The sequence below is a fragment of the Mytilus edulis genome, chromosome 12 (assembly GCF_963676685.1).
Source record: "Mytilus edulis chromosome 12, xbMytEdul2.2, whole genome shotgun sequence".
Lineage (NCBI taxonomy): Eukaryota > Metazoa > Mollusca > Bivalvia > Mytilida > Mytilidae > Mytilus > Mytilus edulis.
In genome coordinates, this window is record NC_092355.1 from 80,412,300 (window position 1) to 80,550,191 (window position 137,892).

At 32.7% G+C, this 137,892-nt stretch overlaps 5 protein-coding genes across 14 annotated transcripts; 2 read left to right on the plus strand and 3 right to left on the minus strand.

The window, feature by feature from the left end:
- Nucleotides 1-690: 690 nt before the first annotated feature.
- LOC139497245 (F-box only protein 16-like) lies at nt 691-24,551 on the minus strand. 4 transcript variants are annotated; one of them, XM_071285384.1, is made up of 9 exons: nt 24,344-24,546; nt 18,857-18,892; nt 18,140-18,346; nt 14,722-14,886; nt 13,058-13,135; nt 7,865-8,040; nt 6,559-6,673; nt 5,294-5,483; nt 691-3,525 (listed from the first exon to the last, which is right to left on the minus strand). In XM_071285384.1, exons 1-9 carry the CDS (start codon nt 24,413-24,415, stop codon nt 3,467-3,469), a joined length of 1,098 nt encoding a protein of 365 aa, XP_071141485.1. In that variant the 5' UTR covers nt 24,416-24,546; the 3' UTR covers nt 691-3,466. The 4 variants fall into 4 exon arrangements, with proteins under 4 accessions (XP_071141485.1, XP_071141487.1, XP_071141488.1 ...); XM_071285386.1 differs by lacking the exon at nt 13,058-13,135 and adding an exon at nt 11,009-11,023 and having other exon boundaries at nt 24,344-24,545; XM_071285387.1 differs by lacking the exon at nt 13,058-13,135 and having other exon boundaries at nt 24,344-24,544.
- A 208-nt stretch (nt 24,552-24,759) lies between these two features.
- On the plus strand, nt 24,760-57,306 carry LOC139497240 (double-stranded RNA-binding protein Staufen homolog). Of its 6 annotated transcripts, none has more exons than XM_071285372.1 (16): nt 24,760-24,935; nt 29,262-29,340; nt 29,819-30,267; nt 32,074-32,284; nt 33,265-33,403; nt 35,014-35,213; nt 35,729-35,808; nt 40,269-40,502; nt 41,554-41,703; nt 42,421-42,573; nt 45,218-45,281; nt 45,852-45,968; nt 50,180-50,301; nt 51,098-51,258; nt 54,075-54,152; nt 54,235-57,306. In XM_071285372.1, exons 1-15 carry the CDS (start codon nt 24,933-24,935, stop codon nt 54,148-54,150), a joined length of 2,238 nt encoding a protein of 745 aa, XP_071141473.1. In that variant the 5' UTR covers nt 24,760-24,932; the 3' UTR covers nt 54,151-54,152; nt 54,235-57,306. The 6 variants fall into 6 exon arrangements, with proteins under 6 accessions (XP_071141473.1, XP_071141475.1, XP_071141474.1 ...); XM_071285374.1 differs by having other exon boundaries at nt 24,761-24,935; nt 33,286-33,403; XM_071285373.1 differs by having other exon boundaries at nt 24,761-24,935; nt 29,831-30,267.
- A 3,704-nt stretch (nt 57,307-61,010) lies between these two features.
- LOC139497243 (proteasomal ubiquitin receptor ADRM1-like) lies at nt 61,011-85,406 on the minus strand. The gene is made up of 10 exons (XM_071285382.1): nt 85,168-85,406; nt 82,907-83,023; nt 79,847-79,964; nt 73,465-73,527; nt 71,223-71,310; nt 68,055-68,281; nt 64,867-64,887; nt 63,904-64,064; nt 61,785-61,887; nt 61,011-61,156 (listed from the first exon to the last, which is right to left on the minus strand). The coding sequence occupies exons 1-10, from the start codon at nt 85,363-85,365 to the stop codon at nt 61,077-61,079; spliced, it is 1,176 nt and encodes a 391-aa protein (XP_071141483.1). The 5' UTR covers nt 85,366-85,406; the 3' UTR covers nt 61,011-61,076.
- A 3,396-nt stretch (nt 85,407-88,802) lies between these two features.
- LOC139497244 (phospholipase ABHD3-like) lies at nt 88,803-128,066 on the plus strand. 2 transcript variants are annotated; one of them, XR_011657730.1, is made up of 11 exons: nt 88,803-88,956; nt 96,982-97,145; nt 101,113-101,231; nt 102,879-102,939; nt 104,934-104,979; nt 108,699-108,811; nt 113,516-113,692; nt 115,061-115,112; nt 116,157-116,322; nt 124,863-126,909; nt 127,662-128,066. XR_011657730.1 is itself a non-coding variant. In XM_071285383.1 (10 exons), exons 1-10 carry the CDS (start codon nt 88,849-88,851, stop codon nt 125,042-125,044), a joined length of 1,188 nt encoding a protein of 395 aa, XP_071141484.1. In that variant the 5' UTR covers nt 88,803-88,848; the 3' UTR covers nt 125,045-128,066. The 2 variants fall into 2 exon arrangements, 1 of the variants encoding a protein (XP_071141484.1); XM_071285383.1 differs by having other exon boundaries at nt 124,863-128,066.
- Nucleotides 105,324-106,954, minus strand: LOC139497246 (complement C1q-like protein 3). The gene is made up of 2 exons (XM_071285389.1): nt 106,440-106,954; nt 105,324-105,827 (listed from the first exon to the last, which is right to left on the minus strand). The coding sequence occupies exons 1-2, from the start codon at nt 106,777-106,779 to the stop codon at nt 105,439-105,441; spliced, it is 729 nt and encodes a 242-aa protein (XP_071141490.1). The 5' UTR covers nt 106,780-106,954; the 3' UTR covers nt 105,324-105,438.
- Nucleotides 128,067-137,892: the final 9,826 nt, after the last annotated feature.

Genomic DNA, 137,892 nt, shown 5'->3' on the forward strand with positions numbered 1-137,892 from the left:
ATGAACTATGAAAATGAGGTATGGTCATATGAACACAGACAGACAGACAGACATTTACGAACAACAATCATTCCATACACCATATATAGTTGACCTAGATTAAAGTAACTGATGAACTGACAAAACCATAAAAACATATCATTGGTTTAATGAACCATGAACTTGAGTTTAAGGTCATATAAAACCTGGCAGACAGATGTGCACCTTACACCAAATATAGTGATGCAAATGCTTATAGTATCTATGAAAGAACCCATAAAAACCTAATATTGTCCAATGAAATACAACAAAAAGGTCAAGATTAGATTAAACCAGCTGTTAAACTGTTAAACATGAACATCTTACAATCATTCCTTACATCAAAAATAGTTGAACTTTTGCTAACAGTTTCTGATATACAGATTTGACCTTGAAAATTTAACCTAGATCACTAAGTCAGCATTTTATGTGACGAAAAAAAACTATGTTTTTTCAAACAGTCACTGGACCATGAAAATGAGGTCAAGGTCATTGAACATATTGTAAATGGAAACCTCGTATTATAGAGTATCTGCATGCAAGGTATAAACTATGAAGCCTCAAGGTTTTCCGATTTAAAAAGTTTTATACCACAAAATAATTTTTGTATCAAAAACTGAGGCGATCAACTCGCCAGTACTCACTAAAACTAGAACAATAAATAAACAAACATGCTTTTGGGAATATTTAATCTAGTTTGGATTTTTACTATCTGTACTTTCACAAAAATTATAATGAGATAAAACACTAAAAAAACATTTTTTAATTAATTATTTTCTCAATATCATAGCTGTTAACCTGTTCAATGATGCATGCTGGTCAAAAACATTTGAAATGAGTAATTGAATAATATGAAACATCTCTTTCCATTGTCTTCTATAAAAATTCTAATTTTTGACAATGTACGAAATTTGATGAGTTCTTTTTTAAGTTTTGTTCTTTTAAGTTTTGACTATCAATAATTAATTTAGTCTTAAATAAAGCTTCTGATGTTTAATAATGCCATAAAGGTACTTAAAATTCTTTAATTGATGTTAATCAAGCAAATAAATGTTTTCATTGATGGACATGATTGATGGTGCATGAAGGGGGTTGAACTCCAACAGGATATCAGTTGTCAGCTATGAAAATTTCATATTTTTCTTTTTTCCGGGAGATTTGACTCTGAATTTTCAAAAAAGTACATTTTATGTTAATAAAAAAAATATTGCTTACTTCTTCTAAGTATGAGCCTCCTTTAATTAGGAGCACCTCTATATTGAATTTTTCCTTAACTTTTAAATTTTAAAGAATAAAAAATGTTTTTACCAACATATGTACAGCACATATAAATAAACAATAAACTGACAAAAATATAAAAAAAATAACAAAAATATTTGAATAAAAAAACAATATCACATAAAAAGAAATCTTTGATTTTGGAATCTTAAATGGAATGGAATTCTATGAAGTCACATAAAAACACAATGTATACAGTACGTTTTATCAATATCAGACAATTTCTTTGTTAGAATCATTTTCCTTGGCAGGGAATGACCCCAAAAAAGGTAATATTTTTTTTTAATTTTTTGGTTGCAATTTGTAACATAAAATCAAACTTTCATTTTTCTTAAAAAGTCAAAATGCATGTTAAGGAAGAGTATGGATAGAACTAAAAAAAATGTTATATTTTATTAAAATGTGGCTTCCAAAAGAAATATCAATCAGCCTAATCTCTTGGAATTCCCAGCTTTAAAAATTAAGCTACATTTGTTTAAAAATATATAGAGTTATCTATCTACCCATATTATTTTTTAAGAGTGATTACTTATTTAACATCTTTCAGAAGTAATTACCACCAATTTTATTACCAATATTTCAAGATGTACCAATAAAATTAATAAAATAAATAAATAGTATCAAATATCACATGTATATAAATATATTTAGCTCTAAACTAGCTTAAACGTAAAAATAAAATTATGTAATCATGTCTCAAATTACTTTTAAATTGTCTAAGAATAATAAATTATTTTTGAAAATAAAACAAAATTGTGAGGTTAGGTCAATGAAATAGCAATTCACCCACACAAATAAAATACTTAACAGAAAAGACATCTAGAGGTCATCAGGAATAAATAAGAAGATGTGGCATGAGTGCCAATGAGACTTCTCTCCATCCAAGTCACAATGTGTAAAAAGTAAATATAGTCTTAAACAACAAATGACAAAAGTTCATACTAAAATAATTCTTATATCATTTGCATATCTATAAATACTTGAATTGGATTGGTCAATTGGGAATTTTTCTCTTGGTTTACACTTTGATAAACCATGTTTCCGAAACTACTTTCGTAATCTATTCATGCGCGATACACATTCTTGCAGGGATACTGGGATTTTCATCAAATTGAGACTATAAAACAATTGCATAACAGCTGTTTCTATTCAAATGCATATTTAACAAAAAAAAGAAATAAAATAAATGCACAAAAGCTTCGAAAATGTATAAAAATAAAATTTGAATAAAATTCCGCGAAATTTCATGAAGGATTTGGCGAATTTACGTCATGGAAAAACACTACGTCATACGAATGAAAAAATTCAAGGGAGAGATTATTTCGTTACGTGTACGCTTCAAATTCGGATATTATTTAATTTAAATGAAGTTTTTGAGGTAGGTGCTATTTCATTTTAGATTCTGTTGCATTTATCGGACATTTATGGTTTTTAGAAAGTCAAAATGGCGGCCACTGCTTAGTTACGACATGCCATTGTGCTTTTGATGGTAAATATAGCAGCCATCAATCAAATAATGTGAATTAATAATTGCGTATGTTTGGATGCAGAATTATAAGGATTAAACACATTTTTTCTAGAAGTTATTGATGTGTAAACCAGGTCTCTTACTCACAAACTTGACATAAAAGTCCTTTGGACTTTTATTCAGTTTGTGAGTTAATCGCCCCGGTTTACACATCAATAACTTCTAGAAAAAATGTGTTTAATCCTATAATGATATCATGTATGTACACTTTTGGATTTTGGATGGATTTGCTTTGAATAATCTTCTGCATCATACAACACTTTTTTAATTATGAAACTTTAAATTGTGAAGACAAATTTTGTGGGAAATTGTTTAACTTTAAGTAATGGCAGATAATTTGCATACTAGTGTAAACATGTGTATTCAATTCTTTATATCACCAAGACTCGAGGCAGGTTATGAATTATTCAAGCTAATCATGAATCTAAAATTATTTAACAAAATACAAATTTTGTACAGGCTTGAATACAGAGTTTGCTAAAGTCATAAAAACAAGTACATTGTAATCATAAAGATAAAAAAATTCTCAATTTTCCGAAAATAAAAGGCCCCACAGTATACAGAGTTGATGTAATGATAATTGATGTAAAACAATGTTTGAGTAGTTACATTATAAAAGTTTAAATTGTATAAATCTGGAGTTTAATCTGAATCTGTACTATCTGGGACTTTCCATGGAGTTTCTGGGAACAATCTGGCAGCTGGAAAAAAAGAGAAATATTTTACAACAGACATAAACAGCATGAAGAAATATAAAAATAAAACACATGTTCTTTTTTTTAATCTGTCTTTATACATGAACTTAAGTTTTGTATATTTAGTCACAAAATAGAACAATTGTCATAAGGGCTATTCCAGAAAAAAATGTATGGAGGGGTTGGAAGGCAGTTTTTGTCAGCACCTGCCACCCAGACAATTGTAATTGAGAATAATAGTGCATTATAGTGTGAAAAGTTGCTCTGATACTCATCACCCATGTATTATTAATATAATGTGCCTTCCAACACCCCCCCCCCCCCCCTACATTTTTTTCTAAAGCCCTAAACTAGTTTCACTTCTATGAAATTGATAATAATTTTTTTGACAGAGAGATATGTTTTGCCTTCATGTGATTTTGATATAGGCTATATATCATTAATCTTGGAATTAAATTGTCAATACTTTTAAAACATGTAAACAATGCAAAACATTGTCAATGAAATACAACTGAAGTTGCAATGGGAATGAGAAATGTCAATTATATCACAAGGACAGCCATCAAAGTCAATGAACCATGATGAGAGGCAGGCTATACAATCTCAAGTGAAAAAAGACTTGCTAATGTTAATACAGCTTCACTCTAAATATCATCGACTTAACATTAGTTGTTCATCTTTAACTCACCTAATCACAAACTTTTACATGTACGCTATTCCAAAGTTTCAAAGTTAATTGACCATGCCTGAGAAGGCCAACTAAAAAAATCTCCACAGAAATGAGATGTGCCAATTCTAATACAAAGGTATATCAAATATCATTGATCAACTGCAAGTTGTTCTTTTAAAAGGGACATAATCACAATCACAATCTCAAACATTGTCAACGCTACAGATGATGCAGAAACATCAATTTAGATTAATAAAGTAAAATAACAATTGTTTGATTTTAGAAATATGGAATGATAGAATGCTTCAAAGATTGAGGTGTGACATCAAAATATATAAACATTCCTCTTAGTTTCAGGGTCAATTGAGAACCCAAACAAGAATGTGTCCTCAGTACACGAATGCCCCACTCGCACTATCATTTTCTATGTTCAGTGGACCGTGAAATTGGGGTAAAATCTCTAATTTGGCATTAAAATTAGAAAGATCATATCATAGGGAACATGTGTACCAAGTTTGAAGTCGATTGGACTTCAACTTCATCAAAAACTACCTCGACCAAAAACTTTAACCTGAAGCGGGACAGACAGACGGACGAACGAACGAACGAATGGACGGACGAACGAACGAACGGACGCACAGACAAGAAAACATAATGCCCCTCTACTATCGTAGGTGGGGCATAAAAACACTTGTCATGTTTCAGATTCCAAATATATCTTCAGACACAACTATTATAAGTGCAAGTTGTACTGAGACAAAAATTGTAATAACAATTTGTCCTCTAAATATCTATTTTTTTAACAGGAAAGATCAAGTTAAATGTCAGTTGTTAAATGTATATAAATTAATTTTAATTTTATGTAGCCTTATTAACTTTAAGTGAATATTTTTCATCTTAAGCTGTCATTTTAATATATATATATATATGTGAATATGTGAAAGTGAAATCCATCTGGCACATTCCAATTAACATTTATGTTTTGAACCATAAATAGTTCAAATTCATTATTATAACTGATCTGCCTCTGCCTATTTATGTGGGTTTAACATTGAGCATGAACACCACTTCTTTTTTGACTGCCATAAAAGAGTGAACACTTACTGGGTGGATCTCTTTCAGATCTGGCTGAAGGTGGCTGTTTTGGCATTTTCTGTTCAGGACTCGGATGTCCTGGTTTTACCCTGGGTTTGGATACATTCTTATCAAATGAAACATTAATATTCTGAGACGTGTCGTCTCGAGCCCATTGTGGTCTGTCAGCATTCATAGCATCCATGGAATAGCTCAGCCTCTGGAAAATAGTACATTGTACAATTCATTCATTTAGTTTTGAAATTTTTTATAGGTTAGGTCAGATTTGTCTACCGTCTTGACTGCCCATTTAAATAGCTCAGCCTCTGGAAAATAGTACAATAATTCATTTAGTTCTGAAAATTTCAAAAGGTTAAGCTGAATTTATAGAACACTTTTGCTGCATGTGTTGATAGGATTTATTTATTGTTTGATTGATGGCTGCTGTGGCTTATATATATAAAAGACATCCAGTTTAATGTCATATCAATATACTCTGCTATGTATGTCTACCATCTTGACTGGTCAATCTAATTCAATGTCATATCAATATACTCTGCTATGTATGTCTACCATCTTGACTGGTCAGTTTAATGTCATATCAATATACTCTGCTATGTATGTCTACCATCTTGACTGGTCAGTTTAATGTCATATCAATATACTCTGCTATGTATGTCTACCATCTTGACTGGTCAGTTTAATGTCATATCAATATACTCTGCTATGTATGTCTACCATCTTGACTGGTCAATTTAATTCAATGTTGACCACTCTTCTTTTTAAGAAATGGAATTGTCAGATTATTTTAGACTTTTTTGGAGTTTGAATGTCCCTTTGGAATCTTTTACCTGTTTTTTCTCTTACTCCTTAATTTCATGCGTTGAGCAGTTGCATACTTCAAAGTCTAAAAATATTATCAGGTTTTTATTAATGAAAATAATACGACTGGGTGAGTATCGCAATAAAAAGAACTCGCATTATGATAACTGAAACATACACCTGTAAGCAGATTTTTTCAAAATCACAATACCATAATTAAAACTCACATTTCTGTCCATTCTTGAAAAAATCACAACATTAAATGAACACAATAATTTCTGACTTTACAGTATACAAATCTTAAAGTCTTTTGTCTTTGGTTGTACATATGCCCAATCAATGATTGAACCAACAAATAGCTAATTTTCTGAGACCATTGTCTCAGTTGGTTTAATGGTTTTGTCCTTGGTATAAATTATAAATGTAATGAAATTTTTTGAATACAATAAAATCCTCATTTGATTAATACTTACCGACATAGACTGACTTTTGCGTGCCTGGTTGAGTATATTTTGTCCTGTTTTCACTTTACTTCTGGCATTAATGTTAATATAATCAGAATGAGGTCCGTAAGACTTCTTCTTTCTCCTGAAAATCAGATGTGAGATACACATTTAACCTGTTTGGTACATATTAAAAGGTTTAAACCTGCTGCATATGTTTGCACCTGTCCTAAGTCAGGAACCTGATGTTCAGTGGTTGATGTGGTTCACAAGTATTTTGACTTTTATATAAATTAGACTATTGGTTTTCCTGTTGAAATGATTTTACACTAGTCATTTTGGGGCCCTTTATAGCTTGCTGTTCGGTTTGAGCCAAGGCTCCTTGTTGATGACCGTACTTTGACCTATAATGGTTTACTTCTACAAATTGTACTTGGATGGAGAGTTGTCTCATAGGCACTCATACCACATCTTCTTACATCTAATCAATATTATTTGCATTGTTTTACATTTGTCATTTCGGGGCCATTTTTATTTTACTTTTCGGTATGGGGTTTACTCATTGTTAAAGGCCATACAATGATCTATACTTCTTTATTTCTGTGTCATTTTGTTCCTTGTGGAAAGTTGTCTCAGTGACAATTATACCATATCAGCTTATTTTTATAACCAAGTATACTTTCTGATGTACCTTAACTTATTGAAAGTATGGTCAGACCTATTGAGAGCCAAAAAAGAGTAAAAATAGCAAATTCATGTCAAAAAATTATCAATTCACAAGTATTCAATTGAAATATACACTTCTTAAATAAAATAAATGCAAAAACAACTATTTTTTTTGCAAATTTTAGAATAACATCTAGGTTTCACCATTAAAAAAGACACAGGGACATATCTTGCCTGTTTGTAATTTAGATAGTAAAAAGCAAATGCTGACATTAAATTGGTACATGCTCATGCAATTCAAGCTGTTTCTGTGGTTTGCCATATTTACACTAAATATCATGGAATAAGGGCCACTATTGGCCCTTCTTGAACTTACTCCTGCCTTTGTAGAAAAAAATATTTGTGGTTTGAGGAAAACTTGCATATTTATGGATATTCAATTTCATGGTATTGGCAAAGTCTGCTAACATTCCTTAAGAAAATTTGATATTCATTTAGCATTCAAAGTCATCATTTCCCTGTACACATGAAAATCCACGAAAATTGGTATCCAAGGAATATTTATGAATCCACAGTATCTGTAATTGGTGAGAATATATTTATACCTCAGTACATTGTATCGCCATTAATCTTTTGGTACTGGGTCAGACCCTCTGTACAATATACTTACATTTTGGTAACATCCCCTACAATATCATTATTCTCTAGTATATTGTATCTCCAGGTATCTTTTGGTACTGGGTCAGACCCTCTCCATGGCTGGGGATTCTTTTTCTTATCTTTCTGTGAGCGAAGAGCTCTTTCCTGGCTAATTTTTAATCTCTCTAATTCTAGGAGAGCATCATGCTACAATGTTATAATAAATAAATACTTAGTATAGTTAAGTTTCATAATCACTGGTTTGAAATATATTTTCTCAGAAGTGCTTGATTGTAAAATTAAGGTGACAGTAGTTAGTAGACATTGAAATTGATTAAAAAGAAACAAATCCTAAAAATAAACAAAACAGAGGACATCTAACAAATTCCAAAAGATGCTGGACAGGAGGGAGTTGACAAGGTAAGAGTCTATGCATGAATCATGACATGCAGATACTCAGTGACAAGCACAACTTGTTACCTGAGGTATGTTAACACAGTACAACCATGACAACAGATGGTATGTTCATGCTGGGAAATGGGAAGTTGACAATTGATAAGTTAAAATCACAACATTTGTCATAGATTCTAGTTTGAAGTCTTCCCTCTGTTTCAATATCAAGGGAAAGTTAAAAAGATATCAACCTTCTACTTTTGGTAGTATTCTTAGTTGTTAGTTCACTGGGATGTACAAGATGTAAGCACATATTTAAATATGGTTTATTGAGTGATCAAAAATAGTTATTTGTTATACTGTTCAGAACTACTTCCCACAGATTTGTTCATACCCAATAAAATAATTTTGTCTGTAATTTTCCTACAATGGTAAAATTAGAACTTTCCAAACTGATATTACTTTTCTGTTAATTTTATAAATTATCAATAAAATCTTAACAAACGATGCACATTCTGTTTTCTACTTGGATTTATAAAACCAGCAAGCTGCTTAAAATTGTATGGAAGACGAGGTTCTGGCAACTCTGGATGTACTGCCTGTATGTCAAGGTAAGTTACTTTTAGCATGTTTAGATAGATCTTTAGATGTAGCAGTTAGAGTGCAAGATAAGGTTTGAAGAGGTATTAACTATTCATCTGGTTGCAATTGACCTGGCCAGAGTAATATAAAAAAAACTATTAATCATATTCCAAGCATAGTCAACGAGAATTACCTGGTTTTAATGCTAGACATACCCACATCAAAATTCAAATTCACATTTTTAATTAGAATTAACAAAAGTAATTGAACAAAAGAATTGAATACCGGTAGTTATCAAATAATCAGTGTTAACAAATGATAATAACACTAAGTTAGTACTTACTACTTCTTCAATTTAGAATTATAACAGAAGACTATATTAAAACAGTCTATAATAACAACCTTTTCCTAAAACTCATGTATGGAATAATGAATTTAGCTTGAATAATGGTCAATTTTGAAATAAGAAACTGCTCCTCTTGAAAAGCAGTGTTGTTTTCACAGCAATGTAAAGTCGACAATTGTTGCTGTCTATCCCTATCAACTTGTACAGGATATTTTGTTTATAACATGAAGAAATTTTGATGTTTCTATAAATAACTACCCGGTAAATGTGATTAATAAGCCGAAAATGTTTACATATATTACTATTCTCTTCCCATTTGAGATTCTCCTTAAACAATTTCTTTGTTTATCAGTTAAAAAAGAATAATGATGGATTGAAACTAATCCCTAATTTTAAGTGAACATCCTATAATCTCCCTTAGAAATTTCTGTATCCCTGCCTACTCTTACTACTGATTTGTCAGTACTGCCAGTTATTAGAAAAGTTTCCTTTCCAGCTAAATACATTACTCTGTTACTCCAAACATGACTATTGAGAAAGAGCTTTACTGCCATTCCAAGTTATACATATTCCAAAGCTGAATTTAAGCTTAGGCCCAAAAATATAATATGTGTGTTTCCTAATTCATCTTTGACAAGGTAGGTAGGGATATGTTTTAGTTTACCATTTTTTTATTACATTCTGACTATTGAAAAATGAAAAAAAGACCAAAAAAACTGTAGAGTAGGCTATTTTTTTAGCTTGGAAATATGAGAGGGTAGGGTAATAGGAAACACACATATACTTTTATTTGGCCTTACTAGACAATGATCATGCACAACAAAGAGATTCCAGATATTGATCCCTAGCATATAAAATGGAAACCTATAGTTAAACAAGCATGTACCTTAAATCCATGCAGTATCAGCAAATATGTTGTACCTTGTTACAAGAACAGTTAGCAAAGCATACCTTTTGTACAGCTATTCCAAAAATATGTTGTACCTTGTTTACAAGAACAGTTAGCAAAGCATACCTTTTGTACAGCTATTCCAAAAATACGTATGAGTTATTGGAAGGCATTATTTCTCATAACAGCCACCTTACCTATTTCAAAAATCTGAGTACTGTAAATTCAGAAATTATTGGGAGGTTTTTATTATTGCGAAAAATGCGACAGAATTGTAAACACAATAATTTAAACTCACATTTTGAAATTTTTTATATGAATCATAAACAGGAATTTTATCTAAAATCGTAAAAATTAAAATCACATTTAAGACTTAAATGACAAAATCGCAATAATAAATGCACACAATAATTTCTGAATTGACAGTTTTTGCTTTCTAAATCAGCATTGGAATACAACATGTACAATATGCTTAAGGTTAAAAAAAATTCTAAACCAATCATTTTTTTTCTAGTGCCTTTCAGTTTCTCATACATTATTTTGGGAATAGTCCAAATCTAAAGTTTATTCCAGTAATAAAGACAAACACTTTAGTAAAAATATTACTCAAAATTTTCAGCCTTTAAATACACCATAAATTTTATTTACAAAAGCAAATATAGAAGTCTTTAGAAGTCAATTTTTATACTAATTAATTTTCATTCAAAATGCCTCTTTTGCATCAAAGTTAACAAACACTATGGAGGTCAAGTACCTTTAATTTTTGAGAAAGGGTATTTATTCACTTAAACTATTAAAAGAAAAATGAATCCTGACAAATAAGAATTTTTGACAACTCATTTAGTTTTCAAATGAGTAACAAACTGATCCTTTAGTATATTTCTTACTGGAATAGCCTCAGATATAGATATGAATTAGACTTTTAGTTTATACCCTGGCAATCTACATTTAACATATAAACTGACCTTCTTGTATTCTAACTTTAATAAAAGAAAACAAACCATGCTGTTACAAACATTGTTAACGTTATCACAAACAGGCCTTATTTAAATAAGACAAGTCCTACTACATCATGTACATGTAGCTACAGACCCATAGCTTTTAGTGTCTATGACATTCTATATTAATTTGCAGAAATCATCAAAAGTGCCATAAGAGCTAAGGTTCTGCAGCTTAGTCCTACTTGCAAGCTGACCCTTTCATAAATAACTGTATAAGGCCAACTAAAATTAATTAGTAGATTTTCATCCAAATTTTTGAAAAAAATGGGGCGGGTGGGAGGATTTTATATTTTAATTTTTATTTCTTATGAAACCCTCTTGTGACATGTTCTTCGTATATGCAAGTGTAATAATAAGCTTATATCATGTACATGTATAAACATGTTATTTTGCATAAGAAATCATACATAATTTTTCAAATCTTAAACATGCTCTCTTCAGTTGGACTACCTTCACCAAATTTATTTGTCTTTCTAAGCAATATTTTATTTATAAGTTTTGAAAAAATTACGATTGGTGCTTTTATGATTCTTCTTATAGATGTAAGTATAATTAATATATATGTAAAACATGAACTTAACAAAAAAGAAGAAGTTGTTTAATGACTCTATTGAGAGTAATGGGACAGAAGGTGTTTGCTGTTTGTCAACAAAAAAAACAATAGCCATGGGTAAATCTATGTGTATGTTTGCCGACTTTTTGAACTCAATATACTGTCATTAACAGGTCAGGAATAACCACCAATTGGTGGATTATACGTCAATTGAGGTATAATCCACCAATTGGTGGTTATTCCTGACCTGTTAATCTAACAAGTTCGTGCTTGTGTCAATTTGTTTAATCCAGTTATGTTTATGTACCAATGTGTTCCATGATTCTTGCTCTTTGGATATAATTCAGAGTCCAAAATTCCTGCCACTGACAAAGTCATTTTATCCATAAAAAAATCAACAGTTTTCTAATCACAGACACAGAAATTTCTGTTAACTTATACCGCGATTTGCGCTCTTGGACACAGCGGATTACTTGTAACCAGATTATTTCATGCCTTTCTCGTAATCAATATATATATATTCTCTGTAGATGATTTTGTCATCATAGAGCTGCATAATCATTTTAAATTACTCGAAGAAATAAGAAAACCGAAATTTGAAACAAGAAGTTTTAGAGGAAACGAAATTTTTGACGCTTACCGGATACGGAAATGAACAAAATCCGAAAATCATATGTTTTAAAAATAAAAAAAATCCTGGCGGGACGATTTCAGAGGGACGGGCGGGGATGAAAATCTATCAATTAATTTTAATTGGCCTAACTTAAGTCCTGGCCTTGCGGTCATAAAACCTTCGAGTCAGTTTTTTGTACTCAGACTCAAGAATCAACCAATCAAAATGCTGGATTTCATATTTCAAGCATGATTTTTGTGCTCCCAGCACTGAGCAAAGTTTTATGACTTCAACCCCTGGACTGTTATGGTATCGAGGCTTATTTTGATTTAAGAAAAAAAGGGCCAAAAGGTTATATGAAAATTAGAACAGATGAACTAAACACATCAAGCATGTCAATGTGAGCTATTGAGAAAAAAAACCATAATTTGTCATTTGGTCAAATTAAAATGTTAAGCATTCAATATTTTCTAGGGGAAATAAAAAAAAAAAATAATGCATATTACCTTATATTTGAATTTAACTTTTCCTCCCTTGAAAACCCTGACCTCCCCTTTTTGAAAATTTTTAATTTCTATTTGAAATTTGTAGAGGTTTATAGGTTATCTATGATGAGTTTATTATCATGGTGAATATACAGCTCAGTTATTCTAAAAGAGTCTTTATCTTGTCTGGACATGCTAATGAAGAGTCAAACCATTTCTTTATGCAGTGTGGCATTCATACAAATAATAGTATAAACATGATATAATATTCAAAACGTTTTAGCTAATATGCCTATCATATGCACTATGCAAATCATTTACATGATAATGCAGTTAAAAATGCCATGCCAAAAAATCAATACTTGGTCTGAGAACTGAACCCTCAGTTTCCTTCTGTTAAAGGGGCTCAGAATTAAGTCCTTGTATTCATAAACTTCACTCTGAAAATTACCACAACATAGACACTTTTTATTTCAATTTAAAAATGATCCCATTTATCAGGTTATCATAAGTCAGAGAAACAGTAACCAACAACACACAAAACAAAACCCACCATTTTATCTGTACAGAGGTATAGCTTAATCTACTGTAGAAGTGAAAGTTATTAGAAATAATTTTCTTCATTAGGAAAAAATCAAAACTGGAGGGTTGGATCATTCATGGACAATTTCTCACTTAACTATTTAATGTGATTGATTATTTTTCATATCAAACTTAAATAAACTAGCTAGACACCTTGCAGATGCCTAAGAGATCAGGGAGATGAAGAACAGCAACAAATAGAAGTGTTTAACGACCTTGACTGGCTATACAGCCCTCGCACGGTCGGTGAAGAACAGCAATGAAAACTTGACACCTTTGTATCACTATTCACTGGCAAGTAAATTCAAATATGAGAATCAAATCTAAGGTGAAATATTTACAGCAAATCATGTTTTATTTGATTGAACATGTTGAAACATTTTTAAACTGATTTAAGCTGAGATTGACAAATATAGCAGTATGACTGTCACATACATGTACAAATGTACAAATGTACTTGAACTCATAAATATTAGATTAAAAAGAACACTTTCATTCTTTCCTATATTTTTAAATTCATTTCTCTAACAACAGTATAAGTAAAATATTTTTGAATACTGTTAGTTTTTCAAATTATTTTCTTGGATGTCATGAAAACTGTTACTAACTAAAAAGAGGGGGGCAGGACCTTTTTCAGGACGTCAGGATCGGGTGTTTTTAAGCTCGGGATTTCAGAATTGATCCTTTCAGGGTAAGGGAATTCTGTTTTTGAATTTCAGGATGTCAGGATATAATTTTCTTTAAATTCGTGACCCTGGGATTTCATGTTTTTAAGCCCGGGATTTCATGATCAGGACCCCTCCCACCACCCTCTAAGAAAACAATGATATAGCTGTGGTAAATTATTCTTAACAAAACTCTTTAAGATTTATTTTTCTTTTATCAATTCATAAATATGAGCTAAAAATAATTACTCTTAAGATTTATTTTTCTTTCATCAATTCATAAATATGAGCTAAAAATAATTATTTTGTTTGGGCTTGAATCGAACATACCTGATCTTTACACAGAGGCGATATTTAGAGGTTTTTTTGTGGGGAAAATTTGGTTGATTATTTAGGGAATTGCTGAAGCATGACTAGAACAGACCCCTCTTATGTAGTCAGAGCCCCCTCAGCTTATGAAAATCTCTGAATCCGCTACTGTAACACATTGAAGAATTGCTTTGGTTTGGCCTTAATTTATAAACTTGACAAACATGAAAACTTTCACTTCACTAATAAAATGCTTCTCTCTCGTTGATTTCTTTGGGAATTGCGGAAGTATGACTAGAGCAGCCCCCTCTTATGTAGTCTATGCCCTTACTCCCTTTAATTTGAAAATTTCTGGATCCGCCATTGTTACACATTGAAGAATTGCTTTGTTTGGCTTTGATTTATACATGTTATAATCTTAGGTATTATGAAAACTTTCACTTCTCGACTAATAACTAGCATCTAACTACCTTAGGTCGTAACACCTGTAAACTTTTGATGTTTTCTATATAGTTTCTCTTCCATACACCAGTTTCATACGGACTAGGTGTAAAAGGTAGATACCATCCAAGTCTCACACATTTAGGCATCCATAACTGGTCAGATTCTGTTAAAAACTTCCAATGCCAACATACCTGTAAATATATCATAGATAAAGGAAGATGTGGTATGAGTGCCAATAAGACAACTCTCCATCCAAATAACAATTTATAAAAGTAAACCATTATAGGTCAATGTACGGCCTTCAACACAGTCTTGGCTCACACTGAACAACAAACTATTAAGGGCCCAAAAATTACTCGTGTAAAACCATTCAAACAGGAAAACCAACGGTCTAATCTTTATAAAACAACAAGAAACGAGAAACACGTAAAAATTACATAAACAAACAACAACTACTGTACATTATAACATGTTTACAATGATTGCAATTATTTACAGGAAATAAAAGTATCTTTAGCGGTACTCAGTACAGAATTCCATTAAAATGTATGAAGGGAGGTTTGAAAATATGGATATATGGTTATCTATGATTGTATGTCAATTTGAGTTTACTCAATTTAAGTACAGTACAGCCTGTGACTTCCTCTTAGTTATGTCCACCCTCTTGCATGGTCAACATCCAATGGTGAACATTTATTGGGGTATTCAATCTTGAGATGTTGGCCATTTATTGGGGGTCATAAATCATGGGCAGATTTTTTATCTAATTATGTTACCTGTTAAAATCAATCAGGGTTGAAGTTTTCAGCTGGTATGTTTCATTAAAATTTACCTGTACAGGTAACTTGGGTTTCTTTTAAAATTGACATTTCACCTTTTTTTGAAAATGTAGAATAAAATATTGTTTTACTCTGTTAATTTATTATTATTTTTTTGTCTTTAATGTTATTTAAATTTTTTATTTTTTAATTGTTTCTTTTTTTCATTTTTGTTTGTTTTGTTTCTTACTGTTTTGTTTCTTATATATATTCTTTTAATTTCTTCTTTCTTCTCGAGTCGAAATGGCAAAAATTCAAAGCTAAAGTTATTGACTAGCATTTGAAATAAACAGACTTTTAATAATTGTTTTTTTAAGGTAAAAGGTTTATATAAATATACATGATGTACATTGTATTTAATTGTTTGTTAACATTATTAAATGAGTTATTACTATTAATAATAACTAATAATCATGCAAGTGATATTTTTAAATAAAAAAAATGAAAGTAATTAAACAATTTGGTTTCTTAACAAAATAAGATGATCAATATCAATCCTTTTACAATAGATTTTGATAACATCTAATATTATTCAGGAAAACTATAAGTACCATTATATGGTTTAGGAAAAAACTAATTTTGTTTATCTAAATTTTCTTCAAATCTCAAAACAAGAGTTGTGCACAAACAATCACCGAAAAGACCTATTTTCCAAATGTCCACCTAGTTATCATCAAATTTTGATAAATGTTCATTAAAAATGCTAATCATAATGAAAAATGTTCTTATATATCTGAATCAAGTGAATCTTATGAATAGAAATTATTTAATGAAATTGTCTTGAAACTTATTAAGTATGTTATCTTCAGTTTGGTTAATTTCTTTCAAAATTTGTCTCCAGAAAAAAATAAAGTGCACTTCTAAAGATGGTGACACTTTAATGGTTTATTAATTAAATCATTTTTTTTCAGTGTATTATATTGTCGATAGTGCTGGACTGGCATGCTACATATTCTTGGTATACATTTACAAAGAATATTTCAATCAACCTAGGCCTTTTAGATAAAGTTAATAATTGCAGGGACTTGAATGAATTAAGACTTTTAAAGTCCTTAATAAAAAAATGAATTTAAAGAAAAATCTAAAAATAATAACTTATGATAAAATCTGTAAACTTGATTGTGTCAATTAAGGTAGAAAATTTTTGGTCATAATTTAGAAATAGAAAATAGTGGACAATATAAAGTTCCTAGAAAGGATAGGATGTGTAAACTGTGCCTCTTGTAGGTCAATGAAAAACACCTATTCCTTGATTGTAAAATTAACAAAACAACTTTGAGATATAAATCCATTTGAAAATTATTAACCTTCTCATTATAATGTCTCTAACCCAAGAACAAAAAGTAAAAGAAATGCTTAACCTCTAAAACATGGATCATGTTTAAAATATCATATGACAATAAAAATATTATCAAATTTTGCTGTACTGAATATTTCTAATACTTATAAATATTTTATTCAATAAAGAAATAATGAATTGCCTAAATTTTATTTAGCGTAAGTCCTAAAGACAATCTTAATCATATGTTAAGATCAGTCTATCTACAATAATAAACCATTTTGATTTTAGAAAATGAATTTGAGAAACACCTTGTCAATAGAAAAAGGCAGGCATTGTAAATGTTTGCAGTATATTTGAAAATGAGATTCATTTATTCTTCACTACCAAAAAATAGACTTAATATAAAAAATAACTTAAACTGATCAAAAATTATTTAAAAGGTATAATATCAAAACTAATAGTCAGGAGCTGTTTGTTCAACTAGTTTTATTGTTTCATTATTTTTTGAATTTCTTGTCATAATCACAGTTATTAAATTTGACAAACACATACATGTATATTTTACCTGAGACACCTGACCTGTAAGTTATATAATTTTAACACTTCAATGCATTCAAGATTTCCCTTTATCCTTGACTAGTTTTTGAGTAATACCTTGTGTATTAAAAAAGCAACAGGGGGTATGATGATGGACATATAGGGCCACCATGGTGAACATATTTTTTATGGCCACCATTAATAAGATAAAGTCACAGGTAGTACTGTATGTTGGTTATAGAATGTTGAAGGGAGATTTTAAAAGCCCATTCTTTAAATATTTATTTAAATCATACAACATCTTCTTTTTTTATATTCTAAACCATAAATATATAACTAACGTGGAGCTTGCATCCTGAATTTGAGGTGGAAACAGCATTAAACATGTTAAATTATGTCTTGCTGATATGGATATTTTTCTCAATTTCAACTGACTTTGACCAAGTTTGATCATGTTGATATATATACAAAATGGAGTTTAAAGTTAATTTACATATGTAGCATACCACTTTGAAAGCTAATGTCCTCTGACAGTCCCAGTACATTTGTAGTAATACCAATGTTTTACCATGTTTCCTAATAATCATAACTTTCTTTTTTTTTGTTAAAATACTTTCACAATTACCAAAATTGATATGTATGCTGGTGAAAAGTGTTGGTAGAAATTCTCTTAAAATGTTAGAATCAGCGCTCACAATAAATGAATAAGGATTGGTAGTAAATTCAAAAAGAAATCTTATTTTGTTTTTGTTAGGCTTATTGTACAATTTCAAAACTGCACTTGTTATTAAAGTGCATGTAACTTACTCTTGATGCCCGACATAAACTCCTTGGATCTAAGAATGAAAATAAATAAACACTAAGGACTTTTGGTAGCACCCTTGTAAAGTCCTCTTGCTTCATAGGAACTTTATCATTAACTAATGTTTGTGCATGTTGTAATTGTTTGATTTTTGATACATGAACTAAATCTTCTATAATTCTTTTCCTCTGTTCATCTGTCCATTTCTCATACTGAAATGAATAAAATTCTTGTAAGTTATTGAGTCAAGCATCTGTTCCATTTCTCATACTGAAATAAATAAAATTCTTATAAGTTATTGAGTCAAGCATGTCAAGCATCTGTCTGTTTCTCATACTGAAATATAGAAAATTCTTGTAAGTTATTGAGTCAAGCATGTCAAGCATCTGTCCGTTTCTCATACTGAAATAAATAAAATTCTTGTAAGTTATTGAGTCAAGCCTAGCAAGGAAACCATGTACCTTAAATTCAGTGTTACTTATGTAGCCTTGGTCATGTTCATTGCTATCTTGTATACATTTTTTGTTTGTTTTGTACATAAATCATGCTGTTGAACTCTTGTTTCACATTTTTCATGTCATGGCCTTTGAATGTTTACTTTGACCTGTTAATTATTCAAGGTGGAAACAGAACTACCCCTCCCTCTTTGACTTGATTGATCTTCAGATGGATTTTCCCCAAACCAGATCTAGAGTTTTAATAGAAATAAATTTCAAACAAACCCATTTCTTCAAAAGTCCTCTTCTCTCTTCAAATATCTGTAAAAAAGAACAAAGTCTCATTATAAATATAAACATGTTTATATCATATGTATCTGACATCATTGATCATGGTAATGATCCCTTAAATAACAAAAGTACATTTGTAGAATGCATTAGAATGAATGGTCCCATCCTGTTTTGTACAATGATACTTATTTATCTTTGCTGGACACAATGCTGGATATACATGTACAAATAACCGGCTATTATTTAAACTTGGAAAATTTTATTTTCAATTATGGAATTTGTATAATTTCTTGTGATTGAAATTTTTAATACATGTACATTCCATGTTTGTTCTGTATTATAATGTTCTGTGCGGCGCACAACACTACCTATTACAAATAAAATAGCACATTTTCATTAGAATGCACTGTGCCGAGCACAACACTATCTATACAAAATACATTGTATGGAAACTATACAGTCCGCCAAAAGTTAAGCACCACTGAAATATAACTGGCAATATTTTTTTAACTGTTGCACTGTTATGAATTACCCCTAACATACACTAAGAAAATTCATTACGACCAAAAAGATTGAATTCCAATAAACCAGTCAAACAACCTTTTATCAGAGATCATCTGTGCGTTTACAAATACACTGTTTCTCCAGGTGGTTGTGTTAGTGTTCTTACATTGGTCCGTCGACTTCATAGCGGCAAACGAAGAGCAAGTCGTGGTGTATAGAGACCTGTACCTTCAAGCAGGCACTCTACCGTCTGGTTTAAATGGGATAATGACCATCTATGCTTGAACATAAGAAACTGACAAAACACTCATTGATCAGATGGGAGTCAGTTTCCTTTCCTGCCAGTAGACGCCATAATACGAATTTCGCAGGGGAAAAAACGGCCTATGACCAAAAACAATTTTTGCACAAGGACTGCATTCATTGCTGGTAGTGTTCCAGTACGGGGTTGCTTCTTATACCGTTATAAGCTGGGTATGCATATTTTGCAGGGTAACATAAACGGACAGACATACAGAGATTTGGTGCCTTGACACATTGCAGTCCGTCATTTTAATAATCCCCCACTTGCGTCAACATTGTCAAGACCCTTGTACCTGAATAACAACGCTATACCACACAGAGCAAGAATTTTAACCGAGTCCAAAGAGCAATTAGCCATTTACACTAATTTTTGGCCTTCCTTGACTCCATACATAAACCCTATCAAACATGTCTGAGATGCCATTGTCGGAAATCTCAATCGCAGAGTTTCACCTTTACAAAAGTTTGTCGATTTTAAGTGGCATTTGTTGTTTAATGCAACAGATTTCCCCAACTAAAGTTTTGAAGGCTTGTACCGAGAAAGATACGTCGTGTTATGAAACTGTACTGGAAATGAGGTTGTTACACATGCTATTGACTCAAATATTGACATTAAATTTGCCGAACATACCAAAGATTATGTGTAGAAAATTTTAATGATATTGGGTGATTAATTGTTGTAAAAAAATAAAATCACAGTGAAACTTAAATTCCATTTCTAAATTGTGTAATTTACACTATTTCTATGAACGAAAAACCTACATGCATAGAACCTTCATAAGTGACCCAAATTATATGTGTGGTTTGTTTATGGTATACATTAGCAAAATAGCTATATGCTTGTTTTCTGTTTTTCGAGGAATAATTTTTAAATTTGAAAAAAAATCGATGCAATAAAAGTAGGTGGTGCTTAACTTTTGGCGGACTGTATATTATCAGTCAGGGGACTTACTGAAATAAGTGATTTTTAAACCACTTATTTGAGTAGCAAATTGTGATTTTGTAGTTTTACCAAAATTTTAAACACATAGGTTTAAAAAATATCTTTTCATTAATAAAATTGAAAAAAATGAATTTTTTGCTTCTTTTAAGTATCAAGGTTTATGCCTTTGATGCTATTATTTAGCTGCAAATTCTATTTTAGTTGAAAATATGCTCTAATAATGGCTTTACATAATCAACTGATACTTTCTTAACAGATTTTTCCCAGCAGTGGGAGTATTTTTCCTGTAAAGTTCAAGGTTCCATCTTTCAGATTATGTAATAAAATTCTACTGTTCGCGATAAAAATTTCACTGTTCGGGGGGTTTTGAAATTAGTGGGGGTTATTAAAATAATGATACTTAAAGAAGTGATTTTTGGGAAGGAAATTGAGGTATTATACTTAAACAAGTGATTTTTATGTCATTATCCTAGATTCAGTACATGGTCATCACCTGAAATGACCTGGTCATCCTAGACAACACAGACGTTAGTTCTGATAAGTTTAGAAACATAATTAGTCCCTGGATCATTAGTATTCTATATTAAAAGCTACAGTAAAATTAAATCACTTCTTCTAGTGATTATTTTGTACTCCTTACAGGGATGATTCCACTATATAGTTTAGGGCCGCTTAGCGGCCTTTAATCTGGCCAGCGGCCCCCAAAAAATGTACATGAAAATGAATTCCCAATTCAGGAAAATAAAATAAAAATCGATATTTCCGGAAAAGTATCTGTCACCGATTAAGGCAACTATAATTTTTCATAGTTTGTTGTCAAAACGTTTTAAAATCCAGATAAGAATGATTTTGACGATTCGCATTTTATTAACAGTCAAAATTTGGCAAACAATTTTATCAGCTGAATTCAATTGATTAATATGTTATAGGAGTATTCGATCCTGTAAAAGCAGATCGCCCAGCAGGTTGATAAAAATGGGTGTCAAAGCTGACCGCGGCAGAGAGAAAATTCAAATTTCGATATAACATTGATTGATAAAGTTTAATGGGCGCCGATCTCGAAAAAACAGATCGCCCAGCAAAGCGGGTTATGCAATATGATGAAAACTTGTTTCGTAAAAGAAATTATTTCCTCAAAAGACAAAAGTTTGAGCGTTTTTTTGAAAATAATGTTGATGATAGACCATTCATGAAATACGATGTCATCATTATGGAACTATTTCAAAAGTTCTGAAGATGATTCAAATAATTTTAAAGAACACTGGTTCAATGCTTTAAATATCTTATCAATTAAGTATATGAACTTTTGTAATTGCTTTTCTGAAGTTGACAGTTGACCAGTTCAACTTGAACTCCATTTGAATCAAGGTAAATTTATAGGGATGACCTGCTGTTGAAAAAATACCCGATGAATGATTTTTCTCAGTGGTTTATAAAAGAGGGACGAAAGATACCAAAGGGACAGTCAAACTCACAAATCTAAAACAAACTGACAACGCCATGGCTAAAAATGAAAAAGACAAACAGAAAAACAATAGTACACATGACACAACATAGAAAACTAAAGAATAAACAACACGAACCCCACCAAAAACTAGGGGTGATCTCAGGTGCTCCGGAAGGGTAAGCAGATCCTGCTCCACATGCGGCACCCGTCGTGTTGCTTATGTGATTACAAATCCGGTAAATAGTCTAATTCGGTAGGTCAAATTCATGAAAGGGAAGGGGATTGTAGTTACGACGTGAGGAACATATCCGATATCATTTGTGAAATGGTTATTCCATAACGGTCAACCAACTCGTGATGGCGTCCGTAAAATTTACGAAGGGATGATTTCAACTTCACCATTTGGAACTCTTGATTTAATAGCTTCCTTGTGAGCAGTAACCCTCTATCAAGAAAATCATGATAGGAAATGCAAGCACGGGAATATCGTTAGCTGAAATATATGTTTTTATAATAGGCCTAGGTAACTATAGGTAATATGATAGACTAGTGCATCATGTTCAATGATATTCATGTAATAACAGTAGCCCATCCAGAATTATTCAAAATGTTACAAGTTACAACTTACATGAACATCAGTGTACAGGTTAAACTTAATAATATACATTTCCCGTTTTTACAGGAAAATGTTATTTCGTCTTAGATTTTATGCTTAAAAAATTCCCAATTAGAATAAAAATTCCCAATTTGATGTTCAAGGGACCCATTTGAAAACACCTGGAATCATCCCTGCCTTAAATAGGTGATTATTAAAGAAAGACAACTCGTACTTTCAACCTTTATGGAAATAATGTTACTTGAATCAGTGATTTAGAAAATCACTCATTTAAGTAAGTCCCCTGACTGATTATGCATCACTCAAAACATTATGATACAGAAATTGAGAATAAATATGGAATTTATTAAAAAAATTCTAGCACAAGAAATTTTGCAAATTCCATAATTGAAAATAATTCCAAGTTTAAATAATAGCATATTATGTAGACCCCAAAAAAATGGAAAATGATTAACATGATAAATTTAACTTAAGTGTACCATGTGTACAAAGTTGATAGAAACTGAGGATCATCATTTGCTGAAGCAGCAAGATTAATTAGAAAGATTTGTGTTTGTGTCCATCCATAACATCCAGAGCAAATCACAAAAAACCTACATGTTGTACATGTACATTAGGGTCGTTATGGGGGTACCTTCATGATGAATAACAGTAAAAATTCTTGCCAAATGACGTTAATGGTATATTTTGGTCTATGAGGATAACATGTACACTTTCTTTTAGACGATAAAAGCATCAACTGATTTTGACAAATCACATCAATATTTATCCCAAAATGTTGGTAACGATAATTATTTCAGATTTCTGACGAATCACGATAAGGATATTTTGACGATTCACAGTAAAATTTTAACCAATTTGAGGCTCATGGTTGCCAAAAATTACTGTTAGACGCCTGCATTAAAGGGCAATACTACCCTCGTACTATTTTTTTTCACATGATAATATTGGCCAAGTTGGCATTGCACAAACAATGCTGATTATGGTTAAAAATGAATTGTTATATTTTATTAAGTGTCTGTTTGCGATGCACCAATGTATAGTTATCAATGTGCTGTCAGATGGATCTTTGTACGAATGTATAGATGTAAAACATTACAAACCACATGAACCACATGAACCAAGCAGAAGTCCTTCTTCATGTTCTTTTGACCAATGAAATTAATTTTTAAAAACAATGAAAAACAAGCGGGCACAATCAGGGATTCAGGGCAAAACAATTTAAGATCAAAACGAAAATTTAATTGAATGAAATTTTCCATTAACCATGTTAACAACCTGTAAAATGAATGTCATGAATGTCATCACAGAATATAATGTTCAACATAATTCTTTTGGTTACAAAATCAGGATACTTATTTTACCAAATATTCATTTAATATCTGTTTTGAAGACCCATTGGTGGCCTTCGGCTGCTGTCTGCTCTATGGTCGGGTTGTTGTTTCTTCAACACATTCCCTGTTTTCATTATTTCTCAATTTATTCTTTTTGGAAATCATTTTATGTAGTTCTAATTATTTAAATTTTTCGAAAGGCTGTGACAATTGTTTTGTGTTGCCATGAAATTTGAGTGTAATATTTCTGGAGTTTATTGTCTATTCTAACAGATAATATTCTTGATACTTTTTTTTTTCTTTTTTTTTTTTATCAAATTTTATTAAAATATACCTTATTATTTGTTTCTCCATTACTCAATGGTGTCCACGCACTTTTAATCCTATTTTTAGCAATCTGAGACATTTTGTTAGTTTTAATCTACGTTCGCCAACTTGTATTTATGTGAAAATGAGTGGAGTCAATATTTCTGTGCATGTTCAAACAGTCCTCTCTATTTTCGTCGCCATTTTGAAGCCGCCGATGTATCCATGCCGATTCTTTCCGAACTATGTTGTAACAAAAATTAGACCAATTAAATAATTAGATTTGAAATAATTTTAATTTAATTATTGAGTCAATCTGCTAATTACCCTACACACTAATTAACAGATTAAACAAGATTAGCAGGTGCCCGTTTTAATTAATAGTTTATTTTCATTATTCAAACGTTTTATAACATATGAAATGTACTATACGATAAAAGCATCCCACCAACACAGATTCGGTACTTTGGGTGCAGACAAACATGGCCGCATGATTGTCTGAAATTTTCTTTAATGTTTGCCAAATGAATTAAGGTTTAAGAACAAATTATACATAGCCAATTTTCCATTAGTCATCAAACCAAATTACTCTTCAAATCTAAAAAGTAACAATCAAGATGGTACGTAAAGATATATTTGAGTAAATTATGGGTAAAGTTACCGGCACATGGCTGCTTCAGTGTTGGCTCAGCATCATTATTTTTTTCTATTACCATTTTTGGCCAGACCCTAGATAGTTCTGATGAACAATTAAAAAACCACAACCCGTTCATCCTTTCGTTTATAAAGTATAAGTTTATATATTTTCTAATGGAAACTTTTTGTGTTCAAAAATACAAGGAAGCAATGGTTTATAATGTGATTCTGTATACATAATGTTTACAAACAATGTTTATTTAAAAAATCTTCACAAATAGTCCTGTCAAACTAAGATTTAACCTCAAACTAATTGCAACAGAAAATGTTTTAGTTCAAATCTATAGCATTATGCCCTTTATATACACAGAAAAAAGTCCCATAAATTCTAACTTGAGGAAAAGTTAGATTTTATGGGACTTTTTTCTGTGTATATTTGGGGTATAATGCTAAAGATTTAAACTTAAAAATCTTCTGTTGCAATTACTTTCGGGTTAGGGTCAAATATATGTTAGATTGACTGGACTAAAAATGTACATCCTAATTAGACATGCACATGAATAACTAGAATTCCGTACAGGAAAAAGGAAAAAGCCCAGTTATTTAGGTACATGTATAAAAAAATGTAAATCGCAAAAATACTGAACATAATCAAACAGCAAAATAAAATGATAAAACACATCAAACAAATGGACAACAACTGTCATATTCCTGACTTGGTACAGGCATAAATCAAATTGAAACAATAAAACCTACTATAATTCTTTTGTAGTGACCTTGGCTTTCATATGAGAATTACTAATAGATAAATGAATACTAATAGATAAATGAATTCAAATATAACAAAGAAGATGTGGTATGATTGCCAATGAGACAACTATCCACAAAAGACCAAAATAACACGGACATTAACAACTATAGGTCACTGAACAGCCTTCAACAATGAGCAAAGCCCATACCGCAGAGTCAGCTATAAAAGGCCCAGATAAGACAATGTAAAACAATTCAAACGAGAAAACTAACGGCCTTATTTATGTAAAAAATAAACGAAAAACAAATATGTAACACATAAACAAACGACAACCACTGAATTACAGGCTTCTGACTTGGGACAGTCACATACATAAATAATGTGGTGGGGTTAAACATGTTAGTTGTGTATTCATATAAATGTGTATTCTAATATAAATTGCATGTTTATGTTATCTGATGTGTACAGTGTAACCTGCCTTATCTGACATCTGAGTATTCCAAAATCCTGCTTTAACAAACACTTTTTTATGGTCCCAAATTATGTCTAGGCCAAAATTAAAATATTGTTTGTTTGCCCTTTTCCGACCCTATGTTTTGAAACAGGGTAGGTAGGTAGGTAAAATATTTTATTTTTTTCCCCAAAAAAATAACTTGACTCTGTATATTTTTTTACATGGGTAGGCAGGTAGGTATAATATTTTATTTTATAGATACAAAATCTGCATAATGTCATTTTTTGTCTGTTTTGCTTTTGCTTATAAGTTTGTGGGACAACGTTTTGAAAAAAAAAATATCATGTAGAATGTGAAGTTCATTCATATGGCTTTTTTTTTGCACTACTTTTTTGTTTTCAAATATCAAAATAAAGAGCTGTGTCGCATATTTTCAACGTTCATTTATGCCTGTAACTTTGAAGAGTTTTAACCCTTTCAACGCTACACAAAAAAATAGAAAAATGGCTGCTGCTGCTGCATTTTTTTTGTGTTCATTCATTAGAACAGTATATTCATTTTCAGACTGCTGTATCTTTTTTATTATAAGAGATACAGAAAAAGTTATTGCATGAAAAATGCTCGGGAGAGTATGAACTGTAATGTTAGGCAGTTATTTCAGTAAAATTTTTATTAGGTTACCTGCATTTTCAGGTAATTAACAGGTAAAAGGTGTAATTTGTTACATTTGTGTTGAATTTTGAATAAAAACTACTTTTCGTCTTCATCTATTTTGTTTTTTTATCTGCCATATAATAAAGAAGACACCAATTGCTCGATTCCGTAGCGTATTGCACCATACACAACGTATTATGTAATCATGCAGAGATGCAAACAGTTTTTTTTTCCTGTCAGACAATGGGGCCTACAGGGTACCAAGTTTTGCCAGACCCATCAAATTTCTGCCAGACCCATATTTTCACTCAAAAATCAAATGAAATTATGCTATTGAACAAACGTTAATTTTGATTTTGTTGATATTATTATTATTTTAAAATAACCTGTGATTCATAACAATTGTAGTTTATTGAATAATACATTACATAATATTGATCTGATTAACTTGAATAGGTGACTGGTTTGGTCTTTTACCGGGTTTCGACCCACTTACAAATTTTATCGCCCATGACATATTTCCTGAACTTATCAACTATGCTTAATAGACCTCCTTCCTAGAGAGCGAATTTCTAAAACAAAAAACATGACGGAAATACAGAGAATTGTTCGGGGCGAGATGGACAAGGTACGAAAGACTATTACTGGGCGGAAATACTGGTTCCCAGAGTTAGAAAATGCGGGGGAACAGGACATTTACTTTTATAAAAGATGATCGCAATTTTATAAACAAAATACTCTGCCGGGGCCAACGGGGATTTCAGTTTTGGCGGACCCAAGCGGACTTAAATATTGCCGGCCATCAGGTCCTGCACAGCTACGAGTTTTGCCGGACCTGCATAAATTCTGCCCCTTAGGTCCGACGGGTCCGACGATTAGTTGCATCTCTGATCATGGCACAAATCAGTGGCTCCGTCTTCAAAAATTTCAGTCAACCTCCGTTTTCCCCCTTTTTCTACGTCTCGTAATGATCGATCAAATCATATTTCCCACACGAATTGAATGTAATAAACACATTGAGATAACATGAAACCTTTTAACTAATCCTTGTCATCAGTTTCGCCATAGAAATGCTGAAATATTTCCATATTTACAGCTTCGTTTCCGATTTCCGCCATTTGCATTTGTCAAAATATTTGTTTTTATTTTCCTTCAATTTTCCATCTACTGCATGATTTTACAATAAAAATTCCCGGGATTTCAAGCGCAAATGAGACCTTGCATATCCTCGATTCATACAAGGAAAAATTAGAGAGGATCCGAATGAAAACCGAATGGTTTAAGAGTCCTTATGAAAAATCCGTTGTCATCGCGGCATATGCCGCGAATAGCAGTGGCGGACGGCGTATGTCATCGCGGCATATGCCGTGTATAGCGTTGAAAGGGTTAAATTGCACTAATATTCTGTACTACATACCTTGTGTGCTTACCTCTACCTAAAGGTTTTCTGTAAGAGATAACTTTCTCCTGGTTAAATATGTCCGGGCAGACATACATTACTATAAGAAAGTCTCTAGAGTGTTTAAATTTCTGTGTGTGCCAATGTTTCCAATAAAAATGCTACAAAACTTAAACTCAATTGTCACGTATTTTACATCGCATTTATAAATGATTTGTATGGAAAACTTTGGCGATTTTACTGCCAAATATTCTCCACTTTACAGGCTTTTGTCAACTTTGGTTCATGTCAGATATAAATAATATGGCAATGCTGGTCGAAGGCATCGTTAACCATGATAATCATCCTAATCTACGGATCACAAAAGGCCATCCCTACATAAAATACAACGTCTGTTTACACAAAATAGTTTGTACACACGTTAATAATTTTTTATTAAACAAACTTTTTTGTAAATGAACCCTGCTCTTCAAGTAAAAAGATGCAGAGTTAACGGACGTCATATCATTATTTCAAAGCGTTTAACATCGATTTCAAACAAATGCTTTGAAACTCTATGCATGCTATATGCAAGTGTTCATGTCAAACGCTCACTTGATACCAAACGGACTAGACCTTGTACGATAATGATAAAACCTGAGGATTCTGGTAAAAAAAGTTTTGAGCGGGAAATACAAATATAAGATTTTTGGTAGGACGAAAAAATAAAATAAAATAAAATCTTGCTGGGAAATGCAAATAAAAGATTTTCAGGCGGAACGAATTTATAGGGTCGGTCGGTAAAGGGCAAACAAACAATATTTTAATTTAAGCCCTACCATTGCAGAAAAATCTTCTGTATTCTGACACCCTGCTTAATCCTACATTTTTTTCTGCTCCGCAAGTGTGTCAGATAACACAGGTTTCACTATTTTTATTTTTTAGTAAGAAGCTCAGTAATTTCTGAATATCAAGTACATGTATCTAATTTAAAAACTGCATGTAATATATATGTTATGTATATCTATGTCAAAATAATTTAAATTTTGTGATTTTTGTGATTTTTTTTCCAGCAACACAACATGAACTCATATCCAATTCAACATAATCAAGGCATGCCACAACCAATGCCACAAAGACAACAACAAAACAGTAAGTCAATATTCTTGAAACTATGTATTTCTAAAAATACTCATGTCATGCTTCAAACAAGGTTCCCATGGTTACATTTGTACATCAGTATCCAAATTTAACATATATACTTATTAGCTGCCCCCTCCCTGAACATTCAATAATTAAATTTATGTACATGTACCTAAATATTTGTAAATATCAACTGGTTTCAGTGTTCTTCACAGAAATTTCATTTAACATCCTGGAAAAGGAAAATTTAGAATAGTACCATAATTTTTCTAAAAATTATAGCATCACATTCATAACATAATCTATGAGAAAACCAATTCAGATAGCATGACATAGATGAAACGTGCGTCTGGCGTAAATATAAATTTTATTCCTGGTATCTATATATGATGAGTTTATTATCAGATAAGTAAATAGTACCATGCCAATCAAACACAGAGATTGTAAACCATATTCACCTTAATGTCAAATACAACTGAAGATTTAGTTATAATTTCAGGAAGTCAAAGAAACAAAGGAGGCATGATAGGACCTGGCATGACACAACAGACACCAACCATTCTACAGCATAACCCAGGACTGAACCAGCCGACTATCCTCCAACAGAACCCTGCTGCTCAGTATCCTACTTCCCTTCCTCCCACATCTGTCATGCCTCCTTATCAGACAACACAACACAATATAGTACCACAGAAACCTACTCCCCCTCCAGTTTCACAGCCTAACCAGAATGGAATCATCCATCTGAAAGGTGGTGCTGCTGTTGCTGCACAGAATGGAACAGCCCTGACTAGTGGTGAGCAGCAACAACAGAACCTAGAGGATGAAGAGGGAAAGGAGGACATACAGACAGAAACATCAGAGACAGAATCATTGGCAAACACAAAAGAGAAAACCCCGATGTGTCTCATCAATGAATTGGCCCGTTATAACAAGGTAAGGGAGAAATATAGACAGAATCAATGGCAAACACAAAAGAGAATACCCTGATGTGTCTCATCAATGAATTGGTCCGTTATAACAAGGTAAGGGAGAAATATAGACAGAATCATTGGCAAACACAAAAGAGAAAACCCCGATGTGTCTCATCAATGAATTGGCCCGTTATAACAAGGTAAGGGAGAAATATAGACAGAATCATTGGCAAACACAAAAGAGAAAACCCCGATGTGTCTCTTCAATGAATTGGCCCGTTATAACAAGGTAAGGGAGAAATATAGACAAAATCAATGGCAAACACAAAAGAGAAAACCCCGATGTGTCTCTTCAATGAATTGGCCCGTTATAACAAGGTAAGGGAGAAATATAGACAGAATCAATGGCAAACACAAAAGAGAAAACCCTGATGTGTCTCTTCAATGAATTGGCCCGTTATAACAAGGTAAGGGAGAAATATAGACAAAATCAATGGCAAACACAAAAGAGAAAACCCCGATGTGTCTCTTCAATGAATTGGCCCGTTATAACAAGGTAAGGGAGAAATATAGACAGAATCAATGGCAAACACAAAAGAGAAAACCCCGATGTGTCTCATCAATGAATTGGCCCGTTATAACAAGGTAAGGGAGAAATATAGACAGAATCAATGGCAAACACAAAAGAGAAAACCCTGATGTGTCTCATCAATGAATTGGCCCGTTATAACAAGGTAAGGGAGAAATATAGACAGAATCAATGGCAAACACAAAAGAGAAAACCCCGATGTGTCTCATCAATGAATTGGCCCGTTATAACAAGGTAAGGGAGAAATATAGACAGAATCATTGGCAAACACAAAAGAGAAAACCCCGATGTGTCTCATCAATGAATTGGCCCGTTATAACAAGGTAAGGGAGAAATATAGACAGAATCAATGGCAAACACAAAAGAGAAAACCCTGATGTGTCTCATCAATGAATTGGCCCGTTATAACAAGGTAAGGCCAATTCCGGTTACCCGACCACCCTCATGTTCAGCTGTGATCAAACATTTTATTGACATCGAATTTTTTTTTTTTTAAATCTGATATAACAAGGTAAGGGACTATTGCTTTTAATGCCCAGACCATAGCCGAATCCTACATCTGTTTGTGGAAGTTGACTCGTGTATAGTTACAAGCAGGGGCATCTTATTGGAGGGGAGGGGAGGGGGGGCATATTTTGCCCATAGACACATTCTTCAATTATTCTTTATTATTTAGATTACAAAAGTCCAGGACCTCTCGTTCATTACATTGATGCATTATACATTCTCCTTTTACCTCTATTCATGATAACCTATTTTTTATTCAATGGATACTATGTATGTTTAATTTGAACATCTCTTATTGACTGGCATTTAAAGAACTAAGGGAGTCTTTCAGCCTGTTTATCTTGTAAGGTAGACTCAGTTCAAGGGAAATAACTCTTAAATTGATTTAAAGATTATCTTCCTTAACCAAGACTAACTTTTGTAGATCTCCAACCAGTACACCATGTACACCCTGGATGATGAACAAAAACTAGCGTATAATAAAAACATTATCTCCCTTTACCCAGACTTTTACTGGTACCTTTACTTTTGTAGATCTCCCACCAGTACACCATGGATGATGAACAAGGACCAGCTTATAATAAAGATTATCTCCCTTTACCCAGACTTTTACAGGTACCTTTACTTTTGTAGATCTCCCACCAGTACACCATGGATGATGAACAAGGACCAGCTTATAATAAAGATTATCTCCCTTTACCCAGACTTTTACTGGTACCTTTACTTTTGTAGATCTCCCACCAGTACACCCTGGATGATGAACAAGGACCAGCTCATAAGAAGACCTTCTATGTAACACTCAAACTAGGAGACAATGAAACGTATGCAGAAAATGGACCCAGCATTAAAAAGGCCCAACATTCAGCTGCTGCTGTGGCCTTAGAGAAGACCTCTTATACTCACCCTCCACCCAAACCACCTAAAAATAGAACTACTCATGAACGTAAGTTTTGTGGTCATGTCAGAAATGCTGTTGTCTTTTATTGAATCTATTCAAAGCTGTCAATTTGACAGAAAAAAATAAAAAAAACAAATATTTTTTTACATTTATCCATTCAAATATATTTACAGCAGAGATATAGTTTTTGTGCAGTATGAGTACCAATGAGACAACCCTCAACAACTGAAAAACTGGCTACTGACTCAGGACAGGTGCAAACAAATGCATCATCTTTAAACAATTCAACAGGTGCCAACCTTCACTCTGGCCTGAAACAGTAGTTTAACATGTATAGAAAGACACACTTAAAAATATCAATTATCAAAAAGACATATTAACAAAAACAAGAAAACATACACTGAATGAACAGATATGCTATAAATATAATTTTGATAATAAAGAAAAAGGGGGATGTTAAACAATGTAAAAAAGACAACTCTAACCCAAGACAAAATTGTGTTAAATAAAATACATACACGGGGAAATTTAAATAGGATAATTTTGGGGAACGGAAATATTTCCTAGTTCATTCTTTTTGTTAATGAATGTCTGGTATTAATTGATTTAAGATTAGAGATATCTATTGTGACAATATGTGTAAACTTTTTTTGTATGCTGTAAGATCTTTTAATGTCTGTATTCTATGGTGAGTAAAAAGGTATGTCAGCTATTCTTTTCATGTAGTCATTTCTTAGATATTTTTTTATTCTCTAAAATTTTTTACTCTCTAAAATAGACTTCAAATTTGTATGGAAATTAATTGCTTATTTTTAGTTTTGGATCTTTTTAGATGACATATTTCCATTAATATGGCCTTGTGCCATTAAATTTTCTTCGAAAAATAGGTCAGTACTCCCTTGACACATTTTTTTTGTACACATGAAGAATAACTGGCTGACTTAATTACTTGTTGACTTGCATGAGAAAATGTATTAGTCCTTTTGGATGTCGTAAGACATCTGATCGGTATATATTTTCTGTAGCTGGTACTATTACTCCAACAGTTGAGCTGAATGCCTTGGCAATGAAGCGTGGAGAGCAGACCTTCTATAAACCACTCGACACTAGATATCCTCACTATCCACAACAGAATTACAACTACAGAGGAGTGTACAATCATAGGTAGGTGTTACATCATGTCTAAATATAGATATCCTCAATATCCACAACAGAATTACAATTATAGAGGAGTGTACAATCATAGCTAGATGTTACATCATGTCTAAATATAGATACCCTCACTATCCACAACAGAATTACAACTACAGAGGAGTGTACAATCATAGGTAAGTGTTACATCATGTCTAAATATAGATATCCTCAATATCCACAACAGAATTACAATTATAGAGGAGTACAATCATAGCTAGATGTTACATCATGTCTAAATATAGATACCCTCACTATCCACAACAGAATTACAACTACAGAGGAGTGTACAATCATAGGTAGGTATTACATCATGTCTAAATATAGATATCCTCACTATCCACCACAGAATTACAACAACAGAGGAGTGTACAATCATAGGTTGGTGTTACATCATGTCTAAATATAGATATCCTCACTATCCACCACAGAATTACAACAACAGAGGAGTGTACAATCATAGGTAGGTGTTACATCATGTCTAAATATAGATATCCTCACTATCCACCACAGAATTACAACAACAGAGGAGTGTACAATCATAGGTAGGTGTTACATCATGTCTAAATATAGATATCCTCACTATCCACCACAGAATTACAACAACAGAGGAGTGTACAATCATAGGTAGGTGTTACATCATGTCTAAATATAGATATCCTCACTATCCACCACAGAATTACAACAACAGAGGAGTGTACAATCATAGGTAGGTGTTACATTATGTCTAAATATAGATATCCTCACTATCCACCACAGAATTACAACAACAGAGGAGTGTACAATCATAGGTAGGTGTTACATCATGTCTAAATATAGATATCCTCACTATCCACCACAGAATTACAACAACAGAGGAGTGTACAATCATAGGTAGGTGTTACATCATGTCTAAATATAGATATCCTCACTATCCACCACAGAATTACAACAACAGAGGAGTGTACAATCATAGGTAGGTGTTACATCATGTCTAAATATAGATATCCTCACTATCCACCACAGAATTACAACAACAGAGGAGTGTACAATCATAGGTACGTGTTACATCATGTCTAAATATAAATATCCTCACTATTCACCACAGAATTACAACTATAGAGATTGAATTATTCACTTGTAAGTGAATCATTCATCAGAAATGTTTCTTAGCATATTGACAAAATTGAAGCTGTCTGGCTGCTAAAAGGGAATCGTTATTTCACTTTTTCACTTTTGTAGCTAGTGCCCCCTTAAGTATCTTGAAGGAATTGAAAATTTTAGTTAAATGACTTTTTCAAGAATGTTCTATAGAAATGTTTATATAAATAGTAATTGACCTGAATCTCCTGAAATCTAGCTCATTGTTGAAATCTGTATAGTGACCTATAGTTACTTACATTCACATCATTTTGTTTCTGTTAAAAAAAAATTGAGAATGGAAATTGGGAATGTGTCAAAGAGACATCAACCCGACCAGAGAGCATATAACAGCTGAAAGCCACCAATTGGTCTTCAATGCATCGAGAAACTCCCGCATTCAGAAATGGATGTCTCATAATAAATCCTACCACATCTCCATATTTTTATTCTTTTTATTTCAGATATCATTATCCCAGAATGCCAAGAGTTTTCTATGTTTCATTGAAATGTGGCCAGCGTGAGTTTATAGGTGAAGGACATAATAGACAGGAAGCCAGGAATGACGCTGCCACTAAAGCTCTCAACATTCTAAAGAAACTACCTGTTCCTAATGACGATCCAAAGAAATCAGATACACAGACGCCTGAGACACAAGAACCCAGTAGGTCAAATTATAAACATAAAAAAACTGATATTAAAAAGCAACAGAGAAACAGTTACATGGTTGGTCAAATTAAAAACACAAATTTGTACTTTTTCACTATCCTGGACAAAGAATATCAGTAGTGATTGAATTCTAATTGAACATAAATAAACCTTTTCCTGTTATATTTAATACAATACAATACATACATTGGTAAAAAAATCGCAGAATATAATCAAATATTACAGCGGGCTCCATTGAGTTTGTAGCCAAAGGTAATATTTTTGGTTAGCTTGCATGTGAGCTGAACCATGAAGTCATTGTTAGGTTAGGTAAACTACCCTACTTTTATAGACAAGTCCAACAGATCACCAATGGATCTGTCTGTTGGACTATGCTGCTTTGAAAGGAGGGTAGAATACCAGATCTAATAATGAATTCAAGGTTCAGTTAACAAGCAAGCTAACCAAAGATATAACCTTTGGATACATACTCAATAAAATCAACTGTAAGATATTAAATATATTTTTCAGATGAGAAGGACCTACTAAAGTCAGAGATAAGTCTTGTACATGAAATAGCTCTGAGGAGAAATCTTAATGTCATCTTTGATGTAAGTTAATAAGCTAAGGTGTAACTTGAGAGTCTAGACCTACTAAAGTCAGAGATAAGTCTTGTTCATGAAATAGCTCTGAGGAGAAATCTTAATGACATCCTTGATGTAAGTTAATAAGCTAAGGAGTAACTTGAGAGTCTAGACCTACTGTAGTAAGGGATAAGTCTTGTTCATGAAATAGCTCTGAGGAGAAATCTTAATGTCATCCTTGATGTAAGTTAATAAGCTAAGGTGTAACTTGAGAGTCTCTTTTGGCATACATCTTTTGGGATATGTAAGGGAACATCAATTTATTCTTACAGGAAAGCTCCAAGCATGCTTGTAGGATGCTCAGAGCTTTTTAAGTATGCTCTTCTCAGCAGTTTATGTGACAATGATTATCATGATTCATTAAGATGTCAATCAAATCTACACGTCTTTTATAATTCGGAAAGTAAAACTTATATAGGAAGCTCAATTAATACCTGTATAAACATCTGGTCTATTCACATACATTTTACATCAAATTTTACAAAATTATGAATAAGCTTCCTCTTAAAGGGCGGGCACTAGCTGTCAAATTCATGTTCACTGATTCTAATCAAATTCTCATATTTGATTTATAACAATTTAAAACATTTATCAAAACTATTAAAAGTCTTCTAAATAAAACAATAAACAAGGCACAGGCATGAACATCCGTAACTTCGTTTCGTGTGTATTTGAGTAGACGCCATCTAATTATTTATTGAGTTGACCTCTATAGTCATCTGATTACCATATAAGCGATGTAAACATACATATAGATATAAATAGATTAAGCAAATATTCTAGGTCTATTTAATTTCATATAACAGATAAAAAATAAATGTTTATCATCGTTTTACCTGTATTAGAATGTAAATTTGTGGACTGAATCAGTCCAATCAAATGATTTACCTTTGTTTCACTTTCAATGTTGACATTCTCTTCCTTTAAATAACTTTACACATACAATTCACGTGTTATCCATCTCAAGCTAAGTGGTTAAATTAAAGTTCACATGAATACGAATTCAATGAGGTCGAATTATTCACGAAAGTCATAATCAATATTTTTTTGCTTATTTTGACAAAATTGAACCTAATTGGCTACTAAAAAGGAATGATTATTTCACTATTTGTATTTCATTACTGATTGAGCCAAAAAATATAATTCATTAGGTTTTTGATATATCTGGTAGCTAGTGCCTCTTTAAGAATTAATCTATGATCCCTAAGGTTAAAATGTGTAATAGAAGACCCACTGGTGACCTTGGGCTGTTTTCTGCTTTTGGTCAGATTGTTGTTTCGTTGACACATTTTCCATATTTAAAGGGAAACTTCGCAAAAAAATCAAAAATTGATATTATGTCCATTCTGTATAAAAATGCTCAAATTTATAGATATTAAAGTTTTATTCCGCTAAATAAGAGATCACCATCGATTTTAAATTTTGAGTATCAGTTCTCTACTCTCCGCCATCTTGTCACCTTCTCCGATGAAAAATCCCGATATGTCAATAAACCACAAAGGAACAAAACTACAGTAAACGATGTAGTCGTAATTGCGTGTCGATATCTTGTCAATCGTACGGTTGTTTTATCTGACTGACTAACTTGATACGGAAAATGGTCTTATATTTTTAAATAACCATATAGTCTGTTATTTTTAAACTGATAATATTGTAATTAGTTAAAAAGTCAAAGTTCAAATCATAAAATGATAAATAAGTGTTCCGTGGAAATTGTTTTCGAAAATCTAATTCGTTCATAATTCTTTCAAGTAATAAACTTTATTTAAATAAATTTGGATCTTCCCTTATCTGATCACCAGCATGGCTAAAGGTATTACTCCCAAAGGTATTGGAAGGGGTGTAAGGTGACACGTCCAGGTATTCAATCGATTTCCTGTCCGGCGGGCTTGCAAGTTCATGCATCGTTTCACTTCTGTAGGTATTGATCAGTGTACACGACCGTTACTTATAACTTTCCATTTTGAACTATCAGGTGCATGTATAATATACATTTTTGTCTTGCGTGTCCGAACGTGATATAATATACTAGTCATTACTGAACTCATACGCTTGTTTATAAATAACATTTCTGGTGTAAAGAATATTATTTATAAAAAAAAAATAATACAAAAAAAAATAATTGAAGAAATACAAATCTATTTACATATTTTTCCAAGGGTTAATTTGGGAAAATGTAATATATACTCGTTGTCAATAGTTTAGGACAGATTGGAACATACCAGAATTATTGATCTAAAAAAATGTGCGCACTTGTCGACGATTCGTGTATACATACGCCTGGTAGAAAGTTACGGAACTATAGTCAGTAGCGCAATTTAAAATATGTATACATGTATACATTGAACATAAGAAAGAAACATACATTTTGTGTAAATTGTGGTAAAAGTTTTGTAAATAGACTAGTCCATGTATGCCAACAGTATGTAATCAACGAATTCGATAGACTATTGTATACCAAAAGAAGAAGAAGAAAAAAAAGAAACAATTTGATTTAAATACAGGTCAATTTATAACTTGCTTTGGTTCATCGAAGTTAAGAACATAGTAAACTCACAGATTTATATATCAATTAAATTATTCTCGAATAAAGGACGAAATTCGTCATCATCACAATTGTTCCAACATTCATGTAAAATATATGCAACTGGACGTACACTAATAATCCCCAAGGAATGTGAATATTTTCTAGGAAAACTATTGAGTATCAATTTCGGGATTTATTTTCTTTCTTGATATTCAATGACAGCAATTTAAAGAATAAACTGCTTGTCGGATATTTGTCCGCTTTAGGGGTATCCTTGCAAGTTGAACAGACTTATAATAATATTCAAAAATAGGGAAAGATAACATTAAATTCGTTGTCTTTTAATTTTAAACATCGTTGATCAAATAGTTATTTAAGTATATATATACGTTGGGAGACGACGATTATTATAGTTGTCTCAGATTTTAATAAGGACGTTCCCCATTATGAATAAATTTGGTTGACGTTTATCACACTTGAAAAGAATATCTATTCGTAATTTTTCGATTCCATTACAAAAATTTTTTTTTCTTTATTCGTACATATTATATTCCGCTTCGGTAGAGTTATCTTCAGATAGTTTCATATATTAATTAATACATGGCTTTCAAAAGTCTAAATGTAAGTGTTCTCGTACATTTTTTCGCCTAATAAAGACAAATAAAAATGATTTAGTAAAGCTATTTCTAATTTCTAAGTCCCCCTTTTTTATGAGACATAAATCAAGGACAAGACTTGTATATCATTTCATTCTGACATATGAATTAAGTTTCCCGTCTTTAACCGAAAATTGTGTATTTCTTAGTAAATTAACTTATTTGAATTCAAATAAATAATAGCACCAAATATAATTAAATAATTCCACGGCGACCAATTTTTATTTGTCACCAACTTGAATATGTATTTTTAATGTGTGTATTAAATGCTACACTGATCCGAATAGACAGTCACACCTGGCAAGGTGTGCCCTAGAGGCGTGGTTAAATACCGAAGTGCAAATAACAATTTACCTTTCAACAAGCCATCTACGAGTATTGCCACAGAACCGTGAATACACACATCGTATAAACCTAGCCATAGCAGAGATAGTAAAAGGTCAATAATAGTACACCAACATATTGTCTTTACAGATTATTGTACTTTAATTTGTTCACCTTATCAGTCCGAAAATGCATTTATTAAAAATAAATTTATAACTTTTTGTGTTGTCTACAAAAATAATTCGAATATATACGTTTAACATAGATAATTTATCTCACAAATGAGTACAATTGAACGTCTGTGCGTTTTATCTTCTTATTATCGGATGGTTATTAGATAAAGCATAAGTCATCGGCGCGCTTACGATTACGTTAAAATATGATTAAAAACCAAGACTTTTAATGATTGTATTTTAAATCCCGGCATGCAAAAATCAGGAGAAAACGTCACGACCTACAGGAAGTAGTTGATATTTTTTCATTAATTATTGAATTTCTCCTTTATTACTGCACATATAGCGATAAAACTTTGTGAATATATATATTATGTCATAATGAACATATTTAAACCATAAGTAAAAAATCGTGAATTTTCCCTTTAATTGCAATTTTTCAGTTCATAAAATTATCTAGGTCATCATTACTTCTAGGTCTACAGCTCAGCAATGATTTAAGCTTTTATTATTAAGTGATGCTTAGAGTGTTGCCTGTGCAATTATTTTTGAAATGCTTTGACCAAATCTATTCAAATTTAGATATGATTTACCTTTGTAATCTTGTCTAACAAAGGGATGTTGTTTACTGTGACTAAATGATGGTGAAGTTTGATTCAGTAATCTTGATATTTTAGAATAGAAAGTAGAACAGAGCGTTGTCAGATCCCTATATATGAATCAGATTGTCATATTTTATATATTCAGGTCATAAGGGAATCTGGACCACCACACATGAAAAGTTTTGTAACAAAATGTCGAGTCGGAGAATTTGAAACAGAGGCTGAGGGTAATAGTAAAAAAGTATCAAAAAAGAAAGCTGCCGAACTAATGCTTGACAAACTGAAGGAGTTGTCTCCCCTACCACCGATGGCACAGCGACCAAAGAACAAACAAAATCAGAACAAGAAGAAATCGAAAAACATAATCAAGGTTCAAAATGTAAGTCACTTAACTATTTAATGTCTCAAAGATAACTGTCTGTTTTCTATACACAACAAAATGTAAGTCACTTAACTATTTAATGTCTCAAAGATTACTGTCTGTTTTCTATACACAACAAAATGTAAGTCACTTAACTATTTAATGTCTCAAAGATAACTGTCTGTTTTCTATACACAACAAAATGTAAGTCACTTAACTATTTAATGTCTCAAAGATAACTGTCTGTTTTCTATACACAACAAAATGTAAGTCACTTAACTATTTAATGTCTCAAAGATTACTGTCTGTTTTCTATACACAACAAAATGTAAGTCACTTAACTATTTAATGTCTCAAAGATAACTGTCTGTTTTCTATACACATCAAAATGTAAGTCACTTAACTATTTAATGTCTCAAAGATAACTGTCTGTTTTCTATACACAACAAAATGTAAGTCACTTAACTATTTAATGTCTCAAAGATAACTGTCTTATGTTTTCTATACACAAAAAAATGATCAGAAAACTAGTAAATTTTCCTCCAAAATTTTGCATCTGTTTTAATTTTATTGTAGTTGCTCTTCTAAATGCCAGAATGTCTTACCACAGAGTCCCTAATACAGAAATAGTCTATTGAAAACTCAAAAGGAACAAACTTTTAGTAGAGAACAATTCAATAGTTTTTAATACCCCACCTACGATAGTAGAGGAGCAATATATTTCCTGGTCTGTGTGTGTCTCCATTATTTCGTTCCTCTGTTTGGCTGTGCGTCTGTCCCCACTTCAGGTTATGATTTCTGTTCAAGGTAGTTTTTGATGAAATTGGACTTTTCAGGTTACGATTTCTGTTCAAGGTAGTTTTTGATGAAATTGAAGTCCAATCAACTTTAAACACAATACACATGTTCCCTATGATATGAACTTTCTAATTTAATTGCTAAATTAGATTTTTTACCCCAATTTCACAGTCCATTGAACATAGAAAATGCTAGTGAGGCATCTGTTAACTATAGACACATTCTTGTTTCTACTTGTTTGAATATCCTCATTGTTTTGTTTTCCTTACAGCAAATGCAGAAGACTGACCCTAACTATGGAGTAGGGATAAACCCCATCAGTAGACTGATTCAGATTCAACAGGCAGAACAGAAAAAGGAACCAGTCTTCACGTTAATCACAGAGAGAAGTCTTCTTAGGAGAAGGGAATTTGTTATGCAGGTACTGATGGAGAGATTTATTGAGGGTCACTGATAAGTCTAGGTAGATTAAACGAGTGTCTGGCGTAAATGCAAAATTTCAATCCTGGTATCTATGATGAGTTTATTGATGCAATGGAACATTTATTGATCCCAGCAATTCAAAATGGCGGGTCCCTTCTAAATAAAGACATGTAAACTGTGGATTTAATGGTAACATTTAGCCAATGAAAAAAAATGATACATAAAAATTCCATTAGAAAGATTGAAAGATAGATTTTATGCATCCAGAAGATCTTTATATCGTTATCACCTATAATGTTTTGACTTGTCAATGGTCAGGTTAAGTTGGAAGTTTGGAATGTCTAAGGGTATATATGTTTTACCTATATCTAATAAAAAAGTTGTATTAAAGCATTGATAGAATGCATATGAATATTGTATTTCGGTTGACCATTTAAAATATATCTAGACCCATGAAAATCACGAAAATTGGTTTTGAAAGTACTGTAATTCAGAAATTATTGGGATGTTTTTATTACTGCAAAAAATGCAACAGGGTTATAATCCAAATAATTTAAACTCGCATTTTGAAACTTTGTATATGAATTGAACAGGATTTTTCTCAAAATGGCTTTTAGTCTGAAATGATGAAATCGGAATAATAAATGCAGGCAATAATTTCTGAACTTACCGTAATAATAATGAATCCACTGTTGGTGCTGTTTGTTTTCTTCAGGTACAAATAGAGGACAAGACCTGTACTGGTGTGGGACCCAATAAAAAGTTAGCCAAGCGACATGCAGCCGAACAGATGCTCACGTTGCTTGGTTACAACAAACCATCGCCACAACCGACCAAACCTGCCATCAAAACAGCTACAACACCCGAGGTAAGTAAACACAGTATAGGGTGGGGGGCCCAATAAAAAGTTAGCCAAGCGACATGCAGCCGAACAGATGCTCACGTTGCTTGGTTACAACAAACCATCGCCACTACCGACCAAACCTGCCATCAAAACAGCTACAACACCCGAGGTAAGTAAACAGAGTATAGGATGGGGGACCCAATAAAAAGTTAGCCAAGCGACATGCAGCCGAACAGATGTTCACGTTGCTTGGTTACAACAAACCATCGCCACAACCGACCAAACCTGCTATCAAAACAGCTACAACACCCGAGGTTAGTAAACAGAGTATAGGGTTATCCTCTAAAAGGTTAAAAACCAATACATTCACTCGATCTTAAGTTATTTATTATGTAGGAATGGGCATGGCCTGTAAAATTGAGAATTGAAATGGGGAATGTGTCAAAGAGACAACAACCGACTATAGAAAAAACAACAGCAGAAGGTCACCAACAGGTCTTCAATGTAGCGAGAAATTCCCGCACCCAGAGGTGTTCTTGAGCTGGCCCCTAAGCATCATCAGTTTGTTTTCGACTTATAAGTTTGAATATCTCTTTGGTATTCTTAGCCTCTCTTTTGATACAGTTTTTTTCTTGCCGTGACAGAGTCAAATTGCGAGACATAGTTATGCCCAGCGACGATGGCCATAGAGGCTTCAACAATGTATTAGTTTGTGATTAGGTTTAGTTTATGGTGAACCACAAGTGGTAGGTCAATGTTATTCGGTATGCAGTTTTTGTCGAGCCTGCAACTTTTGTTGCAGAAAGCTCGACATAGGGATAGTGATCCGGCGGCGGCGGCGGTGTTAGCTAACTTCTTAAAAGCTTTATATTTTAGAAGGTGGAAGACCTGGATGCTTCATACTTTGTATATAGATGCCTCATGTTATGAAGTTTCAGTCAGTCACATGTCAAATGTCCTTGACCTCATTTTCATGGTTCAGTGACCACTTGAAAAAAAAGGTTCAGATTTTTTGTAATGTTGAATTCTCTCTTATGATAATTAATAGGATAACTATATTTGCGTACCTTGAAAGGTCCTCATGTCTGTCAGACAGTTTTCACTTGACCTCGACCTCATTTCATGGATCAGTGAACATGGTTAGGTGTTGGTGGTCAAGTCCATATCTCAGATACTACAAGCAATAGGGCTAGTATATTCGGTGTATATGGAAGGACTGTAAGGTGTACATGTCCAACTGGCAGGTGTCATCTGACCTTGACCTCATTTTCATGGTTCAGTGGTTATAGTTAAATTTTTGTGTTTTGGTCTGTTTATCTCATACTATATGCAATAGTTTACTATATTTGTTGTATGGAATGATTGTAAGGTGTACCTATCTAGCGGACAGATGTCATGTGACCTTGACCTCATTTTCATGGTTCAGTGGTCAAAGTTAAGTTTTTGAGTTTTGGTCTTTTTATCTAATACTATATGCCATAGGTCATCTATATTTGGTGTATGGAAATATTTTATGATCTTTGTGTCAGTCGCGCAGGTTTTATTTGACCGTGACCTCATTTTCACGGTTCATTGCACAGTGTTAAGTTTTTGTGTTTTGGTCTATTTTTCTTAAACTATAAGTAATAGGTCAACTATATATGTTGTATAGAAGCATTGTTAGCTGTACATGTCTGCCTGGCATATTTCATCTGACCTTGACCTCATTTTCAAGGTTCATTGGTCTTTGTTTAGTTATCTTGGTTAATGTTAAGTTTATGTGACAGTTGTATTAAATGTTAGCTTTATACTTAGGACTATAAACATAATATCAATAATTAGTATAGAAGGTGAGACATTTCAGCGTGTGCACTCTTGTTTAAGCATTGGCATATCTAATTTCCATGGAGATTATTTGGCCCTGCGGCCTCAGTCATGGTCTATTGACTTTGAAACTTTTGCTTAGCTTACATGTATTAGGACATTTAATGGGAAATTACAAGTAGTTGGTCAATGATATTTGGTATGCAGTTTTATTTAGTCATGGTCTATTGACTTTAAAAACTTTGCATAGTTTACATGTATTAGTTTGTGATAAGGTTAGTTCATGGGAAACCATTAGTGGTAGGCCAAAGTTAATTGGTGTTCAGTTGTATGAGCATCACCACATCTCATTCCATGGAAAGTAGTTTGCCCCGCCCCCTCAGTCATGGTCTCTTGACTTTGAAACTTTTTCTTAGTTGATGTGTACTAGTTTGTGATGAGATTAGTTAAGATGAACTGATAATGTTAAGTCAATGATATTTGGTATGCAACTATATTGGCATTTGCATGTATCGTTTCCATGGAGATTATATAGTCCTACCCCTTCATCATGATTTATTGACTTTGAAACTTTTACATAGTTTACAAGTTTTTGTTTGTTTTTAAGTTTGTTTAAAGGGAACAACTTATAATAAGTCAATGGTATTTGTAATGCAGTTGTATTAGTATTGGCTCATCTCATTTCAATGGAGATTGTTTAGCCGTGTACCTTCAGTCAGGGTTCATCACCTTGAATATTTGCATAACTTATATGTTAAAGTATTCCTATTTTAATTTCAACATATATGCATTATCAAAATTACAAAAAGGCGAGACATATCTCTGTGATAACAGTTTATTTAATTTAATGTTTTATCTATTGCAGCAAACAACAGGATCCGCAGAAAAGAAAGTCACCTTCCAAGAAAAGCCAGAGACTGCAACTCCAGGTAACACTGCTACCCAAAATACTGTAAATTCAGAAATTATTGCGTGCATTTATTATTGCGATTTTGTCATTTTAAACTTAATTGCGATTTTTATTTTTACGACTTTGAGAAAGGTCCTACTTAATTCATATAAAATATTACAAAATGCGAGTTTTAATTATTGCGCTTACAACTCTGTCGCGTTATTCGCAATAATAAAGACCTCGCATTAATTTCTGAATTTACAGTATACAATATAGCGAATGAGATTTAAAACAGAACATGTGTACATGTAAAGTTTGAGAACTTGATCACCGTGGATACTATTTTTTTGTGAATAAATGATTCATGATTCACCTTTAATCCATGACAGAAGTTTTAAAGTTTCCTGTAAGGGCTATTCCATTGTAGTACATAGTATATACTTTACAATGAAAAATTTGTTTGTAAAAAAGTAGCAGCAGTATAAAGCAGTAGTTCATTGATTTTTTTAAATAATGACACAGGAATAATCCTATGTACACAACTAATCAGAAATCTACATATGATTAATGATTTTGAAGCTCTGTTATGATAGCTTTTGTTTTACAGTAAGCAGTGCTGGTCCTGGAGAAATTGCTAACGGTAAAAGTGGCCGACAGTTGATGCCAGGGCTATTACTACTGAGAGACTCTAATTATACGTCTGGAACTCAAAATATGTATCAAGGTATTTATAAGTTTGTCCAGTGTTACCATATAGGGGGTTATTTTTATGATTTTCATTGAATAAAGTATGCAAAATATTTTAGTGGTTATTATTTTGGTGGATTCAAATCTTTTATCAATACCATGAATACCTTTGCATATGCAGTTTTAAATTGACAGAATTTATTTTGGAGATTTTATTCTACAGGCGAATATTAGTGAAAATTTGCACCCTGTGAAAATAACCCTCTATACGGTATACTGTAGGGAAATAGGACTTAATTTGGGGTGTCCCTAACAGTATATTATATTGTAAGGAGAAAATATAGAATGCGATGTTTTCATCTTACCTGAAACGCTCTACTTGTAATATACCTCTATAAAGGAAAACCAGATATAATATTGCACTTTAATGTATGCACATGTATAAATCGGAGTTTAGTATGACGTCCATTATCACTGTACTAGCATACATATGTTTAGGGGCCAGCTGAAGGACACCTATGGTTGCAGGAATTGTCGCTACATTGAAGACCCATTGGTGGCCTTCGGCTGTTGTCTGCACTATGGTCGGGTTGTCGCTTTGACACATTCTCCATTTCCTTTCTCAATTTTATAGAAATTTACATGACATTGTATATTAAAATATGAAAAGGAGATACGGTATGATTGTCAATGACACAAGGTCAAATGAAGTGGGTGTAAGCACTTAAAGGCAACCATATAGCCTTCAACAATAAAAGACCAATACTATATATAGTCTGCAATAAAAGGCCCAAAGAACTAGAGGCTCTCAAGAGCCTGTATCGCTCACCTGATTCTACTTGGGTTTTTGAAATCATATAAAAAAATATAAAATTTGGCTAAAAGTGACAACACAACCTCATTTATAAGGAAAGGAATATCTTTAATTTCATTCAAAAGTCCCCCACTGGCAGCCATCTTGGATGACGGATCGGCTACAAAGAAACAACACTTGGTCAGCACCTCATAAGGAACATTCATGCCATGTTTGGTTTTATTCCATTCAGTGGTTCTCTAAAAGAAGTCATTTGTATGCATTTCCCATAGGGTCCTATGTTAAACTAAGTCCCCTGCTGGCGGCCATCTTGGATGATGGATCGGCTACAAAGTAACAACACTTGGTCAGCACTCATAAGGAACATTCATGCAATGTTTGGTTTTATTCCATTCAGTGGTTCTCTAGAAGAAGTCATTTGTATGCATTTCCCATAGGGTCCTATGTTAAACTAAGTCCCCCGCTGGCGGCCATCTTGGATGATGGATCGGCTACAAAGTAACAACACTTGGTCAGCACCACATTAGGAACATTCATGCCATGTTTGATTTCATTCCATTCAGTGGTTCTCTAAAAGAAGTCATTTGTATGCATTTCCCATAGGGTCCTATGTTAAACTAAGTCCCATGCTGGCGGCCATCTTGGATGATGGATCGGCTACAAAGTAACAACACTTGGTCAGCACCCTATAAGGAACATTCATGCTATGTTTGGTTTTATTCCATTCAGTGGTTCTCTACAAGAAGTCATTTGTATGCATTTCCCATAGGGTCCTATGTTAAACTAAGTCCCCGGCTGGCATGGATCAGCAACAAAGTAACAACACTTGGTCAGCACCTCATAAGGAACATTCATGCCATGTTTGGTTTCATTCCATTCAGTGGTTCTCTAAAAGAAGTCATTTGTATGCATTTCCCATAGGGTCCTATGTTAAACTAAGTCCCCTGCTGGCGGCCATCTTGGATGATGGATCGGCTACAAAGTAACAACACTTGGTCAGCACTCCATAAGGAACATTCATGCTATGTTTGGTTTCATTCCATTTAGTGGTTCTCTAGAAGAAGTCATTTGTATGCATTTCCCATAGGGTCCTATGTTAAACTAAGTCCCTGCTGGCGGCCATCTTGGATGATGGATCGGCTACAAAGTAACAACACTTGGTCAGCACCCCATAAGGAACATTCATGCTATGTTTGGTTTTATTCCATTCAGTGGTTCTCTAAAAGAAGTCATTTGTATGCATTTCCCATAGGGTCCTATGTTAAACTAAGTCCCCGGCTGGCATGGATCAGCAACAAAGTAACAACACTTGGTCAGCACCTCATAAGGAACATTCATGCCATGTTTGGTTTCATTCCATTCAGTGGTTCTCTAAAAGAAGTCATTTGTATGCATTTCCCATAGGGTCCTATGTTAAACTAAGTCCCCTGCTGGCGGCCATCTTGGATGATGGATCGGCTACAAAGTAACAACACTTGGTCAGCACTCCATAAGGAACATTCATGCTATGTTTGGTTTCATTCCATTTAGTGGTTCTCTAGAAGAAGTCATTTGTATGCATTTCCCATAGGGTCCTATGTTAAACTAAGTCCCTGCTGGCGGCCATCTTGGATGATGGATCGGCTACAAAGTAACAACACTTGGTCAGCACCCCATAAGGAACATTCATGCTATGTTTGGTTTTATTCCATTCAGTGGTTCTCTAAAAGAAGTCATTTGTATGCATTTCCCATAGGGTCCTATGTTAAACTAAGTCCCCGGCTGGCGGCCATCTTGGATGATGGATCGGCAACAAAGTAACAACACTTGGTTAGCACCTCATAAGGAACATTCATGCCATGTTTGGTTTCATTCCATTTAGTGGTTCTCTAGAAGAAGTTCAAAATGTAAATTGTTAACGACGCCGGACGACGCCGGACGACGACGACGGACGCCAAGTGGTGAGAAAAGCTCACTTGGCCCTTCGGGCCAGGTGAGCTAAAAATATGGAACAATTAGTTGAGAAACATGCGGCCTAATTCATATAACAGACATGAACCAACGACAACCACAGAACTACAGGCTGCATACTTAGTGCCTATACCACCCGATTACATGATTGATTAGTGGTTTCTTAACACCACCTGATTTATAGTGGTTTCTTAACACCCCCTGATTTATTGTGGTTTCTTAACACCACCTGATTTATAGTGGTTTCTTAACACCACCTGATTTATAGTGGTTTCTTAACACCACCTGATTTATAGTGGTTTCTTAACACCCCCTGATTTATAGTGGTTTCTTAACACCCCCTGATTTATAGTGGTTTCTCAACACCACCTGATTTATAGTGGTTTCTTAACACCACCTGATTTATAGTGGTTTCTTAACACCCCCTGATTTATAGTGGTTTCTTAACACCCCCTGATTTATAGTGGTTTCTTAACACCCCCTGATTTATAGTGGTCTCTCAACACCACCTGATTTATAGTGGTCTCTTAACACCACCTGATTTATAGTGGTCTCTTAACACCACCTGATTTATAGTGGTCTCTCAACACCACCTGATTTATAGTGGTTTCTTAACACCACCTGATTTATAGTGGTTTCTTAACACCAACTGATTTATAGTGGTCTCTCAACACCACCTGATTTATAGTGGTCTCTTAACACCCCCTGATTTATAGTGGTTTCTTAACACCCCCTGATTTATAGTGGTTTCTTAACACCACCTGATTTATAGTGGTTTCTCAACACCACCTGATTTATAGTGGTTTCTTAACACCACCTGATTTATAGTGGTTTCTTAACACCCCCTGATTTATAGTGACCCCCTGATTTATAGTGGTTTCTTAACACCACCTGATTTATAGTGGTCTCTCAACACCACCTGATTTATAGTGGTCTCTCAACACCACCTGATTTATAGTGGTTTCTTAACACCACTTGATTTATAGTGGTTTCTTAACACCACATGATTTATAGTGGTCTCTTAAAACCACCTGATTTATAGTGGTTTCTTAACACTACCTGATTTATAGTGGTTTCTCAACACCACCTGATTTATAGTGGTTTCTTAACACCACCTGATTTATAGTGGTCTCTCAACACCACCTGATTTATAGTGGTCTCTCAACACCACCTAATTTATAGTGGTTTCTTAACACCACCTGATTTATAGTGGGTATATATACGCAAGCTAAGTGGGAATATAATGCCTTAAGATGAAAGTCTTGCCTTAGGAGAGAAGTCCCACAAGAAATGCACAGTATATTATGTCATTTTTTTTCAATTTAAACATAAAATGTCAAGTTCTATTTATTTTTAAAAATCATAAAAGGGAACTAAGTTTTAATTACTTTGGAACTATTGATTAAATGAAAAGTATTAATGAAAAGTATGAATTATAAAAATAGAAACCTGCTATATTTTACCATGTGAGTTTTCATTTGTAGCTCAGCCACCAATGACAGAACCTTTAGTATTTGGTGCAGGACACATGAGACCAGAATTACAGCTGAGAGATATTGCTACTAAAAGTAAACTAGAAATCAAATTTGATGAGTTTGCAGGCAAGGTAGGAATTTAACTTGTTGTTAAAAGACTTTAGATGATGCACACTGCAAAAAAAGATTGTATGAATGTACCACCTATGATAGTAGAGGGGCATTATGTTTTCTGGTCTGTACATCCGTATGTCTGTTGGTTCATTTGTCCCTTCGTTCTGCTTCAGGTTAAAGTTTTTGGTCAAGGTAGTTTTTGATGAAGTTTAGGTCCAATCATCTTTAAACTTAGTACACATGTTACCCATGATATGATCTTTCTAATTTTAATGCCAAATTAAAGTTTTGACCCCAATTTCAAGGTCCACTGAACATAGAAAATGATAGTGGAAAGTTCAGGCTAAAGTTTTTGGTCAAGGTAGTTTTTGATGAAGTTGAAGTCAAATCAACTTGAAACTTAGTACACATGTTCCCTATGATATAATCTTTCAAATTTAAATGCCAAATTAAAGTTTTGACCCCAATTTCACGGTCCACTGAACATGGAAAATGACAGTGCGAGTGGGGCATCTGTGTACTATGGACACATTCTTGTTTTATTGGTGTTTAACACTCTTTCAGTTCCCTTGGTCATTTCATTGTGGCACAATGTGGTTAATTGACAAGCGTCTGAACACTGAAGACTTAGAATGGACAATCTTGTGTGAGGAACCCATGCTTTTGTAAACATCAGACATTTCTAACTTTTTGTACTCTTAGAAATGGAATCAAATTTGCTAATAAGAAACTTTGACTACTTGTAATTTTATAAATCTCAGTCACAGTACATGCTGTGAATGTTATATTAATTTAACACATGCTTTTTTTCAGAACACAGAGATTTTATGTCGAGTGACTTTGCTTACCAATCCCCATCAAATGTTCCACGGTACTGGCCCAAACTCAGACTATGCTAAAGATGCTGCAGCTTTAGAGGCTCTCAAGTTCTTAGCTGAGCTTGGCAGGGAAGAAATTAAAATGACAGGAGATGGGTAAGTTTTTCTATGAGCTTGGCAGGGAAGAAATTAAAATGACAGGAGACGGGTAAGTTTTTCTATGAGCTTGGCAGGGAAGAAATTAAAATGACAGGAGATGGGTAAGTTCTTGGCTGAGCTTGGCAGGGAAGAAATTAAAATGACAGGAGACGGGTAAGTTCATGGCTGAGCTTGGCAGGGAAGAAATTAAAAATGACAGGAGACGGGTAATTTCTTGGCTGAGCTTGGCAGGGAAGAAATTAAAATGACAGGAGACAGTAAATTTTTTGGCTGAGCTTGTCAGGGAAGAAATTAAAATGACTGGAGACGGGTAAGTTTTTGGCTCAGCTTGGCAGAGAAGAAATTAAAATGACAGGAGAGAGGTAAGTTCTTGGCTGATCTTGGCAGGGAAGAAATTAAAATGACAGGAGACGGGTGAGTTCTTGGCTGAGCTTGGTAAGGAAGAAATTAAAATGACAGATAGGTAAGTTCTTGGCTGAGCTTGGCAGGGAAGAAATTAAAATGACTGGAGCTGGGTAAGTTTTTGGCTGAGCTTGGCAGAGAAGAAATTAAAATGACAGAAGACAGGTAAGTTTTTGGCTGAGCTTGGCAGGGAAGAAATTAAAATGACAGGAGATGGGTGAGTTCTTGGCTGAGCTTGGCAGGGAAGAAATTAAAATGACAGATGGGTATGTTCTTGGCTGAGCTTGGCAGGGAAGAAATTAAAATGACAGGAGACAGGTAAGTTCTTGGCTGAGCTTGGCAGGGAAGAAATTAAAATGACAGGAGACGGGTGAGTTCTTGGCTGAGCTTGGCAGGGAAGAAATTAAAATGACAGATGGGTAAGTTCTTGGCTGAGCTTGGCAGGGAAGAAATTAAAATGACAGGAGACGGGTAAGTTTTTGGATGAGCTTGGCAGGGAAGAAATTAAAAATGACAGGAGACGGGTAATTTCTTGGCTGAGCTTGGCAGGGAAGAAATTAAAATGACAGGAGACGGGTAAGTTTTTGGATGAGCTTGGCAGGGAAGAAATTAAAAATGACAGGAGATGGGTAATTTCTTGGCTGAGCTTGGCAGGGAAGAAATTAAAATGACAGGAGACGGGTAAGTTCATGGCTGAGCTTGGCAGGGAAGAAATTAAAAATGACAGGAGACGGGTAATTTCTTGGCTGAGCTTGGCAGGGAAGAAATTAAAATGACAGGAGACAGTAAATTTTTTGGCTGAGCTTGTCAGGGAAGAAATTAAAATGACTGGAGACGGGTAAGTTTTTGGCTCAGCTTGGCAGAGAAGAAATTAAAATGACAGGAGAGAGGTAAGTTCTTGGCTGATCTTGGCAGGGAAGAAATTAAAATGACAGGAGACGGGTGAGTTCTTGGCTGAGCTTGGTAAGGAAGAAATTAAAATGACAGATAGGTAAGTTCTTGGCTGAGCTTGGCAGGGAAGAAATTAAAATGACTGGAGCTGGGTAAGTTTTTGGCTGAGCTTGGCAGAGAAGAAATTAAAATGACAGAAGACAGGTAAGTTTTTGGCTGAGCTTGGCAGGGAAGAAATTAAAATGACAGGAGATGGGTGAGTTCTTGGCTGAGCTTGGCAGGGAAGAAATTAAAATGACAGATGGGTATGTTCTTGGCTGAGCTTGGCAGGGAAGAAATTAAAATGACAGGAGACAGGTAAGTTCTTGGCTGAGCTTGGCAGGAAAGAAATTAAAATGGCAGGAGATGGGTAAGTTCTTGGCTGAGCTTTGCAGTGAAGAAATGACTGTGATTGGTAAGACGTTACATCAAAGAAAATTATATTTATATTTTTTATACATTTACGCTATGTCAATGTTTGAATGATGTTATAACTTGATGTTACTGTACTTGAACTTTGTACACCACTTGTTACAAATTAAAACAGCTGGGGTAATTAAAAAAATTATTTTCTTCCTTACCACCTTTTTTCATGGCCAAATTCCGTCCGTACCCATGGTTAAAAATATGCATACTTTACACACCTAAAAACTATATATGGTCGCATAAAGAGAATCCCTAATAGTTTTGAGATGGCTTTTAAGGAGGTAGACCTAGGTTAAGGGAGATAACTCTTTAAATCAGTCAAGCGTTTGTAAAAGTCAAGTTCATCAATGTATTTTAAGCATTTACCTGAAACAGATTGAAAATAATCTATGTAACCTAGAAGCTTAGAATATGTTTTTGAAAATGGTTGACACAAACGTACTGATGATTTTAAGAGTTACTTCCCTTAACCTAGGTCTACCACCTTAAGATCAAGGTCTTCGATTTAGAGAGCCATGGTTTAGTGGTTAGTGCATCGGACTACTAACACAAGGTCTTCGTTTGATTCCTGTTCAGGGACTGAATTTTCGGCTCTCCCTTGACACCACTTTCGAGTATGGTCTTGAGGAAACAATGATAGTCCCTCGGACGATAAATGGCTGACCCGTGTTAAGAGAGAGTCATATCTCTTGTACGTAAAAGACACCTTTGTAGATTTCGAAAAAGAGCAGGCTTATGCCACTACAAGGCAGCACTGGAACCCGTAAAGTGGAAAGGAATTAATATAAGTTGCAAAACTTGTTTTCCAATCCACTATAAATGAATGTTTAAACTTAGATCAAGGTCATAACTACCAGAAATAAACTGAAATTATTAAGAACAGCGATTGGAACAAATTTGACAGAAGATCAAAATCAAGTACATATACAGTTCATTCACACCAAAAACCATATAAACCATTTGATTTTGGAGCAGAAGGGGGGTTGGAAAATATAATCTAGCATATTCAGTTGCTAAAAAAGTAAGCTTAATTTAACCTTAGATTTATATTTCAGCCCACATATGAAGACCAGTGATCAACTTACCAACTCTACACTCAGTGGTGCCCCTGGTCGGGTTGGCCAGATGTAGACACAGTGATCAACTTACCAACTCTACACTCAGTGGTGCCCCTGGTCGGGTTGGCCAGATGTAGACACAGTGATCAACTTACCAACTCTACACTCAGTGGTGCCCCTGGTCGGGTGGGACAGATGTAGACACATTGATGAACTTTGACCTACCCAATTTGAAGAAGAACAAAGCTTATTTTAATCTTCACAATTTGTTCAAGATTGATGTTTTATTGCTTAATTATAGACTTTGAAATAAGACTGCAAATTATGATTGTTGAATTACTGGTAACTGTTAGTGGAATTTTACATGTTGGAACCAGTTGTTGCATAAGAGAGCATTTTTTTTTTTTTCTCTTTGTATCTTTTTATTAAATCATTTACAGCCCTAGCATTTATGGATACTTTTAAGTTAATTATGTGCAAAAACTGGTCCCAAAAGTTAACTTTTTTATACTGTTTACAGGAGGTCGACATGGTTTAAGGGGGATAACTCTTTACATCAGTTATGAGTTTGTAGTAGGCAGTTTCGACAGTGATATTTTAAGCATTCATGTGATACAGAATAAGAATAATCTGTGTTACATATAAGCTTAAAATATATGTATGGAAAGTTAATGCTACAAGCGTAATAGAGATTTTAGAGATTTGTGTCCCTTATAAACCTAGGTCAACCTCCATTAATTTGGTTTGTTGACAAAGAAGTCAATAGTTCTCCGTGTCAGTTTATTTATTACAGGGAAGGTATTTATTGGTTTAAATCTTTTAAATAAATTGAAACAGAAAATCAAATATTTTGGGTAACTCTTGAAATTGTTGTGATGACTATTTTCTTCAAAGTTTGGGTTCAAAGTTCAAAGAACACTTGAATGAATACATGTGAAGACAACAATGTTTTATGTAACTAGGCAACACGTCTAGTAACTCTTGTAGTTTAAATGTCCTTCTATGGGTTGTTATTAATTGAAAATATTTTGGAAGCTTTAATTTTTACTCAGAAATGTCTTTCTATTGGAAGTCAATTTTTACTAGAAGTGGATTTTTTGGGGGAAGTTCATTTCATTACGAATATGCTTCTGAAAATTTAGGAATACACTTTTGATTTTGTGTAGAATGTAAATGTACAAATTCATGTATAATCTAAGAAAATATTGTTATAGTTAAAACACACTGATTTAATTTGTTCGCAATTAAATTTGATGTGTAATAAATAGAAAGGGGAGCATGTAAATATATGGACTTTCTCAAAACTGTATTCCAGCCTTAAAAGGGCTTTAGTACTCCTTTTAGCTGATGTGAGGAAAAAAGTGTACTTTTAATAGTTATGGGAGGTTTAAATTATAAAAAAAAACTTCTATATTTTTTGGGAACTTTTGTTTTTTTGGCAAACTGTTAATCAATGAAATCTTTAAATGGAAAATTTCATTTTGCAGAAACATTCAAGATGAATGCTGCAAAAAGTATAAAATGTATAGAAAACAATGTTTATAATGTAATATTTAATGAATTGAATGATAAACTTATTACATATTCCAGAATGGTTTTTTTGTAATTTTGCTCATGACTTTAGCATTCATAGTACATTTGTAGCAACAAAAAAATAAGTATTCATGTCTTTGTGATTTTTTTCTTTACATCAACTTTGAAATGTTGTCTTCATGTATAATCATAATATATCTTTTTGTATAAACTGTATGGCATACAGGAGACATCTTCAAATTAACAATTCTGGCTGTTCTATACAAACATAAATGGGACTCGGGGAAGGCACTTTAAAATCTTAACTATGGATGGGCTTTTTTGTACAGTGAAAGTGTAGAACAAATTCTTAATTTGCCTCTATATTTAGTTACTCCATTTTCAAAGTGCCTTCTCTAGATAACATGTTTGTTTTGATAGAACTGCCCTTACAGTTTTTTGCTGAAGTGACATTTTCAAATCAGCAAAAACCTAAATTATGACATCTTGTCATTACAATCATACATTGAGATTATACTTTTTTTTAGAATTATAAAGTATTTGTGAAGTTGCAAGTTTTTCAACTTTTATATCTGAAAATTTTGGTAACATAACACCTAAGGGAGTTAACTCTTTATCTCTAATTTGAAAATTGTGAATATTTTACTGTTCAAAAATGTTATTGTTTTATGATTTGAAGAATGTCTCCATGGAAATTGTCAGTTATTTTGTTGCATTTTTCTGAGGAAATCCAACCATGTCAAAATTACTATTAATTTATTAGTCAAATGATATCTTGGAATAACATTATATTGGAATATTTTATACAATTGAAAATAATCAAAAGCATAAGTGACTTACAGCACATTCTTATCTCACATGATCACTTTTAGTATTTTAAGAAATCATGTGATCTTGAGTATTTCCTTGTCACATGACCACTATTCTTATTTTAAGAAATCATGTGATCTTGAGTATTTCCTTGTCACATGACCACTATTCTTATTTTAAGAAATCATTTGATCTTGGGTATTTCCTTGTCACATGATCATTTGTTGACATTGTGTTGATTTAAATCATTTGAGAAGGAAATAAGCATACATTACAAACCAATTTATTCACCAGTTCTTGTTCCAGTTTAATGAAAGATTGTATGATTTCAAGTGGCTGTCAATTATATAGTTTGTTAAAGAGTTACCTCCTCTTGTTAATCATACAATGTTAATGTTAAACAGGGGCAAGTCACATGACTTCTGCAGGTACCCATGTATTGACATGTTTAAATTATGTCTGTGAAAAAGTGTCCGTGCCAAATTAAATTCTTTTGTTGAAAAGTTGGTTTGTTAATTTAGATAAATTTGGGGTAGGGGAAACATGGTTTGATTTTCTCATCAAGGGCTATTCCATTAAAATGTGGGTGGAAGGATAGGAAGAAAGTTTAATGATTGAATGTGGGTCATGGGTTCTTTTTTCAGTACGAGTCTTTACCATTATTCAAAATTATCTAAAAAAATGGTTCTTGGTTGTAGGAATATTTTGAAAGTCCCTACCTACCCTCCCACATTCATTTTAATGGAATAGTCCTAAATGGGTTTTTGTATTGTAACTTTATTATTAGGTTTTTTAAAACTTGCAATGAAAGAACCCACTGCTACTAATCTTATTTGTCAAAATAAAATAAAAAAAATTAAAAAAAAAAAAACATAAAAAAGTGAAAGTTGTGTTGATTATTATTTGTTTGATTGATACAAGCAAGCCTATTATTGCTAGTTCTATAAATTGATATAACAAATATCCCAATGAGATCATTAGTTGTCAAAGTGTTTTAAAATGTTGATGAGCCATCGTTGTCTGAATATTTAGTTTTTTAATGAAAATTAGGTACATGTCAATCAGACAGCAATCCAATGTAACACTTCTTTATGTTACAATGTAAAATTGAGAATGGAAATGGGGAATGTGTCAAAGAGACAACAACCTGACCATAGAGCAGACAACAGCAGAAGGCCAACAATATGTCTTCAATACAGCGAGAAACTGCGGCACCCGTAGGTGTCCTTCAGCTGGCCCCTAAACAAATATTTATACTAGTTCAGAATTTTAACTGCATTCAAAAGTTTTCTTGGTCAGCTCAATTTTAATTATGCCCCACCTCCACCTACGATAGTAGTTTTCTGGTCTGTGCCATCGTTCGTCCGTTCGCTTCAGGTTAAAGTTTTTGGTCAAGGTAGTTTTTGAAGAAGTTGAAGTCTAATCAACTTGAAACTTAGTACACATGTTCCCTATGATATGATCTTTCTAATTTTAATTCCAAATTAAAGTTTTTACCCCAATTTCACGGTCCACTGAACATAGAAAATAATAGTGCAAGTTTCATGTTAAAGTTTTTGGTCAAGGTAGTTTTTGATGAAGTTGAAGTCCAATCAACTTCAGACTTAGTACACATGTTCCCTATGATATGATCTTCTTAATTTAATTGCCAAATTAGAGTTTTGACCCCAATTTCACGGTCTACTGAACATAGAAAATAATAGTGCAAGTGGGGCATCCGTGTACTATGGACACATTCTTGTTCTTCCCTCACCTGTGGTGAAAGCCACTGGATACAACACTAAGGAACTACAATCTAGAGGCAGCATAAACAATTTGTATTTAACTTAGTTTCAAGATTTGGAGGACTCATATTTTGTTAATAGATGCCTAGTGTCACTTAGTTTCCATCTGTCATATGTCCATTGTCCTTGACCTCATTTTCATGTTTCAAGGACTGCTTAAAAAAATTGTATTTTTTTTGTCAAGTGAATGTCTTTCTTATGAGAAATGAAATAAAAAGACTGTCCATAGTATACGGATGCCCCACTCACACTATCATTTTCTATGTAAAGAGGACGGTGAATCTGGGTAAACAAGAATGTGTCCATAGTACACGGATGCCCCACTCGCACTATCATTTTCTATGTTCAAAGGACGGTGAAATCTGGGTAAACAAGAATGTGTCCATAGTACACGGATGCCCCACTCACACTATCATTAATATGTTCAGAGGACGGTGAAATCTGGGTAAAAAATCTAGTTTTGCATTTAAATTACAAAGATCATATCATAGGGAACATGTGTACTAAGTTTCAAGTTGATTGGACTTCAACTGAATCAAATACTTTAACCTGAATTGGGACAGACTGATGCACAGACCAGAAAACATTATGCCCCTCTTATAGGCTGGGCATAAACATATTTGATATATAGGTTCATCAATTTTCTGAGATACTTTAACACTATGGTGTATGGAATGATTGTAATGTGTATGTCAGTTGGAGGTATTTTGACCTCTTGGATACTTTAACACTATGGTGTATGGAATGATTGTAATGTGTATGTCAGTTGGAGGTATTTTAACACTATGGTGTATGGATACTTGTAATGTGTATGTCAGTTGGAGGTTTTTTGACCCTGCTCATTTTTCAGAAACTACATGGAATATATTACATTACATTTTGAATGTATGAACAGTGTCAATGTATCACAGTCATGGTTCATAAGTAAATGTTAATTTTTCATGGTAAGATCTATTTCACCGGTACTAATAGCAATAAGTCAACTATATTTGGTGTATGGACTAATTATAAGGTGTAGATGTCTTTTGTGAGATCTCTTGATTTTGACCTCATTTTTATGGTTCAAATGTCGAGTGTTGAAAGATTTTAATACATAAATGTCTGTCTTGAACTGAATTACATCATGGATCATTGATAAAAATAATAGTACATTTTCATAGTCAGTAAAGCATGAAAGACATTTCAGCATTTGCATTCTTGTATAGATAATTGTTCTTATCTGTCGCCCCACTGCCTTAATCACTCTGGTCAGCTCTTTATAAAATTGCATATCACAGCTTTGTGAAGTGAAACACGTTGGGCCATCTTAATAACTTTGACACCCACGAATCAGCCATTTCATGATGTTTGAACCAACGTTGATAAGTTTGACCCGAACTTATCAAGTCATCTTCCAGTTTCTGGTGAAACAACACTTCCAAAAGACGCAAGTACAGCCCAATAAATCAATAATCAGGTTGTCTGAATATTGATATTGTAAAATATCAGCTGCGCTCACTTGACAAAAAGCATCAAATAGTGACTCGCAGCATAAAAGTATTGTTCTTTTGGATATCAAGAATAAATATATCAAATCACTTCAACTATTATACCCTGTAAATATTTTACTTTCTTCAACTATTATACCCTGTAAATATTTTACTTTCTTCAACTATTATACCCTGTAAATATTTTACTTTCTTCAACTATTATACCCTGTAAATATTTTACTTTCTTCAACTATTATACCCTGTAAATATTTTACTTTCTTCAACTATTATACCCTGTAAATATTTTTTGGTTGTCAATTAGACATAAATTGCTATAACTTACTCCTAACAAAGACCAAATTGACCTTTGAGGAACAATTTTAATGTTTATTCTCAAAAAAAATCTTTCCTGTGTTTCGGTATGGAGTGTAGCTGATAAAGACTAATCCAGTTTTAAGCACTAGGTCAAAACTGCTGACTGTCAGCCCTTGAGGTTTATCATTAACCAACTTATTCCAGAAATGTGTTAAGTGTTAGAAAATAATAATAAAGACATCTATCAACTTTATATTTCTTCATAAATGCGTCAACTAAAGTTATAATGAATTTGTTTACAAGTATTGAGTATTTGTTTAATATAACATGGCAAATAAGTCTCGAAATACAATATATTTAAAGTTCAAGATATTTCTATTTCTTAGATATAGGAAGATGTGGTGTGAGTGCCAATGAGACAACTCTCCATACAAATAACAATTTAAAAAGTAAACCATTATAGGTTAAAGTACGGCCTTCAACACGGAGCCTTAGCTCACACCGAACAACAAGCTATAAAGGGCCCCAAAATTACTAGTGTAAAACCATTCAAACGGGAAAACCAACGGTCTAATCTATATAAACAAAACGAGAAACGAGAAACACGTATATATTACATAAACAAACGACAACTACTGTACATCAGATTCCTGACTTAGGACAGGTGCAAACATTTGCAGCGGGATTAAACGTTTTAATGGATCCAAACCTTCTCCCTTTTTCTGAAACAATAGCATAACATCACAACAAAGAAAAACATACGATAAAATATCAATTGGCAGACTTAACTCAATCAAAAAAGATGTCAGAGAGTCAACTATTATCCGAAAATTAAACTAATTGGTCTTGTTTTACTGCAGACGACTAGAAGATTTGAGTGCATAAAAATGTAAATTATTGGAAACATAGTTGATAATGTATTTGATAGTAATAAGAACAATTATTTAAAAAAAACTGAATATATAGATACAGGAAAAGCAGGGGTTATCAAGCTCCTCATTAAGGAATATAAAACACTCATGTTAAACAATATGTGTAATTAAAGCATCAAAAGTTTAAGAATACTCGTAAACAAAACATCAACAAAATTATTTAGTGTCCATTTTGTCATCATCCGAATCTTTTTTCTTTTGCTGTTCTTGCATGGCTTTGACGAAGGCACCAAGATCTACAAAATAAAATGACCCCTTAAAATAATCTAACATTCTTTCAAAGCATAATGTATACAAAATGTATATCTGATTGAGAAATTTAAAGTTTGTATGGTTAAAGATTGGTTCATAAAATTGAAAATGGAAATGGGGAACATGTCAAAGAGACAACAACCCAACCAAAGAGATAACAATAAAAGACCACCAATGAGTCTTATCTCGGGTTTTTAAATTCATTGATGCAGTCTATGAACATAACAATTATAATAGTGACATATTTAATCTGTGTATTATTAGTTCTGGTTTTAATGAACTACACAATCAACCAACTGTACTGTACAAATAGAATTACTGTAGAAATTATTGCATGCATTTATTATTGCGATTTTTATCGTTTAAGACTTAAATGCTAATAAGATTTTTGCAATATAGAGAAGAATCCTGTTTTAATAACTAATATGAAAAGAAATCAATATACAAGCTTAAATTATATTAATAACCCTTTCACATTTTTTGCAATATCTGAATTTACAGTACCAACACAGCAGCAGACCTTCCAGACTTATCAAGATGTAGAATAGCAATAACAGAAATGTTCATATGATATGATACAAGGCGTTGAATGCGTTAATGTATTAGACCTACCTCCTTGTGCTGCAGCATTGGCCACGTCTTCACCGAGACCAAACTGTGACATCAGAGGACCTAACTGTCCTGACAATAATGCTGCACTAAATGATGACAATGCCTACAAAGATAGAAGTTAATTTATACTTTTGCTTCTTTTAACTAGTTTAACCTGTGTAATCCAACACACTGTGGGACCAGAAAAAAATGTCGGATTAATCAGGGTGTCTGAATACTCACGGTTTATCTGCAAGGAAAGGCATATTTTGGGACCATGAAAATGTGTCGTATAAAGCAGGATGTTTGAATACTTAGGTGTCTGATTAGGCAGGTTACACTGTTTATATTTTAATGAAAAACATGTTACATTTCAATTCAAAGAAGTAAATCAAGATTATAAAAGGCTAAACTTTGGGGGAACACATTAAAACTTTTTTTTATGTTTTCTAGACAAGACAAAATCACTGGACAACAACTGTTTTCTTCCCCAAGTTTTACTTCTCTTAGTTGCTCCTACTTGACAGAGTACCAGAATGTTCTTCCACAAAAAAGGTAACTTGTTTCAAAATTATACTCTCTCAAGTTAAAGGTCTATAAAATTGACAGTTCCTCTGAACTGACTTGGTTTGTTCCCTGCCTATAAACCACTTGCTGTGTTGTAAAACCCTTCAGATATTTTTGATATTTTTTCTAAAATCCTACCACTGTGTTTCCTATTTTCACCCTCCACATCCCTTTCATAAATTACCTGTTAGAATTGAGGTGACCAGATAGTGTTTCTCAGTTCCTGTTCTGTTTTCCCCTCCCCATCCCCTCTAATAACTCACCTGTTGAAACTGAGGTGAGTGGATATTGTTTCTCAGCTCCTGTTCTGTTTTCCCCTCCCCACCCCTCTAATATCTCACCTGTTGAAACTGAGGTGAGTGGATATTGTTTCTCAGCTCTTGTTCTGTTTTCCCCCTCCCCAAACCCCTCTAATAACTCACCTGTTGAAACTGAGTTGAGTGGATAGTGTTTCTCAGTTCCTATTCTGTTTTTCCTCCCCCCCCCCCCCTCTGATATCTTACCTGTTGGAATTTAGGTGACCAGATAGTGTTTCTCAGTTCCTTTTCTGTTTTCCCCTCCCCACCCCTCTAATAACTCACCTGTTGAAACTGAGGTGAGTGGATAGTGTTTCTCAGCTCCTGTTCTGTTTTCCCCCTCCCCACCCCTCTAATAACTCACCTGTTGAAACTGAGTTGAGTGGATAGTGTTTCTCAGTTCCTATTCTGTTTTCCCTCCCCCCCTCTGATATCTTACCTGTTGAAACTGAGTTGAGTGGATAGTGTTTCTCAGTTCCTATTCTGTTTTTCCTCCCCCCCCTGATATCTTACCTGTTGGAATTTAGGTGACCAGATAGTGTTTCTCAGTTCCTTTTCTGTTTTCCCCTCCCCACCCCCTCTAATAACTCACCTGTTGAAACTGAGGTAAGTGGATATTGTTTCTCAGCTCCTGTTCTGTTTTTCCCCTCCCCAAACCCCTCTAATGACTCACCTGTTGAAACTGAGGTGAGTGGATAGTGTTTCTCAGTTTCTATTCTGTTTTTTCCTCCCCCCTCTGATATCTTACCTGTTGGAATTGAGGTGACTGGATAGTGTTTCTCAGTTCCTGTTCAGTTTTGGGTAGAGTTACCTATTCCCCACCCCCCTCTGATTACTTACCTGTTGGAATTGAGGTGACTGGATAGTGTTTCTCAGTTCCTGTTCAGTTTTGGGTAGAGTTACCTTTTCCCCTCCCCCTCTGATATCTTACCTGTTGGAATTGAGGTGACTGGATAGTGTTTCTCAGTTCCTAATCTGTTTTCCCTCCCCCTCTGATATCTTACCTGTTGGAATTGAGGTGACTGGATAGTATTTCTCAGTTCCTGTTCAGTTTTGGGTAGAGTTACCTATTCCCCTCCCCCTCTGATATCTTACCTGTTGGAATTGAGGTGAATGGATAGTGTTTCTCAGTTCCTGTTCAGTTTTGGGTAGAGTTACCTATTCCCCTCCCCCTCTGATATCTTACCTGTTGGAATTGAGGTGACTGGATAGTGTTTCTCAGTTCCTGTTCAGTTTTGGGTAGAGTTACCTATTCCCCTCCCCCTCTGATATCTTACCTGTTGGAATTGAGGTGACTGGATAGTGTTTCTCAGTTCCTGTTCAGTTTTGGGTAGAGTTTCACCTTCAGGTAGGAATTTGACTAGTCTTTCCTGGACCTCTGCATTGGCAAGGATTGGAATCATGGACTCAGGATTTAAAGCCTGAACTAGATCTACACCTAAACAAATATTAGACATGCTCAAAAAAAATATCAATACAAAATTTATGTTTATGGTAAATATATATTACCATAGAAATGTAAGAAAGTAGAAAGTATGTATAAAACAAATTTTTAAAAGTTGAGAAAAGCTAACAGTTTATTCTGTGATTACAATTTTAAGTTTTCAATACACATTTATATCATATATGCAGGTAAATGTTATGTCTATTTATTGTGATGTTAACACTTTCATGGGTGACTAGTCTTGTCTGGATAATTTCAATAAATATATGCAGAAAATATTTGTTGCAATGAGTAATTGTAATTTCCAAGTAAAATAAAAACCAATAAATTCACTCACTCTAACATTTTATCACAATGGGTGTTGTTTAATAATGATAATTCAACAAAACAATTGGAATGCATAAAAAAGATACGCACTTGTGCATTGTAATTTTATATAACGTTATTTGTAAAAAAATCTATACCAAATTATAAATATTACAGTTGATTTCCATACATGTGTTTCATCTCTTGATTTTGCCATTTGTTTCTGTTTTGAATTGTCCTTGGAGTTCAGTACTTTTTTTATTTGACTTAAGGTGGTAGACCTAGGTTAAGGGAAACAACTCTTAAAATCATCAGTACGTTTGTGTCAACCATTTTCAAAAACATATTCTAAGCTTCTAGGTTACATAGATTATTTTCAATCTGTTTCAGGTAAATGCTTAAAATACATTGGTGAACTTGACTTTTACAAACGCTTGACTGATTTAAAGAGTTATCTCCCTTAACCTAGGCCAACCTCCTTTATACTTACTTTCTTTAGGTGTTGTAGGAACTGAAATAAAAAAAAATACAATGTAATTCAATTCCATAGCAAATTAAACATCAGTTGGCTTGTCCTGTTTTTGATTTTTTGTCAGATTTTCGGAATCCTCTGGTTTTATCCATTTGAATGCCTTGAAAAAAATTGCCCGGTAACCCCATTTTTCTTTTTGTAAATCTTTTACATGTATAAGGATAAGCCATTTGTAAAAGTCTTATAAAATTTTAATTACTTTTTAACAGTTTTTGAGAACTTCAACTTGTCAATGATAAAGCTATGAAAAGTCAAGAGAGAATATTTTCCCGCCATAATTTCAATGGCTAATATCTCGAAAATAAGCACGGTGACCTGTATATTTATTTTGCTCTCTGGATTCCTTTATTAATCCCCTATCAATATAAACTAGTGTTTTGAAAAGTTAATTACTTTGAAACTGAGAAGCGAACTCCCTTAAACATCAGTTAGAAATATATAAAAATAAATACATGTATATTTTAGAGAACAAGAAACAAAAGCCTACTTTTTGCTCAGTGTTAAATGTGCAACCTATGGTCTTGTTCTAGACTTTCTTTTGGGCACTTTAAGAAATTGCTTCAAACATCATGCATCTTTTTCTAAACATTTGTCAAGAGGAATTATTATAATTTTTAAAACTGTATGTTAAGTAGAGGCCTTTTCAGGTTTTTATTTTGTTGTAAGATTGCTATCACTATTTTATGTATTTTTTTCTTTAATTTTTTGGTGATATTTTTTATATCATGGCACTCACTTGATAAATTGAAAATTCTTAAAATGTTTAAAACTAAGGGTGCACATGGGGTTGTCAATGTGAACACCAGAAATGTCATATATGAAAATAGTGATTTACAGATTATCAATGGGGTCGTTCAAACTCAACGATGTTTCACGCTTCAATGAGTTTGTCGCTGAGAAACATTCTCTTGTTTGAAAAACCATCGATAAACTATAGATACATACCAAAAAGCTCCTTTAACATGTTTAATTCTAAATTCAAATCATTAAAAAATCTCTTGATTTTATAAGATCTTCAGACTGAACACTTTCATATAAACAAGTTCAGTCAACATTCAAATAAAGAACAGCAATTTATCTTCTATTCCTATGTATTTTATTATTGAGTTTGTTCAAGAAATAAATGTATTCAACTATTGAAGGATTGGAAGGCAACATTTATTTTACTCTGCCATGCATAATAAATTATACTAGAATACAACTGCGAAATCATGGGCATTCAGAGCGTTGTTGTAATTATGTAAAGTGCTGCAGGAAGAATTTTGTAAAAGATTTAATGACTGGAGAATTTCAGGAAAAGTATCAAAATTCATAGGTAATTGGGGACAGGAAAAAGTTTTTTTTATCCCTCCTTTATTTCCCAATTCCCATTTTTTTGTTTTCAGTTAACTTCAATATGAACATATATTTAGTATATTATGAACAGTCAAGTCAGGAGCCTGTTATTCAGTGGTTGCCATTTGTTTATGTGTTACATATTTGTTTTTCCTTCATTTTTTGTACATAAATAAGGCCGTTAGTTTTTCTCGTTTGAATTGTTTTACATTGCATTTCAGGGCCTTTTATAGCTGACTATATATGCGGTATGGGCTTTGCTCATTGTTGAAGACCTTACAGTGACCTATAGTTGTTAATTTCTGTGTCATTTTGGTCTCTTGTGGAGAGTTGTCTCGCTGGCAATCATACCACATCTTCTTGTTTTTGTGATCAATGAATGTTTGTAAAAGATTTAAAGAATAGAGAATTTCAGAAAAGGTATAAAAAGTCACCTCCTTTATTTTTCCAAAATTACCATTTTTTTTCTTTCTATTAATTTTAATAACACATAAATAATTTTAGCGCTTATCTGTATATTATGAACATTTATTACTATAAATAAAGTATTTGCTTTTTACTTTCAATTCTCAGTTTACTAATCGATCCACGGCAGTCATTGATATATTATACAGACTATCTATTTAATAAGCTCCAGGGTTGCCACTCAATTTGCTAAAAATAATGATTGTGGTGATTAAAATTCTTCATTGGCGAAATAGTTTGGCCAAAGAAATATATAAAATGATTTATTTCCCTCCATCTTGTTTATTTACTTTTTTTCTTGTTTCCCGGACTTTACCTGATCAGACAATACTAGGAATTAACCTTGAACTCGTTAAGATTTTAACAGAAAATCAATAATCAGCTGATTGCATTTTATAGCTATCTACATCAAAGGACTAATTAATAAAGGTGTTGATTGTATTTTCGGACAAAATGATATGGTTAAATGGCGTCCGTCACATGTCACATAAAGGTGTTATTAACCACTTTGCTACACACGTGTTAGAAGCAAAATTTTGACGTTTCCTCTTCTTCTTTTAATGATAGTCCAGAAAAAAGGAAAAATTCAAAAGAAAGAAATATATTTGAGTTACTTGGCAAAATAAATTAATGAAGTGGCGAAAAATATATTGTTTTGGCGAAAGAGGTAGCGAAAAAATTAATTGGCCCAGGGGAAACCCTGATAAACTCTGTGACTGCTGTGGATAGTAAACTTGAAAATGATAGCAGATAGAAAATACACTTTATTCATGGTATATGTATGTTTAAAGAATACAGAAAAATGCAAACCGGAAGTCTAATCTGACTAAAAATTTCACCCAATGACGGAAACAATAACCGAATGCCTTTTTTCTCGTTTTTCTCCAAAAATAACTCAATCTGAATAATCATATAAATGGATGACAAATGCAACTATGCATGTTACCTATAGGACACAGAGGCATGATGATTAATTTATTGTGGAAAGAAGAGAACCGACACACAAAATGAGGTCTTCTTGTTTGATAGTATAGATGTCTTTCTAAATTAATCTAAATTTCTAAATTAACCCATCATATGGTACAAGTTTGTTTCCACCACCTTCCCTCCCTAACAATAAATTCTTGAACAGTACTTTTCTCGTTTGAATTGTTTTACATTTGTCATTTTGGGCCTTTTATAGCTGACTATGAGGTTTAGGCTTAGCGCATTGTTGAAGACCATAAGGTGACCGATAGTTGTTAATTTCTGTGTCATTTAGTCTCTTGTGGAGAGTGGTCTCATTGGCAATCATACCACATCTTCTTTTTTAATACTAAGCCCTTTTATCAAAAAGTAAAACCTACCATTCATACTAGAGAGTATATTCTGTAAATCACTGAGTTGTATTGGTGTTTTGCTGCCCCCTGTAGAGGTAGTAGTAGCAGCCCCTGCCGTAGTACTTGTGGTCCCTGTAGTAGTTGTTGTGGTTGATGCTGTTGTATTCTGGGAAGGCAGAGCAGCAGCAGTGACTGGTCTTTGTTGGTCATTACTGGATCCTCTGGTACCAGGAGATGACTGCACTCTCAGAGGTCTAAAAATGTAAAGGGGTAAAATTCTAATTTTAAGGTTTCTAACAATATTGTTATAATATCAGACAAGAAGTAAACATCAAATCAGACACCTCCAAAGTTACCAACACAAAAAAACAAAACTGAAAAAAGTCTTAAAACTGTTATGAAAGTATTTTTCAGATTATATTGCAAAATTTGCAGCTTAACCCTTTCACCGATTGCTGCCCAGACAGAAGCTACTCTGAGACGATGGCTTCTCTGGCTACTTTTACTCAAGTAGGAGATCTTCATAATAAATGTCAATAAAAACTTGTTTGTAGTTATTTGTGTATTTATTTCATTCACTAACATCATGTTCACAGTTTTGTTCATGTTTTGATAATTTATTCTTCATAAAATATTCAAATTTTCAAATTTTCGGCATTATCTAGGTGAAATTCTCAAAATTCTGCTCTAAGACCCCAAATCGTAATTTTTTAACCCAAAACGGCATAATTTTGAAAAATTTTATGAGGCTGTACAAATTCCTTGCACTGAACGATGTCCATTCCAAGTGTTTTGTACATAAAACGACATTTTATGTCAAAAAAGTATACTAGTTTGGCTTCAATTCTTCCATATTCTTTCAAAAAAAATGTTCCCTCATTTCAAATTCTCGTAAATTCCGTAAATTTCGCCTGATTTTGACACGGTTTTCAACAAACGAAACCGCCATGTTTACACTTTCATCCGGGTATTCATCAAAGAAAGATAACTCATGTTTGCACTGTTTTGAGCGGGAAATATAAAAGAGGTATTCCTATCCCGGTAAAACGGGACTCATCGTCAGCTGTCTGAAGCGTGAATCCCGGTAAACCGGGACTCATCGGCGAAAGGGTTAAGAAGTGCAGGTACAAAAATTTCGCCAAAAAATTAAACATTTGTTTTTTCATTAAATTTTTTATTTATTACTTTATCATATGGTACAAAAATCAACCATAAAAATCGATTCTGTTTGGCCCCAGATGACTTTTAAAATATTTTTAATCATTGAAAAAGCTCCAAATTATCTCCCTTTGGTGTAAAAATGCCATTTTTTGGCATTAAAATTGAAATATCTTCTTTTACTCATCAGTGACCTTTATTTTTTATTATTGTTTGCAAATAAGCTTTACATTAACTAAATAATTGTAAAATTTTAGCGATTTCTGTAATTTAGTTTTTTTTTTATTTCCATATTACCAATATTTTTCCTATTAGTTCAACAGAATATATTACCTTTATTTCTCCTATTAGTTCAACAGAAAACTAGAGGCTCTTAAGAGCCTGTGTCGCTCACCTTGGTCTATGTGCATATTAAACAAAGGACACAGATGGATTCATGACAAAATTGCGTTTTGGTGATGGTGATGTGTTTGTAGATCTTCCTTTACTGAACATTCTTGCTTCTTACAATTTTCTCATTATCTCAATTTATAATGAACTTGGTACATTAGTTACAGAGGAAAATATTTTGTTAAAATTTACAAAATAAGTAAAAATTGACTATAAAGAGCAATAACTCCTTAAGGGGTCAACTGACCTTTTTGGTCATGTTGACTTATTTGTGGATCTTACTTTGCTGAACATTATTGCTGTTTACAGTTATCTCTATCTATAATAATATTCAAGATAATAACCAAAAACAGCAAAATTTCCAATTCAGGGGCAGCAACCTAACAACCAGTTGTCGGATTCATCTGAAAATTTCAGATAGATCTTGACTTGCAAAACAATTTAACTCCCTGTCTGAATTGCTCTTAATGCTTTGGTTTCAGAGTTATAAGCCAAAGTCTACATTTTACTCCTATGTTCTATTTTTAGCCATGGCGGCCATCTTGGTTGGTTGGCAGGGTCACCGCACAAATTTTTTAAACTAAATACCTCAATGATGATTATGGCCAAGTATGGTTAAATTTGGACGAGTAGTTTTAGAGGAGAAGATTTTTGTAAAAGATTAGAAAAAATTACGAAAAATTGGTAAAAAATTACTATAAAGGGCAATAACTCATTAAGGGGTCAACTGACCATTTTAGTCATGTTGACTTATTTGTAGATCTTACTTTGCTGAACATTATTGCTGTTTACAGTTTATCTCTATCTATAATAATATTCAAGATAATAGCCAAAAAACAATATAATTTTCTTAAAATTGCCAATTCAGGGGCAGCAACCCAACAACCGGTTGTCGGATTCACCTGAACATTTCAGGGCAGATAGATATTTACCTAATAAACAATTTAACCCTGTGTCAGATTTGCTCTAAATGCTTTGGTTTCAGAGTTATAAGCCAAAATCTACATTTTTATCCCTATGTTCTATTTTTAGCCATGGCGGCCATCTTGGTTGGTTGCCCGGGTCACGCCACACATTTTTTAAACTAGATACCTTAATGATGATTGTCGCCAAGTTTGGTTTAATTTGGCCCAGTAGTTTCAGAGGAGAAGATTTTTGTTAAAGCTAACGCCGGACGACGACGCCAGACGCAAAGTGATGAAAAAAGCTCACTTGGCCCTTTGGGCCAGGTGAGCTAAAAAGGACATTAACAAAAATATATGCTTCTTTTGGAGGCAGATTGTGAGCTTAAATGAACGGTGACCCATTTAAGTATAGAACATAACAGAACAGAACATATTTTATTTCCAATTAAGGGCCCGCAAGGGGCATACAGTTTATGATAAAGTTCATTTTAAATATGAAAAATTATAAAAAAAAAATTGATTTAGATCCGCGAGCCCCCTTAAATTTGGAATTCTAACAATTAATTTCTAACAAAAAATTTACTTACTGAAAATGGTCTAGAAATATTTTAAGGCAAATGTTATCATGGTGATGATAATGTACCAATTCTCTCTACGACAGGGTTGGAATTTTATCTACTTTTCAAGGAGCCATGTGGGCCCCTAGAAAATAGTATTTTGGTCAGTTTAATGATTTACTTACGGTTCAGAGGCTGTTGACTGAGCACTGCTAGGACGTGCTCCCATCAGAGCAGACAGTCCACCGCCTGGACCACCCATTCCCATTGGTCCTACAATACACAAGCACAAACAACTTTTTATTCAATATATTGGAAATTTCAACATTGTTCAAAGTCCTTTCAAACAGAAAACAGGTATCTCACAAATATGAAAAGTGCTTTAATATTGAAACTTGAGCTGTTGACTAAAGATGTAGCCGTTCTCTACAGTCAGCATCATACCTGTCAACCTGTGACGATGAAAATGCAGGTCATGACCTGCATTGAAGAATCAAATCTCAGGTCATAACGCGTACAAACTTTTTCGAGCTGAATTTCAGTATTTATGGTACATTTTCTTATAATGTATATCAAAGATACCAAAACATCAATGCATGTTCACTTGGTTAAGTCATTTTAAATCTTATTTATTATTATATCATTACACTTTTAAAGATTTTTATTAACTTGTGTATCACAGTCTTATGTCCTTTACTTTTGTCATCATCTAAAATTTATTTTTCAAATGTAATTTTAAAATGAGTGTACTAGCCTTTAAACATACCATGTAGAGGTGTTTCATGAATAATCATTCATCTCTCAATTGTCAAGGAAATTAGATTATGATAAAATATAGTAATACAGTTAAAGGAAGTATAAATGTAAAAAATAATTTTCAACTTTTTTTTTAAAATTGTATAAAGGTATAAAAATAATGAAAAGTTATTTTTCAATATGTATTTGAATTTTATATTATCATGATTTAATCTTTTTCACCCATAAAACGTAAATATAAGGAATAATTTTGAATGGTGACAAATAAGGGGAAGTAACTCTTAGTTGAAATATCTTTGTAAAACAACAGGGCAATTTATTTACGACCTAAAGCTAAGGTAATTGGTGTAATCAACAGTGTGTTTGACACCAAAGCTGTCAAGTGAAGCCATGCACTTAATGGGTCACTTAATTTGACAGTTTACATAGCTAGATGAACTGCATGTTAATGGAAGAATTACGAATTTGCCAGTATTTCAAAGGAATATTACTTATGTCATGAAAATCAATCTCAAGGCTAAGAAATACGGGTGAAATCGGGTCATTTTCGGAATTTCCGGGTTATATCAATGACCTGGCAGGTGATCCGGGTGATCCCTCAGAATTGTGAAAATCTCGGGGCACACCCGCAGAATCCGGGTCAGTTGACAGGTATGCAGCATGGTAATGTTTAAAAAGTGTGATGTTAATATTCATTGAAAGTCGATGCATAGGCAATAGACAAGGTGATTGCAATATAGCCTCACATGGCTGTGTGTATGTTGGTTTGTGTATTTGTGGGGAGGGGTAAAAAATATTGCATTCTAAGCAACGTTATTTAAATCAACATTAATTCTGATTAGCCAACAATTAAAACTTTTTATCATATGTAAGAGTTATGTATTTTAATGGCTGTCAACATTTATTACTAATGTTATGGGTCAAAATATCCATCTTTCATACTCATACAATTGAGAATGGAAATGGGGAATGTGTCAAAGAGACAAAAACCCGACCATAGAACTGCAGAAGGTCACATAGATGCCAACCCCCTTTTGACACAATCAGTAACAAACTATCAAATTTTCCGTATTTTTGAAAAGTTTTCAGTAATCATTCATAAACGTGCATTTACCAATAAAAATTACTGACGAGTGGTTGCAAAGTGATGTACACTAAAATTTGTCATTTAACATGTTGTCTGTAGTATGTATTCCATTCATTGATTGTTCAGATGTTCTCGACTCAAACATTTTTGTTTTGTCAAGGAGAAGTAGAGAAAGGGGGAAAGCTACTTAATAAAATGCAATTTTGCCTCTTCGGAAGTCAGTTAGTTACCCAACAATAGGTTGATAACTCCCGAAAAAACAGAAGCATTACATTGGCGTTTCCTAAATACTGGACCAGGACAGAAAAGTAATGATAAAAATCCGCGTTTTACAAAATTGAACGTCGATGATTGGGAATTCGTAACTATTCGACTTTGACCGTAATAGCGTAGTTTTTATCGCAAAATCGGAAAAACTACGGAAAAATCGTAATGGTTGGCATCTATGAGGTCACCAACAGGTCTTCAATGCAGCAAGAAATTCCCACACCCTGAGGCGTCAGTTTACAGTAAACTAAATGCGCAGCTATCAAATCTACAATAGACGTCTAGAAATATTACAATACTGAAGTTTGTAATCCTACCTAATAACTGCATCAGTTGTTGCTGGCTCATCCCTCCTAGTATACTCTGTAAATCAGAATCACCTACAAAATATCAAAGTTTATATTAAGTTTCTAGTGTGTGTGATACATCATGTCAGGCAAAATAAAATAAAACATGTTTCCTCTAACCCTACCTAACTTTAAAGGGAAAATTCGCGATTTTTTACTTATGGTTTAAATATGTTCATTATGACATAATATATATATTCACAAAGTTTTATCGCTATATGTGCAGCAATAAAGGAGAAATTCAATAATTAATGAAAAAAATATTAACAACTTCCTGTAGGTCGTGACGTTTTCTCCTGGTTTTTGCATGCCGGGATTTAAAATACAATCAATAAAAGTCTTGGTTTTTAATGATATTTTAACGTAATCGTAAGCGCGCCGATGACTTATGCTTCATCTAATAACCAGTCGATAATAAGAAGATAAAACGCACAGACATCCAATGTACATATTCATGAGATAAATTTTCTATGTTAAACGTATATATCCGAATTAATTTTTTAGACAACACAAAAAGTTATAAATTTATTTTTGATTAATGCATTTTCGGACTGATAAGGTGAACAAATTAAAGTACAATAATCTGTAAAGACAATATGTTAGTGTACTCTTATTGACCTTTTACTGTCTCTGCTATGACTAGGTTTATGTGTGTATTCACGGTTCTGTGGCAATACTCGTAGATGGCTTGTTGAAAGGTAAATTGTTATTTGCACTTCGGTATTTAACCACGCCTCCAGGGCACACCTTGCCAGGTGTGACTGTCTATTGGGATTAGTGGGTTATATAAAACAAGGGAGCATTTAATACACACATTTAAACTACATATTCAAGTTGGTGACAAATGAAAATAGATCGCCGTGGAATTATTTAATTATATTTGGTGCTATTATTTATTTGAATTCAAATAAATTAATTTACTAAGAAATAAACAATTTTCGGTTAAAGACGGGAAACTTAATTCATGTGTCAGAATGAAATGATATACACCTCTTGTCCTTGATTTATGTCTCATAAAAAGGGGAACTTAGAAATTAGAAATAGCTTTACCAAAGCATTTTGATTGTCTTTATCAGGCCAAAAAATGTACGAGAACACTTACATTTAGACTTTTGAAACCCATGTATTAATTAATATCTGAAACTATCTGAAGATAACTCTACCGAAGCTGAATATAATATGTACGAATAAAGAAAACATACTTTTGTTTTTAAATCTTTGCACATTAATGATTAATTATTGTTATCTATTGTTCATTTAATTACTTAATTAGTACCTAAAATATGTCTACCGCTTGGCATTTAATCTCGGTGTGGTAGGAAACGATTATTACATATAGATTATATTATTTGGATGAGGATTTGAGCTAGCCTATAAAAACACATTAATTACTCAACATACATTCGAGACCAAATGATATTAAAAAAAAAATCATAACTTAAAATGTCTTGTTCGGAGAATGATAGTACTAACAGTGGTTCCAGTCCGTCAAGAGAGGTAGCTTTTGACGAGTATGGTCAATTTGGGTACGCACTAGAGCCAGAGTATACCGGAGAAGAGCTCCATGAAATGGAAGCTGCAGAAAGTTCCCGAAATCAAGATATCCTTAGCAACCGTCGCCATTTTAACCGACAGATTTGTGTTCGTGTACTAAATGCATAGTTATGCCATTATTGACGGAATGTCTTTGTTGCCACGAATTTACTCTCTTTGATGGTAATATCGAATTAGGTGAATGCATTAGTGACAATATCGATTTCAGAACAGCTTGCCTGAACCCAGTTGTTCTTGAAACCAGCTATATTCAATTCAAAATATTTTATTGTTCAAGTATCAAATGTACATTTAAACAAAGGGATTGGACAAAAGGCAGCTATATAATTTTTTTGAGGTACAAGCGCCATAGAGGGAGAGCTCCAGACGTACTAACTCACAGCCAAAGCCGACTAATGGCTTATCGTCAGTTTGTTTGTTGGGTCAGAAAAGGGCAACCACTTGGCAAGAGAAATAGAGTGACTATTCCAGCTTGTGTTATTAACATTATTAGGGAAGCATTTCCGTCACAAGATGGTGTTTATGAAGGCTTCAACGAATGTGAAAGTGACACGTCAGACTCAGAATAGTTGTAAAATAGACATATGCTAGATTTGAGGCTCAAAATATTCTTTTGTATATGTATAGATAACATATATATGTCTGCTTTAATTCTTTCATGTTCACATTTAGTTGAATTATACAATATACTTTTACTATTGTTCACTGTTGAAGGCCATACCGTGACTTATATAGCTGCTTAAGTCCACTTCATTCAAATGGGTACGTGTCTCCCAAGAAAACAAACCACAACTTCTTATTTAATCAAAGGACTCATCTTTTTGCGAAAGTTTGGTATGCAAAAGTACAAAGTTATAAATGGGTGTCTTGCAATATCGAAGTGATAATCTGTTTGTCAGATCTCTTAAATCTTTTGACGAAATCAAACCATCATGGTATATTCTGCTTTTGTATAGACCCGTCACCGAAGTGTACTAAATGATATTCATATTATACATGTTAAATGAATGAACAAATAATAAACCTATCTTTTTATTGTTTTCCGCCCATGTCTGCTCATCGCCAGAAATAAAGTTTCTCGCACGAAAAAATGGTATTAATTCCAGAGTAAAAATTTAAAGAACTTATTTTCCATTTTTTCTGGTATTGTACGAAAGAGAATTGACCTAACAAAAGAACAGTACTGCTATCTTATGCTGTTAGTAACACATGTAGAGCAGTGGGTCGTTGTTGGACATATAAATCTTAGAAAGTGTATCATCTGTTAAATTTGCAGGTCACTAAAAGAGGAAGTCCCATACGGAAGTAGGTGTTGAGAATGATTTTTTTTTTATATCCAGTGACACATATTACATGCGTATTCTTGAACGTTTGATACATCATTTACTTAATGTTCTCATCAAAATATTTTAAATCTCACAACGCGTGAATACTTTAGCTATTTGAAAAAAAAAGATATTTTAAAAAATTGACAGGAAATTTAAAGATCTTCTTGGAATGGAATCGAAAAATTACGAATAGATATTCTTTTCAAGTGTGAAAAACGTCAACCAAATTTATTCATAATCGGGAACGTCCTTATTAAAATAGTCTTCGTCTCACAACGTATAATACTTTAGCTATTTGACCAACGATGTTTAAAAACAAAAGACAACAAATTTAATGTCATCTTTCCATATTTTTGAATGTAATGATAAGTCTGTTCAACTGGCAAGAATACCCCTAAAGAGGACAAGCAGTTTAATCTTTAAATTGCTGTCATTGAATATCAAGAAAGAAAATAAATCCCGAAATTTATTTGAAACTTTAATACTCAAAAGTTTCCTAGAAAATATTCACATCCCTTGGGGATTATTAGTGTACGTCCAGTTGCATATATATTACATGAATGTCGGAACAATTGTGATAATGACGAATTTCTTCCTTTATTCGAGAACAATCTAATTGATATATAAATCTGTGATTTTACTATGTTCATAACTTCGATGAACCAAAGCAAGTTATATATCGACCTGTATTTAAATCAAATTGGTTCTCTTAGAAGTGAACTTCTTCTTCTTCTTTTGGTATACAATAGTCTGTCGAATTCGTTGATTAAATACTCTTGGCATACGTGGACTAGTTTATTTACAAATCTTTTACCCCAATTTACACAAAATGTATGTTTCTTTCTTATGTTCAATGTATGTATATATTTTAAATTGCGCTATAGTTCCGTAACTTTCTATCCAGGCGTATAAACGAATCGTCGACATTAGTGCGTACATTTTTTAAATCAATATTTCTGGTATGTCCTAATCTGTCCTTTACTATTGAAAACGAGTATATATTACATTTTCCAAATTCACCCTTGGAAAAAATATGTAAATAGATTTTTATTTCTTCAAATCTTTTTTTTTTTGGGTATAATTTATATTTTATAAATAATATTCTTTACACCAGAAATGTTATTTATAAACAAGCGTATGAGTTAAGTAATGACTAGTATAAGTAGTATATTATATCACTTTCGGACACGCAAGACAGAGATGTATATTATACACCTGATAGTTCAAAATAGAAAGTTACAAGTTATCGGCCGTGTACACTGACCAATACCTACAGAAGTGAAACGATGCATGAACTTGCAAGCCCGACTGGAAATCGCTTGAATACCTGGACGTGTCACCTCACACCCCTCACAATACCTTTGGGAGTAATACCTTTAGCCATGCTGGTGATCAGATGAGCGAAGATCCAAATGTATTTGAATAAAGTTTATTACTTTAAAGAATTATGAACAAATTAGATTTTCGAAAACAATTTTCACGGAACACTTATTTAAGATTTTAACTGTGACTTTTTCACTAATTCCAATATTAACAGTTTAAAAATAACAGACTATGGTTATTTAAAAAAAATAAGAACATTTTCCGTATCAAGTTAGTTAGTCAGATAAAACAACCGTACGATTGACAAGATATCGACACGCATTTACGACTACATCGGTTACTGTAGTTTTGGTCCTTTGTGGTTTATAGACATATCGTGATTATTGATCGTAGAAGATGACAAAATGGCGGAACGCAGAGAATTGATACTCAAAATTTAAAATCGATGGTGATCTTTTATCTAGCTGAATAAAACTTTAATATCTATAAATTTGAGAATTTTTATACTGTATGGACATAATATCAATTTTTGATTTTTTTGCGAAGTTTCCCTTTAAGGGCCTACATGTACCAATACACTTTTATATGCCATTTTGGAACAAGGACTTAAAATCTGACTGATTTCTATGTAGTAATATATATATATACAAATGTAACCAGTTAAAAAATTGTTGTAGCATTGTAAATTATAGTGCCTATCTACCTACCCCATTTTTTACCAGCACATTTAATACCAGAAACACATGTATTATTTGTTTGGGGCCTAAAAGATTATGAAGATACATTTGTTTCAATTGGGAGGTTTGGAAAGCAGAATTAATGAAATCTAATTGTTTTTTGTCTATGAAGATCAACCCTCAGAAATGAAGAAATACTGTGAGCCAATTGTTATATCTCTTCACAGTCATGCTGCTGACACAATATTAAGTAATTCTTTTCACAAGTTCATTTCAAATATATGAGAATACACACAGAAATTTCAAAAGTGGCAAAAAAATCTTACAAGAAAAATACTCTCAGTCCTGAACATTAAATAAGAACTTTTTGAAAAAAACTCTAGTTATTTAAATCTAAAGAAGTGTGTCAAAAATTTTTCAAAGAAATTCATTGTTTAAACAGGGACCACAAAGGGAAACCCAAAATGAACTGTTAAGCAAAAAAAAAATATTCACATTACCATTTGCTCAACATGGAAGTGGAGTAACTGGGGACTTTATTCGTACAAAAACAAGAATTTGTGATTTCTGACTTTTTATAGAGAGACTATGCAGTATTGCTCTTTGTTAATTGTTGCAGGCAGCAAGGTGACATATAGCTGTTAATTTCTGGGTTATTCTTGTCTCTTGTCATGCTTGTGGAGAGTTGTCTCATTGACAATCATACCACATCTTCTTTTTTATATTAAAATATATGTAAACATGTTATTTGTACTAATTGTCAAAAGTTGGCTGATTGCATGATAAATAAAGTTTACCTAGTCCAGAGAGATCAGAAGATAATCCAGCTCCCCGACTGGATCCTGGTGTTGGTGGATTATTCAGATATTTACCTAGTCCAGAGAGATCAGATGATAGTCCAGCTCCCCGACTGGACCCTGGTGTTGGTGGATTATTCAGATATTTACCTAGTGCAGAGAGATCAGATGATAGTCCAGCTCCCCGACTGGACCCTGGTGTTGGTGGATTATTCAGATATTTACCTAGTCCAGAGAGATCAGATGATAGTCCTGCTCCCGACTGGACCCTGGTGTTGGTAGATTATTCATATATTTACCTAGTCCAGACAAATCAGAAGATAGTCTAGCTCCCCGACTGGACCCTGGTGCTGGTGGATTATTCAGATATTTACCTAGTCCAGAGAGATCAGATGATAGTCCAGCTCCCCGACTGGACCCTGGTGTTAGTGGATTATTCAGATATTTACCTAGTCCAGAGAGATCAGATGATAGTCCTGCTCCCGACTGGACCCTGGTGTTGGTAGATTATTCATATATTTACCTAGTCCAGACAAATCAGAAGATAGTCCAGCTCCTCGACTGGACCCTGGTGCTGGTGGATTATTAAGATATTTACCTAGTCCAGAGAGATCAAAAGATTGTCCAGCTCCCCGACTGGACCCTGGTGTTGGTGGATTATTCAGATATTTACCTAGTCCAGAGAGATCAGAAGATAGTCCAGCTCCTCGACTGGACCCTGGTGTTGGTGGATTATTCAGATATTCGTTAACTTTCTTACGGTATTCCTCATCCTTGTCATTCTTAGGTTCCTGGAATCAAATAATTTCTTCCGTTACAAATTAGTCATTGAAATCAATGTTAGATAAATTATATAATAATTTCTCCCGTTACAAATTACTCATTGAAATCACTGTCAGATTATATAATAATTTCTCATTTTCTGTCCATTAAACACTAATTGAAGATGTGGCAGACAGCCAGTTTTTAAAACAACATTACTTCCCTTGAAAATGGACTGTTGTGAAATTAACATTTAAATATTACTGTTGATATAAATTATTGATAAAAATGATTGTTTTACATGTCATAATATCTATTTACTTTATTGTGCTTTAATTTGTTGAAGATATTCACAGATTTTTGATAAATTTGGAACTTAGGCTTAAATTAAAATATTGTTTGTTTGCCCTTTACCAACCGACCCTATAAATTCGTTCCGCCTGAAAATCTTTTATTTGTATTTACCAGCAAGATTTTATTTTATTTAATTTTTTCGTTCCTACCAAAAATCTTATATTTGTATTTCCCGCTCAAAACATTTTTACGGGAATCCTCGGGTTTTATCTTTAACGTATAAGGTCCGGTCCGTTTGGTATCACCTGAGCGTTTGACATGAACACTTGCATTTGAAGTTTCAATGCATTTGTTTGAAATCGATGTTGAACGCTTCCTGAAATCATGATATGACGTACGTTACTCTGTACCTTTATACTTAAAGAGCAGGGTTCATTTACAAAAAAGTTTGTTTGATACAAAATTATCAACGTGTGTACAAACTAATTTGTAAACGGACGTTGTGTTCTATGTAGGGATTGCCTTTTGTGACCCGCAGATCAGGATGATTATGTTAACGATGCCGATATATTATTTATATCTGACATTTACCAAAGGTGACAAAACCCTGTTAAGTGGAGAATATCTGGCAGTAAAATCGCCAAGTTTTCCATACAGATCATTTATAAATGCGATGTAAAATACGTGACAATTGAGTTTTAAGTCTTGTAGCATTTTTATTGGAAACAACTTTTAGGCACACACGAAATTTTTAACCCTCTATGGACTTTTTCTACTAGTAATGTATGACTTCCCGGACATATCTTACCAGTAAAAAGTTATCTCTTACAGAAAACCTTTAGGTAAGCGTACAAGGTACGTAGTACAGAATGTGAGCGCAAGTTCAAACTCTTCAAAGTTCCAGGCATATAAACGTTGAAGATATGCGGCACAGGTCTATATTTTGATATTTGAAAACAAAATAGTAGTGCAAATGAATTACCTTCACATTCTACGTGATATTTTTTTTTCAAAACTAATAGTCCCAGAAAACTTATTTGCACAAACAAAACGGACCAAAATGACATTCTGCAGATTTTGTATCTATAAAATAAAATATTATACCTACCTGCCTACCCATGACAAATAATATACCGAGCCAAGTTATTTTAATGGGGAAAAAAAATAAAATATTTTACCTACCTACCTACCCTGTTTCAAAACATAGGGTCGGAAAAGGGCAAACAAACAATATTTTAATTTAGGCCTTATCATTTACTTATAGAGCTTTTCTATTGATCTTGCTCTTGTAAAACTAGTTCTGAGATTAATACCGACAGTGCAAGGGCTGTATAGCCAGTCAAGGTCGCTAAAAACTTCCATTTGTTGTTAAATTGCTTAATCATTTAGAGAGCCACAGTCTTCCTATAGAGACTTTTTACGGTAGGTTCTTTTATGAAAGAAAAGCTACGCAACACTGCTTGTCGACACTAGTCATTCTGCAGTATAGCTTTACATAAAGAAAGCTTGATGGTCTTGCACAGACCTTACCACTAACTGTTGGTTAGATGACATTGTTATATATATACATTGTAGAACAAAATGTCTATCTTCAGTCTTGCTGGTCTTGCACAGACCTCACCATATTTTGTCACTTTTAATTTATTTACATTTGAATACCTTTATCTTTATAATATTGTTGATATTTGCTAAATTGTAATTTATTATAATAAACTATGAAAACTTGCTAGTGTTAAGTTCTACAAAGCCACATACATGACATATGAAGGATCAGAGACTCAGGATTCCGATACTTACTCTTTACACGGTCTTGGGTATGATATGTAAAAGTTGACACAGAAAATATGCAACGTAAAAACCCCTCCAGTTACAAAGATATGAAAATCATTACTTGAACAACAAAATAACATTTATAGACTAATATTAGGTAATGTACTGAATAAATTGACATTTCACAGTTTTTTTCAAATAACAAAAATATAGATCAAAATTACCATGATTCCTGCAAATGATTAAACTCAGTTGCTTATCAAACATTTTCTGAGAATGAAAATAAAATTCTTTCTGACATCTCAAGACCTACCTACATCCAAAAAAAGAACTAACTCCTTGAAGTTGAAGTCTTCAACTTAAGGACGTTAGACTCTCCCTGTTCATGTAAGACCTACCTGCATCCAAAAGAAGAACTTTCTGCTTGATGTCTTGAACTTGAGGACATAAGACTCACCCTGTTCATGTAAGACCTAAAATTGAGAATGGAAATGGGGAATGTGCCAAAGAGACAACAACCCGACCAAATAAAAAACAACAGCAGAGGGTCACCAACAGGTCTTCAATGTAGCGAGAAATTCCCGCACCCGGAGGCGTCCTTCAGCTGGCCCCTAAAAAAATATATACTAGTCCAGTGATAATGAACGCCATACTAATTTCCAAAATGTACATGCATCCAAAAGAAGAAATTTCTGCTGGATGTCTTGAACTTGAGGACATTAGACTCACCCTGTTCATGTAAGACCTACCTGCATCCAAAAGAAGAAATTTCTGCTGGATGTCTTGAACTTGAGGACATAAGACTCACCCTGTTCATGTAAAACCTACCTGCATCCAAAAGAAGAACTTTCTGCTTGATGTCTTGAACTTGAGGACATAAGACTCACCCTGTTCATGTAAAACCTACCTGCATCCAAAAGAAGAACTTTCTGCTGGATGTCTTGAACTTGAGGACATAGACTCTTCCTGTTGTACACTGAGTAACATGTTTGAACTCAATATCATCTGGGAAGATTATCAAATCCTAAAAATATAAAGAGAATACAATTATCTCACCACAATGTATCACAAACAAGAAGCTTGCAAGAGTCTTTACTGCTCACCTTGCATTTGCTAAAAATAAGTTATTAAGGATACATCCTATAGTTTTTGTTGTATTTGAGTTTTTGTAGACCATGTTTTTTTATTACTTTTGCTGATTAAGGTTTCTACTTGTTTTTGTTTTTGTGCCAACTCAAATGAGGGATTGTTACTCATTTGGGTAGTACGAGATTACTCTGAGGTCCAACGGCTGTTTTGCCAGACAAGCTGGGGCCGTGGGACGTCAGAGCTTGTCCCATATCAAAAAGTGGATATTTGCCCACCCAAAATAGATGCACTGCTTCGTCGCTTCTGGTGCCGACTGACGGCCCCAGAATTATATAAATCAGGCATCAATCTGTTCATTTTTCATTTATCTCTTCATTTATGTAAGTTTTACCTACCTGCCAACCTTTATTTTCTCAGAATTAGACAGTTTTCACAGTGACCCATAGATTTCGGCATTTTGACTTTCACTTTCAAATGGACGTCAAGTAACGAGAGAGTCCGTGGTCTCGAGACTCAAAATATGCAAATATTTATATTTGTTCACCTCCTTTATAGGAGATCGATGTTTAACATTTAGTAGCCAACCACGGGTTTTCACCTCCTTTACCAGTCAGAGCTCAGACATAAATAAGTCTGAATCTGCTTTTGACTCATAGAGGTCTTAATTTGTAAGTTTTAGGAGTTGTCTCCCTTTAATGTAAGACAAAATACGACTTGAATAAGTCCAATATTGTTAAACAAGAAATAATTGACCAGAATCAAAAAGTTTCAAATATCGACTCCTACAAGTCGATGAGTGATCAAAATTGGTTAACTTCAAGACCCATACATATTTATAAGGAGGTCATGCATCTAAATCAAATAATGACAACATTGAAAGCCAATACTTTGTCTTCTATAGAAAAATATGAATGAGAGTCTAAAAAATCGAAGATAATGTTCATTAACCTTACAATGCAACCACCTGGAATCACACTTAATGAGGTAAAACATCTGTGTTTAGTAAGGATGTCCACTTAGATAATTAAATATAGATAGCTCAAGTCCTTGTGAACTCTCATACAGGTTTTTGCTGTCATAGGTGGTGTAGTTTGGCCACAAAGTAACATTAAGTTTTTTCACCAACATAAATAGACCTAAACAAGTCTGCCATTTTCTGACTTAGATAAGTCTAAAATTGAAACTACATTTTTATAATAAATACATGTTTTGACTTATTTAAGTCAAAAACAAAAATCGACTGTTTACCATGTTGACAGGAGATCGATATGAAGCATTTAGTTCAGACCACATTACAATCGGAAGCTCTTAGATAACTTGCATCGTAAATGAACAAGTGTTACATTATGGTCATTTGCATAAATCATCACTGTTTTCTTGTGGTCATGTGATAATCTTTGAAAATGAAAGGCAAAATGCTGAAATCGATGGGTCACTGTGAAAACTGTCTAATTATGAGAAAATATTATAAAGGTTGGCAGGTAGGTGTAACTTACATAAATGAGGATATAAATGAAAAATGAACAGATTGATGCACGATTTATATAATCCCAAGGCCGTCAGTCGGCACCAGAAGCAACGAAGCAGCGCATCTACTTTGGGTGGGCAAATATCCACTTTTTGATATGGGACGAGCTCTGACGTCCCATGGCCCCAGCTTGTCTGGCAAAACAGCCGTTGGACATCAGAGTAATCTCGGACTATCATTTGGGGAACAGTTCCCCATTTGGTGGGTTGTCCCCAACCTGATTAATGTACCTGAAAACAGGAAATTACAAAAAAATGAGAATTGCTTAAGTTTAAGCGTCATACAGGAATATGACAAAGCAGTAGGCAGGATTCAGGATCAAAAACCCCAAATGAGACCCCCTTGAAAAACACCCTCCCCCTTTTCCTCCTAATTTCAAAAAGTCAGTACATAGAAAATTATGTACAGATAATTATGTACAGATACACTGTAATTTGTTGTGTAAATCTAACATTTCCTTTCTTTAAATATTAGCAATATCTAGAGCAATACAATGCATACATCAACATGAAATATATTAAAAACCCAAAATGACATAGCAGTTTTCGTACATCTTCAATCGTGCCGGTGCCCCTGTCCTTCCAACAAAAGTGCATTAGAGAGTCTTCAGCCTGATACACGTAGAGCAACCCCTTCCTTTTATCTGGGTGGACCATTTTCTCTTTCATGAACATTTTGCCACATCGAAATTCAACCAGATTCTTGCTCTGAGAGCGACTATTTCCACCGAACAAAGCTCCAGTAGCCATTTTCAAAGTTTTTTGTACAGGAAGTGAATTGGGTAAATAGACTTTTACCATAGGGTAGGGCAGTAATTTTCATCTGTTCAAAAAATCATGAAACTAATCTTTCAATTTGAAAAATTATAGCAAATGTATCATCTTTTAAAAACAGAGAGTATTTTTTCCCATGAAAATGAATTATCTATATCAATTCATTTGAATTAACTTAATTTGGGAAAAGACTAATCTTTGTCCCCTGTCTGGAAAATGGACTTATCCTGTCAAGTTCAAGGAAAAATTCACAGGGGAGATAATTTGGGGTTACACTAATGACTGGACCGAATGACAGGACCGAATGACAGGACCAAATGAAAAATGCTAATAACTTTTTCATTTCGCAAAGGATTGATCTGAAATTTGAAATATAATAAGATTTCATCATTTGATATATAGATTTAAAAAAAAAATAAAGAAAAATTGTAAGAAACTTTAGAAAACGTGACATGACCAACTCTGATAATGACAGGACCAACATTGACAATGACAGGACCAAATCAAATTGCTAATAACTTTTTTGTTTTTCAAAGGAATTATTTCAGATTTGAAATATAAAATGGTATGTCATATTTTGAAACCAAAATGTTATAAAAATTATAGATTTATTTTCAAAAACTTTCGAAAACGTGACATGACCAACATCGACAATGACCGGACCAGATGAAATTGCTAATTTCTCTTTTATTTCTCAAAATATTTTTCTGAAATTTGAAATATAATAAGATTTCATCATTTATCAAATAAATTTAAAAAAAAATACACAAAAAATATGTAAGAAACTTTAGAAAACGTGACATGACCAACTCTGATAATGACAGGACCAACTTCGACAATAACAGGACCAAATAAAAATGCTAATATCTTTTTTATTTTACAAAAGAATTATCTCAGATTTGAAACATAAAATGATATGTCACATTTTGAAACATTTATGTTATAAAAAATAAAGATTTATTTTCAAAAACTTTCAAAATCGTGACATGATCCCATCGCTGACTGACATGACCAAGCTCGACAATGTCCTGAACAAATGAAATTGCTAATTATTCTTTTATTTCGCAGAATATTTCTCTGAAATTAAAATATGTGAAGATTATACCATTTTATACATAAATATAAGAAAAAGGTATAAAAAGCTTGCTGAAATGTGATCTGGTTAACGTTGTCAATAACAGGACAATCCTCGACAATTAATGACAGGACCAAATAAAAATGCTAATTATGCATAACATTTGTCAGAATATTCCTCTCAAATTTGAAATAATGACAATTAAGACCATTTTGCACATCATATAAGAAAAATATAGAAAAAAAAACGTATTGAAAGCTTGCGGTTGTGTGACCTGACCAACATCGGCTATGATCTGGCCAATGATTTTACTGAAATTGTTCAATTCTGATCCATAATTAGTAAGATATATCTTATAAATTCAGCAAAATATATTCTATGGTGGTTAAAATTCTTGACCCATAGCTACTAAACATGCTAAACGTATGTTGGCAGAGAGTCACAGGACATGCAGAGTCACAGGACAAAAAGACACGAATGATCACTATATTTAAGAAAGAGATCTTGAAATATTTATATGTAATTACATATAATCATTTTATTGTTTAAGAGATTGTTCATTAAACTATAGATAAATTCAGATTTATTGAATTGTCATCATAATATTTCTTGACATCATGAAGCCCAATTTAAGCCACTTTGAAAAGGTATCAAACCTTTTAAAGTAGTCCGTGAAAATGTTTGATTCAGTATATTCTATGAAAATATTTGAAACTACCAAGAAATCATGCATGCAAGGGTCGGGCATACTTCAAGAAATGTTTATTTGTTTATTTATTATGAGGGGGGAAACTATCAAGATATACCCTGCATATACTCAAGCATACATGGAAATAATTATTTAATGTTCTGAAAATATTGAATAAAACAACGACTTGAACTATTATGTGATTTTAATTACTGTCATCACAATCTTTATTGGATTTATCAACTTATTTATGGCTTATGTCACACCTTTTGTTTGTTACCTTATAATTGTTTTCAGACGTGTCAGATTATGTCCGGTAATTAATACACAAAATAATCTGAATGAATGAATGATCTTTATTCTCAACCCAAATACATAGTTAAAGAGTTATATTAAGATATAGCATGTGCGAAATATCAATTAATATGATAAATATTTACACCAAAGATAAATAAAGTTAGCTTTTTCCCTTATTTTCTAAAAGCTTATAAATCATTCAATCTTAATGTGTGTGTTTTAATTATTATTATTAATTTCAACCAGGATTTCTATAGTAGGGACTATGGTCATTTCACGTTTTCGCAATAAAAAAAATCTAGATTTTTTTTCTTTAATTGATGTTTTAAAAGATGAGATCACATTTTATTTTAAATCTGACATAATTCCTTTTCAAAATTAAAAAGTGAATAGCATTTTTATTTGGTCCTGTCCTTGTCAAGGTTTGTCCTGTCATTGTTAGTGTTGGTCAGGTCACATTACAGCAAGCTTTAAGTATTTTTTTTCCTATATCATTCCTATTTTTATGTATAAAATGGTTAAATCTGACTATATCTCAAATTTCAGAAAAATATTTTTTAGAAATAAAAAGTAATTAGCAATTTCATCTGGTCCTGTCATTGTCGAGGTTGGTCCTGTCAGTCAGCGATGGTTATGTCACGTTTAAACTTTCTATATTTTTTATAACATTTATTTTTCAAAATATGACATATTATTTTATATTTCAAATCTGTGAGAATTCCTTTGAAAAATAAAAAAAGTTATTAGCATTTTACTTTGGTCCTGTCATTGTCGATCATGTCATTATCAGAGTTGGTCATGTCACGTTTTCTAAAGTTTCTTACATTTTTTTTAATTTTTTTTTCTTAAATCTATTTATCAAATGATGAAATCTTATTATATATCAAATTTCAGAAAAATATTTTGAGAAATAAAAGAGAAATTAGCAATTTTATCTGGTCCAGTCATTGTCGAGGTTGGTCCTGTCAATCAGCGATGGTCATGTCACTTTTTCGAAAGTTTTTGAAAATAAATCTATATTTTTTACAACATTTTTGTTTCAAAATATGACATACCATTTTATATTTCAAATCTGAAATAATTCCTTTGAAAAACAAAAAAGTTATTAGCATTTTTATTTGGTCCTGTCATTCTCGATGTTGGTCCTGTCATTATCAAAGTTGGTCATGTCACATTTTCTAAAGTTTCTTACAAAACTTTTTAATTTTTTTCTTAAATCTATTTATCAAATGATGAAATCTTATTATATTTCAAATTTGAGATCAATCCTTTGAGAAATGAAAAAGTTATTAGCATTTTTCATTTGGTCCTGTCATTCGGTCCTGTCATTCGGTCCAGTCATTAGTGTAACCCGATAATTTGACATTTCTCTCACATGTGATGTTTTGATGCAGCAAAGATGGACTTTGGTGCTCTTTCAGAATTTTGCCGGGAAAATGCCTCAATATTGATAGCTTTAACTTTTATTATATTATACATCTGTTATTACTATCTTTTTGTAGTCAAGGTAAGCTGTCAAACTTTAGAAAATAGCAATTACTAAATTATTAATAAACTTACTGAAGACAGTCATTGACACTGACAGTCATGTCTGAATTTTTTTATTTTTAGGTTTTATTGGGGATCTCATTGGGGGTTCTAATCCCCGATATCGCTTACTGTTTTGTCAGATTCCTGAATCTCGCTTACATTATATACATAAGCAAAGTTGAAGATGAGCTTCATTTCTTATTAGAATGCCCTCTTTATGATATTCAAATTTAAAGGGACGATTTTTTTCAAGACATTTCTAACAATTGTTGTAATTTTACAAATTTAAATAAATCTAAATTTGTATTGCTCTTGACCCAAGAAAATGTTACTCTTATGGAAAAACTGGGCTGTTATATATGTGACTGTTTTGAATTTAAGAAGAGATCAGGTATGAACACTGACACCAAGTCAAGTAAATAATTTGAGAATAAATACATATACATGTATAATGTAATTTTATTATTCTTTTATTCACAATATATATATGTGGTTTTTAGCTTGATTCTGACCAGGGATGATTCCAGGTGTTTACAAATGGGTCCCTTGAATATCAAATTGGGAATTTTTATCCCAATTGGGAATTTTTTATGCATACAATATAAGATGAAATAATATATCATTTTCCTGTAAAAACAGAAAATGAATATTAAGTTAATTTCTTCTGTACACTGATTGAAGAAATTATTGGATTCAGACCAGGGAAGTTGTAATACATGAATATCATTGCATATGATGCACTATCATCTTAACTTTGGTAAAGGAGGCCTATTACAAAAAACATATATACCACAAGTACCAGCTAACATAAACCTATGACAGGCCCTTTAGCTATTTATTCCAGTTTCAAATTATCTCATAAGATATATGATATCTCATATAATATATAAGATTTATTTAAGATATCTTAAAGTATATGAAATATCTTATAAATATGTTTTGTATAAGAGATATCTTAATATATAGTTAATTGGATATCATATTAAGAAAATTATATGAGATATCTTATAAACCATGTATAAGACATCTCATAAATTATTTCAGATATCTCGTGAACTATATAAGATATCTTATAAACTTTATAAGATATCTTTCAAACTATATCAAATATCTAATGAACTATTATATAAGATATCGTATAAAGTTTATGAGATATCTTGAAGTTAGATTAAATAGCAAAACGGCTTGCCATATTAACCAGTGAAAAAAATTTAAATATATTTCAAATAGAACTGGCCAATTGTTGAATTAAGAAAAGCAATTACAAAAGTATATATATATATATGCTTAATTGATGCCAATTGTTGAATTAAGAAAAGCAATTACAAAAGTATATATATATATATATGCTTAATTGATAAGTTATTTAAAGCAATTGAACCAGCGAACTTTAAAATTATTTGGATCATTTTCATATCTTTTGAAACAGTTCCATAATGATGACATCGTATTTCTGGGGGGGGGGTCTCATTTCATGAATGGTCTATCATCAACATTATTTTCAAAAACGCTCAAACTTTTGTCTTTAGCGGAAAAAAGAGCAAAATATAAAATAATTTCTTTTACAAAACAAGTTTTAATCAACATAACCGGCTCTGCTGGGCGATCTGCTTTTACCATTCAAATTCATTCATCAATGTTATATAAAATTTGCTCTTTGCCGAGGTCTGTTTTGACACCCATTTTGACAAAAAGCATATTTTTTATCAACCTGCTGAGCGATCTACTTTTACGATACCACATACTCTCATAACATTTTAAGTTCAATTGAATCCGGCTGCTAAAATTGTTTACCTCATGTTGACATAATTAAATCGTTGTTAATAAAATGCGATCATAGTCAGCATTTTTATCCGGATTTTACTATGTTTTGACGACAAACTATGAAAAATTATAGTTGCCGTAATCGGTGACGGAAACTTTTCCGGAAATACCGATTTTTGATTTATTTTCCTGAATTGGGAATTTATATTGACAAACATTTTTTTGGGGCTGCTGGCCGATTTAAGGGCCGTTAAGCGGCCCTAAACTATATAGTGGAATCATCCCTGCTGACCAATGCTTATATTCCAAATATATATGTATATGCCTCTATTGTTGTTGTTACCAATTATGTAAATCAATTGTATCTGATTTTATGCCCTTTATAGGCCCTGTAATTTGGGAAATAAAAATATTCTAAAAAAAATTATTCTAAAATATTCTATTCTAAGCAATTCTATTTCCTGTTTTCATGGCAAAATAATTTGACTTTCACATGTCCCGCTTACAAAAAAAAACAATCCCGCGTCACTCTTAGACCCCAATGAGACCCACTTTATTGTCAGCAGTATACAATAAAGTTATCAGGTAATGTTTTATCAGTTGTGACATTTTAAATCAGTTTCAGGATGTTTTATCATTTTAATTCAGTTTTCTGCTGTTGTCTGTTCTATGGTCGGGTTGTTATCTCTTTGACACATTCCCCATTTCCATTCTCAATTTTTTTCAATGGTACTAATCAGTTAATATTCATGACGTAGTTATAATAGGTAGAATTTCTGTTGAAAAAGAGTTGATGAGAGCATCTAGATTTATTTGGGATATTTAAAGTTTTAACATTTTGAATCAGTTTTCGGTAGGTTTTTCATGATACCTTGGTACTAGTCATTTAATGTTTATGACATAGTTATAATAGGTAGAATTTCTGACGAAAAGGGGCAGATGACAGTCAAAGGTCCAACTTAAATAAGTTATTAGAGAAAAATAACAAACATGTCGTTATTGTGGGCTGAAATGTCAAAATACTGTAATAACATATGTATGTTACAGTCCCTGTAACGTAAAAGTTAACACTTATTTCGTTCGGTTAGCGTACGTACAGCGTTCGGTAATCGTTCGTATAGAGTTCGGTCATCGTTCGTATATCATTCGTATAGCGTCCGTACAACGTTCGGTCAGCGTTCGTTCATCGTTCGTTCATCGTATGGTAAATGTTATCGTTGATGGTTTTGTATAACGTATGGTTCATGGTATCGTTAATCGTTTTATTTGTCGTATGGTTTATGGTATGGTTTAGCGTTTAGCGTTTCGTTTATCGTATGGTATGTGATATCGTTTAGCGTTTCATCAATCGTATGGTATATCGTTTTGTTAAACGTCTGATATACACGTATGTTAGGGTTTTATTTCAGAAAGTTATTTCTATTATTATAATTATAAGTTAAAGTGATTTAATATAAAAAGATGCGGGATAAAAAAAAATATTAGTTTGGATTGGATTCAATCATTATGGAATATATATAAAACGAATGGGAAACGTTTCCTCCAATCACATTTTGACATGAATAACATTAGACCAAATACCGCGATATAAGTCAGGCTCTCTATGTCTCTCTCTCTCCTCCGCCAAACATTTCTCTAATCCAAATATTTCCTTGACACAATGAATTATAAAGAATGTTCTATACATGAGGCTTTATATGAAGTACATGTTTCATATCTAAATGTATTAAAAAAAAAAGCCAACACATCCATGCATGGTATTTGTTCTCCTCAATGTGAGAGTCTGATATAAACCGAAAACTGCCAGGGGTATATAAAAATTCTTTGAAAAGATCTATGGAACAAGCGTCGCTTGTGATTCCTGCTGTCGGTATTAAAACTGTTTTTTACTGTAAAAAGTGCTTAAGTACATTATGAGTAAAATACAGAATTAAAAAATAACTCTAGATTTGAATTTGAATTATAATACGTTATTCTGATTGGCTACACTGCAATTTTGCGTTATTCCTTTATCAATTTCATAACACAATAAAATGTATCATTCAAGATGACACGAGGTCCCACAATAGAGTGGACAGGAAAATTAAATAAAAACTTGATAAAAATCGTGTTTTCATAATCCTAGCTAAAAAATGTATTTATAAGTATTCAATGCTTCTTTTTGTAACTTCATAGGGTTGTAAAAGCGTTGACCGTGCGCACATTTTTAGAATGAAGCGCTTCTTACAAAATGTACTTCGGTCTACGCTTTTACACCCCAATGAAGTTACAAAAAAGCATTCAATACTTAAAATAAATATGAACAAGGATATCCTGTGTTATGTGTATTTCGGCACAAGCGATGATATATAGACCGTGTGTATCATATGTATATATAGGGTGGGTTGCTCCGAATTAAGGAGGTATAAATACAGGAAAATAAAGCAAAAAAAAAAATACAAAATTAGAATAGTCTAAGAGTATAACGGGCAAAATAAAGAACAGTGGAAAATCGTAAAAGAAAATTAAGGAAAATGGTATAAGAAAAATCAGGAATATAGGGAAATGGTCTAGTTTTTTGCCGGACAATTGTTGATGATTGTTTTTTTAAAGTAAAGTGCATTTATAGGACTGGTAAAATAATACACAATCGTTTGTACATTGGTAGGGATTTATGTTTGGAGTTGATGAGGCACATAATAAGTATTTGTTTTTGTTTGAAATTTCTCGAATATTTTGGTTTTTTTCGTCTGATTTTGAAATTAATAAAAACATCTATAATACAAAACTAAATGGTTTAGTTACGACATATAGATAAAACTGCTATTCAGTCGATTTTAAAATACATGCTATAAACGAGAATACAAAAAAAATATTTAATAATCTTTTTAAACAAAAAGTCAACCATAAGACCCGTAATCCGACTTCCATCTAAAATAACTTGAATTGTTGTTCATTTGAAAAAAAAGGGTGATAACTTAGGCTATTTTCAAAAAAATGTTGATTGATCCGAATATTATCACCTATATAAAAAGATTTAACAGAACACATTTCATGTTTGATATTAAAAAAAAAACATATACGCTAAACGAAACTATGCACGCCAAGAAACGATGTACGCTAAACGATACGATATACGCTAAACGAAACGATGTACACTAAACGATACGGTATACGCTAAATGAAACGATTTACGCCAAACCATAGGATATACGATTAAAGGGCGCTTATGTTATCGTTTATAGTATGGTTTATGGTACATGGTTTCGTTCGTACATCATTCGTTCAGCGTCCGTACAACGTTCGGTCAGCGTTTCGTTTGCATTCGTACACCGTTCGGGAAGCGTACGTACATCGTTCGGGCATCGTCCGTTCATGGTTCGGGCATCGTTCGTATTGTTAACTTTTACGTTACACGGACTGTACATGTTTCAAAGGGACAATATACAAACTTTATTTTGTTAAATTTTTCACAAGTTCTATTGACATTATAATTTTCTTTATGTATACTAAACTTTGCAAAGATATGGCAGTTCATAGTTTACCAATCATGCATAGTACACCTATGTTATTACAGAAAATATATAACCAAAGGGTGTTATCACAGCTTCTCTACATCTCTTTAAAGCCTTTGCTCAGACATATATCACAATGTATTTCAATTCCTTGTAAGTAATGATGATCAGAACTTGTAGTGAGGCACTGTGCAAAAAGTAATTCCCAAGTGTCTCATATAATAAGTTACTAAGCCTTGTTATTACAGCTTAATTTTCCCTTAAAGGCCTTGTCTCATTGATTTACTATGGTTGATCAAAATTGTATTAATGGAATTAGAAAACTAGTTATCTAGGTAAGATATTAAGCTACTGCGCAAAGTTTCAAGTATTCCCATTTGCCCACAAAAGATAAAATATTTATGATATATTTAACTGATAACAAACATATGTTACTACAGATTAAGGAAAAAAGAGTAAACAACTCATGAAAGTGTCTGTAATAACACATGCATGTTATTTTTCTCTAATAACTTATTTAAGTTAGACCGTTGACTGGATAAAGCAACATGATTAATTCAAGATATATATTAACTCGAATAATTCAGCACCCTCTATCGGTCAGTGTGCTCTCGAGCAATCAATAGTGAGTCGCAATATAAAGACTGGATTAGTCGGGTTAGATATATGTTCTGGACCATATGAGTATTTGTACCATACACATATGTGCATACTCATATTTTCTGACTATACGCGTATGGTCGGACCATATGAGTATATTCTCGTTTGGTTATTAACGGACACGGACCATATGAGTATTGGACCATATAGGTGTTCTTTTAAATAATATGCATTAGAAAACTTATTAAAAGAACAATGATTGCTACATGCAATTGTATTATTTACAATTAAAATAACATTAAATATTGATGCAAAAGTTAGTTTTCATCAATAAAATTTTGTATTCTTGCATGTATGCGAAGGCCTAGGGCATATGTAGGGTGACATTTACTTCCACAAGGTACCATAGCTTTTATTGGGTCCTGGGTCATTCCGATGTGTCTACAGTGTTTTTAAAAAGCTCTTGATCTCCAATATCGTAACAAGACTGAAGTACACCATATCACCAGACAACTTTGAAAATTAAACTAGGGTCCTTGCCGGTGACATCATTCATTTTTTAAAAACAAAAACACGTATAAGTATAAAAATTCTGAATATTGCACTGCTCATGCTTATTATATAAAGTTTCAGAAGTACAAATGAAGAAGGCAAATTTTAAGATTCTTTGTCCTGTCGACTTTCACGTCAGTTTATTGTAAAACAGTTGACTTTTTGTGTAACAGTTCATTAAGATAATTTTGGAAGTTATCTTCCAAGATCTTCATTTTGCCATTCACTCGTAAAAGCATATCGGTAATGAAAAAAATTTGTTTACTAGTACTGTAGATTTTACTATAGTGATGAAATTTACTATGTGAAACTGCTTACATTATTTTGTTAATCTTGTTATTTTTAATTTTTATAGATCTATAATAAAATTACCTTTGGTCGTGTCTTTGTAATGACGTGTAACTGTTCTGGACCATATGAGTAGTTGGACCATACGCATATGGCCATGACCATATACGTATAATCTTGCTATTTTTAATTTTTAACAGATCTTTAATAAAATGAGCTTTTGTAGTGTCTTTTTAATGACGTGTAACTAGAAGTAAACCTGTTAATTACCCCATACACATACAGTCGGACTATAAGCGTATGGTCAGACCATATAAGTATATACCCATAAGGTCATGACCATACGCCTATGGTCCAAATACTCACTGACTCATATGGTCGGGAACATATATTTATAAAAAATATTTGCTATATAAGGAAAATATAAAAAATAATCAAATTCCTTCACTTACTAAATCATTAATACAGAAGGATTTGTTGTGATCAGGTGATATCACACATTTATCCCTTTCCTCCATAATGACGCCTTTTGACGCCACCCCTTTACTCCATAATAACGCCTTTCGACGCCTGTGTAGTGCCTCAGTTGAAACTACACATCCCTCTTTTTGAAACATATTAGCTAGGATTAAACTTCATCAGCCTTTAAAAAAAAATGTATCTAATATAAAAAGTATATTCATGAGAACATCTGACTGGAATTTCATTGATGAAAAATTTGTTTTCGCAATGCATTAATACTTTAAACCTGATGATTATTTTTCACTGAAAAAATCCTATGCGAATCAAGTATGTAAAAAATAAAAAAATCCATGGAGGAAAGGGTTATAATTATCTATAGCTTTTAAAACTATAAACCTGATACTGTGGATTCATTATTATTCGTTGGATACCAGTTTTCATGGATTTCGTGTGAACAGGCGAACCACAAAATAAAATTTTCGACGAATACCAAATTTTCCATATGCATACTTCGGCAAGACCCAGAGTTCGCGAAAAGTGTTGGTCCTTAGGATTTGACCACTTAAATTTTGTATAGAACTAACAGAATTTTAGTATTTTTGATAGAATTAATAGTGAGGACCAGCCGATTTTCTTCATGGACCACCAGAGTAAAAAAACCTTTTCAAACTCATTCAGACCACCAAACTATATATCCACGAACATGTAAGTTTTTTCAATCCATGAAAATTTGTACCCAAGAAAAAAAGTGAATCCACAGTAAATGAATTTAAAGTTAACATACAAAATCTTTGTGAAATGTTACCATGGTTACAAATATTGTTTTTTTTTTATACTTACAGAAACCACAGATTGCTTGTAAGGACCAAAAATTTAAAAGTTTTCTGTTAGAACACTGTCCTGTGTTGAGTAGCAAATTCAAACCAACAATTTGGTGTTTTGAATCACGAGCTCAAACAATTCTCAGGTCATTTATTCCGACCTCTATCAGGATCACTTATGATGCGTAAGTATTATTTTACACAGAATGTTGTTTTTAAGTCACCTGACAGATTAATTTGGATGTGTTTATGGCAAGCTGATTTACTATTTATTCTAACTTCAAGATATCTGATAAACTTTATTATCGCTATTTTGTGCATTTTTTCTTTGATCTTTTTTTGTGATAATTTTCATATCATTCTACTCGCTTGAGATGGATAATTATCGCTAGAAACTAAGCATGCACGTGGCATTGCTAAAGAAATTGACATGAAATTGACAACGTCGTCATAGGTAAAATAGCGATGAATAAAATTAATTGGCTACAAATTAGCTACTTGGTTAATAGATATTAATAATATAGTATACATGTACATCATGATCTTAAGGCCACACATATTTATTTGTTGTTGTTCAATCTTCTAACTTTTAATCCAAACAAAAATTAATATACTGTGGATTCATTTATTTTCGTGGGTACCAATTTTCGTGGATTGCAGAAAATTTGGCTTTTCGTGTATATGTAATTTTGTGGTTTTGCCAAATCTGCATACAACCTGTACCCATCAAAACCACGAAAATTGGTGTCCAACGAATAACAATGAATCCACAGTAGTAAGAACGGTTCAAGGAATTCCATGGAAATACATGGAAAAAAACGAAATTTCCATCATTTCCATCATTTTTTCATGGAAAAGTTAAACTGGATGGAAAATCTAGGGATGGGACAGTTCAAGAACTCAGTCAATAAAAATTGCCAAGGTTGACATTACTAATGCATGTTGATACCAGAGGAAATTGATGATGGATCTGCAACCTTAAAGTACTGAACAATAACTGTAATTAATAATGTAACAAGTTGTACTCTAATTTTATTGTATGTATAAAAATATCAATACAGTTGTTTTATATTATGTATTGTTTTATTCTATTGTGTATACACTATATATAACCAATTATCTGGATTGTATTGATAATGTGGGGGTGTAAAAGAATAACTTCATAAATATTATATTTGGAAATTAACTGAAAATTGATGATAACTTTGACATGTAATCATGAATATTTGTGGTTGAGTAATAGTAGATACTGATCAAAGCATCATAATCCTTTAATAGCAATAAACCAGGAAAATATTGCCAGGGCTAAACATGCTAAAAACTGAACATTCAGAAAATATTTTGAGGTTTTTATTAATGCAAATAATACAACTAATTGAGTATACATATAGCAATAATATTAACTCATATTTTGATATATCTATTAATACATATATCAATAAAATTGAAAATGGAAATGGGGAATGAGTCAAAGAGACAACAACCCAACCATAGAACAGTCAACAGCAGAAGGTCACCAATAGGTCTGCAATGCAGTGAGAAACTCCCGCACCCTGAGGCGTCATTCAGCTGTCCCCTATATCAGTACCCATATATTCCTGAAATTGCATTCATTCATATCATATTTTTGTCCATTTTGTAAAAAATCACTGAATAATTTCTTAATTTACAGTAATCCACAGTCATGATAGTTGAATTTTATTATAGTAATTATATTTATGGTAGTAAACTTTAAACCTGTACAAAAAATGTTGTATAATAACCTTGTAATTTCTATTAGACTATATCTCGTAACAGCCAGATCAATTCTTGGAACCTATGAATGTGACTTAATGAACCCTCCCACACTCAATAATTTAAATTTGGTCCAAATCAACTGTTATGTATATATGTTATGTGATATTTAACAAAAGTATGATAATTAAGCTGGAATAACAATAACAGATTCCCTTCAGAACCTAATGCTTAATTGAAAACCAATCCATACCAGCGGTTTATTGTTTCTGGACTATGCATATTAGGATCACTTGTTCTATAAGCTCTGCATTGGTGAAAGTTGAATTTTTGGCTTCAAATTTTGTAGATGTTAATTCTATTTTTGTCTGGCCTTGACGGAGTCAAAATGCTTGACTTAAATAAGGTTTCAGTTTCAGATGCTTGAGGCTGCAGAGAAGTCAATACTGTATTACAGGCCCAATGCCCGCACCCCCTCCTGGTGGTTCAATGTCTTTGAAACTTTTACCTTGCTTACAAGTTAAAATTTGTGTTAGTAGGGTATGGTTTTGTCCATTGTTGAAGGCAGTACAGTGACTACAGAGGTTAGCCTCTATGTCGTTTGGTCTTGTGGAGAGTTGTTTCAGTGGCAGTCATACCACATCTTTGTATTTTTATGAGAAGTAAATACATGTAGTATTTAGTATGCAGCTTTATAAACATTAACATTTCTCATTTCCTTAAAGATTATATGGTCCTCCACCTTATATCATGTTCCTTGATTTTGAATGTTATGTTGATTATTTATATCCTTAATCTGAAGATTTTTTGTTCCCTTGTGGTATTACATCAAACAATTGTCTAAATTATGTACATCTATCCCATAATGTTTATTTTACTCATACTATCATCACGACTTGACAAAAGATTGTTATTGAGCAGAAAGTATAGTCGACTCTTAGTAAAATGTGAAGTTTCTAGTTCTAAACACTGACAACGATTCCAATGACATGAGTGATATAATAGATAATTGTATAGGTGCTATATTTAAAGAACTTTTCCAATAACATGACCATATAATACCACTTGCAAATGACATGACCATATAACACCACTTACAAATGACATGTCTATATTCCATAGGGTATGTGGGATACATACAAGCTAATTGCTAGAGACATGACTGTATTACATAGAGTTGGATACATACCAGCTAATTGCTGGAGAGTAATCTATTATTTATGTTTTGTCTGAGTGCATCTGAACTAATATAATAACATTGTTGCTTCTGTAGTTGGAGAATTGTGCAATCATTTTTCCTGAAAATTAGTAGGGAAATTTAACCTTGGCATTTTTAAACACAGTCAGCCTTTAGCTACAACATATGTCGAAATTATAAAATATGTGAAGTTATATTGAAACCCTTCTTACAATGTGATAATCTTAAAAGCCTTTCTACAAACAGGCTATCCTAGTTTACATTATATTATGTAATTACAACATGTAAAGTCAAGAGAATACTGAGAATGGAAACAAAGAATCTGTAACTGATGGTGTTTCAAATTAGACCTCAATTAGTAACCCAGAACCTTTAGAAAAACCAGATAGATCTTATCTTATTATTAACCATCATTTCATAACAAAAAATATAGGGTATCCATCCATGACACAAAATTGGTATATGAGGGGGAGGACAGGGGGGTACCATTCTCCCTTCTCCCACCCCTTTTCTCCCTTCTCCTACCCCCGTTCTCCTTTCTCCCATTAGAATAAAACATCTCCTTTTGAGATATTTTTTCTAGAAATATTAGAAATTTTTTTAAAAGGAGAGGTATCTTATTTTTTCTCCTTTCTCCCAGCCTTCCTCTCCTTTCTCCTACCCCCTTTCTCCTAGCCTTCCTCTCCTTTCTCCTACCCCCTTTCTCCTTTCTCCTACCCCCTTTCTCCTTTCTCCCACACCCTTTCTCCTTTCTCTTTCCCCTTTCTTCCTGTCTCCCTTACCCCTGTCCTCCCCCTCGTATATGCATAGCAAAAAAACCACATAAAGTAAATTAACAGCGCTTGTATTGCTATTCTTCATACCATAGTCAAGCAAAACATTTTTATTTTTTTTAAAACACATTCAGTGAGGCATAAGCCATTCAACAGGATGCAAAAAAATAATAAAAACAAAAAATAATAAAAACAAAATTGGTATATGCTCAGCAAAAAAACCCACATAAAGTAAATTAACAGCGCTTTTCTTCATACCATAGTCAAGCAAAACATTTTTATTTTTTTAAAACACATTCAATGAGGCATTCAACAGGACGCAAAAAAAAACAAACAAACAAACAAAATTTCACCTCACTGCATGTTTTAGATATCCCCTTACACCAGCGTGTGTGGAATTCTTTGCAAAAATAATTATAATAAAATCCTGTGTTTTTATTCTTCCAGAGAAATAATAACTTTATCAGATGGAGGGCAGATTATTTTAGACTGGTACGAGAATGAAAATCCTATGTTCCCTGACAAAGAAACCAGACCAACTATATTACTGCTTCCTGGTCTAACTGGTAAGGATAATTATATCTGCTCATTATTGTACATAGGTACATGTACCAGTAAAATAGCTACTGAAAGGTGTCATTAAAACATTCAAATTACGGACGTTTTACGGAAAAATAGTACCAAGTATATAGCTATTTTACCTGTGTATTGTTAATAGTTACACAATGTGCAATTGTCCTAATAAGTAATTTATTTGGTCAATGAAATTCAAACTGTGTTAATATAATTAGGCTTTGCCTCACTGCACTGTGTAAATAATTTATTGTAAATAGAGAATATCATATGGCTTTTTCAATATCGCATCCGTATCAACCCGAGACACCAATATAATCACAAGAGCTCTGCTCGAGGTATTATATTGGTTGAGGGTTGATACGGTGTGTGATATTGAAAAATCCATATCATATACACTTTATTATATACATATCTCAAGTAGATGTTTTTTATGTGACATGACGTCATACAGATAATGAGGATTGAAATGACGTCATACAGATTATAGGTTTGACATGACGTCATACAGATTAGGGTTTTGATAAAGCCTTTGCAACAGTGACTGCAATCGATGACGTGACGTCATACAGATCAAAGGTGTGATAAAGCTTTTGCAACCGTGCTGATATCGATATCATCACGGATGGCTGATACAGCACGCTTGCCAATGATTGTATTACACATACAATTTATCTGTATTTACTACTAAGTATATAATAAATTTTGTTATCATACCACTTATTTTTTGATTTTGTGTTAAATAATGTATTAAAATTTAAAACATTTGTTTTTAATGACAACATCAACCCAATATCATGAATATATTTAGGGAGCTACCATTTAATTTTTATATGGCTAGGATGAAATTTGACAGTTTAGGTAAACAAAAGTCAGGATAAACTAAAAAAAAAAAGGGAGGACCAAACAGAGTGAAAAATAAAAAGGCAGGACAGAGATTACAGCTAAAAAAAAATGCAGGACAAAATTTTTCATCCTAGCCCCCCCCCCCCCCCCCCCCCCCCCCCCCCATAAAAATCAAATGGTAGCTCCCTTATGAGAATTCTTTTTTATTAAGTGAATGGTATAAGGGAGATAATTTGAATTGAATCGATGATGATGGAAGTTTTTAGCGACTTTGACTGGCTTATATAATTATCAAACAGTTTACCTGAATAGTTTTGATAACATTGGAAATCTTATCTTATAAGCTGTGTGTAAAATTGATACTTATGAGACTTGTCATAATTTATAGAACACCAGAAGATAATCCAGGTTACAATTCACCTTCCTTGTTATATTCCTTAGACAATTCTGGCAATTTTTATAAAAATGAAAATAAATGGTATAATTGCTAATGTGACAACTCTCCACCAGAGATCAAATGGTATAGAAGTTCACATTGATAGGGTACTGTACATCCTTCAACAATAAGCAAAACTCTTAAATCAATTCTAATGAGAACACTAACAGCCTAATTTATAACAAAACAATTTATGAAAATATGTGCTATTAAAGTTGACCTTGACCCATAATAAGAAAACGAATCCACAGCATTCACATTTAATTGAAAGTCAGCATGGAGAAATGTTGTATTTTACAAGATATATATCTGCTACTTTCTGTTAACCACTTTATAAATAAAATATTGAATATTGCAGGTGACAGTAGTTGTAGTTACATCCTCCATCTTGTATCTGAAGCAGCACAGCATGGATACAGGTAATTAATACATTTTTATGCCCCCTCTGTAGTGGTGGGGGCATTAAGTTTGACCCTTTTCTGTCTGTACTTCTGTATGTCCCAAAATTGGTGTCCGTTTTCTAATTTTAGTTTGCCTTAAACCAATTGTTATGAAGCTAATACACAATGCTTATCACCACAAAACTCAGATCAAGTTTGGATTTTGGTGGTGTCACTTGTACTACTCTGGAGTTATGCCCCTTTGCATATGAAATAAATGCTGAATATTTTGTTTCCGTTCACTCACTTTAGTTAACCTCAACCAAATGTTATGAAACTCTTCACAATGCTTAAACAAAACACAGAGCAAGGCTGAATTTCCCTAGTTCGCTTTTACCGTTCTAGAGTTATGCCCCTTTATAAATGGAAAAATTGCTGATTTTTTTTTTCATTTCTTTTCTCTGACTTAAGTTTGTCTCAGCTAAACATTATGAATCTGATACACAATTTTTATAACTACAATACACAGATCAAGTTTGAATTAAGGTAGTGTCATTAAATGATTTTATCGTTCCTTCATAATGTTGAATGCAAGTGAAGGCATCATCTATGTCACATGAACACTTTCCCCATTTATTTTAAAGTATGTGTATGTGTCAGGGGGATGCTTTTGTAACATATTAAACATAGAATATTCAACTTTAAAATCATTACTTTCACAAATCGAAAACCACTTAAAAATTATGTCCATGTAATCAAATGCAGAAACAATACCATCACATATTAACCTAAAGAAAATTAAGTTTCTACAGAATTCTAGAGATATAGATTAGCACCAAATTGAGATGGAAAATGGAAACAGATCATTAATTGTTCAACAACAATGTTTGGTACTTAGTCTCATATGCCTGCACAAACCAATTTTTTTTTTTATCTTTTGTAATTTCATCAGACTCTTTTGAGGGGGGATGGACCTCTATGCGGACTTCTGGATTGGGTGTTTTAAGCTCAGGATTTCGGGATTGATCCTTTCCGAATCCGTGAATTCTTTTCATGGCCCGCAACAAAGTTGTCAGGGCCATATAGTTTTACCCTTGTCCAAATGTTGTCCGAAATTCAATAATTCCGTCATTCTGTCATTCCGCAACAAACCATTATACAGAGTTTTTTTCTAAACGCCTTGAGATATTGGTCTGATTTATGTGAGTTTACCATGATGAGTTACAGATCAAGTTTGTGTGAGTTTCTTCCCGCTCCCCTTATTTTTGCCAAAATTAAGGGTTTACAACTTTTTAATTACAACTTTACAATCATAATTATACTAATTTTTCTTCTATACGGCTCAAGATTTTGAGCTGATTTTGATATGTTTGTGTCCACATGGGTCATTAAAATTGCAGATTTTTGAACTTTTTGAGACAGGGCCATTTGTGTTGCTTTGACACATCTAGTTTCTAATTTCGGGATGTAGGTATTTAAATTTCTTTAAATTCAGACCTCATAATTTCATGTTTTTAAGCCCAGATTTCTTAGAGTTTTTGAAATACTCAGGCTTTTCTACCTCAGGAATAGATTACTTTAGCTCCATGTATCAAAACATTTTGGAATTTTTGGTCCTCAATACAGCCTCTTCAGTTTCATACTTTATTTTGCTTTTTATTATTTCTGATTAGAGAGCCACTGATGAGTCTTTTGTAGAAAATTACAAATTTCAATCCTGGTATCTAAAGTGAGTTTATTACTGGTTGTGGATTTACAAACTGTGATTCCACTAATTTCTATTTATAGATTTGTTGTGTTTAATCACTTATTTCTATTTATAGATCTGTTGTGTTTAATCACTTATTTCTACTTATAGATCTGTTGTGTTTAATCACTAATTTATATTTATAGATCTGTTGTGTTTAATCACTAATTTCTATTTATAGATCTGTTGTGTTTAATCCCTTATTTCTATTTATAGATGTGTTGTGTTTAATGACTAATTTCTATTTATAGATCTGTTGTGTTTAATCACTAATTTCTATTTGTAGATCTGTTGTGTTTAATCAGAGAGGAAATGGAGGAGCAAAACTAAAGGTTAGTGAATATTGTTATATAGATGATGAAATGTATTGTACCTTTTAGAAGATGTTCCAGTCTCATTGATGTAATCCTGAATAAATTCAGGCAAGGAGATAACTCTATTTTCAAGTCATAATGTATAAAAAGTTGCGAGTATAGGTCAAAGTACAGCCTTCAACACGGAGCCTCACACCAAAAAGCAAGCTTTAAAGGGCTCCAAAATGATTGGTCTGCTTGTGAATTTTTATTTTGTCTGTTGAGGTTTTTAGTTACAAACTTCCCTATCTAAACATGTCACTGCCAATTTATAAATGTATTTACAGTACAAGGCCATTAAGCACAGACAACAAACACGGCACAGTTTTAGCTGATCTTTTTATAACCTTATATATATTATACATGTATACATGGTAAATTGACATCATCAATCTTATTATTGTAAGCCATTTAAAAAGTTTTACAAAATGTGTCCTTTTACTGAATTAAAAATCCTGAGAACATAGACCAGGTGTCTCCAGTGACTGTTTCTGACCTATTACTTGCATCATTCCTGACACAAACTCTGTCCCCTTTAGTCAACTGGATGGCAATACTGATAGCACCTTCAGACCAGTTTGTACCAAATATTGGGGCGTAGGATTGATCATTTACGGCTAATTGGCAGTGTATGTTCTGTCCTCCCCAGGATCGAATTGTGGCTGATATCATGTAGAGTCCGGACTGTGGCACGGTAAATACCCCAGTGTTCGCTGAGTAGCTGCCTCCTATGTTAGTTTTCACAGAATCAAACTTTATAACGTCATGTGGCCCGGGTTTGAATGTTTTCGTTAGAATTGCAGTAAAAGCTGGTATGGTTTTGGGTGCTGTAAAAAAAAAGTATATTGATAGTAAATGAAAGATAAAAATATGATAAAATAAATATTACTGGGGCCAGACTGAATGTTGATGGGATTTTGAGTTTTGAGATATTGAGAAAAATCCTGTTTAATTCATATAAGAAATTTCAAAATGCGAGTTTAAATTATTGCGATTAAAACGCTGTTGCATTTTTCGCAATAATTTTTAAATTTTCCATACTGTCTCATTGACATACACCACACATCTCTTTTTATTTAAATCAAAATAGATAATACTCTGATTTTCAACCTGGTCAAATATTATGTATAGATGTAACATTCCACAATGTTATTTTAGAGTATATAAACGAAAATAACCAACATTTTAAATAGTATCTTTTTGCCTCTCTTTCATTTTCATGTACTGTGGATTCATTATTATTCGTTGGATACCAAATTTTCGTGGGTTTCATGGGTACAGGTGAACCACATATTCAAATGTTCAACAAATAACATATTTTTAATAGACTTTGTATACAGAGATTGGCAAAACCACAAAATCAAATAAATATCCACGAAAGTTTTCAGCAATCTATGAAAATTGATACCTACCAAAATAAATGAATCCCCAGTACTTACCTTTAGCTGTGATACTCTCATCCACTATTCTCTTTATATCGTCTGTGACATCTAACGTTAAATTCTGTTTTACTTGGTCAATGTAACGTTCAAGTTTCTCTTCAAGTTTAAGTGATTCCAGAACCTCTCCTAGTTTTGTTGTCACTAACTGTGACATTTTAGTTTTGATAGCATCGTTGACATACTGTTTGACGTGTTCGTCTGCACTTGACATGTCAACCATGGCCACTAATGGAGCATTTTGATTGTCCAGTAATGGAGCGGGTAGTTTATTGCCACCAACATTTCCATAAAATAGTAATAAAATACATCCAAAAATTGAAAATAATGGAATCTTCATTTTAGAAAATGATATGTATCACAATGCCTTGTCTGAATCAAATGATAGATTTAAAATCTTGTAAACCCTTTATATAGCAGAAAATGATATTTGTCACTCAATCCAGTCGATGCTCAGTAACATCTGTTTTGAATGGAAAATTGACACCTAAAAATTTAACCCTTTATATAGCAGGTCAAGTTTGAATTTTTGTGGTTTGAATGTTTCTACTTATATGTTGATTATGATTATCTTGGTCAATATACAGGATTCAAACTTAAGGATGTACTTAGGTGAGGTTAAGTGAAAATTAATAAATTAAGAAGATAAAATTGATTCTATAAGCTGGTAGAGCATCAATTAAGGATAAAATTAAGTTAAAGATATTGATAGGTCATGGAGCTCCTTTGCGAGATATTTGAGATTTAAAATATGGCGGGAAAAGGCTGACTCGGACTTTTACCTTATATTTGTATTGATATTATTGGGTCTCAAAACAAAAGAAAGAAAATCATGAATCTTCTAAAATTTTGGTGAATGACCTTTCGTGAGCTATTAAGTCTTATATGTAAAAATAAATGGGTGTTATGGGGCAAAATATTTTACATTGTATTGTATGGAAAAACTTGAAGGGTTCTGAACATTTGACACAAATTCCAAAACCTCACCTAAGTACATCCTTAACTACAAACTTCTCTTGATCTGTAGTATATTGTAGTATATATGAACTACAGATCAAGTGAATTTTATACATATTTAACATTCCTGGTTTAAATACATACAGTAAATTCAGAAATTATTGAATAAAAAATGTGACAGGGTTAAAATGTCAATAATAATGATTTTTAGGATTTATCTCAATATCACTAAAAATAAAATTGTATTTTAGTCTAAAATGACAAAATCACAATAATTTCTGAATTTACAGTAATATAAAATTAATTTAACAGCAATATTCTTACAAATTATTATAAACTTAACAATAAAAGTCTTCATTAGGTCAACACTCAAATAAAGTCATATTTTCGCCTTCAAAAATTATTTAAATGAAAAAGATCAAATAATTTACAAACCTTTGTTTTACAAAAAAATACTTATGGCAAAAGTTTATGTAAGTCATGACCAATTCAGTATACAAACAATCAATTTTATTCTTGAGAATTTTTTGAAAGGTGTACGAAGCAGATTATCATAATATGTATTTGTTTACAACAGTGCAATATCTGTAAAAATTTGTTTAAAAGCTTATTTTGAAAAATTATCAATTGTTTAAATAAACAGAAATTGGTCATGCTAATTATGTCACCTTAATCTAGAATTTTTACAAAGTTTATCAATTGATAACTATGCTTAGCTTGTGAATTTGTTTACTTATTGCATACCATTATACATTTACATGGTGAGGGGGGCTGTACTTATTGCATAACATTATACATTTACATGGGGAGGGGTACTGATTATTCAATTCTTCCCCTTATTTTATTTTGATCAGTAGAATATTAGCTGGTACTGAAAAGAATGGTCAATAAAAATCAGTTCTAATATACCAATTCAAACTATTTTAGGTCAATTTTAGCGCTATAAAACCATGTTCAATCCACCATTTTCTACATTTAAAAATGCCTGTACCAAGTCAGGAATATGACAGTTCTTGTCCATTCGTTTTTGATGTGTTTTTGTCATTTGATTTTGTCATGTGATTAGGGACTTTCCGATTTGATTTTCCCCTGAGTTCAGTATTTTTGTGATTTTACTTTATGTGTAATATGTTATAAAACAATAATGAAATGGATATTTAACATTTTTACAAACCTTAAACCTATAGAATATTCTTTCTGTTTTGAGAGTAAACATGGTAAGGAGAAAAGAAATATTTTTTTTTTCAATTTTTATATACATTGATGTTTGATTGAGTTTACTCTGTGTGTATTTATTTTCAGACTCCAAGAACATATTGTGCAGCCAACACAGAAGATTTAGCACATGTTGTCAATATCATCAAAGGGAGATTACCCCAGGCACCAATTATTGGAGTTGGTGTTTCATTAGGAGGGTAAGTTTTCTTAGAACTTTTTCAAAGGGAGATTACCCCACGCTCCAATTATTGGTGAGGGTAAGCTTAATTTTCCAAAGAACTTTTCATAGGAAAAAAGGGGCTTAGGTGACCGAGTAGTCTTAAGTAGTGTACTACTGTAATCACCAGCCAGTCAGCACTGAGGTTGTGAGTTTGAACCACACTTGTGCAGGAGCACTGGACTCTTTATCTTAATTGACTAGGTCGTTGGTATTCTCAGGGCACTCCGGCTTCCTCCAACATTAAAAACTGCCAACCACGAAATAGCCCAAAAGTTGTGCATAAAAGTGGCGTTAAAACACACATAATCGAATCAAATGAGAGGACAAATTACCTTTTAATCTATAACCCAAAATATTGGTGTTAGCTGTTTCATTAGAGGGAAAGACAGATAACAAGGGGGGGAATCAAAAATCATATGTCCCAATAGAAAACAGACAACACAACAGCCTAAAATATAAAAAAGTATAAAAGTTCAAACAACTATAGCACAATTAACCTTGTTACATTTATATCATAGGAATATATATATGTGTGTGCATAAAATAAATATCTATGCAAGTTAAGGATGTTCGCTGATTTTGTTTTTGACTTTTTGTCAGATATTTAGGGATCCTCTAGATCAGGTTTTATCCATGTGTTGCTGTCAAAAATTTTGCCACTAACCCTTACTTTTATTTTCAGAATTTTCTTTTATTTGTTTAGAAATCCATATTTTTTGAAATTCTTGGTTTTTGGGATACGATTGCTTTCAAGCAATCTGTAGACTTATACCAGTGGCTCAGGACAATTCCCTCATGTCAACCGTTTTATTCTAAACATTAAGGACTATCTCAGATTCTTATGATTGTCTTGGTTTAAAAGGTAAAAACAAACAAAGGGATTGAACTTAAACAACTTTCCTATAATGTTCTTTTCATAATCTTCATGTTTGATATTTCCCTTGACTTATATGCATGTTTTTAACAACTCGGAAAATCAGAATCAAGTAGAATTTATATTTAGTGTTTTTATAAATTTAGAAACACGTTTAAGAGGGAATTCCCCAGTTGTGATAAAAATGCGAGAGTTCTCTGAATTCCGATAAATCTATTTCTGTCATATAAGAACTGAAGTGGAGTTTTACTTATATGTCACCGTTATTAAACTGATATTTGATATTGTACTTCCATAAGAAATAGAGAACCATTTAGGTTTAATATACGTTCTTACTACAGGGTTTGTTTAGGTAATTGTGCGCATGTGTATAGTTTTCTTGACTTCAAGGAGTACTAGGTTAAATGGTTGCTCTGGATTCCCCACTCAATTGATTAATTTATAACTCATGGGATCCTTTCTATGAATGTCTGCTATTGAGGGTCATTGTTGTTGCATAATTTTAAATCATATGCATCATTTAAATTAAAAGAAATGTAGTCTGTTACTTTCAACATCCCTTCAGGCGAAATGGAGTCTTCCATATTATCGTTTCGAGTTGCCTCCCTTCTGGAAGGCACTTCCATGAATTCTGAATCAAAACATGTACAACACGTTGAGAAAAATTAACTCGTTCTGTCAATCAACGACGTATTATATTAAAAACGATCGCAATTTAAACCGAGGAATGTGTACGAAAAGGAGTCATGATCACTGACCCAAAGGAAATTAAATATTTGAAGAGATAACGTAGGAAAATAGGTGATAAGATACGAAGTGAAATACTTCTCTCACTCTGAGTCTCACAGTGACTGCTGTGGAAAGTAAACTTGGAATTGATAGTACAAAAATAAAGCACAATAGGCCTAAGTACATTGATTATACACTTTTAACCAGGATTGACTTTTTTGATACTAATCAGATTACGTAAATTACATTTTACAGATCAGTTGAATTAGTTTTGAAAATAATATTATCCAGCTAAATGTATACATGTGTCAATGAAAACAATGGCAATCGTATCTCTCAGAGCAATCTGCTCTTTGATTTCGATAGTTTTTTGTCAATAAGATAAATATGTCTAAGGAATCTAGAGAGAATCATTTCCTGCTGAAATTCAAATGACTGATTTTTCAAAAAAGGACACAGACCTTTCATTTTTTCTGCCTTTTAAGTTCTGTTCTTTATTTCCTATCAATTTCTTAGAGTCTTTTAAAAAGCTTGCAATTTTGGAAATATGCTGTCAACTTTCTTAAGCAAAAACAACAATTGATAATTAGTGTGACCATGTATTTATCTAAGGGAGATAACTCTAGGCTAAAGTTAATGGTGTTGATGTTATTTAAGAGGAGAAAATACCTATTTATATTATCCAAGGCTGTTTCATTATGAGAGAGAGATACCTAATAATGTTCATGATGTTATCAAAAACAAATTACCCCAGGTTCCTTTTATTTGAAATGAAAAATGTACAAAACATATATAGCGTTTAAATGTTGGTAAAAATAAAATAGAAAATTAATGATAAAACTCATGTGTGAGGCAACCAATGGATCTTCAATACAGCTGCACTTGGAATCAGGCTTCAGCTGGTCCCTAAACAATAATGTTTTAACAGAAACAGTAACCACGCTGTATCTAATTCATATTTTCATATGTTTCAAAATTCTATTAAAAGAACCGATAACGGATTTTCTCCGTAAATTACACGACACAGCGTCTGTAAAAACTTTAAGTACTTCGATAAGATTTTATTTGATATTATGTTTATTTATAAAGTAATTATAGAAAATGGAAATGTATTAAATAGATAAATGTATAAAATAAGATAAGTTTTACTGTATATTCTCCCTGGATATCAGTTATAATTGTATGTAACAGGGATACTTGATGGAATGCTGTACATTAAGTTATTTGTTAAAACAGCAATGAGTGCAATAAAGAATTTATGAATGTTAAAAAAAAATTTAAAAAAATGTTTACTAGTTCATCAAATGGATATCACACTAATCTCTGAAACATATAAATGAAACAACATTTTTTATACGACCGCAAAATTTGAAAAAATTTTCGTCGTATATTGCTATCACGTTGGCGTCGTCGTCTGCGTCGTCGTCGTCGTCGTCCGAATACTTTTAGTTTTCGCACTCTAACTTTAGTAAAAGTGAATAGAAATCTATGAAATTTTAACACAAGGTTTATGACCACAAAAGGAAGGTTGGGATTGATTTTGGGAGTTTTTTTCCCAACATTTTAGGAATTAGGGGCCAAAAAGGGCCCAAATAAGCATTTTCTTGGTTTTCGCACTATAACTTTAGTTTAAGTTCATAGAAATCTATGAAATTTTGACACAAGGTTTATGACCACAAAAGAAAGGTTGGGATTGATTTTGGGAGTTTTGGTTCCAACAGTTTAGGAATTAGGGGCCAAAAAAGGGCCCAAATAAGCATTATTCTTGGTTTTCGCACAATAATTTTAGTTTAAGTAAATAGAAATCAATGAAATTTAAACACAATGTTTATGACCACAAAAGGAAGGTTGGTATTGATTTTGGGAGTTTAGGTCCCAACAGTTTAGGAATTAGGGGCCAAAAAGGGACCCAAATAAGCATTTTTCTTGGTTTTCGCACCATAACTTTAGTATAAGTAAATAGAAATCTATGAAATTTAAACACAAGGTTTATGACCATAAAAGGAAGGTTGGTATTGATTTTGGGAGTTTTGGTCCCAACAGTTTAGGAATAAAGGGCCCATAGGGTCCAAAATTAAACTTTGTTTGATTTCATCAAAAATTGAATAATTGGGGTTCTTTGATATGCCAAATCTAACTGTGTATGTAGATTCTTAATTTTTGGTCCCGTTTTAAAATTGGTCTACATTAAAGTCCAAAGGGTCCAAAATTAAACTAAGTTTGATTTTAACAAAAATTGAATTCTTGGGCCTCTTTGATATGCTGAATCTAAACATGTACTTAGATTTTTGATTATGGGCCCAGTTTTTAAGTTGGTCCAAATCAGGATCCAAAATTATTATATTAAGTATTGTGCAATAGCAAGAAATTATCAATTGCACAGTATTCAGCAATAGCAAGAAATCTTCAATTGCACAGTATTGTGCAATAGCAAGAAATCTTCAATTGCACAGTATTGTGTAATAGCAAATATTTTCAATTGCACAGTATTGCACAATAGCAAGAAATATCTAATTGCACAATATTGTGCAATAGCAAGAAATTCCAATTGGATTTCAATTGGAGTTATCTTTCTTTGTCCAGAATAGAAGTTGAATCAACTTAAATCATTGTTTTATACAATATACAATGTATATTCACTTTTACTACCAACTGATAGATTAAAACAATCTTTACCATTCAGTAATAACAAGCACTTTTTTTACATTTTAATATTTTATGATGTATTTAAAGAGTAGTTATTGTTGCAAACTTTTTTTCATTTCAGATTTCATAAATAAAAAGAAAATTTCTTCAAACATTTTTTTGAAAGGATTAATATTCAACAGCATAGTGAATTGCTCAAAGGCAAACATTTTTTTTTTAAGTTCATTAGACCACATTCATTCTGTGTCAGAAACCTATGCTGTGTCAACTATTTAATCACAATCCAAATTTAGAGCTGAATCCAGCTTGAATGTTGTGTCCATACTTGCCCCAACCGTTTAGGGTTCAACCTCTGCGGTCGTATAAAGCTGCGCCCTGCGGAGCATCTGGTTTTAATTTACATTCATGTTCAATATCTTTGATTGTTTACAGAATGCAGATGCTTAATTATCTGGCGAGGTCAGGTGACAAGAGTCAGTTAGAGGCTGGGATGTGTATCTCAGTAGCATGGAATGTCTTTGAGTCGGTCGAGTCTCTGGAGAAACCAGGACTAAATCTACACGTTATCAACAGACAACTGTCAAAAACATTAGTACAGATGGTTCAAAGGTTAGTAAAGGTTAAACCACAAATGTATATCTCAGTAGCATGGATTGTCTTTGAGTCGGTCGAGTCTCTGGAGAAACCAGGACTTAATCTACATGTCATCAACAGACAACTGTAAAAAACATTAGTAACAGATGGTTCAAAGGTTAGTCAAGGTTATACATGTAATATAAATGGTTCAGAGGTTAGCAAAGGTCAACATTATGTTCAGGATTCCCTTTGAAAAAACAAGGACTAAACATTTGGAAATACAAAAACTTTTACAGTTTTTTAACTTGTATTATATGATAATTGTGGTATGACCATTCTCCACCAAAAACCATATGATGTCAAGCAAATATAGTTTACTAGACAATCTTCACCAATGAGCAAAAACCATACCACATCATGCACATAGCAAGTTATAAGTAGACCTTACTTGACAAATGTAAAACAATTCAAAAAGAAAAACTCAGACGTAGGATTTAACCGAGATTCCTTGGCTCATCAAACAAACTAAATTCAGAAATTATTCCATGCATTTATTTTTGTGATTTTTTGAAAAATAGACAAAAAATGTGAGATTAATTATTGCGATGTCAGGAAAATCTTGCATACAGATATATGTATCAGATATCAGAATGTGAGTTCTTATTATTGCAATACTCACTCAGTCGCATTATTTGTATTAATAAAAACCTGGCAATAATTTCTGAATTTACAGTATTCTTCTAATTGTTCAAGTGAAACATGTGTCTTATTGAAATATATTCTTGTTACTGATATTTTTTCATGGGAATGATTTTTTTAGGTTCTCATATCAAACCATAGACTTCATAATCTTTATTGATGGGATGTTTGGTTTGATTCCTTCAGAACATGTTTATATATGTTGTAGTCTTACTTGTACAGAGCAGATAATTTCATTCAGAGTTTTGTTTACAATTTAGAGGGAACTGATTTGCAACATTCACATTTTTGTGCAAATTTGATAAGTGTTTTTGTGCTTTTTTATGCCCCACCTACGATAGTAGAGGGGCATTATGTTTTCTGGTCTGTGCGTCCGTTCGTTCGTCCGTTCGTTCGTCCGTCCGTCCGTCTGTCCCGCTTCAGGTTAAAGTTTTTGGTCAAGGTAGTTTTTGATGAAGTTGAAGTCCAATCGACTTCAAACTTATTATACATGTTCTCTATGATATGATCTTTTTAATTTTAATGCCAAATTAGAGGGTTTACCCCAATTTCACGGTCCATTGAACATAGAAAGTGATAGTGCGAGTGGGGCATTTGTGTACTGGGGACACATTCTTGTTTTATATAATTTAAGAATAAACATGGATACTTTTATCTTTTTATCAATAACTAATTTGAATTGTAGTATTCTTCTATTTTTAGCAATATGGAAGTGTTTGAAAACCATTTTGACAACTTGGATCATATATTGAAGGTGAATATATAATATTAAAAATAAAGATGTTGTATGATTGACAAAGAGAACAAAGGACACATAGATAAACAATTATAGGTCACCATTAGGAGTGATCTTTTTTTTTACAATTGAAAAGGTGATTTACAAACTGCAAAAAAAATAATTTAATCCAGGATTAAAAACAAATATTTAACACTGAGTTATGTCCCTTTGTTCATATTCTTGCATACAAAGTTAATGAGAGCTGTTTAGAATAAAACTTTCACAATGACCTAATATTGAGCAATCTGCAATTGAGGTCAAGTTTTACTTCTACATTGTACATGTTGTATATTGCTGTAAGTAATTGAAGTTTCACTAGATGGAGGAATGTTAAAGAAAAAAAAATATTTGTTTGTCAGAATTTACTTGTTTTAAATATGAATGAGAGATATTGTGGGATTGAAGTCAAAAACAAACAATCAACACATTTTCATCCAAATACTGTTGATGCAATTTTCTTTAGTCTAGAATTTTAGTTTATTGAAGGATCTTTTGTATGATTTAAGTAAATTTATTTAAATTGTAAAAGTATTCAAATTAGATCTTGCAGCAATATAGCCTTTTTGTGCTAATGCAGTGTAAAGCAACCAACAATCAATCAAAGACTTTGGATTCATTATTATTTTTGGAAACTAATTTTCATGGATTTTGTTGGTATATAAATGATCAATGAATGATATATTATAAAGGCTTGTTTTAGTTTAAGGTTTGTTTTAGCTTCAGGGTTTATATAAGTTAGCTATTCCGTGTGATGCGTTTTCAGATTTATCACTCAACATCTTCCTGTTTACCGAGCACTTGTATCTTTTTACACATGTAGCCAAGTTGAAAATTTTTGTCACACTTTTCTCAGGAACTATGATACAAGGAATTCTGAAATTTGGTTTCAGGGTTAACATACTATGTAAGTCAGCTATACCGTATGATGCGTTTTCAGATACATCACTCAACAACTTTGACGGGGGTATCATCAGTGAGCAGTAGCTCACAGTTTCACTTGATTTTTTTTATTGTTTTCAGTCCTCAACGATTCGTGAGTTTGACGAAAGATTTACATCAAAGATCTTTGGTTATGATACATGGCAGGACTACTATAAAGAAGCATGTCTACATGATAAAATACATGCTCTTAAAGTTCCAGTGTTAGTGTTAAATGCAGCTGATGACCCCTTCTCTCCTCATCATGGTAAGTGGCTAATAAAATATGAATAAGTGGATGTTGTATGAGCGCCATGAGACAACTCTCCATCCAAGTCATAGTGTGTGAAAAATAAACAAAGGTCAAAGTAGTTACTACCTCCAACACAGGGCCTTGGCTTACACTGAAAACACAAGCTATAGATGCACTATGAGTTGTAATGTGTTAGCAGTGGCAATTGTCTTAACTGACAATCCATACCCCCAAATGTGACCTACCAAATAAAGTGTATCATGGGGTTTGTACTTACATGATGAACATAACAGGTGTCACAATGGAGCAGGATCTGCTTTCTCTTCTAGTACACCTGAAATCACCCCTAGTATTTGGTAGGGTTCGTGTTGCTTAGTCTTTTAATAGTTTTCTTTGTTGTGTTTTGTGTACTTTTGTTTGTCTTTTTCATTTTTAGACAACAATGTATATGCTCTTGTTACAGTTTGTTCTTACATTTTGATATTACACCACTGTTCCAAGATAAGGGAAGAATTGAGGTTTCTCAAATATGTTGCCCACCACATTCTGAATGTGTCTGTTCCAAGTCAAGAGCCCATATTTTAGTGGTTGACATTGGTTGCTGTCTCATATTTGTTTGGAGTTGGGTTGGTTATTTTTGGCTAATTGTTTGGTCCATAATCTAGCTGTTGGTTTTCTTACTTGAAATGTTTTATATTTTATGATGTCAGAGTTTTTTTCAGATTGAAGAATGTTGTAGGGTGAATTTTAGTTTCTTACATCAAAATCATTTTGACTGTAGTATGTAATTGTCTCTTTTCAATCATACCACCTCTCTTTATTTTTATGCCAAAGCAAAAATAATCTATAACTGAAATTAATTCTTTTTATTGAGGTTATTTATTATAAACAAACACCCAAGAATGTAAATCAGGAAATTAAAAAAAATTAATCTACACAAAAACTGAAGTTCATCTTAATTCTCATTTGCATAATGCATGAGGTATTTATCTGGGCTATTTTCTGATAAAAGTTTACTTTTAACACCATGTTACTTCCTGTGAGGTTCAAATTGTGGAATGTACCTACACAATTTTTATACAGAATTAATAAGACAGCTTCTTTAAGAAATAGCTGCTGTTTAATTGACACCTTACAGGTTGATTACTTAAAAAGGGATTAAAAAAAAGAAATGTAGCACTTAGAAATTATTATATATGTTAGATATTAGATATTCTTTCATTTGGGATGTATTTGTACCTTACATTCAAATGGCTCAAACCAATTTTAGAGCACAAATTGAGGTTTTTGTTTCATCTGTAACCAAGCATCCTATCCACAAAATTCCATCTCTGTCAAAATCCAGACCAACAGGAAGCACAACTCCCAGGGGTTTTATATCCTTATATAAAATAATCTCCCCAGTAGGACTTAGTATATGTAATGCATGATTACTAAAATCAGACACAACAATCATCTCATTAGAAGAAACTGCTATATCAACTGGGGTAAAATAAGTTTCATCTGTATTTACACTACCACAGCCATTATAAGTCCATTGGAGTTCACCACCATAATCTAAAACTACAATCCTTCCCTTAAATAGACTGCCGAACATATCAACTATGAAGACTTTTTCATTATGAGTTTTGATTCTCCATGGAAAAGTAAAAAGTTTCTGATTGTCTGTGTCATACTCATATGTATGTTGTATGTCACCTTTCTGATTCATAACTACAACTTTTGCATGTTTTGAGAGAAATTCTGATTCAAACAGTCCTACTACTATCTGGTTAGGCCAGGGTTTTTTAATTTGTTGGTTTACGGATTTTCCCCATGAAAAAGTCGGGTCGGTCGGTCGGGAAAAAAAAGAAAAAAAATATCTTTCAAGACAGAAAAATATGCAAATAAATATATATTTCACCTTTCTGACAATATGTTTGTTATGCTATTTTGTCATCATTTCTTAGATTTTAGTTAGATGCAATTGTATTGCTCAGCTGTCATAAACATCGCATGACATTCTAATAATTTTCCGTACAAAAAGGGGGGGATGCACGGAAAAGACGAAATTAAACAAGAAAAACAGATTCGCGTAGCTCTTTATCAACTCAAGAAAACTTGTTGAAGTATGATCTTCAAGCATGAAAACTGATAAAGAAAAAAAATGTAAAAACGTCGTACGAAAATAAGTTTCAACACACGTGTCAAAAACGAAATAGACTCGTCCACTGGAAAAACGAGAATATCGGGTTAATCTGTTGTCATGCATTCCCGTTTTTTTATCCAAATGGACGATATTTTTTTATTATCTATAAAACAAGAAAATTCAAAATGATTATTTAATATTCAGTACTTTAACTTGATATCTTCCACCTGTGTACATTTGGACAAGTCTATTTCTATCAGATGATGCATCTTACGGACTGATTACAAATACGGGAAACGAACTCATTGTGTAGTTGGTTTTAAACACAGGTTTCGTTTCGCAAAATTATATGCGCAAACGACATTTCAAGGTCATTTATAATTGATTTGTCAATTTTTAGAAACGTAAACTGGAAGTTTTATTTTTTCACTACAGAAAGTGTTATCAATTTTGTTAGTGATTAAAGCATTTCATTTCATAAAAAAAAAAAGATTGTTTAATTATTTTCCAGGGATAATGCATTTGTTAAGGTCGGCGGGAATAAAAAAGCATGAAAGTCAATTTTATTTTTATTCTGGAAATCAGCAAAATCGGGTCGGCGGATCCGTTAACCAACAAATTAAAAAATTCTGGCCTTATCTTTGTCCACGTGAACACCTGCTGTTTTCAAAGGAGAAAATGATTTGAAAATATTTACTTCTCCATCATTATAAAGTTTTAAATCATGTTCCATAGATGAAATGATTAGGTCTCCATTGTGTTGTATTGCCATATCAACAACTGTAATTTCAACTTCTTTCTGTACTTTGATATTGTCATCCTCAAATTTCACTGCTTTTAATTTCTCATTAAAACAAGCTATGAAAGCTGTATTATTATCACAATGTTGTATACTTACAATAATGTGTATATCAAATTTTTCACGACTTCTAAATCTGGAATTGTGTAAAGATTTCCAAACTCTGATCTTAATTCACCCTCAAACTTCTTCGAATAAATTCCTGGAATGAACTTAGTTTTCTTGAGATCAATTTCTGTATCTGATTTATTTGGCAGTTTGAAGTCCATCGTTTTATTTGTGGAAAAAATGTCAGATGATTGGTGAGAGAGGAGTGTGTTGTCCAACATACCTTTCCTCAGTACTAGGTCATCTTTATTCATTGTGATAGTTGAAAGTTTTGTTTTGATTTTATTCTCAAGTGGCCTCCATTTTGTTTCAAGTTCTAGTAGGAGATCCCTTGCATATCTTGATATTGTTTCTGTCATTTCCTTTTCAGTTTGAATTATTTTATCTTTTGTCTCTTTAAAATTCTTGTCTCCTTCTAAAAGGAGCTGTTCGTATTTCACTTTTCCATTTTCATGCCATTGAATATCCGTTTCAATTTTCCCCTTCAGAGCACTGAACTCGGAAACAATAGAATCATAAACTTCTTTAAGTTTTTTGAATTCATGTTTTTGATGGGACTCAGTTAAACACTCGGTACATATAGGATATTTGCACTCACTGAAATTACAGTAAACAAAACATTTTTGTTCACTGTGGATTGTACATGGTATATTATGAAGATCCACCTTACGGATTGTTGCAGCAGCATCCTCGGTTCCACATTCTTTTAGATTTAGAATTTCATGTTTGTCAGATGATTTGATTTTACTATGAATCCTTGAATTACACAATTGACATAAAAATAAATCACAGTTTATACCTTTCCACTTAATGTTTGATTCTTCACAGAACTGACACAAAGCTGGAATCTGAGCTTTTTCTATAGACTGTGAAAATGCCATTTAACAATTTAGTCAGTTGAAATTTGGCCATCACATTAACAAATGCACAAGCATATGAAAAGTATAAATGGACAGCTTTATCAGTAAATAGGAGTGTAAAGTCTAATTTGATAAACTTTACAATATTTTCATCATTTTATTATCATCTTTACATTTGTATATGGTCTAAATTTCGTACATTGTGATTTAAAATATGACATATGATAATACCTATGATAATTCATCTACATTTGATAATGAAATATGACAGTAAAAGTTATCATTTTGACCGAATAAAATTTTTATTATAACACCACAAAAAGATTAAATGTTTAAATATAGTTTTTGTCGAGCCTGCGACTTTTGTTGCAGAAAGCTCGACATAGGGATAGTGATGGGGCGGCGGCAGCGTTAGCTAACTTCTTAAAAGCTTTATATTTTAGAAGGGGGAAGACCTGGATGCTTCATACGTTGTATATAGATGCCTCATGTTACGAAGTTTCTGTCAGTCACATGTCCAATGTCCTTGACCTCATTTTCATGGTTCAGTGACCACTTGAAAAAAAAAGTTCAGAATTTTTGTAATGTTGAATTCTCTCTTATTATAAGTAATAGGATAACTATATTTAGTATGTGCGTACCTTGCAAGGTCCTCATGCCCGTCAGACAGTTTTCACTTGACCTCGACCTCATTTCATGGATCAGTGAACAAGGTTAAGTTTTGGTGGTCAAGTCCATATCTCAGATACTATAAGCAATAGGGCTAGTATATTCGGTGTATGGAAGGACTGTAAGGTGTACATGTCTAGCGTGCAGATGTCACCTGACCTTGACCTCATTTTCATGGTAACTCAGTGTTCAAAGTTAAGTTTTTGAGTTTTGGTCTTTTTATCTAATATTATATGCCAAAGGTCAACTATATTTGGTATATGAAAATATTTTATGATCTATATGTAAGTCCCGCAGGTTTTATTTGACCATGACCTCAATTTCACGGTTCATTGCACAGTGTTAAGTTTTTGTATTTTGGTCTGTTTTTCTTAAACTATAAGTAATAGGTCAACTATATTTGTTGTATGGAAGCATTGTACATGTCTACATGGCATGGTTCATCTGACCTTGACCCTTTTCATGGTTCATTGGTCTTTGTTTAGCTATCTTGGTTAATGTTAAGTTTATGTGGCAGTTGTAATAAAGCTTTAGGACTATCAACATAATATCAATGATTAGTAAAGAATGCGAGACATTTCAGTGTGTGCACTCTTGTTTAGCTATAATTAGGATGACATGACAAATACTGTCAATACATGTTTTGGTTGGGTGTTATTACCTCAGAGTATCACCAGCACAGTATTGTAATGACATGACAATTGGAATATTGTATAGTTGGTATATTTAGCTTTGAAGAGACGTCAATTGTCTACCTAAGGAAAAGATAACCTCAGTTGTCTTTGGCAAAACGGTTAGGAATTTTTGGTCTCCAATGCTCTTCAAATTTGTACTTTACTTTCCCTTTTTAACTTCAAGAGTCACTGATGTGTCTTATGTAGATGAAAAGCCTGTCTGGGGCAAATACAAAATTTCAATCCTGGTATCATAGTACGAATAAGAAGGGAACATTTCATTAGATATTAGATATAGAAAAGAAGATGTGGTATGATTACCATTGAGAAAACTCTTTACAAGAGACCAAATGATACAGTAATTAACAGCTTTTGGTCACCATATGGCCTTCAACAATGAGTAAAGCACATAAGGCTTTTTGATATATGAGTTTATATTTTTAGGCAGTTAAGCTGCCTTATGCGAGCACCCTGGATTTGTGTGCTACCCAATAAATCCTGAAATACGTGCCATTGTGTTATCATCTAGCTGGCTACTATATTATTTATAACTTATTGGACAGTTTTTTCATACTTTTCATTCTGGATTACAAAAAATATGACCAGAAAAACCTTAAATGATCGTCGATTTTCCCAAAAGTTTTGAAGTTGCACATAGGAAGTAGAGCACATTAGGAATCCTTATGTAGTTTATTATCTCCTGAGCTTTTGGCTAAGATGTCAAAGAACCTATGTATGAAATATTTAATTGCCGAAAAACTCTAAAGACAAGTAGTTAAGATTTCCCAAATTGCAAAAGTCGTAGGAATATTTTTTGTCGTCAATACGTAGTCAACTACGTATATATACGTCAGTAGTTCAACTGATCACACTGTTAGCGGCAATTTTGAATTAAAAGACGAAATTTTCGTATCTTTTCAATTTGGACGCAGGGGTTCAAATTAGCGCTGGTCCGAGGTCTGCGACCTTCCACTTGTGCAGTCGGACTTTCTACTTGGTTACTAGCTACGCCCGACATGCCCGACGGACCTTGAAAGAAAATAAAAAAATAACTTTGCAAACATTTTTACCAAAGTTTCCTATTAATAAACGATCTCAAACTTATTTTCATCATTACTATTCATGACAGCGATGTTCAATTTGTTCAACCGCTAGCTTTATACAGAAAATCGCCGACAAATAATGTGTAAATCCGAGTAAAATAGTATCTCACTATCTGTCAAAAACAACATTGAAAACAAAATGGATCTGATTCCGGATGCGGATAAGGGTAATCCCCAGGTTTTGGCTAATAACTAAAAAATACCAGACAGGTGACAAAATACATCTATGCATGGTAAATAAATATAAACACTAGAATTAAAAACCAAAAGATATATGTAAAAGAAAGAAAAAGCAGAAAATATTTTGTACACCAATTTTAATGTCAAAATCCAATACAAGGTGACAGCTGGGAACAGTTTTTTTAACAATATATATGTTCCTGGTAACAATAATTTTTTTTTATCAGTGATAAATGTTGGTAATGCATGTTAAATGCTTTTCAAGTTAAACATATTACTGCAATTTTAAGGGGTATTTTTTCTTCTCAATTTTGATAGGTCATGCAGTTAAAATAGCTGGAAGTTTCTTAAAAAAAAAAAGTGGTATGATTGCCAATGAGACAACTATCCGCAAGAGACCAAAAATGACCAAAACTTGGTAACGGTCAAGATCCCCACCCCATAACCATATATATTTATGTATGGGACAATATAACAAATCATATGAAATATAGGTGGGGTTCGTGGGGCCACTCTACTCCTTTCTGTTTGAGAATTTATAACGGTGGAGATCCACAATCTTAAACAATATATATTTATGTATGGGACAATATTACAAATCAAATGAATATTATTATAAGGGGTCCCTATGGTCACTGTACACCATCCTGTTTGAGAACTTGGAGAAATTCGAGATCATCACCCCTTTACCATATATACTCATGTATAAGACTATATAGTAAATCAAATGAAATATAGGGGAAGTCCCTGTGGTCACCCTACCCCTCATGTTTAAGAACTTTGAAACAGTTGGGATCCCCAACTCTAAATTAAATGAAATATAGGGGGGAGTTCCTGCAGTCACCTGATTTAGAAATTGGAAACAGTCGAGATACCCACCTTTAAATTAAACCATATATATTCATGTATGAGAACTAATCAAATGAAATATAGGGAGAGTCCTACCCAATCCTGTTTGATAACTTAGAAACAGATGAGATCCCCACCCCTCAACCATATATATTCATATAAAAAAGAAGATGTGGTATGATTGCCAATGAGACAACTATCCACAAAAGACCGAAATGACACAAACATTAACAAATATAGGTCACCGTACGGCCTTCAACAATGAGCAAAGCCCATACCATATTCATGTATTGGACAATATAACAAATCAAATGAAATATAGGGGAAGTCACTGGGGTCCCCCACCCCCTCCTGTTTGAAAACTTGATAACGGTCGAGATACCCACCCATAAACCATATATATTCATGTATGGGACAATATAAAAAATCAAATGAAAAATAGGGGTAGTCCCTAGGGTCACCCCACATCCTCTTGTGTGTGTTTTGAGAACTTGTAAAAGATTGAGATACCAACGCCTAAACCATATTCATTCCTGTTTGTCATTTCAAAAAAGATTGAATGACATACAAGGTCAATCTCATAGGCGACACATATGCATTTCACTTTGCTAGACCCTAACACCTGTCATTTTATTCCAAACTTAGACATCATGGACTTGGGGTGAAGGTGGGAGTCTTTTACATTTACTATGGACAGGTCAGTCAGACCTCACCATTGATCCCTGTAGTAGTAAACATTTGTCTGATTTGTGTCTCATAACTTTTGTACTGTACAACACAAACTCAGTTTTCCATTCAGGGAAGCAAGTCCATTCATACTTTTACAAGCTCGTACTAAAGTCATCTTGAACTACTAACAGTCAACAAATACGAACAATTACGATCAACTAGAATTACTGCAATCATTGCAAATTTGTACCACTGCTGACTCATGAAAGACTCATGACCATTCGTGGTCATGTGCGTTGGTATTGAAAACCTTTATAAAATATGAATCATTTGCCTTAATGATTAATTCATTAAATGAACATAAATGTACAATTATATATGAATGTTTAATGTTTGTTCTTTTAAATCTTTAAAAAAAAGTTGAAGGAACATTGCCACAGTTTTCATAATTATGTTTGCCTTGGTTTTTGGTTAACTGCCTACAGTGCTTACAGCGCTTTGATTTCTTTCTTTCAGCAATTCCAGTGAAAGAAGCAGAAGAGAATGAAAACATTGCAATTGTAGTAACATCACATGGTGGCCATATTGGGTTTATGGAAGGTTTTATACCAAGGAACAGTACGTTTATGGATAAACTTTTCTCACAATATGTTAAAGCTGTGGTTACTCATGGTCCAACACATCTGAAACAAGAGTAAAATGTCTCAAAGGAAATCTGTATAGAACTATATGCAGAAAGGAGGAAACAAATTTCCATGGATCATCAATGTATGGCTATGTATACAGAATAATCTGGATATAATTTTCCTATTCAAGGAATATTAGTTAAATATGTGACAAGAACAACATTTGTTCTATGAAAACAACCTGTTCGAGATATACCCTGAAACAGGAACTAACCACAAAACATTGGATATGACTTACATGGCACTGGAGGCATTGTTTTAGAAACAGGCTAGTGAAAAACATTTCATGGTGCAGTTTTTAAAACCTAGTTTTGTTGTTATCTATGACAAACAAAATCATTAAACTATAACTAGTCATTATTCTAAACACATTTGAAAATTACTTACTTGAAACTAGCATATGTTCCTACCCTGTACAATGAAACTTGTCTTAAATTCTGTACAACAGAGACCTATCACAGTTTTTGTCTGAATGTACATAGGAAATTCTTTAGTTTATTCATAAAAAGAAGACAACTGCATTATATCTTTAATTTTGGAGCTGTAATTTTTGTGCAAATATTTTGAAGTGCTTTAATAGCCTATTGATAAAACATTACTAGTAAATCAAAATAATTTGGGTTGATTTTGGACTATTCTTAGTTGTATAACTTGAAGCCAGGTGTATCACTGAATCATAGTTGTTTTATCTATTAAATGTTAAAACAAACCAGACAAAATCAAAAATTGAAATGACCTTTTGCATGAAAATGTGTATGAATATGTGTAGTAAAGTATGACAGTAATGTGAGAAAAACTCGTTAACTTTTGCACATGTCAAATATTCTTTTAATGAACAATGATGAAAATTTGAACAAAAAAATACCATATATTGCAATGCATTAGATCTTGATATGAACAATTATACCCCTTGTCTTTCTCCATTTCATGTCTGTTTTATTCTCTTCTTTCAATGAAATGTAAACAATTTTATCTAAACAAGACCAGCTTTGAAATTTGACTTTTGAAAATTACACCCAAAAATGTAGATATATGCTTAAATTTATATACCTTTCATTGAGAATCCACCATTTTTGACATAAGAAAACGCCTGTTCCAAGTCAGGAGTATGACAGTTGTTATCCATTCGTTTGATGAGTTTGAATTTTTGATTTTGCCATTAGATTGGGGACTTACCATTTTGAATTTTCCTTCCAGTTCAGTATTTTTGTGGTTTTACTGGATATTTAATGTCACACTGTTCGCTTATATGAGTCTGTGTCAAATTTACATCTTTCAATCTTGTTATACTTTATTTATATCCCAGGATTTGACTAGAATTTTAGTAATGTTACAATAATTAGAAATATTGCAAAGAACAAAAGGTATCACTGTATACTGGTAGTTTTCTGTTTTCGTATTCTGTTGAAATAACTTTGTTCAGACCAGTAATGTGAAAAGGCTTGATTCCATAAATACATTCTATCATGGCACAGATTTAAATGTTCAACAAAAGACAATTTTTTCTTTAAGAAATGGTTATACCCACCAAAATGTTTTCCTTAATCCACAAAAAATGGCACCCATGATGATTCCACAGTAATGTGTTGTGTTTGTGTTTTGAATGTGTGTATGAATATATTTGTGGTGTTTCTGATCAATTTAAACCATATATTTCACAATTTATTATGTAATTTCTTACCATGACTAGTCTCTGTGCTTCAAATTATGTGTTCACCAACATTCACTATTATAGAAGATGTGAACTTATTGAATTGAATGTTTAATATGCAATTTTATATACACAATTGTTTATTTTTTTTCATATGTATTATGGTTGTTGTTTTTAGATCTACATTAAATATATCTAAATGTCCAGTACACAATCATTCACTATTGTTTAAGAACAACAAATATATTAATTTTGAATCTTTCATCAATTTTATGATTTTTTAGGTCCTTATTTATTAACTAGATATGAGCATCAGTAGTTAACCATTGATGAAATATCACGTATCAATTAAAAAGACTAACCATAGATAAATACAAAACTGAGAAAATAACTTTTTCATTTCTTTTCCTGTCAAAAGGTATTTACAGATTATTTTTATAATACATGTATTTGTATTATGTTTATTTATAGAAAACCAAATGAATACAAAATGTGTCTTTTATTATGTAAATGCCAGAATATAAAAAATAATTGGAAATTTTTTGGTCATCTGCCAAAGATGCTAAGAACATGGTAAACCTTTTCAATATGTTGGTGTTCACTTTTCCTGCTTATGAAAATGTTACCAAAAATGGAGTAAAATGCTGAGATAGGCCAGTCATATTCAATGCCAAACATTAAGCAATTATAGTTATTTAATTTATGTAATTATTTATCATTTGTCATTTCAATATAAAATTATATACTATTTTTTGCGCCTGTCCCAAGTCAGGAGCCTCTGGCCTTTGTTAGTCTTGTATTATTTAAATTTTAGTTTCTTGTGTACAATTTGGAAATTAGTATGGCGTTCATTATCACTGAACTAGTATATATTTGTTTAGGGGCCAGCTGAAGGACGGCTCCGGGTGCGGGAATTTATCGCTACATTGAAGACCTGTTGGTGACCTTCTGCTGTTGTGTTTTTTTATTTTCTTCGAGTTGTTGTCTCTTTGACACATTCCCCATTTCCATTCTCAATTTTATAGTTTAATTTTTTTGATTATTACATATTATTTATTGATTTTTAAGTTTATAGATTTTATATCTTTTCACAGTTTCTAAATAAATATCGTTAATGTCTTTTCTTTTGAGTTCTTTATCAAATTGTATGAATAAGAATAACTGATGCACTGAACTTTGTGCATTTAACCATGAGTTGTAATCTATGGGAAAAAGCCAAGAGTGGAAATAAAATAACAGATATACCAAACTCAAAGAGAAGTTAAAAGTGGAATGAATTTTGGCAGATTGTTAAAAGTAACAAATTAAAGGTTATATATGACAAAGGATTTTCCATTTTGAACTTTCCTTAGAGTTAGGTATTTTTGTGATCTAACATTTTAATCATTCTTTGTGTCCAAGTGCTTTCAGGAATGATCAAACCTAAACATTGGAAAGCAACGAATATAGAAGACCTTAACACCAGAAGTTTCATATGATTTAAGACGTGTCACGGTACTTGTCTATCCCAAATTCATGTATTTGGTTTTGATGTTATATTTGTTATTCTCGTGGGATTTTGTCTATGTGTGTTACATTTTAGTGTTGTGTCGATGTTCTCCTCTTATATTTAATGTGTTTCCCTCAGTTCTAGTTTGTTACCCCGATTTTGTTTTTTGACCATGGATTTATGAGTTTGAACAGCGGTATACTACTGTTGCCTTTATTTAAAGTGAAAATAAAGTAAAAAATAAATGATGCAAAAACAGGCCAATCAGTACATTAGAGTTAATTTCTATAAGTTTTACTTTGATTTGCATTTTTTCAATCAATTGCGAGATATCCAGCATAGGGCAGCATTAAGGCGCATTATATCTGTGAATCAATGTTTGTCAAAAATTTGCTTGTCACTCTCGATGGTTGTTTCTAACATTCGATCAATTTTGAAACATACTTATTTACAATCTGATGTTTACGTTTAATGAATGTCTGTTGATCTTAACTTAACTTGTAATGTTCAAAATACTGAATTATTGTGTCTCAATTGATACGTTACTCTAGAGCTAGCTCAAAGTACGTTGATTTTGTTAAACGAGGAATACTGCTTTCTCAAAAGTTGCTAAGACAGGGCTATGAATCAATCAAATTCAGGTCATCACTCAAGAAATTGTACGGTCGCCATCATGAGCTGATTGGCCATTATGACAAAAGTGTGTCAGAAATCATATCTGATACTCTTCCTCAGTCATAATAATCTTCCATCATTATCGGACTGAACAAAGAAATAAGATTATGGATGCCGTATACGTTGCAGGAAACGCTTACCCTTCCGGAGCACCAGATTTCACTCCCGATTTTTAGTGGAGTTCGTGTTGTTTCTTAATAATTATTTATAACTGTTGATGTAAATGTCCTTTGGTTTTGTGAGTCTTTGATTGCTCCTTGGTTTTGATTGTTATTGTCTTGTGGTGAATCACAATTAGTAGGTTAAAATATTTGGTATGCAGTTGTATTAGAATTAACATATCTCATTTCCACGGAGAATATTTGGACCTGCCCCCTCAGTCATGGTCTATTGACTGCATTTTTTCTTATTTTACATGTATTAGTTAGTGATTGGGTAAGTTTATGGGGACCCATAAGTGGTAGGTCAATGTTATTTGGTATGCAGTTTTATAAGCATTGGCATATCTCATTTCCATGGATATTGTTTGGCCCAGCCTCCTTTGTCATAGTCTATTGACTTTGAACATTTTGCTTAGTTAACACATGTTAGTTTGTGTGATTAGGTCAGTTCAAGGGGATCCATTAGTTGTAGGCTAATGTTAATTGATATTCAGTATAAGTTTTAGCACATCTCATTGCAATTGAAAATATTTGGTCCTGTCCCCCCCATATAGATTTTATAGCTCCACCCCTCTTCATGGTTCATTTTTACACAGTTTATAAGTTAATGTTTTTGTTTAGATTTGAAGATAGAACAACTTATAATAAGTCAATGGTATTTGGTATACAGTTTAATAAGCATTGGCACATCTCATTTACATGTAGATGGTTAAGTCATGCTCTTTAGTCATGGTTCATTGACTTTGAATATTAGCCTAACTTGTTAGGTATTGCCAATATAATTTCAATATTTGCATAATCAAAATTATAGAAAAGCGAGACACATCTCTGACAATAGTTTATTTATTTTACAATCTTTGAATATCAAAGTACTGTACATGTACTTCATTACTCATTATTCATTATTGTTAATCTAAATGAAAGAGAAAATAATTCAGATTGTTCTTTCATTTACTTTCAGTTTCAAAATGTCATCAATTTTCCCTTTCAGTTTAAAAATGTTATTTTATTTATGTTTTGATTTGTTTTCTTATCTACATTGACAACACACTTTAAATACACTATACACTATTGTACTTTGAAACAGATGAAGATTTATCTTATCACTTATGTTGATCTATTCAAACATTGTAAAAAAATCAGGAAGTATTGTTGACGAAAATATTTGAAAGGCATTGTAGATTTTATCTGAATATTTCAAAGGAAATGGCTGTTCCTCATTCCAGTGATGAAGCCCAGATTCCAGCTTTGTGTCAGTTTTGTGAAGAATCTAACATTAAGTGGAAATGTATAAACTGTGATTTATTTTTATGTCAACTTTGTAATTCAAGGATTCATAACAAAAGTAAAGCTTCTAAAGATCATACAATAATAAACTTAAAAGATTGTGGGACTGAGGAGACAAAATCTACAACTCTAAAGGTAGATCTACAGAATATGCCATGTACAATCCACAGTGAAAGAAAATGCTGGGTTTACTGTAATAACTGCGCTCATCCTATTTGTGCAGATTGTTCAATTGAGTCACATCAAAAACATGAATACAAACAACTTGATGCTGTCTTTAATGCCATTATTTCGGCGATAGATGATCTTAAGAAAAGAATAGATCACGATATTCAATGGTATGAACATGAAAAATTGAATCTAGAACAACTTCTTTCAGATGGAGATAAAAATTTCCAAAATACCAAGGATAAAATAATTGAAACCGAAAAAGAAATGAAAGATACAATATCACGCTATGCTAGTGATCTTTTGCAAGAACTCGAAACAAAATGGAGGCCGCAAGAAATTAAAATCAAAAGAGAACTTTCACATGTTGTAAAGAATAAAGATGACTTGGTAAATAGGAAAGTTATAATAGATAAAACGCTCCAATCTCACCAATCGTCAGACATTTTTTCTGTAAGTAAATCACTAGTGAAAACATTGCCTGAAAAATCAAAAACAATGATCAATCTCAAAAAGACAAATTTTTTTCAAGGATTCAATCTTAAAAATAGTAAGAGTGAAATGAGTGCGGTATTTGGGAATATTAAAATTGTCTCGGATTTAGAATAAGTGGACACTTATATTAGTGTTGAAGGCCGTACCTTGACCTATAATTGTTCGTATTTTGTACATTGAGACATGGATGGAGAGTTGTCTAATTGGAGCTCATACTTCTTTTTCATACTTGTACTTATCGAACTGGTGTGTCTAAATCAAAAGAATTAATATTACTGTAAATAAAAAGTGTTTTAAGCTGGGATGACAAAATGCATCAAGTTAGAAAATCAGAGGATTGCAATTTCAAAGTAAGGAAAGAGGTTTGAATTGTGGTTTTTGTTCATCATCCAAGTATAGTTATAACAATGGATAATCTACTGATAAAATTAGTATTATTTAAACGAAATAAATAGATAACTTGTTTTCGATAATGGAATAAAATCTTTTTAAATATTTTTTCAATGGAATTTAACACAAAAATAGTATAATCAAATCGCATAAAACAATTATAAATTAAGGTAAGATAAGAAAACTATAACTAAATGAGACGCACGAATACCACAAGGACCAACACCTGGTGCATCGATAAGGTTAACGTTTCAATTTATTCCTGTATCACCTGCCAAGGAAATCCAAATTCATTCAAAATGTTTCGATTAATAATAGGACATATTCAGGAAATTTGCAGATCAGATACCTTTATTGGTATTGAATGTCTGCTACCGCGAAATCATGTCGCCAATCAGATAAGACACGGACACAATGTATCCTTCAAAGCAAACTGGGATATTTTTTTTAATTCAAAACATATGAAGCGTTGATTCAAATTATTCCTTTTCATAACTCTGCTAGGGCAGTTTTGTGAAAGGAGCACAGATCTGGTAACGATATGTGTAGAGGATGAATAATGTATTGATTGACATGTATGAGACATGATACGTTGGGACAGAAGATATGGCATTGATGAAAATTGGAACTTTACATTTTGACAAAAGAGGCCCCTCATGGGGGGGGGTCCTAGTAATCACATAATCACCATTTTTTTGCCAATATAATCACATAATCATTAAATATTTGCTTATCTTTAGTAATCAAATAATCATAAACTAAAAATACAGTCCTAGGTAATCAAATAATCATGAAACATTTGGCTTAATAATCAAATAATCATTAAAAAAACGGCCAAGTAATCACATAATCAAAAACCCCATGAGGGCCCTCACAAACTAATTATGATTACGTTTGTTGTAGATTCCAGTTTGAAGTCGTACATCAGTATCAATATCGAAAAGTAATAAAACATAACATTACAAAAAATGAACACCGAGGAAAATTTAAAACGGAAAGATCCTAATAAAATGTCAAAATCAAAACCTCAAACACATCAGACTAATGGATAACAACTGTCATATTTCTGACTTGGTACAGGCATCTTTTAATGTAGAAATAGTGGATTAAATCTATATTATAGCTAGCTAATCACTCACTTGTATGAACGTTGCATAAAGACCATTAAATTGACAACAATTTGTAAATAAAACAATCATACAGGTATAAATGTGACAATGAGGGGTAGAGCAGTCAACCTTGTGTTATATCAATATAAAAAAAAAAAAAAATATGAAGAAAAAGAGACAAAAAGGCATACACACAAAGCACATTAGTTCATTTTATAGTTTGTATGAGATCATGAGATGATAGATTATATGAGATCAGCAGAGGATAGTTTATATGATATCAGTAGAGAATAGTTTATATGAGATCGGTAGATGATAGTTTATATGAGATCAGTAGAGGATAGTTAATATGAGATCAGTAGGGGATAGTTTATATGAGATCGGTAGAGGATAGTTAATATGATATCATTATATGATAGATTATATGAGATCAGTAGAGGCTGATTTATATGAGATCAGTAGAGGATAGGTTATATGAGATCAGTAGAGGATTGTTAATATGAGATCAGTAGATGATATTTTATATGAGATCAGTAGAGGATAGATTATATGAGATCAGTAGAGGATTGTTAATATGAGATCAGTAGGGGATAGTTTATATGAGATCATTAGAGAAGAGTTTATATGTGATCAGTAGATGATAGTTAATATGAGATCGGTAGATAATAGATTATATGAGATCAGTAGAGAATAGTTTTTATGAGATCAGTAGAGAATAGTTTATATGAGATCAGTAGAGAATAGTTTATATGAGATCAGTAGAGAATAGTTTATATGAGATCAGTAGAGGATAGTTTATATGAGATCAACAGATTATAGTTTATATGAGATCAGTAGAGGATAGTTTATATGAGGATATGGGGTTCGTGTTGTTTATTTTTTAGTTTTCTATGTTGTGTCGTGTGTACTATTGTTTTTCTGTTTGTCTTTTTTATTTTTAGCCATGGCGTTGTCAGTTTGTTTTAGATTTATGAGTTTGACTGTCCCTTTGGTATCTTTCGTCCCTCTTTTATATGTGATCAGTAGAGGATAGTTTATATGAGATCAACAGATTATAGTTTATATGAGATCAGTAGAGAATAGTTTATATGAGATCAGTAGAGAATAGTTTATATGAGATCAGTAAATGGCAGATTATATGAGATCAGTTGAGGATTGTTTATATGAGATCAGTAGAGTTTATATTATATTAGATTAGGAGAGGATATTTTATATGAGATCAGTAGAGAATAGTTTATATGAGATCGATGGAGGATAGTTAATATGAGATCGGTAGAGAATAGTTTATATGTGATCAGTATTGAATAGTTTATATGAATTTCAGTTGATGATAGTTTATATGATAATAGTAGATGACAGTTGATATGAGATCAGTAGAGGATAGATTATATGAGATCAGTAGGTAATAGATTATATGATATCAGTAGAGAATAGTTTATATGTAATCAATAGAGGATAGATTATATTAGATTAGTAGAGGATATTTTATATGAGATCAGTAGAGAATAGTTTATATGTAATCAATAGAGGATAGATTATATAAGATTAGTAAAGGATAGTTTATATGAGATAGTAGAGAATAGTTTAGTTTTGGTGGGGTTCGTGTTGTTTATTCTTTAGTTTTCTATGTTGTGTCATGTGTACTATTGTTTTTCTGTTTGTCTTATTCATTTTTAGCCATGGCGTTGTCAGTTTGTTTTAGATTTATGAGTTTGACTGTCCCTTTGGTATCTTTCGTCCCTCTTTTATATGCAATCAATAGAGGATAGATTATATTAGATTAGTAGAGGATAGTTTATATGAGATCAGTAGAGAATAGTTTATATGAGATCAGTATTGAATAGTTTATATGAATTTCAGTTGATGATAGTTTATATGATAATAGTATATGACAGTTGATATGAGATCAGTAGAGGATAGATTATATGAGATCAGTAGAGAATAGATTATATGAGATCAGTATTATATAGTTTATGTGAGATCAGTATTGAATAGTTTATATGAAGTTCAGTTGATGATAGTTTATATGATAATAGTAGATGACAGTTGATATGAGATCAGTAGAGGATAGATTATATGAGATCAGTAGAGAATAGATTATATGAGATCAGTAGGGAATAGATTATATGAGATCAGTAGAAAAGTTTATATGAGATCAGTAGAAGATAGTTTATATGAGATCAACAGATTATAGTTTATATGAGATATGATTATATATGAGATCAGTGGATGATGTATCAAAAGAGATCAGTAGAGGATAGTTTAAATGAGATCAGTAGAGGATAGTTTATATGAGATCAGTAGAGGATAGTTTATATGAGATCAGCAGAGAATAGTTTATATGAGATCAGTAGAAGATAGTTTATATGAGATCAACAGATTATAGTTTATATGAGATATGATTAAATATGAGATCAGTGGATGATATATCATAAGAGATCAATAGAGGATATTTTAAATGAGATCAGTACAGGATACTTAATACGAGATCAGTAGAGGATAGTGTATATAAGATCTGTAGATGAGAGTTAATATGAGATCAGCAGATTATAGTTTATATGAGATCAGTAGGGGATAGTTAATTTGAGATCGGTCATACTAATATGACGTGCTGCTTCCGCTCTGTAAACAAACTCATGATGTAATTTTCTCAATAATTGATATTTTAGTTAACACTTGTTACTCATATATCCCAGAGATTAACGATAGGTAAGAACATGACGGATGTGCAAAGAAGATTGGTTTACATTCCGGAGTACCTGTGATCACACCCGTGTTTTAATGGGTTCATCATGTGCTCGGTCATGAGTGTAGTAAGAACCGTTTTGTAGACTGTTGTTTGTCTTATTGTCGATTTTCTATTTTGTTATTTCCTGTTTGTCATCGACTTTTGAGTTTTCATATCTTTTTAGAACAGTGGTATACTACTCTGTTCACGGGTGCCACATGGGGATCAGGATCTGCTTATCCTTTAGGAGCAACTGAGATCATTCCCAGTTTTTGGTGGGTTTCGTGTTACTTAGTCTGTAGTTTTCTATGTTGTGTATTATGTTCTATTATTTGTCCGTTTGTCTTTTTCTATTTAGCCATGGCGTTGTCAGTTTATTTTCGATCTATAAATGGTGTGCCGTGGTTCATTCACATAAAACTTTTTTTCATTATAACGATCAATAATACTATTGTTCCATTGCAAATTTTCTTTAAGGTAATATATTTAATCTCTGAAAATGCAAACCCTAACTTCTAGAAATTTATAACTGCCTTAGTGAATCAGAGGAAGCGTACTCGGGTCTGGTGCGTGGCCTCGTGAGTTAGAACCGCGGCAAGGTAAACTACAAAAAATGAAAATTGATATTTGCTGATTTATTCTTAAGTATGGCAGTTGTTATCAAATACTTCGTTGTCTAGGTATGTCAGCGTTTACTGTTGTTGCAGTACAGTGTTTCTGTTGTTCTTGTCTTGTAGTTGATGTGTTTCACTTGGGTTTGGTTTGCGACCTGGATTTATTTTCGCTTGATCGATTTATGCCTATTAAACAGTGGTATACTACTGTTGCCTTTATTTATTCATGTAAGTGACGCTGCGATATTTAGGGGTAAGAGCAAAAACTGGTGGGCATGTAGTCAGAATACTGTCTTTCGGCGGACTGTTACCTTGTGATTAGCACCGACCCAACGTATTGGTCTTGTACATATCAGGGTCTGTTCATATCAGATTATCATGTTCTCGTATTTACATACACTGCTCATCAACTGACTGTTTACTGCAATTGTATTTGTTTTGGCTTTCGACCTTTTTAAAACTGAGCGTCACTGGTTAGTCTTTTGTGGACGAAACGCGCGACTGGCGTATTCAATTTAAAACATGGTTCCTTTTCTTAGCTATTATTCGTGTGTTTCTCTGTCCTATATGTGTTCCCATTTATTTGTATTGTAGTCCTGTCATGTTATGTTGTCATTTTTATGTTATATTTGTCATTTCAATAAAAGTGGGAGGTTTGGCTAGCCACAAAACCATGTTTTACCCACCATTCGTTTATCTTAAAAGGTCCTGTACCAAGTAAAGACAATGGTCATTGTTATATTATAGTTTGTTTCTGTGTCTTACATTTTAATGTTGTGTTTCTGCTTGTCGTAGTTCTACTCTTATATTTGATGTGTTTCCCTGAGTTTTAGTTTGTAACCCGGATCTGTTTTTTCTCAATCGATTTATGAATTTCGAACAGCGGTATACTACTGTTGCTTTTATTTATGTCGGATGTACCATTTGTGAGCCATATCAAGAGCCTAACTCAATCATGAGCAACATGACGGATGCAACACTTGGAGCAGGATCTGCCTACCCTTCCGGAGCACCTGACCTCCAGTTTTCGTGGTTTAAGTGTTGTGCGGTCTTTAGTTTTCTATGTTGTGTTTTATTTACTGTTGTTTGTCTGTTTTAGAAATGGTGTTGCCAGTTTATTTTCGACTTATGAGTTGGAAAGTCCTGTGTATAAGGTAATACTAGCACCTTAAAGCAGTAACATAATATGTCAAAGCTTGCATATATCCACCATAGCAAGAAAAAAGAAAACACAAACAGTTGCCCAAAAACCACTCATGATCCAGAAGGGTTATTCATTTTGTGTACCACTAGGGTATCAAATTATTTATTTTCGCAAATCGCAAAAAGATATTTTCCCGTTCCATTTTCACGACCTACCAAATTTGGCAATATTCCGGGTTTGTAAAACATAAGCAACACGACGGGTGCCACATGTTGAGCCGGATATAATTACCCTTCCAGAGCATCTGAGTTGATCCCCATTTTTTTGTGGGGTTCTTGTTGCTTAGTCGATAGTTTTCTATGTTGTGTCTTGTGTGCCATTATGTGTCTGTTTGTATTTTTCTTTTTAAGTCAAGGCATTGTCAGTTTATTTTCGATATATGAGTTTAACTGCCACTCTGGTATTTTTCGCCCCACTTTAAAAAAAAATTGGGAATCAGAATCTTTGAATCGAGAAAAAAAAACATACCCCCCCCCCCCCCTTCCCTTTTTTTTATCGAGGTAAAAGGTCATTTCAAACTATTCGATTCTGATATATGTTGTTTTAACCATGAATAAAAAATGACATTTCACATGTTACATGATTTATCTTAAATCAAGATAACACCACGGGATAGACCTTTATCAACCAATTTTGATTTTACATAGAATTACATTGGAATGTTATTTCTAAAACATGTTGAACGCTTTATATTAATTGCAGATGAAAAACCTTGGCCTTATTTTCATCTGTAGTTGTATTACAGCCAAGCCACAAATGATCGTTTTGGTTAATACAAACACTGAAATGTATATCTATGCCAAATGTCTTCAATTCTACATATTCTATAACCTCTCCATTCGGACTTAAAACATGTAAAGCATTATTGTCTCTGTCAGAGACCACTATC

What these genes read in the sequence shown, in the direction of transcription:
- LOC139497245 (XM_071285384.1), bottom strand. Translation starts at nt 24,415, where the DNA reads ATGTCTCAGATTGCTAAAAATAGGATTAAAAGTGCGTGGACACCATTG. An exon ending in GTTTATGTCGGGCATCAAGA is followed by an intron (nt 14,887 to 18,139) that starts GTAAGTTACATG and finishes ATATATTTACAG; the next exon opens with GTATGTTGGCATTGGAAGTT. An exon ending in ATCTGAAAGAGATCCACCCA is followed by an intron (nt 3,526 to 5,293) that starts GTAAGTGTTCAC and finishes CTTTTTTTCCAG; the next exon opens with CTGCCAGATTGTTCCCAGAA.
- LOC139497243 (XM_071285382.1), bottom strand. Translation starts at nt 85,365, where the DNA reads ATGGCTACTGGAGCTTTGTTCGGTGGAAATAGTCGCTCTCAGAGCAAG. An exon ending in TTCTGATCTCTCTGGACTAG is followed by an intron (nt 73,528 to 79,846) that starts GTAAATATCTGA and finishes GATATTTTGTAG; the next exon opens with GTGATTCTGATTTACAGAGT. An exon ending in ACAACTGATGCAGTTATTAG is followed by an intron (nt 71,311 to 73,464) that starts GTAGGATTACAA and finishes TGTGTATTGTAG; the next exon opens with GACCAATGGGAATGGGTGGT.
- LOC139497244 (XM_071285383.1), top strand. Translation starts at nt 88,849, where the DNA reads ATGGACTTTGGTGCTCTTTCAGAATTTTGCCGGGAAAATGCCTCAATA. An exon ending in ACTATCTTTTTGTAGTCAAG is followed by an intron (nt 88,957 to 96,981) that starts GTAAGCTGTCAA and finishes TTATACTTACAG; the next exon opens with AAACCACAGATTGCTTGTAA. An exon ending in ATGGAGGAGCAAAACTAAAG is followed by an intron (nt 104,980 to 108,698) that starts GTTAGTGAATAT and finishes ATTTATTTTCAG; the next exon opens with ACTCCAAGAACATATTGTGC.
- LOC139497240 (XM_071285372.1), top strand. An exon ending in ATCTTAATGTCATCTTTGAT is followed by an intron (nt 35,809 to 40,268) that starts GTAAGTTAATAA and finishes TTATATATTCAG; the next exon opens with GTCATAAGGGAATCTGGACC. An exon ending in GCCAGAGACTGCAACTCCAG is followed by an intron (nt 45,282 to 45,851) that starts GTAACACTGCTA and finishes TTTGTTTTACAG; the next exon opens with TAAGCAGTGCTGGTCCTGGA.
- LOC139497246 (XM_071285389.1), bottom strand. Translation starts at nt 106,779, where the DNA reads ATGAAGATTCCATTATTTTCAATTTTTGGATGTATTTTATTACTATTT. An exon ending in TGAGAGTATCACAGCTAAAG is followed by an intron (nt 105,828 to 106,439) that starts GTAAGTACTGGG and finishes TTTTTTTTACAG; the next exon opens with CACCCAAAACCATACCAGCT.